The 100963-nt window shown below is 40.6% G+C and overlaps 2 protein-coding genes and 1 non-coding gene across 5 annotated transcripts; 1 reads left to right on the forward strand and 2 right to left on the reverse strand.

Moving 5' to 3' along the window:
- The first annotated feature begins 21978 nt into the window (after positions 1-21978).
- On the forward strand, positions 21979-93432 carry LOC135489059 (cGMP-dependent protein kinase 1-like). Of its 3 annotated transcripts, XM_064774175.1 has the most exons (16): positions 21979-22495; positions 44889-44927; positions 60029-60195; positions 61331-61444; positions 67775-67880; positions 84828-84891; positions 85396-85473; positions 85756-85850; positions 86034-86102; positions 86762-86927; positions 87125-87264; positions 87535-87624; positions 88628-88769; positions 89084-89247; positions 89533-89655; positions 90624-93432. In XM_064774175.1, exons 1-16 carry the CDS (start codon positions 22236-22238, stop codon positions 90847-90849), a joined length of 2043 nt encoding a protein of 680 aa, XP_064630245.1. In that variant the 5' UTR covers positions 21979-22235; the 3' UTR covers positions 90850-93432. The 3 variants fall into 3 exon arrangements, with proteins under 3 accessions (XP_064630245.1, XP_064630255.1, XP_064630235.1); XM_064774185.1 differs by lacking the exon at positions 44889-44927 and having other exon boundaries at positions 21980-22495; XM_064774165.1 differs by lacking the exons at positions 21979-22495; positions 44889-44927 and adding an exon at positions 39677-40077.
- Positions 64519-64600, reverse strand: Trnal-aag (transfer RNA leucine (anticodon AAG)). Its single transcript has one exon. It is a non-coding gene; the product is annotated as a tRNA-Leu (tRNA).
- A 7-nt stretch (positions 93433-93439) lies between the features above and the next one.
- On the reverse strand, positions 93440-100554 carry LOC135489070 (monomeric sarcosine oxidase-like). The gene is made up of 6 exons (XM_064774200.1): positions 100271-100554; positions 96475-96610; positions 95697-96157; positions 95272-95407; positions 94761-95067; positions 93440-94114 (listed from the first exon to the last, which is right to left on the reverse strand). The coding sequence occupies exons 1-6, from the start codon at positions 100394-100396 to the stop codon at positions 94021-94023; spliced, it is 1260 nt and encodes a 419-aa protein (XP_064630270.1). The 5' UTR covers positions 100397-100554; the 3' UTR covers positions 93440-94020.
- Positions 100555-100963: the final 409 nt, after the last annotated feature.

A 100963-nucleotide genomic window follows, 5' to 3' on the forward strand; every position in this document is an offset into this window, starting at 1 on the left:
ATAACGATGGATTCGTGTACCAAAGGGCGTTCTCCCCTGGACTGCACGGTCTCCTGCATCCGACAACATCAGCAGGAGTTCCATTGTCAACAAAAAACGAACTCAACGGTGATGGTAATCATTCGGAAACAGTGCGCCAATTGAGGTGTCATCCCTTGATATGCATACGAACATTATCATTTCAAAGTCTCTCTGATAGTTACTGCATTTAAACGTGAGAACGTGTGTGTGAGCGTTATTCTTACTTTATTTGCCCTTTGAATGAATGTATCTTCTTACCATTTCAGCGAGTGTTTCTTGATTATAATCTCAGCAGTTTTTACTCGATGGCACGAACCTTAAAGATGCTGAATCGTTGGTCTGATTCATTAGTATATTTGGGCTATAGTCAAGTGTTTATCAACAGTTACGAGAAGAAAATGATTTGCATTTTCATGTTGACAGCACACAGAGTCGTTATACTCTTGGAACATCGGTGGGCTTGGAACCTTGATTTACATGCTGGAATGCATTAAGAAAAACGTTCACTTCCTTTTCCTGTGCAGGATGAGACTACCTTGCTCTGGTGGCTTTCCGCTGCCGAAAGGCCGATGTAAGTCCCGCAGAGACACCTCGTTTACTGTCAGTATAAATGGCGACATGTGTGTCATTTACTGTCGTATTTCATATGTACTTTCGCCTCAGCAAATATTTGAAACATATATCTATAGCCTTAAGGCAACTTTTCGCCCTAGATATTCCGTAAGGTTTGTCAAGTTTGGTCAGCCGGTCACTTTAAAAGACCTGGCAGGAAGAGCACATCTGCGATGGCTCTCAGATAACGATTTTCTCATTTGGTCCGACGATTCTTCTGTCCTTGTTATATTTCGAAAGTGTTACAAATACCAGCCTTTCAAAGTTAAAATCTCACTTAGTGAGAACTTTATGTTTAGTGATATCTTGTGGAATCGAAATCATGCGTCCCTATTGATGGTCACGGGGTCACAAAGAATGGCTCATGTTTTACTCGAAGATCTACCCGTCAATTTTGTCAACTTGACGCAGCAGCCACGACTGTATCATGGGGCCAAGGTGCTAAACACAAGCATCACTGGCGGATGTCCATTCGGCCATTGTTTCCTTGATTTTGATGGTAAACTTCTACAGACTGTAGTATCAGCAAGAAAAGGAGGAAGGAGACGGAGTGTGTTTTCGTTAACTGGTATAAATAGCTACAAACCAGTTAGCGAGGATGAGTATTTTAATGAGTGAGCAACGTGAAAAATAGCTTTGATGTAGCGGCTCAGGTGTACCTATGGCGACATTGACATTGTTGACCTGTATATACATAAAAATCTAGTCATCATCGGTACAATGCCCAACGTCACATAACACAACGTGGACTGGCTATACAGTGTGAAGGTTCGTCTTGAGATGGATGTCGGACGGAGAAGAGTTTAACTTTTTAAAGTGTTACATTCATCAGATATGAAGCAAAGATGATGATTCGGGCCGAGTGAAAGGTCGTTATCCTGTCATTCAATAGATTTTACGGAATGCTGGGCTAATCCGGTCACAGTATCGAGCACCGACCGTTCTTCACGACCCAAAAAAGCTCCACGTTTAGTAGTTGCTATTTGTTTGAAACGACTCCACCGGCTTCTATAATCTTTAAAATGCGTTTTTCTCTCGGACACAAAACGCTAGCGCTCTTTCTTAGTTTGAGCATTAGGTAATTCATTCTTGACTCAAAAAATTGCATTAAAATAGCTTTTGCGCACGATGTTGTACGATCTACCTCCAGTATCACAACTCGTGTGCAGGTAGCTAGATGCGAATGTATACAGCATATAAAATGAGTCATGGTGGTTGATGCATAAAACGCCCTTGGTACAAATGGGCGCAAAAGTAAATGGTCCACACCTCAAAATTTATTGAAAGAAAAGCAGAACACATCTAACATTGCCGACAAAACAGTAATTAACAGTAAATAACAGTTACATCGGGGATTAAGCAACAGCTCAGCATGCAACATACTAAATCAATCGAGCGACTTTGAAGATTTCAGTTTCATTTAGCTACAGTAGAGCGCGTCACGTGTTTATCACGTGAAACGACAACGAGGTCGTCAACCCGGATCGGCCTGTGTCAATGCAGTTAGTTTTATTTAGTGATACAGTTCTGCTGAAGGGGCGCGATGACATCTTCACGGGGAAAATGAGGATTGACCCAGCATCCTAGGACGTGGTGATTGTTGGAGAATTCGGATCAAAGACCTCAGCTCTGTTGAAGTTTGACCTCTTAGGGAAGGCTCCAAAGAAGAAAATGGTGCAAACTTGAATGAAATATTTTACGTGTTTCCAGGTAACGGCTTCTTCAGGGACTTCGTATTATGGTTTCGAAGATGAGTCAAACATTGATGTTATGGATTTTTGTAACATTATCTCGTGTGTCGTGCGTATGAAGACAAAACATGGTCATTTGTCGAGGGCAGAATGGATTTTCCTGCACCGAGGAATGTAATGTCGCCCGAGGCCGGAGGCCGTGTGTGATTTCACATGTCGTTAAACTGATTGGTTCACTATAATATTTAATGGAACAGCCTCAAAAGGATATCAATAAGATGCAACGAAATGAATCACCAATCAATTCATTAATTGTTTTTTGGAACTTCTTTATAGAATGTAGGCCAATCTCATTTCTAACATCCTTGATTAAAGTTGTTGCCGATATGACTTGCTGTTTTTCATTTCTGAACACAATGGTGCAATAAACAGCCTGATATATAACAACAAATATCTTCTGCAATTATTCCCTAGATATAGCAGGCTAAGGCCAACAAAACATGATAATTCCACAATTAGCGAGCGAGTCAAATTTTTAAAAAGGATGAAATCGACAATGTAGCTACCGTTCATCAATAATCGATACAGTAGATAAAACTGATTCAATCAATAATAAGTACAAAATGTAGAATAAGAGGTATTTGGGCTTAACAGTTTGAATTTATAGGCATTGTTGCAATTTTAGCAGCTATTGTGATATGTTTTAATCCCATTCTCTCGAATGGACAAAACATCACAGCTATACTATAGTATACTGATGTCAGTACTGCTTGTCATCCAACTTGGCAATGTTTCGATTGCCAATGATATAACGATGGATTCGTGCAACAAAGGACGTTCTCCCCTGGACTGCACGGTCTCCTGCATCCGACAACATCAGCAGGAGTTCCATTGTCAACAAAAAACGAACTCAACGGTGAAGGTAATCATTCGGAAACAGTGCGCCAATTGAAGTGTCATCCCTCGATATGCATACGAACATTAACATTTCAAAGTCTCTCTGATAGTTACTGCATTTAAACGTGAGAACGTGTGTGTGAGCGTTATTCTTACTTTATTTGCCCTTTGAATGAATGCATCTCCTTACCATTTCAGCGAGTGTTTCTTGATTATAATCTCAGCAGTTTTCACTCGATGGCACGACCCTTAAAGATGCTGAATCGTTGGTCTGATTCATTAGTATATTTGGGCTATAGTCAAGTGTTTATCAACAGTTACGAGAAGAAAATGATTTGCATTTTCATGTTGACAGCACACAGAGTCGTTATACTCTTGGAACATCGGTGGGCTTGGAACCTTGATTTACATGCTGGAATGCATTATGTTGGTGGTATAATGTTATTGTGGATACATTCTGTAAAGGAAAACGTTCACTTCCTTTTCCTGTGCAGGATGAGACTACCTTGCTCTGGTGGCTTTCCGCTGCCGAAAGGCCGATGTAAGTCCCGCAGAGACACCTCGTTTACTGTCAGTATAAATGGCGACATGTGTGTCATTTACTGTCGTATTTCATATGTACTTTCGCCTCAGCAAATATTTGAAACATATATCTATAGCCTTAAGGCAACTTTTCGCCCTAGATATTCCGTAAGGTTTGTCAAGTTTTGCCAGCCGGTCACTTTAAAAGACCTGGCAGGAAGAGCACATCTGCGATGGCTCTCAGATAACGATTTTCTCATTTGGTCCGACGATTCTTCTGTCCTTGTTATATTTCGAAAGTGTTACAAATACCAGCCTTTCAAAGTTAAAATCTCACTTAGTGAGAACTTTATGTTTAGTGATATCTTGTGGAATCGAAATCATGCGTCCCTATTGATGGTCACGGGGTCACAAAGAATGGCTCATGTTTTACTCGAAGATCTACCCGTCAATTTTGTCAACTTGACGCAGCAGCCACGACTGTATCATGGGGCCAAGGTGCTAAACACAAGCATCACTGGCGGATGTCCATTCGGCCATTGTTTCCTTGATTTTGATGGTAAACTTCTACAGACTGTAGTATCAGCAAGAAAAGGAGGAAGGAGACGGAGTGTGTTTTCGTTAACTGGTATAAATAGCTACAAACCAGTTAGCGAGGATGAGTATTTTAATGAGTGAGCAACGTTAACAATAGCTTTTATCTAGCTGCTCAGGTGTACCTATGGCGACATTGACATTGTTGACCTGTATATACATATAAAATCTATGCATCATCGGTACAATGCCCAAAGTCACATAACAGAACGTGGTTTGGCAATACAGTGTGAAGTAATGTCTTGAGATGGATGTCGGACGGACAGGAGTTCAACTTTTTAAAGTGTTACATTCATCAGATATGAAGCAAAGATGATGATTCGGGCCGAGTGAAAGGTCGTTATCCTGTCATTCAATAGATTTTACGGAATGCTGGGCTAATCCGGTCACAGTATCGAGCACCGACCGTTCTTCACGACCCAAAAAAGCTCCACGTTTAGTAGTTGCTATTTGTTTGAAACGACTCCACCGGCTTCTATAATCTTTAAAATGCGTTTTTCTTTCGGACACAAAACGCTAGCGCTCTTTCTTAGTTTGAGCATTAGGTAATTCATTCTTGACTCAAAAAATTGCATTAAAATAGCTTTTGCGCACGATGTTGTACGATCTACCTTGAGTATCACAACTCGTGTGCAGGTAGCTAGATGCGGATGTATACAGCATATAAAAATGAGTCATGGTGGTTGATGCATAAAACGCCCTTGGTACAAATGGGCGCAAAAGTAAATGGTCCACACCTCAAAATTTATTGAAAGAAAAGCAGAACACATCTAACATTGCCGACAAAACAGTAATTAACAGTAAATAACAGTTACATCGGGGATTAAGCAACAGCTCAGCATGCAACATACTAAATCCATCGAGCGACTTTGAAGATTTCAGTTTCATTTAGCTACAGTAGAGCGCGTCACGTGTTTATCACGTGAAACGACAACGAGGTCGTCAACCCGGATCGGTCTGTGTCAATGCAGTTAGTTTTATTTAGTGATACAGTTCTGCTGAAGGGGCGCGATGACATCTTCACGGGGAAAATGAGGATTGACCCAGCATCCAAGGACGTGGTGATTGTTGGAGAATTCGGATCAAAGACCTCAGCTCTTGAAGTTTGACCTCTTAGGGAAGGCTCCAAAGAAGAAAATGGTGCAAACTTGAATGAAATATTTTACGTGTTTCCAGGTAACGGCTTCTTCAGGGACTTCGTATTATGGTTTCGAAGATGAGTCAAACATTGATGTTATGGATTTTTGTAACATTATCTCGTGTGTCGTGCGTATGAAGACAAAACATGGTCATTTGTCGAGGGCAGAATGGATTTTCCTGCACCGAGGAATGTAATGTCGCCCGAGGCCGGAGGCCGTGTGTGATATCACATGTCGATTAACTGATTGGTTCACTATATTATTTAATGGAACAGTCTCAAAAGGATATCAATAAGATGCAACAAAATGAATCACCAATCAATTCATTAATTGTTTTTCGAAACTTCTTTATAGAATGTAGGCCAATCTCATTTCTAACATCCTTGATTAAAGTTGTTGCCGATATGACTTGCTGTGTTTCTTATCTTTACATAATGGTGCATTAAACAGCCTGATATATAACAACAAATATCTTCTGCAATTATTCCCTAGATATAGCAGCCTAAGCCCAACAAAACATGATAATTCCACAATGAGCGGGTGAATCCAATTTTGTAAACGGATGAAATCGACAATGTGGCTACCGTTCATCAATAATCGATACAGTAGATAAAAACTGATTCAATCAATAATAAGTACAAAATGTAGAATAAGAGGTCTTTGGGCTTAACAGTTTGAATTTATAGGCATTGTTGCAATTTTAGCAGCTATTGTGATATGTTTTAATCCCATTCTCTCGAATGGACAAAACATCACAGCTATACTATAGTATACTGATGTCAGTACTGCTTGTCATCCAACTTGGCAATGTTTCGATTGGCAATTATATAACGATGGATTCGTGCAACAAAGGACGTTCTCCCCTGGACTGCACGGTCTCCTGCATCCGACAACATCAGCAGGAGTTCCATTGTCAACAACAAACGAACTCAACGGTGAAGGTAATCATTCGGAAACAGTGCGCCAATTGAAGTGTCATCCCTCGATATGCATACGAACATTATCATTTCAAAGTCTCTCTGAGAGTTACTGCATTTAAACGTGAGAACGTGTGTGTGAGCGTTATTCTTACTTTATTTGCCCTTTGAATGAATGTATATCCTTACCATTTCAGCAAGTGTTTCTTGATTATAACCTCAGCAGTTTTCGCTCTATGGCACGACCCTTAAAGATGCTGAATCGTTGGTCCGATTCATTAGTATATTTGGGCTATAGTAAATTGTTTATCAACAGTTACGAGAAGAAAGTGATTTGCATTTTCATGTTGACAGCACACAGAGTCGTTATACTCTTGGAACATCAGTGGGCTTCGAACCTTAATTTACATGCTGGAGTGCATTATGTTGGTGGTAAAATGTTATTGTGGATACATTCTGTGAAGAAACACAAACGCGTCCTTTTCTACTGCATGATGGGACAACCTTGCTCTGGTGGCTTTCCGCTGCCGAAAGGCCGATGTAAGTACCGCAGAGACACCTCGTATACTGTCAGTATAAATGACGACATGTGTGTCATTTACTGTCGTATTTCATATAAACCTTCGTCTCAGGAAATATTTGAAACATACATCTATAGCCTTAAGGCAACTTTTCGCACTCGATATTCCGTAAGGTTTGTCAAGTTTGGTCAGCCGGTCACTTTGAAAGATCTGGCAGGAAGAGCGCACCTGCGATGGCTCTCAGACAACGATTTTCTAATTTGGTCCTCCGATTCCTCTGTCCTTGTTCTATTTCGAAAGTGTTACAACTACCAGACTTTCAAAGTTAAAATCTCATTTAGTGAGAACTTTATTTTTAGTGATATCTTGTGGAATCGAAATCATGCGTCCCTTTTCATTGTTACGGGGTCACAAAGAATGGCTCATGTTTTACTCAAGGATTTACTCGTCAATTTTGTCAACTTGACGCAGCAACCACGACTGTATCATACGGCCAGGGTGCTAAATACAAGCATCACTGGCGGATGTCCATTCGGCCATTGTTTCCTTGATTTTGATGGTAATCTTCTACAGACTGTAGTATCAGCAAGAAAAGGAAGAAGGAGACGGAGGGTGTTTTCGTTAACTGGTATTAATAGCTACAAACCAGTTAGCGAGGATGAGTATTTTAATGAGTGAGCAACGTGAAAAAGAGCTTTGATGTAGCTGCTCAGGTGTACCTATAGCGACACTGGCATTGTTGACCTGTATATACATATAAATCTAGTCATCATCGCTACAATGCCCAACGTCACATCACAGAACGTGGTTTGGCTATACAGTGTGAAGGTATGTCTTAAGATGGATGTCGGACGGACAGGAGTTTAACTTTTAAAAGTTGTACATTCATCAGATATGAAGCAAAGATGATGATTCGGGCCGAGTTGAAGGCCGTTATCCTGTCATTCAATAGATCTTACAGAATGCTGGGCTAATCCGGTCACAGTATCGAGCACCGACCGTTCTTCACGATCAAAAAAAGCTCCACGTTTAGTAGTTGCTATTCGTTTGAGACGACACCACCGGCTTCTATAATCTTTAAATGCGTTTTTCTTTCGGACACAAAAAAAACCCAGCGCTCTTCTTAGTTTGAGCATTAGGTAATTCGTTCTTAATTTTTTAAAAATGCATTAATATGTAAAGAGCAATCTCTAGTGAACTCACACAACTGTTTGACATGGGGGAGCCCCCCAACCCCCCCCCCCCGTCCTTCTGACATAATATATAGCCAGTACATTGGGGGAGTCCCCCAAACCCCCTCCCCGTTCTCTGAAAGTGACAGGTTTTAGTCATCAGTACATTGGGGGAAGGCCCCCCCCCCCCCCCCCCCCCCCATTGGACTCTAAAAATAGAATTCCTTGGAGACGATGAACAATAAGGCCCCATAAAGAAATAGTCCCCGCCCCGGTAGCTGTCTCATATCTGCTGGAAGAAGCAGCTATTTGTGGTGAAATAATAACTGAATGCATGTCATGACACCCAGGAGCTTTTTCTCATTTCTGAAACAGTTGCATGGTTGGAATGAATTTCCAAATCAGTCCGTCAAATCTCTATCCAAATGGAACATTATGACCACTCTATATTTGTGCAGTAGTGTTAAAACTGACATTTTTGAAGTGAAGTACGTAAATCGAGAAGAAGAGGACGTTTACTTCGTCTGCAATGAAATGTCACAACTGTCTCCGCCGACGTTGTTGTCCTGTATGTTCTAGCAGACGATTTTTAGATACATGATGTCCCACACCCGCACTTCAGGACAGTGGCGCCGGTGTGAATAAATCTACTTGCGTGAATGGTCAATGGCTCATGACGTCATGAAATAATTGCGTCACGAGGAAGGAAACAATGGGAATCATGGTAACTGTGGTTGCGGTGCGTCGTGAAAGCAGGATCGGCAAGCGCGGCCCGTATGGAATGCGACAAACTGTACCGGAACCAGAATTGTCATGGGTCTGCACAATTTTTTTCAGATTCGATGGACATGATGGATATATGAATTTTGTTTACACTTTATACACATACGTAACCATTACACTCACTACGTTGTGTGAGTTCAAATAACTTTTGCGTACGATGTTGTACGACCTACCTTGAGTATCACAACTCGTGTGCAGGTAGCTACATGCGGATGTATACAGCATTGAAAAATGAGTCCTGGTGGTTGATGCATAAAACGTCCTTGGTACATATGGGCGCAAAGGTAAATGATCAACAACTCAAAATACATTGAATGAAATGCAGAACACGTCTAACATTGCCAACAAAACAGTAATTAACAATCACACCGGGGATTAAGCAACAGCTCAGCATGCAACATACTAAATCCATCGAGCGACTTCGAAGATTTCAGTTTCCTTTAGCCACAGTAGATAGCGCCACGGGTCTATCACGAGATACGACAACGAGGTCGTCAACCCGGATCGGCCTGAGTATATGCAGTTAGTTTTATTTAGTGATACAGTTCTGCTCAAGGGGCGCGATGACATCTTCACGGGAGGCAAGACCACAATTGATTTTTTAAGCCTTTCAGCAGTTAAATTGTCAATGTTTGACCGCGACGCATCAAATACTGCGTTCGGTTGTGAATCTGAAATTTAGATTATGTTATTCCGGACAGTCGAGCAAGTAAATGGTGAAAAATAAACTGGTGATTGACCACGGAAATTTTTTGATAATCGACAAATTAGACAGACTTTGATATTTCCACTCTTTTCAGCCAACTATTACCCAATTAGCAAAATTCGAAATTAATTTTTTCATCAAATAATTTCTTTATATCTGTAGACTTGCCACAGGAAATATTTTTTCAATACCTCTCAAAATATGTACTTGAGAGTTAAAAACATGCACTCGTCTAATTGATAGGCCTCGACCCTCCAACCTATGAATATTCATTAGTGGTCTTGTCTCACGGGGATAATGAGGATTGACCCAGCATCCAAGGACGTGGTGATTGTTGGGGAATTCGGATCCAAGATCTCAGCTCTGTTGAAGTTTGACCTCTTAGGGAAGGCTCCAAAGAGGAAAAGGGTGCAAACTTTAATGAAATATTTTACGTGTTTCCAAGTAACGGCTTCTTCAGGGACTTCGTATTAACGTTTCAAAGATGAGTCAAACATTGATGTTATGGATTTTTGTGACATTATCTCGTGTGTCGTGCGTATGAAGACAAAACATTGTCATTTGTCGAGGGCAGAATGGATTTTCCTGCACCGAGGAATATAATGTCGCTCGAGGCCGGAGGCCGTGTGTGATTTCACATGTCGATAAACTGATTGGATCACTATATTATTTAATGGAACAGCCTCAAAAGGATATTAATAAGATGCAACGAAATGAATCACCAATCAATTCATTAATTGTTGTTCGGAACTTCTTTATAGAATGTAGGCCAATCTCATTTCTAACATCCTTGATTAAAGTTGTTGCCGATATGACTTGCAGTGTTTCTTATCGTTACATAATGGTGCAATAAACAGCCTGATATATAACAACAAATATCTTCTGCAATTATTCCCTAGATAAAGCAGGCTAAGGCCAACAAAACATGATAATTCCACAATGAGCGAGCGAGTCTAATTTTAAATGGAACGGCCAGGGGCCATTGTGCTCACCGTATACATCTTTTAGTAGGCACGACCATGCTTAGTTTACAGGTGAATATGGTGAACACAATCAGGCATGAAGACTTTTTTTAGATGTGTATTGATGTCAAGTAATAAGACAGGGCATTATATATAAGTTTATGATCCAACCAATAATTGTCTATGACATCAACAATATCAATATCGTGTGATTGCTAAGAGTCCCTGCAATAAAAATTTCATCGAAAAAAAGTCATTAATAAGCGAGATATTGCACGTCCTACATTTTCAGTTTTGACCCCCTGGTGGCCAAATCAAGAATCAGATCAGGCCAAAATTCGGTGTCAGAGATTATCTGATGTAGGGGGTTACATGTACCAACTTTCAAGTTCATAGCTTCAGCAGTTAAGAAACGTGCCATAGTTACACTCTAACGGCCAATTTACTCCATTTGACCTCTGTGACCTAGAAAAGGAGGTCAAATCCAAAAATCGTAGGACATGTGGTGTATCTTTGCTAGAAGTCCCTGCCATAAAAAATTTATCGAAAACAATTCACTCAAATAAGCAAGATATTGCACTTCTTACTTTTTCCATTATGGCCCCCTGGTGGCCGAATTAAGAATCAAATCGGGCCAAAATTCGGCATCAGAGGTGATCTGATGTAGGGGGTTATATGCACCAAGTTTCAAGTTCATAGCTTTAATGGTTAAGAAACGTGCCATAGTTTACACTCTAACGGCCAATTTACGCCATATGACCTCTGTGACCTTGAAAAGTAGGTCAAATTAAAAACCCGTAAGATATGTGATGTATTCTTCCTAAGAGTACCTACCATAAAAATTTTATCGAAAACAAGTCACTTATAAGCGAGATATCACACTTTTTAGATTTCCACTTTTGGCCCCCTGGTGGCAAAGTTGAAAATCAGATCAACCTGAAATTCAGCACCAGAGGCTATGTGATATAGGGGTTATATGTACCAAGTTTCAAGTTCATAGCTTTAGTGGTTAAGAAACGTGCCATAGTTTACACTCTAACGGCCAATTTACGCCATATGACCTCTGTGACCTTTAAAAGTAGGTCAAAATAAAAACCCGTATTAAACAAGATGTATATTTGGTATGAGTACCTACAACAAAAGTTTCATCGAAAACAAGTCACTATTGAGCGAGATATCACACTTTTTAAGTTTTGAGTTTAGGCCCGCTGGTGGCCAAGTCAATAACCAGACCGGACCGAAATTCAGCAACAAAGGTCATTTGACCTAGGGGGTCATTTGCTCAAAGTTTAAAGTTCATAGCATTAGGGGTTAAGAAACGTGCCACTGTTTTTGAAATAGGATACGACGACGGACGACGGACGACGGACGACGGACGACCGACGACGGACGACGGACGACGACGACGGACGACGGACACTGCGGTATTACATAGACTCCCCTACGGTGAGCCAAAAAGGATGAAATCGACAATGTAGATAAAAACTGATTCAATCAATAATAAGTACAAAATGTAGAATAAGAGGTCTTTGGCCTTAACACTTTGGATTTATAGACATTGTTGCCATTTTAGTAGCTATTACGATATGTTTTAATCCCATCCTCTCGTATGGCAAGCCAAAGCGGAATTTATTCAAGACTTTAGAATTACCATTCAAGAAGTTAAATATAAGTTCAAGAAGGAAATATATGTTCAAGACTAAAATACGTTCAACCTTGAATCAAATGTTTTCAACCTTGAATAAAATATGTTCAACCTTGAATAAAATATGTTCAACCTTGAATAAAATATGTCCAACCTTGAACAAAATATATTCAACCTTGAACAAAATATATTCAAGACTCACGTGACCATATTCAAGACGCACGTGACCACAAAATTGATGACGTAGTTGCTCATGTTTTGATGCTTTACGGACTTTCCCGAACCCGCGTCCAGACTTTCCCGAACCCATGGTACTTGTGTTGCGTTTCGGAGCTCGAATTGTTCGCACGAGGTTTTGACACATGGTTGTACACGTACCTAGCCGCCTACACCTGACATGTACTGTAATCCTACACATCATGACATGGATGCCGAGTGAATGTCAGAGTCGATACATGTTTCACAGACATATCAGGCAAATTATAGGTTCAAAATGCGCAATGCCTCTCACCTTTCATTCTTAAGGCCGACACCACTGTATCGGATTCTCGTTGTCTTTTGACATGTTTGAGTGTTTAGGCTATACAGGCAATCAATCATGTCGTGAAACAGAACGCATCAGAAGTACCACAGATTCTACGCTCTACGTCATCAATTTTGTGGTCACGTGCGTCTTGAATATGGTCACGTGAGTCTTGAATATGGTCACGTGAGTCTTGAATATATTTTGTTCAAGGTTGAATATATATTTTGTTCAAGGTTGGACATATTTTATTCAAGGTTGAACATATTTTATTCAAGGTTGAACATATTTTATTTAGGGTTGAAAACATTTGATTCAAGGTTGAACATATTTTAGTCTTGAACATATATTTCCTTCTTGAACTTATATTTAACTTCTTGAATGGTAATTCTAAAGTCTTGAATAAATTCCGCTTTGGCTTGCCATACTCTCGAATGGACAAAACATCACAGCTATACTATAGTGTACTGATGTCAGTACTGCTTGTCATCCATCTTTGCAATATTTCGATTGCCAATGATATAACGATGGATTGGTGCACCAAAGGACGTTCTCCCCTGGACTGCACGGTCTCCAGTATCCGACAACATCAGCAGGAGTTCCATTGTCAACAACAAACGAACTCAACGGTGAAGGTAATCATTCGGAAACAGTGCGCCAATTGAAGTGTCATCCCTCGATATGCATACGAACATTATCATTTCAAAGTCTCTCTGATAGTTACTGCATTTAAACGTGAGAACGTGTGTGTGAGCGATATTCTTACTTTATTTTCCCTTTGAATGAATGTATCCTTACCATTTCAGCAAGTGTTTCTTGATTATAACCTCAGAAGTTTTCACTCGATGGCACGACCGTTAAAGATGCTGAATCGTTGGTCTAATTCATTAGTATATTTGGGCTATAGTCAAGTGTTTATCAACAGTTACGAGAAGAACACGATTTGCATTTTCATGTTGACAGCACACAGAGTCGTTATACTCTTGGAACATCGGTGGGCTTGGAACCTTGATTTACATGCTGGAATGCATTATGTTGGTGGTATAATGTTATTGTGGATACATTCTGCGAAGAAAAATGTTCACTTCCTTTTCCTGTGCAGGATGAGACTACCTTGCTCTGGTGGCTTTCCGCTGCCGAAAGGCCGATGTAAGTACCGCAGAGACACCTCGTATACTGTCAGTATAAATGACGACATGTGTGTCATTTACTGTCGTATTTCATATGTACTTTCGCCTCAGCAAATATTTGAAACATATATTTATAGCCTTGAGGCAACATTTCGCCCTCGATATTCCGTAAGGTTTGTCAAGTTTGGCCAGCCGGTCACTTTAAAAGACATGGCAGGAAGAGCACATCTGCGATGGCTCTCAGATAACGATTTTCTCATTTGGTCCGACGATTCCTCTGTCCTTGTTATATTTCGAAAGTGTTACAAATACCAGCCTTTCAATGTTAAAATCTCACTAAGTGAGAACTTTATGTTTAGTGATATCTTGTGGAATCGAAATCATGCATCCCTATTGATGGTCACGGGGTCACAAAGAATGGCTCCTGTTTTACTCAAAGATTTACTCGTCAATTTTGTCAATTTGACGCAGCAGCCACGACTGTATCATACGGCCAAGGTGCTAAATACAAGCATCACTGGCGAATGTCCATTCGGCAATTGTTTTCCTTGATTTTGATGGTAAACTTCTACAGACTGTAGTATCAGCAAGAAAAGCAGGAAGGAGACGGAGGGTGTTTTCGTTAACTGGTATAAATAGCTACAAACCAGTTAGCGAGGATGAGTATTTTAATGAGTGAGCAACGTGAAAAATAGCTTTTATGTAGCGGCTCAGGTGTACCTATGGCGACATTGGCATTGTTGACCTGTATATACATATAAATCTAGTCATCATCGCTACAATGCCCAACGTCACACAACAGAACGTGGTTTGGCAATACAGTGTGAAGGTATGTCTTGAGATGGATGTCGGACGGACAGGAGTTTAACTTTTTAAAGTGGTACATTCATCAGATATGAAGCAAAGATGATGATTCGGGCCGAGTGAAAGGTCCTTATCCTGTCATTCAATAGATTTTACAGAATGCTGGGCTAATCAGGTCACAGTATCGAGCACCGACCGTTCTTCACGACCCAAAAAAGCTCCACGTTTAGTAGTTGCAATTTGTTTGAAACGACTCCACCGGCTTCTATAATCTTTAAAATGCGTTTTTCTTTCGGACACAAAACCCCAGCGTTCTTCTTAGTTTGAGCATTAGGTAATTCATTCTTGACTCAAAAAATTGCATTAAAATAGCTTTTGCGTACGGTGTTGTACGATCTACCTCCAGTATCACAACTCGTGATTGTTGGGGAATTCGGATCCAAGACCACAGCTTCGTTGAAGTTTGACCTCTTGGGGAAGGCTCCAAAAAGGAAATGGTGCAAACTTGAATGGAATATTTTATTTGTTTCCAGGTAACGGCTTCTTCAGGGACTTCGTATTATGGTTTCGAAGATGAGTCAAACATTGATGTTATGGATTTTTGTAACATTATCTCGTGTGTCGTGCGTATGAAGACAAAACATGGTCATTTATCGGGGGCAGAATGGATTTTCCTGCACCGAGGAATGTGATGTCGCCCGAGGCCGGAGGCCGTGTGTGATATCACATTTCGATAATCTGATTGGTTGACCATCATTGTATTTAAAGGCCACTACTCCTGTTTTTATGATTGCATGACATGTACAAATCCATACAGACTGGACTGACTTAAAGCTCCGCATCATATCAAGTTTGATCGAAATTGAAGCACCAAGTCCAGAGATATAGCAAATTAACTGTTTTGTTTACATGTTATGTCACAGACTTGGTTAGGTTTCTAAGTGAAGTCTGGCGGCAGGTTTACTGACATAGATCAGGCTGATGTTTGATTTCTTACTATAAATAGTATAAATGTGTCTGTATAACCTTACCTTATCATAAGGTATATCGTAGCTTAGAATTAGAAATATATTATGATGGTTTAAGTATTGTATCAACTGATGCATTTGATGCAATTTTCTGTAAAAAGAATCGAGAATTTGAAAAAATTAATTAAGTTCTATAAACCTGCCTATATTGTCTATAAAACCTAAATTGGACCATACTTGTGGGAGGTCGATGTTGTTTTTTGGCATTGATTTTGTTTTCTCACTTCATGCATTAGGTCATATAACACTTTTAAGATGTAAGATTTGGCTTCCAAAACATAAATAACGAGTTTCTAAAAAAATTAAAAAATTAGATTAAATTATTTTTTGGAAAACAATAAACTCATTTATCATGGACAAAAGTATGCTTTTATACTTGAACATTGAAAATGTCAATGAAAAACAGACTTTCAGAGAATTAAATGATATTTATCCTCCCAAGTAGGGCAATTACCTGATCTACATCACAGCTTTTGGTGAACCCGCCGACTGGCTCTAACAAGATTAAGTAATCTAGTTGTCAAACACATACCTATATCTTCAAAACGGATGGAGCAAATTGCACGAGGTTTTCTGTGTTGTATAAATTGTTAGGTGCACTTTTGATATCGTCTGACAGCAGAAAATGGCAAAATACTTGGAGTATTGACCTTTGATGGAACAGCCTTAAATGGATTTTAATAAGATGCAACGAAATCAATCACCAATTAATTCATTAATTGTTTTTCCGTACTTCTTTATTCAATGTAGGCCAATCTCATTTCGAACAACCTTGATTAAAGTTGTTGCCGATATGACTTGCAGTGTTAACCATTCTTTATGTTCATTCAATAAACGGCCTGATATACATGCATAACAAAAAAAATATTTCTATAATGATTCTTGTCTATTTCCCAGATACAGCAGGCTATGGCCTATAAAAGTAAGAGCGAAATTCACTCTTAAAGAGCTACTTTAGAGATCGCTCTTTCTCAAAGAGCAAAAAGCACAGAAGAGTGACATTTACGACAATGTGTAAAATATTGTTTACATTCTGCTGTAATCATTTTCAGTGCGTTTATTAGTTTAAACACACCTGCAAGTGTTCTAAGTTAATCTCTGCAATAATTGTATAATCGCCAAAGTGGAAGATTATCTAATCCAAGTTTCGCTCTCAAGTCTCTTGTCTCAAAGAGCGATCACCAAATTAGCTCTTTAGGAGCGAATTTCGCTCTTTCCTTTTTAGAGAAGGGAAACAGAAGGTTGTCCACCACAATAGATTCAAACGGTACCAAGGAAATAAGGTTTTATCATGGGCGAAAACTGCCCTTAGAAAACGTAAACTTTAATTTTAACCAAGATGACGATCCATGAAGATGGGGGTTGAGATTCATCACCCTCTTACTGCCTGGAATATCATACTTGTAACTAAGGATCTTTGTTTTTCTGTGCCGTTACAGATGTCTCACCAATGCCTGTACCGCCTGAAAATATACGTTAATAGAGCCGACGTGATAAACCACATCGTTAGATCATAATTCAACAATGAGCTCAGCGGCGAATCAATTTTCGCAAAAGTTTTTTTATATCGACAATGTTACTACCTTTCATCGTAGATAAAAACTGATTCAATTAATAAAAATGTTATATAAGAGCAGTTGGATTTTATGTTGCCATTTCAGTACCTATTGTGACATGTTTTAATCCCATTACCTCGAATGGACAAAACACCACAGCTTTTCAATTTCCACCAAACAATTATGGAAACACTTGTAACGTCGAGAAAGCGAACTGAAGTCCCGATTTTAAAGCCGGAATGCACGCACGAACATTTTCGCACCGATTTTCCTCTAGTAAATAACAGCCGAATGGTCTTCACAATATACAAACACGTAACATGTACATGTACATACCTTGCATTTCCGATATAGTTTGTATATTGTATATACGTGACACTGAAATATATGAATATAATATATACAAGCCCGTTGGCTTCGATAGTCGCAGCTACTGAGGCTGATGATGGCTGAGGAGAGATAAAAGCGGGAAAACACGAACTAAAACTCACCAAAGCAAAAAATCCCATCACGAGGTTGAAACCGGAGAAGGGGAATCCCCAACAATGCAATGCACAGCGGGTTAGTACTTATTACCATACGATAAAAAATCCCTCATGCTCTTGATTTCAGCCCTAGTTTTAATGTAGACTACCAAGGCTTATACATGGTCACAATGTACACTGTAATCAAAAGGAAAATGTCAGAAAGCCTCTAAGAATTCCAATAGAAATACTTCATTCTCTCTCAAACCGTGTTATTCGCATCAACACTAGACAGTGTGAGATTTTAGAATCAATGTCAGACCAGTCCGTGTATAATTCATTAGCTCAATTCGACATGTACTAGTAGGCCTCCTCCACAAAAGTGCAAAACGAGGAGCTAAAAGCATAATGCTAGCTGCTCCCAATAATATAATCTACATTCACCAATCTTGGCACTGCAAATAGATGCAGCGTAATCGAATCGTAACAAGTCCTAAGTACTGGTTTTGCCGGGATTCGAACAATATTTGAATTGGGTTTGCTGTAAGTTTGCTGTAAGTGCTGACATCTAATCTAACTTTAACTTGCTGGCCTCCGGCATGGTTTTAATGTTATCGAAAAGTGCTTCAATACGCATGCGTACAGGTAAATTGTAGTCCCCATTTGACCACATCAGACCTGATCGCGTTTACATGACAAAATTTGATCAGGATCAATGAGGACTTGACCCGAAGAGACCCGAGGAAACCAGTTAAAATGGTGGTCTACTTTGAGACCCGATCAAACCACAGGAGACCAGATGAGTCTCCATTAACCTTGCGTTTACACGAGGAAAAGTTAGACCTCATTCGGATTCGATCGGGTAGGGGGGTAGGGGAACCCCCCCCCCCCCAATATTTGGCTTGTCAAAAGTGAGTGATGGGTAAAAAATGAGTGTTTTGTACTGCTATGGAGAACACTATATGCGCCTCTATATTAGTCCTGTTGGTGGCAGGAGTCACAGATGCCGGGAAATCGCGTAAAAGTACTCTTATTTTAAAATATTTCAAGGGGGAGGCCGCCCTGACCTTCGACGCCGACAGTTCCAGCCTGCGGCCTTGAAAAGGCAGAAACCTCTGCCCCCCCCCCCCCAAGTTTAACACATTCCTAGTGCCCTGTTTGATGTGTCTTCGAATAATCGTAACGATTCTGATTTGTGGTATCTTGCAAGGCCCGTCAATGTTTAGACCTAAAACTCTGACACTACTTCATCACCTTCGCCGTCAACACTAACTAGAGAAAGGATTTGGATTTTCAGTCAGGGTTCAAGCTCTCTAGAAATGCGGATGTGGATTTCTACACTCAGTTTACTGACGTCAGTGGTGTGTGTCATCCAACTTGGAAATGTTTCGATTGGCAATGATATAACGATGGATTCGTGCACCAAAGGAAGTTCTCCCCTGGACTGCACGGTCTCCTGTATCCGACAACATCAGCTAGAACTCCATTGTCAACATAAAACGAACTCAACGGTTTGTAAGATAATCGTTCGGTAACAGCACGCCGGTTGATGTTTCATCCCTCAATAATCACACATGTCTGAACAGAACATATCGGCACAACGAGACATAGCATTTGTGACCTCCAACGGTAAATAGGCAGTAACTCCTCATTTTGGTCATCGTGAACCTAAACTTTTGGACTGTACTCCGCCGACTCCAGGCTTTGTTACACGACCAACATTGACAGACAATCAAAAAATCAATCAATCGGGTATACGACCGATCACCACAACTGTACTAGCGCCGGCGAGTGTCGCGTCCTTAAAAAATGCAATCATATTTTGCGTTGAAACTTATGCAGTGCCTTATGAAGTTGTGACTGTTTTTTAACCCAGTTCATATAAACAGTGCAGCAAAAAATGGATCCAGCATGTTGGTTTAAATACTATATGTGCACTCGTGGACAAATATCGTGCAGACTACATGTACGTTCGGCTGAATTAGAAAAATTTGGGTGAGGTGCATGGTAAACCAAGGCGCGATAAATGATTGCATGGATTTCTTTAGAGGTATGAGAGGAGACTTTAGAAGCAATACATCTCGATGTTCAGAAAGCATTTTCGGCGAAACTACGTATTGGGCGTTTCTTTTCATTACTGAATCAGCTGATGTTCCACCGCCTGACCCGATGCTCGGTATTTCAAGAAATACAGGCAGCATATAGCACATAGCACTTGGTTCGTGAAAATATGATACATGTAAAAGGCGGTAGGCCTGTTTAGACTTTGACTGTGACCTTGTGATCGATTCCACTATATATTTGCTGCAGTGATTTTCTAAATCGTTGATCACTTGTCATTTCATAGTCTGTGTGATAGTTACTGCCTTTAGCCATGAATGAGTGTGAGCGTTATTGTTACTATTATTTGCTGTTTGAATGAATGTATCCTTACCATTTCAGCAAGCGTTTCTTGATTATAACCTCAGCAGTTTTTACTCGATGGCACGACCCTTAAAGATGCTGAATCATTGGTCTGATTCCTTAGTATATTTGGGCTATAGTCAAGTGTTCATCAACAGTTACGAGAAGAAATTAATTTGCATTTTCATGTTGACAGCACACAGAGTCGTTATACTCTTGGAACATCGGTGGGCTTCGAACCTTAATTTACATGCTGGAGTGCATTATGTTGGTGGTAAAATGTTATTGTGGATACATTCTGTGAAGAAAACACAAACACGTCCTTTTCTACTGCATGATGGGACAACCTTGCTCTGGTGGCTTTCCGCTGCCGAAAGGCCGATGTAAGTACCGCAGAGACACCTCGTTTACTGTCAGTATAAATGACGACATGTGTGTCATTTACTGTCGCATTAATGTACCTTCGCCTCAGCAAATATATGAAACACACATCTATAGCCTTAAGGCAGTTTTTCGCCCTCGATATTTCTTTAGGTTTGTCAAGTTTGGTCAGCCGGTCACTTTGAAAGATCTGGCAGGAAGAGCGCACCTGCGATGGCTCTCAGACAACGATTTTCTCATTTGGTCCGCCGATTCCTCTGTCCTTATTATATTTCGAAAGTGTTACAAATACCAGCCTTTCACAGTTAAAATCTCATTTAGTGAGAACTTTATGTTTAGTGATATCTTGTGGAATCGAAATAATGCGTCCCTATTAATGGTCACGGGGTCACAAAGAATGGCTCATGTTTTACTCAAAGATCTACTCGTCAATTTTGTCAACTTGAAGCAGCAGCCACGACTATATCATGCGGCCAAGGTGCTCAACACAAGCATCACTGGCGGATGTCCATTCGGCCATTGTTTCCTTGATTTTGATGGTAAACTTCTACAGACTGTAGTATCAGCAAGAAAAAGAGGAAGGAGACGGAGGGTTTTTTCGTTAACTGGTATAAATAGCTACAAACTAGTGTATAATTAGGGAGGGATAATAAGAGATCAACGTGAAAAATAGCTTTGATGTAGCTGCTCATGGGTACCTTGTGGTGACATTGTCACTTATGACCTGTAAGCTTATGATTATAACTGATATACATATAAATCTATTCATGAACGCCCAACGTCACAGAACACAACACGGCCTGCTTATATATAGTTGTCTTGAGAGCGTCGGACGGACAGGACTTTAACTTTTTAAAGTGTAACATTCTTCAGATTTGAAGCAAAGCTAATTCGGGCCGAGTGAAAGGCCGTTGTCCTGTTATGCAATTGATTTTACAGAATGACTGTGTTTATCAGGTCACGGTATCGAGCACCGGCCGTTCTTTTCGACCAAAAAAAGCTCCACGTTTCGTTGTTGCTATTTGTTTGAGGCGACACCACCGGCTTCTATAATCTTTAAAATAAGTTTTCTTTCCGACACAAAACGCCGGCACTCTTCTTACAATATAGTTTGAGCTTTTGGTAAGTCGTTCTTGATTCAAAACAGTTGCATTAAAATAGCATTTGCGCACGATGTTGTACGATCTATCTCGAGTATCACAACTCGTGTGCAGGTAGGGGCGGATGTATACAACATTGTAAAATAAGTCATGGTGGTTGATGCATAAAACGTCCTTGGTACAAATGACGCAAGAGTAGATGTATTGAAAGAAAAGCAAAACACGTTTAACATTGCCGACAAAACAGTAATTAACAGTTACACCCGAGATTAAGCAACAGCTCAGCATGCAACATACTAAACCATCTAGCGACTTTGAAAAGTTCAGTTTCATTAAGCCACAGTAGAGCGCGCCAGGTGTCTATCATGTGATACGACAACGAGGTCGTCAACCCGGATCGGCCTGTGTATAGCCGTCCAACCCCATGCAGTTAGTTTTATTTAGTTCATGTTTGTATTGATATGTGTACCTGGTGGTATTATTCCTAAGGCAATCTGTCGTGAATATACTACATTGCCAGTGGAATAAGGACTAAGAAGGAGTAAAAACGTTTCTACTGGGGATGGTTACACTGTTCTGAAGTTTACTTAATTTCAATTGGACAATTGGATTTGACGCTGCAGTTAAGGTTAAATACCTTAACGTTTCCACCTCATCTGTCATCATGGGCAGCTTACAAGAAATGCAAAAAGTCCTTAGACAGAAGGATGACATTATAGCTTCTCTGCAGAAAACTATAGAAAAGAAGGACCAGGAGCTTCAGGATTTAAGAAGTGCATTGGACAAGTATCAATCGGTGTTCAACCTTAGCAGTTCGCCAGCGACTGGACCGAAGTTCAGGACCACACGGATCCAGGGTATTTCAGCTGAGCCGCAGACCTTCCGCCAACAGAAACCATTGAGGAAATATTCGAAGTCACACGTGTAAGTTATTTGTAAACTTTCTCATAAACAACTCTTTTAACCCTCTTTTTCTTTGTTAAGGCAGCGTCGTCGCCATCTCCACCATTGTTCATATTTATGTCTCATCTAGGTCAGTAGGCTACAGCGTCGATGCTGACGCATGGAGAGCAGATGATGACAAAACACTTCGCGTTCTTTTAAAACTCTGTGTGACAGTTATTTGAATAAGATTCTTTTCTGCCGCCATATATTTTCCCTAACGATGTAAACATGAAAATAAATGGCACGCGCATTTTTTTGGGTTTTAAGCATAGTTTTGACAATTCTGATTTGTTTCCAACATTACTTAATACAATATCGTAATAAGTAATAACTGCTAATGGTAAATCAAAATGTTGCTTGCTAAGGATTTTTTTATCGATCAGTGCGAGGCATTATTCGACTTACCTAAAAAACACTTCTTCGTGTAAGTTAAAGGCCTACGAACGGTTCAAGTTTGATCCGAGGTTCGAATTTGACACTATTATCTATGGTGTAGAACGTATTCAACCCACTGGTTGGAAAAGTTATTTTAATTTCATAAAGTAATAAATATAAAGTAATAAATTGACCATATCCTGACGAAAACGTGATTCTTATCAAAAGATATAGCCTTGACAGTCGACATGTTGGTGCGATCAGGTGAGATCGAGGCACAGGCATGTAATAGCGTAGTATGGGCCTACTAATGGTCTAAGAATAGAGGGATATAATGGACATGTTCCAGGCTATAGACTTCCTATTAGTGCTAAACTACTAATGCTGCACAGCTAAATCTCTTAATAATCGTTCGTGTACATATAAATGATAGATGGCTTTTTTCCTGTATATGGAGCAGATGTATAGAAAGTGCGAAATTAATCAACTTGATGGTTTGTAGGCCTAGATCAGTGTGCCAGATTGGTGGTGGTGTCGCGATTCTATTGGGCTTCTGTTTTTTTCCGTATTTTATTTTCCCCGGGTTATATTTTCCCCCTAAAGACGAAATCTATGTTTGTAATCAGGAATAAAAGAGAGTTGCTTAGTACTATCAGGGTCCGGTTTACTGCCCCGCTATTCTTTTTGACCCTTTGATAGCCAGCAAGAAAATATTAGCTGGCAGTGGTTTTCTAGCTCCGACTGAATATGGGGAAATATTGGGTGCGGCGAGAACACCATAGAACCCATGAACACAGGACACGGGGAACATGGAACGCATGGGCGTTGCCCACACACAAAAGTAACCTTATGTTGACTTGGCGATTTACAGTTTTGTAAACAGATATGGGCAATATTTGAACACCGCAATCTTCATTGTTGTATTGTGTACCCAAATTGCTCCATAAAAATCACACCGTATATTTGTGATGTAGCTATCTTGATAGTGTCCTTGTAGCTTACGACGATTTTTAGTTGAACGTGTTGGGCCGCCCATTGGGTTTTCTGAATTAGTGAAAGCATTGTGGTTTTATCTCTTTTAGTCGGCCACGCTGTCAACTTCCCATAAAGTAGCTAGCTGTTTTTCCATCTCGGTAAAAACCCTCAATTGGACATGTATTTCCTCTTGATGTCCCGCAGTCGACCCATGTACTACAATATCAGGCCATTCCACTCAATACATACTTACTCGGAAACATGCGTAAGGAAAAGTCATGTTGTAGGCCCTGTTTGCAAGAGGATGGTACAGGATGGATATATATAGCCATTTCTCGTCACCGTATGTATGCAGTATGGCGGTAGACATATTGATGGTATTACTGGTATAAGTAGGCCTACGTCGACAGGCCTCATGTAGGCCTATACAGCTTAAGTATGTGTGAGCTTATCCACCATTAAAGGTTATTGTGTTTATTTGCCAGCTGTTTCGTACTGGCTCATGTTCAATCACCTCAACGATCATTGACAGTCACCAACACCATATGCATGGTCAACATGGTATAGGTACGACTACGGTACTACTGTTAATTCCTTCTTAAAATGATAACTAATATACCTTGTTCCAAGTTTTCTTTTGACAACCTGCGTATAAATACACGAAATTATTGAAATAGGAGCGGTGACCCGCTGCAATATTTGAGACCTAGTGGCCTAATTGATATTGTTGGCCGGCTATGGCGATTCATGATTTCGTGCAGTGTTGTATCGTCCTCACAACAATGTGAACCGCCGTATCATATACTGGGTCCGAAGTGAACTAATCAAATTAGGTTACCACAGCGGCTACACATATCTGTTGGTATGATGATGTTGTCCGATGTTGGCATGGGTCATTTATTTATTGTCGCTCCCCTAGTCTGCTCGGAATGGACATTAATTCTCACTCTCCCTTGGGTTATTAATGTCTCATTTGAAAATGCGGAATAAAGAAGTTTCCATTTTTTAAAGGATTTCCAGAGACCGATATGATAGGAACATAATGGACCGAGAGTACAAATAAGTTAAAAACCGGCTGAAAGGATGACATATGGTTGTTCTCTCAGTACTTCGAGTCTTTTTAGTTACATCAGTATTGGCATGGACTGTACAACAGCATGGTAGGCCTACAATCATCCTATCACAAGTAAGCTTGTCATCTAGAATATTTGTGTTTGACAAATATAAAAAATATCATTAAGACTGGTTACACGGGTCCAAACAAATCTATATCCATCCGGATCTGTCTCGATTGATCTGCCGCGTAAATGATCACGAGTGTGATCTAGTCTGATCGACTGATTGGTTTGGTACGGGCCTGTTGGGCGGTAATGTGGAAAAGAAGAATAAGAAAAACCCCAAAGGCCCTTTGAAATCACCCACAGGCCGAGCATTTTTGCCCAGTACAACAACAGCATTCATATTGTAGAAAAAGTCGCAGTAGCACAAAGATGAACAACCAACCGGTTAAAATTGCGTAGCGTTTGCGCATTAACTCGTATCAAATGAATGTTTTAGTACAATGAAGCCATTACCCACTCAATCATGTCAATGGTGCGCCAAATTTTATGGGCCGATAACTGATTAGAGTCCCCCCCCCCATCGGATCTGTTAATTTGATATCGTACCATCGAACTTCTGTTGGTTACTATTTGAATTAAAGTTTACCAGTATATCAAAAAGGGTGGTGACATTGTTGGAATTGATGCCTGCGCTGGGATGAGCCTGCGCTGGGATCGAACTCTGCAATGTATACCCAGCTTGACTCGTTCTAAAATAACTGAAATGTTGCTGAATTATAAACGTATCAGCATTTCTTTATTAGTCAGGTGCTGGTTGATGTGATCGTATTAGCTAAGATGACATGCACCCTGTTTGCATATACATTGTGGTTGCGTTTTGGTCCAAGAAGATTTGAAAAGGGAACCTGACCGACACAGAACTAATGATAGGAGCCTTACAGCTGAATTTGCTTCTTCCATTGCATACACAAAGCAAATGGACAGCGTTCGTACTTCCATTATTTTCAATTACCAAATGCCCCGCTTATTAGATTTAATATGTAGCCTTTGTACTGCGTAAATCAAGGATGCACTTTTGTCGCGTAAGGAGTGTTTGCGACTGGGCCTTATAGTTATTGTTGATGGTCACTTAGTCATTCGAGTGTGATATTTTTTTCTACATGAGTTATTAATTATAAAGATGTACCCCTGGCGTATTTGCTTCCATGGATGAGGTTGTTAATCAATTTATCAATTAATCCAGAGTGGCATATCAGCAAGGAGAATAATGATATTCTAAATGTAGAGTTTGACAAAATTGCCCAGTGTAACGTTGAGCCCTTCATTTGAACCGTGAGTCTTTAAAAGAGCAATTTAATCAGACAACTGAATCTGTAAACATCGTAAATTTCCCGAATATTTCATTAATCATTGTTTCATCAGCGCGACACAGTTACAATTGGGACAATGTCCATCTAATTAAGTATTCATGCGTACCAGTGCCCCCTTGGGTTGTGTAGCACAGTCCATACCTCTGTTTGTGTGGTTCGATCTGATCAATTTTTGATAATTCAGTGCGACATATTATTGTGGTCATAAAGGTTAGAAATACATTCACTTAAGCACGACATGCAACTTTTGTCAGACGAGACAATTCCTGAATTCTACCAGGCGTATGTCGCTCTGATGGATGGTATGCATAGGATGCACAAATATAATCTGAAGCGAATGGTTAATCATTCAGACCCACAAATACAAATGCTTGTCCGTATAAATATTTAGTAACAAAATACAGCAGAGAAAAATCCAACTTTAATCTCAGACAAATAGTAGTCTTTAACTAAAATGTAAATTACAATGTTTGTAACAGCGTTGATAACAAATACAAACTAAACGTGCTTTATTAAAATCTGTATTGTGATTTATTGCAAATATTAAACACGGTATATCATTATTTTATCTAAGGTACATTATACATTCTTCATAAACCAAGACGATACACTAAATGGGAGTTGTTTCATTCATACATTTAAAACGATTATCCAGTCACCAAATACGGGACTGATCACACTGTCCGATCAAAATTATTTTATTCATACGCGATATCGCTCATGCATAACTAATTTTGGTTGTAGTGTTCGCAGTAATATGGCATATGGAAGGGGTGACTTGTGATTACATAATACGCTGTTACCCCTGCTTCCTGCCTGAACAACTGCACAAGTAATCACCATGATTGGTTTTGCATGAGCGAAATCGCGTACGAATGAAATCATTTTGCCTTTGATGGGAAACCGTGCTGATATCCAGGGGCTAAATTTATCGCAACGCCCGCGATCGAAGTCCCTGACCCGAAGCACTGTTGCTGCTATCACTCTACATTCATCATCCTCTGCACATCGGATCGGATTCAACTCTTCAAGCTCCGAACTCTTTATAAAACACTGACACGAGTAAGATAAAGTTTAGAAACAAGCAGGTTTCGTGGTGCTCCTTTGTGACCTCTTCCAGCGCTGTTTAACGTAAATGATGAGACGATAAGATAGTCAATGCTGTTGTTGAAGAATCGAACTGAAGCCCGGTCAGGTCTAATACCTGTCCTTTCAGCTTCAATTTGCCCGAATGACGTCTACATTATGTTTGAATCAATGGGGTTAGATTCGACAAGCTTTGGGTGAAACCAACTTCACCTGATTCTTCATCGATATCTCACTCGTTTCATTCACGTTCATTTATGAACTCGAATCTGTTGACTAAAAGTGTTACCTTCGGATTGACGTGTTGAGAGGTATAGAATCTACCTATTTGCTATTACTGTTCCAAGCGAACATGCAAGCGGAATTAAAAGCGTACGCGAAATGCGGCCGTGTTTCCAGAATACCTTGGTAAATCCACAGAAATAGATTTCTGAGATCGACTATTCTTAGCGATGTAAATTCATGCGATTTAGTACAGTCATGGATTTAGCCTGGCGTTTAAATACTGATGGGGGCACATCGTGCCTCCCTACAGGTCGAAGGCAGGACAGTCACAAGTGGTTAGATTTCCGAAAGACCCACCATCTCCACATCGAATCCCCGAAGGACCACACACACCCATCGCGGCACCGTACGACTGGACCAAGCGCATGTGATAACATTTTAAAGAAATTTTAAGATGAGCTTGAAATGCCAACAGTAAAAGGTTTAGTCGAATAATAATATCGATGTTTATTGAGCGGAGATACATGAGATAACGGAGAGTCCATTACGACCTTAAGGCACATAGAAATCTCACGTGGTTTCTTTATGAAACCCGTTCAACCAGTACTATTACAAATGAAAAGAACATATCACATCTGAGGTTTTCCTCCAGCGAATTCCTCTGCAAGATATGCGAGATATGCGAGGGTGATCAGTTCATTTGCGTGGAATTCCATGTTATGCTACCGTGATCAAACTGATCGTGTCGAGAGACAAGCAAACATTCAGTGTTTGCCTGATATCGTACCCCATGTTTGAATAGGCCTACTACGTACATTGTACTTAAACACATTAATTGTAGTACAACGTCACATTGCGCCCCTTGTACTGGTAGGGGCCTTTATTGCATGTACATGCAGTGTACACCTCAACTCACACATGCGTAATGTTTAGTACTATAATTATTAAGTGTGTTGTATTGAATTTGAGAGACACTTGTAAATGTATGTAAACTCGTTCAGATATTGGTTGAGACAGAAAGCCTATTTTCAGATTACCCTAAGTTGGCTTTTAAAACATATAAAAAGTTCTGTGAGAAGGTAAAATTTGGAAAAATAGCCCCAGTGTTTTAATGTGTGTCAAGAATTCATTGCTGCGCTGCCGGCATGTCTCTTGAGTATATATGACGATTTGAGGCTGAAATGTTGCTCGACGCCTGGGTATTCAGCGTCCATTGCTACTCGCTCCAGTCTAATCAATGCCCCTGTCCAGCATCCGAATTCTGTGGTTCATTCTAACCCTGGCATCACCTCCTTTGTTCCTGCCGATGTTTACACTAACAACAAGCTAACACAAACACCTTTACCTAGCTTAAAATTAGCTTCATCGATAAACGCTGGCTCTTCTTCGCCACTGGATCATAAAGCGATCAAAATGTACTTCCCTATACCATAAAGTATATACATGTAAGCATCTCGGTAGTGGCCTGTCAACTAGAAGGTCGATTTAAAAACAGTTGCGTCAGTGTTGCTCCTTGGATTGTTGTTGGATGGATCATCGACGTCGCGTATGCTTTTTAGCAAGGCCCTGAAGGAATATCATCTTTCTCAATTTTCTTCTGTATCATTTGTTTTTGACGATGGTATGTACTATGAAAAACTTCCTCCACACACTATAGTTAAAGAAGCTGTGCCAAGCCCAAATTACCCACGAAAATGACCGTGATTGATAAGTACAAACTTAATAACTAAATAACCACGTATCAAATACGTGCCTAATTAATAGAGACTATTTCAGTAAAAGGAATAACTTATTATTCCTTCCCCCTCACATGGTTATTACTGCATGCCAATCAGAATATGAACACGACATATGCGATATGGACTCATATATGATATCAAAAACTCATTACTTCAAATGGGTTTTTGATGATGTGTAACAGCGAAAAGCAGAACATAGAACATGGTAAAATGGTATAAACTACTACATGTATGTACCAGCTCTAGCCAAATAAGTGTAATACGTCGCGAAAAGAAAGTTTTATTATCTTTGTTGTAAGTCCATTTCTTCATGCCATCCACGCCATCTCGAGTGACCAAGTCATTAGACACCCACTACAATATTTGATACACGAGCTAGCGTATGTGAACATTGTTTGTCAAGATGCTTGCCTCTCGCCGTTGCTGAGTTTTCGAGCTCCGTCTAGTGCAGCTTTCTGTTTGCAATGAAAATGCAATCATATGGAAGTTATGCCAAAGCGGAATACTGGGATTTCTGATCCAACGTTATGTCCATTTCGTAGCAGCAGAATACTTAAGCGCAATGTTGTGCCTTGGAGTTGATTTCTCTAGGGTTATACCATTTGTTTGGATGAAGATCTCCGGCCGTGTTGGTTCAACATTCATAGTATTAAAGGTAGTACATGTATAGGTATGAAGGAAACCAGATGGAACCATCCACCAGCACGCAGAATATATCCTTACCCACGTTGTTTGTAAGAAGATTCACACTGTTGGGTTCAGTAAAGACATTTGAGAGGAAATCTCGATAGGGGGCTAATTCCTTGTTATATTTTACCCTAGCTCTGCTGTAGGCTTCGCATAGCAAGTTCGAACAATGTCAAAATAGTAAACATTGCTAACAGCGTTGAATGAAATGAGTTTGTTGAGTAGGGTGTACCTTTGGTACAACTAATTATTGCACAGCATCGGTCAGTTGAATCGGTGCATGTCATATACATGTACGTACAGATGAACATGTACTTTACACGTAACTAGTTTGTGGGCACTATAACTTCATTGAAGAGATATGTCTGGTGTAACCTGCAAGTAAAGCAAAAGAAGGCCTCTGACACTGCATCCTGAGCTTCAGGGCCTTCACTCGGTACCTACCGATGCAAGCTAAGCTGACAGTGTGGTAGGCCCTCCGCTCTTTTTCTATGCATGCATGTGAAAATGGTTGGCTGTATATCGCACAAAGTTATATAGAAAACAGAATAACGCATTTCGCTCCACCAAGGAGGTTACATCGAAATCATTGCACAGAATGTGGGTACTGTAAATAAGGCAGTGGATGATAATTTCTCTCAAATTATGTTTTACGTTGACTAATTTCCGTCGACTAATCATAAATGCCAAAGTGCGGGTGTGTGTTAAATGCTAGTGATGTATTAGCTAGTTAACATCGGAACAGTTTGTACGGGAATGCTACACCTAAAGGATGCTGATGAAAGAATCGGGCTCAGTGTGGAGAAGAGTCTGAAATGCTAAAGCAACCATGCGTTTTCTTCAGCGTCGGATTGTTTTTCCTGGCTTGGATCAGCTTGCTCTGCGAATTCGTAGCCAGGATTCTGCTGGGAAAATGCATGTACGCAGTTGCATCGTTAGTGGGAATGGTGCATACCTGGTCATTGCTTCTGGCATGGGTAGAAGCTCGACTACTTACTCTAAAAATTATCTTGTCTTCACAAGATGTCTCGTTTGCTCTGTCTTTATTACTGGAATAGTTTAGAAGTGATACAAAGCGCAAGGAGCCTGGGGGATGCGTAAAAATATGCTTTCGAATGTGCTTTTGCTAATGCTTCGTGTTCGACCATCAATAGCTGCAGAAAATGCCTGCCCCCCCGATCGTGTTGAGGTCTCTTCCCGGTGAGTTGGAGTGTCTGCTGGTAATAGGTTCCTCCCTTCTTTTTTGCTGGTGGTATTGGGTGGTGCTTGCCAATATCCTGGACAAGACGGCTATAGAACCTCACCACAAGAGAGCCAATCATTGCTTTAGGTGACTTAGGTGTTGATATCCATGGCGGGATTCCACATCAAACAAAGCATGCTCCTAAATGTTTTGAGTTTTACCTGACGTGATGGTGGAATGATGTTGCTAACATGTATGCATGTTTACATTACTCATTCGTGCTTATTTTCAGTCAGATATCGGTGGAGAAGCGGCATTTCTTCAGCTTGGTCGTATTATTCGGCCAAACAAGCCTTCTCGACCACCAGGATCCCGCCGGTTCATGTCAGTTCAAGGCACCGTGTGCTGTTGCCATGTCACTTTTGAGAAAAATGCGGATGTAAACATAATCAACTACTCTTTCAAAGCGAGAAAAATTCAAAAATCTCGTATATCTTCATGAAAAGACGACTCTCAGCAGGCGAGGTCCCAGCCCATGACCGCCACTGAATGGGCACAATCTGCTTTGTAGCACCAATGCTATTTCTATGACGCACCACTCTTTTCTCGGGGTAATGAGACGGCTAGGCTTTGTGATGTTGGTTCTTGTCCACATGACTGGAAATTTGCGACTGTGTTTGTTGAACCCGTTTGCATACATGTATCAGTTTCAGTTTCCTACTACTATATCACGTTGCCATCACTATCGAGTAATGTCGTACGGCGGTCTTACCGTAAATGGCGTGTTGTTTGTAACCAAACCTCAGCGAAGTCCTACATGGTTAAAGTCAATCGGTTGTTGTTGAGAAACCGGTGGAATTAATCGGTAATGTACAGATTAATCTTAATACGCGCCCACTTACTTAAAGGAAATCGAGCTGATAAAAAATTGTTTACGAAATGAAGTCCAGTGACCAACTCATCAGCGTTCCTTTTACCATCGTGATTCTTGTCAACATACTAGTATTTCTGAAATTATTGTGTCATTGTTTAAATTGTTTTTGTTCTTTTCTTCCCTTCTTGTGTGTTGTTATTGTTTCTTTGCTATCACATTCCTGACAGCACGTATATTAGCTATTGCACGAGGACGCCTACACCTGGAGCACCGTTGAAGATGAGGCCCATCTTATCTCTGTTGTATCTCTGATTAATTGCTGCTTGCCAAGATACAAATGCATGTGGCAACTTTGAAGAAGAGAATTATTTCACCGCAGCATGCAATACCGTCTTTTGAAAGAATATTTTAGTTAACGCAGAGTATATCCTGAAACCATGAAATGTTGATGCCAGAAGACACCGTCGTTGTCTGTCGAGAGGGAGAGGGGGTGAAGGGAGACCCGGACCACGTTCCGGACCGGGCTGTTAGCCTGAAGAAGATTTTTTAACGCGCTTCCATGCCACAACAAGCCAAAAAAGGGACGTTACGATTTGTCCAAAGATGCTAAGAGTTGAACCAGGGATGTATTCAGTCTGTAAACATGGTCAACTTATCGCTGTGATATATGCATTACAAGCTTTTCCTCGCGGACTTCACAGGTAGTACAAATGTACCAGTACTTTCAAATCTCCGTGAGGGGTTAAGTCACAGAACTTTACTCGATATGCGGCCTATATAACCACTATCATATCTCATTGACGAATTCTAATCGCCTGTGCAAATTTATTCTTTTATCATATTTCAATATTGATCCCGATAAAACTAAAATTTATTTATAGAATCCCCACACTTGTTGAACCTTTATCAGATTGACTTTCGCACTACATAGACATTTTTACATTCTTTATTCAATGATCATCAAATGAAACCGCTAGGTGATAGATTTTATGATATGCGTGACCCTATGGCCTCGCCAAACCTCCTCAGATCACTGCTAATATTTTCTCGTGACAATCAAATGGCATCAGGGGTAAAGGGTTGAAAAACAACCATTCCCTGTTCATGGTAACCAATATTGTTTGAAAGTAATGAAAAGAAGCGTAGTATGGACTGTAGTAAGAAGAATGAAAAGAGGCTAAAATCTTGTCAGCACGAACCAATTGTTATACAGTATAACCTCTCTATCAAGGACACCCTCGGAACTTATAACTACTGTCCTTAATAGAGGGGGAGTCCTGATTAGAGAGGTCAAATTGAATGGAAAGGCCAATTTGGGACCAAAACTAGTGTCCTTAATGGAGAGATGTCCGGAAAGGGAGGTTCTACTGTTTTATGTGTGACCTCGGTCTTTAATTTCCTTTCTCTATTTCTCTAATTCCGAGGGAAATGTAAAAAACCGGCCAAAAAGACTTGACTGTCATCTATTTTCTATGTTTTATTCTTATATTATACAGGCTTTTTTTAGCTCACAAACATCCGTTTTGATACTCGAATCCTTGTCAATCAGATATTGATATAATATCAATATACAGATGAGATTTTCAATGGCCATCACAATCCCTATGTCCTGCAATAAAAAAAGTGAACATCTCTTCGTTTCGGGCACGTAGTTAATCATTCGGCTACAATGCATATTGAGCCGGTCAGAATTTTATGGCATTATATTGACAGTAAGGACATTGTAATTCCCACACATACTTCAGTACACCGCGGTTGTCAGTTATGGTCCGGTGGTTCCTTTGTAAAGGACATGTGCCATATAGGCCTATAACCTGCATACGCTTGTACTTTCACGAAACGTATTGGTTGCCCATGCTGATCCCTTTTTCCGACCACATAAATTGTGGTTTGAATACTATAACAATAACGACAAAGACATCGTCAGGAGTTTTATAGTCAAATGTAAAGAACTTGTGCTCGTGTACGTGTGATGTGACTTTTTTAAACTACGTTCTTGATAACGCTCAGAGTGAGTTAACGAAGTCACGATTGTGATTCAAATTTAAATACCGATTATGGGCCACAATAGACGCGCCGAAATCATTTGTGGCTGAAATTGAAAGGAACTGAAATGTGTGCCTTTGACCCCTTTGAAAATGGTCTGACAAAAGATTCCGGCGAATCTATTAGGTGCGTGACTGGTGTGTCGTTTGAATCGTTCCGAGTTCGCTATCTATGCGTACGCGGCGAATGCTTTTAGGTCCATCTTTTGATTTCATGCCGAACTGAAGGCTGTTTCTTCCAAACGGTCGTGGTGAACATTTAGCAATGGGGAGCTTCTTATGGTAATTCGGTCAAGGGGAGATTTAAAATTGCCTTCGTAATATTACTTTTACGGGATCTGCGTCCTCCACGTTAAGAATTTGATAAAATTCAGCCTGTTTTGATATATACTGGTACTTGTGATCAGATTTAGTATGAATCATAATATTCGTATGGAGGTAATTGGTTTCTCTATTGGTTATGAGATGGCGTGCGCTCGACGTCCATACATAGGGAACTGGCGGTAACAGTGAAGCAATTTCAGGAACAGCTGTGGAGAAGGGAACAGCGTCCACTGATAGTGTTATGTCAGTTGACTTTTTCCCCGGCTTGTGTGGATATAAGTAGCGCTGTATACGGTGTCACCACAGGGGATATCTGGTGATGTCTAAAATCTTGGACATCGATACACCGATAGCAGACATCTTGTGATGTCTATTCGACGCCTATTAGATACTGTCACCATTCAAACACCTGGATTGGATTCAACGATTTATTTTCCCAACTAGCTCGAATGTATTCATTGACAAGTTTGCGATATGCTCTCGGCTCTTTCCTTGCAATATCCGTCTCATTCGGATGTGCGCTGAGCGCCTCTATCCAATGTGCCGAAACCAGCTCAAGCCTTCCTTTGAGTGATCAGACAGTAGCCCAAGCTAGGAGTAGACTGTCGGCTAACTTTGCGGGTGCAATAGACCACGCTGCTGCCAACTGGATGCCTTATTGCAATGAATTGCAGCAAATAGCTGAACTCACACTCGTTATCATTCATAAACGGCAACCTTTACAAACGGATTCCTGATGCAGTACGTCTGCGTGTAAAGCATTTTTACATATTTGAGTTTCTACAAAAATATTATATACAAAAGAGTTATTGAATATTCAACCAAATTTTACTTTCGTGAAAGTAGCGGAGTTCTCTTGGTTTTGATCGCTTCCAGGGTGGCGCCAATGGCCTCCTTCTTGAGACAAGTGAGGTTCTCCAGGTTGTGACTGTCTTCTGGTAGTGACTATTGCAGAGTAGCCTCGCCTCCTGAAGGGCACTTTTCATTTCAGCCAGCAGCATCTCTGGAAAGAAAAAAAATACATGGAACCCCTTCTCTGTCTGTGGTTTAAAGGTCAAGATCAAATGACTCGCCCCTGTGAATGGTTGCACAGCTGGTAGGTCTTGGCCGTGTCTGCGCGATCCTTGCCTGGGGAATGTTATGTCATCAGAAGGAAAACATCAGGTGTCTAAAAAAAGCAGTTTCTAATGCGACCAGAAGCTTTTCATAATGATGCCACAGCAAAGGTACATCGTACTAAAAAGCTAAGTAAGAGCATGATTTCTTTCTAGTCTATGCCGTGTCATTACCCTTCGTTTTGCTATTTTAGGCCGAAAAATCCAGACAGCGTATGACGAAAATACCAGTTGGCGTTTACATATAGTTATTACTATCTTTTTCTGCAGCATCCATTTGGGGAACGTCTTCCTCGAAAACATCTATTGTCTATTCGCAGATATTGTGTATTTTGATAGATAAGTGCACTCTCTTTGCGGCATTTGTGATTGGACGGAACAAGAAGACTATGACGACTTGATACAAATTGCTTAAAACGTTTGGTCCGAGATAAAGGTGCAGTATGACCGTGCTACATTTTATTATGTTCGAGGACATTTCACTTTGCATCGCCTAAAGGCTAAATTCCATTGGCCCTTTTAAACCTAATTTGGTCCCATTACAATAATTTACGCATTAAAACATTAGACACCACTGTATACCAGAGCTTCCCTTTTCCCGAGAGGCCTTCGGGAAGTTTTAAATAGGATATAACGTTATTTAATGACGCGCCCGAGGGCTTACCTGCTGATGATTTGATCTCCTGATGACGAGGATCGACACTAGAAGCCATTTCTTTAATAAATCTTGTTCTTTATGTAGATATTGGTACTGACATTTACTATAGTGTGGGATTGTCAATTGGGCTGTGAGGGATTCGGGATGACAAATGGTATGGAATCATACTTAGGGAAACCAAGTATTATTAGCGTTATCGAACGTAAGTGCACACCGCCAGTACGGTCGTATAAAAATATCTCTGGACGTCACATCTAATGGTGAAGATGGATCGTTCAGATTTACTCCAAATCAGCCTTTGGTACGGAAATACATATTCGTTAACTCTGTTTGAAATTCTATTCAAATTTAAACATGAACTGGTTCAAACATTCTGTGTGGGCGGAAAGACGAGGTGGGTTTGTTTGTGGTCTGCAGTTAAACATGTTGCATATGGCGGTTCTCATTAAATAGTTCAGACTACCTGTTTGATATATCCGTGACTTTTTACGATGTGTTGATAAATTATTGCTCGAACCCAATAGTTGTAACGCCCGCATTCCCAGCATTTAGCACTGTTTACTTACTCCATGGTGCAGTAGACTTAAATTAAACGCGTCGAAAAGTAGCCATTTGGGGTCGAGAACTTTATATTCAAGTTGTGCCCTGCTAAAAGCACAAGGACAGCCTCTATCTCATACTTTTTAACAGTGGTTCCCCTTATTGTAATATTTAGTCGATGGTACCCATGCAGATGGTCACGTAACCCTCAAAATTCACATTTCTGAGCAATGGAGCGGTTGTATTCTCTCTTGATCAATCTTTACGCGCGCGAAATGTATCGATGACCTTTTTGGAGAACTAGTTTTGTGCGCACGAGATAGATATCTGTATGCGTTTGCGTATCTATTGACCTTGGGTCAAGGTGAGTGTAGTGCGCTATTCAACAGTCATGGTCGCAACCAACACCATAGGAGTCCAGTGGTGGAGGCAAGAAGTAACTCGTAACGTGTAATGTGTAACTGAGAGTGCCTCTTCCTCTGGCTAAAGGTAAAAGCAATAAAAACGATATTTTTCTTTATGTGTATGATTTTGGGCAGAGGAAATTCCATAGTTACTGGATCACCAGAGCGACCAAATTCGCGTCAAGCCAGAATCTTTAAAAACGCAAGAAAATAACGACGAGGGGGTTTGTAGACAATGAAATTGTTGCTTGGGACTAATAGTTTCCGTTGTATCAGTTTGGAGGACATAATAGTGTTTAATCGTTCCCTGGCAACCCAAGCTAAATATACAACCCCGCTAGGCTTTGCGGCAAGAATTCAACGAACATTGGTCTATGATGATGTATATATATTGTATTACCTTGCAGAATTCCATGCTGACGTCATTGACCGTTTCTGTCGACCGATTCTGTTCTGAGGATGTATAACAAGTTGACAGGATGTTCTTGAACCAGCGTGATTTGCCTTTTTGACATCTTAAAAATGATTTTTCACTATGTTATAGTGGGACTTCATAATCGAGACTCGGGTGACGACAGCAGTTTGCGTCCGCGCTGATCAGCACTATTAAATGACGCAAAGTTTTGCATCATTATGGCAGTTTCACCAGAGCGGGGATATAATACGTGGTTAGAAAGGCCGAGAGGTGTATGACTTGGTGCGAGTACAGAAAAGAGCCCTTGGTATCTTCCCGTTCCTGGGGTTCCCTCTCAAGTCTGGGCTCGGCCAGCCGCGCCGCTTCGCCCGCGCAACAACAAGGGTGCAATTTCAAGTTGCGACAAGGCGCAAAGCGTGAGCAGATGAGAGAGGATGCCTAGTGTACCACCCAGTACCGTCAACCAAACAACCTGTATTATCTACGGGTTGCAATGCTCTTATCGGCGATCAAGAAACGAAATCTTTCCTTCAGGAAATTTCAAATTTTAAACCTGAGTTTTGGATCGAAACGACTTCCGTTTTTCGTTCCACACTTCTACCAAGTAAACGCCGCAGAATTAATAATCATTTCGGGAATCGAAAAAAAGGAACATTTAACTAGTCGATCTCCCTGAGGCGCGAGTACGTTTCGAGGAGGTCGAGAATGCGTTCTAGCCCCGTGGCGGGCTGCCTCCGCTGCCAGGTGTCCGGTGTTCGAGACAGGAGCGAAAGATAATTTACTTGGCTGCTGTATGCCCCGGGGGCCCCATTGTTACACTTGGATTACGCTAATAGATCGATGGTCGTGACATTTCGCTTACTTCTGATGACACACCTTAAGGTAATCGTTCAGTATCTTTTTATGTTGAGATCGATGTTTAATGAAAGAACATAGCATTTTTATTGCGCATGTAATCTGCACTGTGTACCATGGTCGAGAGTTGAGTGATCATCGTTACTTCAGTTACTGACAATCGGTATCGCGATATCAAACGCTGGCATGTACATTCATAACAACGATGATGTTGCTTATTGTTCCGCTGATCCTGAGGCCAACCAAACGCGGGCAACTACTAAATGTTGATCGATTACACCGAAGCAACCCAGTTACCTTGCTTCAACAGAGTTGCCAAAGACGTCCCTGTGGCTGTGCGGAAAGTTAGCTATTTCTCATTAATCTTTCTTACTATATATACACGAAGATCGCTTGTCAAAGAAGGATCGAAGTGCTATCTTGCCCAAGCAAATAAGTGCGTTGGGGCAATTAATGTGAGCCCACTTGGCCAATTAATAAATCAACGTCTGATTGGCATCTATAAATCCTTGTCAGTGTGCACTCCTGTGAATCACATTTTGAAGTTGCAGTAGTTCCGAGGAAATATGGTATGCCCTGAACTTCGAAATTCACAGCAAAAGTGGTCAATATTACAAACTAATGATGTGTTCATTTTCGGATATCTATACCGTATATATTTGAAATATATACCAGCCTTGAACATTTGTTTAGTAATTCACTTGATATATCGGCGGTATTGGTTGTGTAAAAAGTACGTAGCGCGAAAAGCAATAAACGTTTATAGTTCTACCTTCGTATCAAGTTGGCCGGTTAACATCATACTCACTTGATTATAGTTTATATCACTTCCAAGAACACAACTGACGAAAACATTGAATGGTGAGGCCGACACTTACTATGCCTGACTATTTATAGTTCGAAGTATCGCTTATCAGTACTTCTTTCCCTGCCAGTTGTTTCGCTTCTCACCCAGTCAACAGAACTTGCTACATTTTATTTCTCAAGTCGCGGAATATCCAATTGGTTTCCGTGTGATATCCTACGCCTTTATATCCTGTTGTTTCCCTGGTCGACTCGGAGGAAAACTCGTTTACCCATTACTGCCGCAGGTAACGCACAAGATCGTAATCCGTGGGACTTACCAAGGAATTCCAGACCTCCGCGATCGAGAGAGTTCCGTAGACATCACGCTTGATATAAAATGCGAACTAAACGCGCGATGACTGTCAGATACCGCGGGAGTTGTTAGCAACTGCAGCAATGGATGATAACATGAATTCCTAGCACGTGTTGTGTTATAAGGACTTGTAGGATAGTTCTTTCAGTGGATTTCTATGTCTTTACTGGTAAAAATGGGGACTCTTCGCGATCTTCAGCTAGCTTTACAGCAGAAAATCGAAGAGTTACGCCAACGAGATGAATTGATTGATGAGTTGGAAGTTGAGTTGGATGAGAAGGATTCGTTGATCCAGAAGTTACAAACTCAGTTGGATAAGTATCGCTCGGTTCTGAACCCTCAGGACCACCACCGGGTGTTTAATGCACAGCCCGAGCGGACTAAACGGTGTGCAATATCAGCAGAACCGGCCAGATTTCTCTCGCCACAGGAACTACAGCTGACTGCCAAGAAGGTTCCAAAGGCTCAACGGTATGTTGCTTGACTCAATGAGTTTGTTGCAGTCTTTAGTCAAGTCCTTGTCAATTGTCGTTGTTATTCCATGCTTAAAACTTCCTGTTTAGAGATGTTGCCCAAAGTTCATCGAACTTTGTCACATCTGTAATACATTTTCGCACTACCGTCCTAGTAAGCTAGTAACCTTGCTTTTGCTGGACGCCAGATGTGCGTGTATAAGGCACTGATCTTTTCCATCAATTCTCTATCTCTCAAAGTATTTGACTTCGATGATGCCTATTTCCGTGTATCTTTCCCTACTTGTCTAGTCATCGTGTTCATACCATGTGCTTCTGGGAATTCCGTTGCTACTCACATTGCTTTAATATGCTTACACACATTCCTCTACCTACTGGTTGTTAAAAGTGAATGAACTCCTCACCTGCTTGTGAATGGGTTTGTTGATTGGTCCTTGGCCAACAAGACAGGGAAGTTCAGCTTTACTTCAGAAATGATGTATATTAGCCACTCCTGGAAAGAGTACTATTAGTATCGTTGTACAGCAAGTTGGCTATTGGTTGATTAGCCAGGATCAGACTGGAATTGCCGCATTGCTGTTTCAGGGAGTGGCGAATAGGATAGATTTCTTAACTGACAAAAAGATATAGTGTTTGGTCCAGCCTCGAGGTGTCTGTTGAGTGGGACATAGATTCGAAAAACAGTCCTTTTTAACCCGATGGGATCAAGGGGTATAAAAGGCGCTTGAAAACGAGGTGGAATTCTAAACTACGCTTCCGAAGAGACTGGTGCCTTCGTGTCTATCTCCCAATGGACATGTTAAAGGCTCATGAGCCTTTGATCTGATACCGTTTCATACTTAGTCCTCAACTAATAGTCTTTTTATGGTCTATATCAGATCCATTTCCCTTTACTCTAGTAATGATCTACATGAGATATATTTCAGTAGCTTTTATATTTACTATGATTTATTCGGAAATCGACCTTTGACAGGTGTTTAACTTCACAACATTCCCATGTTATCAAACTAATGAAAACTGGACCACATAATTTGTAATTATTTAAACAGCAAAGTGTTATTTGGTGTAATGCATATTTGTCAGCGCAGAAAAACAGCAACATGCCTTCTTTGAATCATCGTTAATCGAAGAAAAAAGCCTTTGATAGGAAGCAGCTGAATATGATAATTTAGTAGAAACTGACCAAAATAACAATCTCGGCATTGACAGCACAGTTGTCAAGAGAAACTTGGCACATGTCAAAAGAAAGAAGTTCTGCGCCTATGTTTCCTGTTACCTTGTGACTTCGCAACTCTCTCTTTTTGACCGCGTCCTCATTTTTCGGGGGGCCAACGTGTTGACTGCGGTTCTGCATGGTTTAACTTTTTTGTCTTGTCATGAACAGATTTGAAAATAGCAACATTCGCTTCGGCTTGTATGTCTTTTATAGAAGGACGTGGCTTCAAGAAGGGTTCCCTCGTTATGCAGTTTTTGAAACAATGGTGAAGGACCCTAATATGATGCATTGTCGTGCGCGGACACGACTCCACAATTTCCATATGCCTCGTTTGCCACCAAAAGGTAATTCTCTCGCAGTGAGCCGAAGCTCGAGGCAGATGTAGTTTTGTCTGATAAGACACTCTCCGCATCCTGCAGTGAATCACTTTATTTTAGAGGTTGTCGTCTTCGTACAAATGTTCAGGAATTCTTATTACGTAATAAGTGCATGGTATTCTACCCCGATACATGAACCACACAATTCTTCATACATGTCCCTCCAGTCGATATCCTTTAATTATCATTACATAGACTGATTTATCGTACACTGTAGATATACGTGGTGTTTGGTGAGAAAATAAGCTTTTAGATCTTTACCTACAGTATTTCACAGTTTATTCACACATTCATGGCAAACTAATGTGTTTACGCCCAGACGCCTGATAGTCGAATAAATCGTTTATAATATGCATCACTCAATATCAGCAAAAATAAATACTAGGCTTTATTAATTCTTGATATCAGTAATAACCCGTGTGATTTCGACAAATGCTGTATGATTATGCAGCAATAATGACTTTTCTTTTACCTGCGTGGTTTTGACAACTTGTCTGCAGGTTGCCGACCATACTATATATTACTGATCTTGACACATCATCTGGTCTCAACTGCAGGTCAGTGTCGCGATAATGCACGCCCATGGTTCAATGAAAAAATAATTAGCTTGACGAGATGGTCTAAAAAAATGGCATCATGAACTATTACAAAAACACGTACATGTAATAGTTCATGTTGTCATTGGCCTGTTACAAAACCATGTAGGGATCTCTCATTATTTCTGTTTTTAACATCTTCTTATAATTGGAGAATAATCATGAAATTATTTGTTCCATTTCATGCTTTGCATATATGCTTTATAAATTTGCATTCCCTCACTCCTGTGGGAGATCCAGTAAGGATCGAGAGCTAGAGAAAAAAAACCTCAAGTCGATCATGAAAAGCGTTAAACAATTTTTCATATAACTTTTTATTACAATTTTTTTATTACATTTGATTACAATTCATTTCATTCCGATCAACAGCATTCTTCATAAGTACGTGTATGTGGTCACATTTTTAACAGATCAAAACAACACTCGCAATATGACTTTTACACTATGCCAAACGATGGGGATGATTATTTGCATCGTTACGATACATAGATGTACGATATATTTACGTTGTTCCTTCTAAAAATGTTATTAAGTTAGTGAGCACAAAACATATGCTTCTTATCTCGTGTTTTTCTCATGGGCCACATAGTTGACATTGTTTTATATGATAGTATCACAATACATGTACCACAAATAATGATTTAAATGTTCAGTCAACAATGGCCAATCCATTGACAGTACCGATACTCAATCACATATATCTAAATTCCTCGAATCGTTTTAAACATGCTCTGATACATGTGACCATCGAACGATCGATTGCCAGCATTGGAATGAACCTATTTCTTGCTGATCAAAGATGAAACTCTTAGGCTACAATATCCAAGGCACCTTGTACGAATCGATCTACTCGACAGCACGATTATTGAAACTGGCCGATAGAAACCTATGTCAATTAACCTACCAGAATACAGTTAAGTTGCTGCTTACAAGTACTACATGTACCCATTCCTGAACTCTATTCTACTGTTACATAGGCTGTTTACTATAGAATCTCACGTGTCCTATAACATAATAAACTGTACTGAAGAGCACTTCAACGTGCGCAATATATCAATTCGATTCATGTTCAATATATCACTAAGATTCACCAAAACACGGCCCTAATAATTGTTCAGTACATATCAGTTATCACTAAAGAATTACGAGGATAATCCAACATGTAAAAAATTCGGAAATTGTTGCATACGACTACCACACATACGTCGGAGCGACCACACAAACGATGTGTTCATCGTGCCTTCCAGCCAGGAGCTGAATACATGTATATGCATTACGTTACGTCATCACCTAGTCGCACTGTATTGGCTCAAATCTGAACAAAAAGCGTACACAACGTCGAACCATATTGTTTTGTTCGGATTAATTCAATCGTTTTTATTCACAACTGGTTGTGAGTAGAAGTGATGCAATAGATCTGAGCTCAATCTGCTTAGACACAGTTTATGCACAGTGCACTAACGTAGGCACTACAGCGGGACAGGTCATATCACCTGGCACAGAAGGTCTGACCACGGCCTTGGGATTTCGCCTGACTTCCTGAAGCCTTTGATGAAAGCAATCAAAAACACATACGATTTATGACCCTGTAATAAGCTAGCACTCTTGAGCTAGGATGTCATTATGCAACCTAACCTATTATGAACATAAAGCAGCTAATAAATGCTGTTTATACAAAACTTTTCAAAGTTCGAGATAACACATTTTGTATTTGATACACTGAAGAATATAATCAGACTTTTTGTTTGTTATCTTCTGGCGTTGATTTCTGTGATATCATTGCAATCTGACATTATGATACATGTAATGAAATAAATATCAAATTTCGATTACTGATAATGTATCATGCTACTAATGCAATATCTTCCGATTCAAAATGCTGAACTACATGTAGTTTCATGCTACGTTTACGTAACATGACATCACCATAGATAGATGGTGTAATGGAAACTTCTCTTGTTTCGTTCCACAGCTTACGTTACCAGAGCGCCAAAGATTTAGTGAGCTGGCTGAAAGAGGATACCGGATCGATACACCATCTTAGCTATGGTATCAGTTTGTGTTTTACTAAAGAAAACTTGGACTTTGTGGCGCTGCAAATGCACAGATTATACATGGTGTCTGTTATGTTAGTTTAGCGATCAGGGTGAAATGATATATGATACACGCGATGTACTAGTTACTGCTGCATATACATATTGTATTGATGATTATTTTGGTTGGATTCGTGATTTTATAGTTTATTGTCTAGTTGTCCATTACCTGATAGACGAGTTCGAAAAGAGGAAGTTTCTTCATATTTGGTCCCGGCCCATTGACTTTTATGCCAACGCTACATTGAAAAAGGCAGCGGGATTCTTTCTAGTTTGTCTGATAATCCATTGCATTATAAGCGATTTTGAAAAGATTGAGATTCTCAATGGATGTATTGGAACTAAGAAAAGCTGATATCATTTTACATCACATGGTACATGTATTAACAAGTGCATTGCCTACATAGCGAGAAGGAGTATCGACTACGTCGACACTTTCGTGTCATCTACCATTTTCATCTCTTTAAAGTACTGCAGCAAGACACGCCAATTGGCTAATAATGCAAACTGTCTCTTCATTATTTCAGCGATGAGTGTCGGATAGAACACATCGAAAAACCAGACAGGTAGTCGATTCTGTTCATCCCATCGACTTAACAAAATGATTTTTAGATTTTAGTGCACTTAACTTGTAATTCTGTATAAAAACTTCCAGAATTCCTACATGACGTGGTGCTAACTATAGGCTTTTAAAGAGTAAATGTCCATGTCCTTTTGGGCCGCTGTACGGAAAAACGGAGAAAAAATTTTATTAGCAAATTTCTAACTTGAATATTGTGTTGCTTCCCAAAATAAGATCTGAGAGAAAACAAACTTTGAAAAAAATCGGCCCAGTAGTTTTCGCACAGCATCCCAAAAGAACGTTGACATTTACCTATGACGGCGGCTATAGTGTCAAACAAGCTACAGGCGTGGAGAGGGCAATCCCATTTCCTTATAACTCTTCATCCGGCATTTAGAAGACGCCTTCATTCTGTAACACGTTTTGCATAGGGCTTAATATCTCTGTAATGTCGTCATCGGTCTCTTTCATAATAATGGTGTATAAATAGTGTACAGTTGCTTTAACAAGATCTCAGTGTATCATTTGTCGGGTTATTGTTGTGTACAAGTGTCTGTTGTCTGTTTTGGCTGGATTTTTTTCGGTGCGGTATATGTTTTTTTCGGCGTATAACAAAAACCCACCTGAAGTACATTTTCTGACACTTCTAACCATTATCATTTTTTCAATATCGTTTTAATCTCAAGTTAATGCAAGGGTTTTCGAAGCGCACTATGTGACATGCGGCACATACTTTCTGTTTGCGGTATACACTTTATGATGGCGTTGATTGAAGTAATGTCTTAGATAAATGATACAATCACATCATGCTTTCTTAAATTGTATAACTATTTTTTTCAATGTTTTTACCATTCCCTGTGAGCTTTGCCCGAGCAGCACGATGTCGCAATGGGCGTTGATTTATCATCTATGAACCTAAAATTTTAGCAGTAGGGGCTATGAAATAGAAATCAGACATCGACATCATGTATTTAGTCAGGTGTCCGCCTGCTCACTGACTTTGTCAAGGTTTGACCTGTTGCCGCCAAAAGTCACCACATCCATTTCACTAGTACAGGCATTTTGTAACCATGGCTCGTGAAACGCGTCAATGGAATAGATGGAAGTCATGTCTTTCAGGCCTTCACCACAGTCGAAACCCGTTTATCTCTCTCTCATTTGGTATTTTCGATTTATGTTTGCCTAGGGTGACTTTTATTCGATTTTCATCATTTATCTCCAAAGAACTTTCAACGCAACGCAACGTACGGCAGAACTTCTTAATGGTCTCCCCATGAATAGTGTTTGCATTGGTGCCGCCTTGAGTCCCATTTGTAGTACAATAGGCGGGGAGGAAAGGATGAGAATCAATTATATATGATGCAAGATAGACAGACTTAGAGGTGATGCGGAAATTAGAGATTCATTGAAAAGTAACAGTTGTCATTACTGTCACTTTTGACTCGAGGAGGGTGAGCCTTTTTAATTGGAATGATAGTCAGAAACTCTTTCAAAAATGTTGCTTTGGTCACACAGTACGGTATTGTAGGTAGAAAAACGTCCCATAAACCGAAAGGAAAATATAAACTACGGTGTATTTGCCCTGATTTATTACTGAATGAGCACAGACTCGGGCCTTTTTCAATTACATTCGTACTCAGAACAAGGCGAAGCAGGAAGTGTTGTGAAAAGCCAGCCGGCGGTATGAGCATGTTTGCATGCATTCTTGCGAAGGGAAAAATTTCGGAACCGACCAGGCAAAAGCATTATGACAAATATTGTTACTAGATGCCTTCTCTTATTCCAAGTCATCTCCTCTAAAATGACTTGCAAGTCATGAAAACGTATATAAAAACGATGCGCATGACAGTGTGCATTTCCGTACTCAAAAATTAAATACGACTAAGTATTAATACCAGAATGTAACAGGCAAATTACTTAGGAAATGAAGTAGGCCCATACTCGTCGCTGTTTACGTCATGGTGCCTTTGATTTACCAATGGAAATGGGAACAGACATTCTCTGACAATGATATCAATTAAGTGATAAAACCCGTTTGATGAGTATTTCACAAAGGTGATACTAATACATGTGCCAACTCTTCTTATGTATCTCCCAACACATAAAAGGATAAGATAAAAAGTGTACTGATTACAAAGCTTTCCTCACCATTCTGGTTCTATCCATTGGGTTATGCATCCTTTATACCATGCCTGCCTTGGAGAATAACATTCGGATGGTCTTAGGACAAAGGAAGTGGAGCAGGGAACAAACAGATCGAATGCGGATGGCAATATTGTGTTATTGACCATTTCAAAATGTTTGAAAATTGGCAAGGTTTAATGAGATAAATGTATGAAGGAATTATCGAACTTTTGGGTGGGTGGGTATAGGTTGGCAAATATGATTTGTTAACAACAACAAAGCAAACCTTTGCCAGAAATCCCAAAACACCCCTCGAAATAAGTAGTATGATAGGGTTTCACCAGCCCAAATTAATTCAAGCACAGCCTTCGCCATATGGATGCGATCAAAACATAAGTTTCCCGGCTCTTAACGCAGAAATAAATCACGAAGGTTGAGTCTAGAACAATTCCAACGTTCATGTACTTGCCGCATTTGAAACAATTTTGTCATCCAATATACGTTCATGTATACGAGACAACAACTTGAATATGCCATGTCCTGTTGCAACATAAAGATGCTGTTACTGACATCATGTTTTCATGGTTATACTGGTGATTGCCCCTTAAAAATGAGCAGATTGACGTATTGGACTATAAGCAATCTCCACGGGTCAATTTCGACATCTCTCTGTGGTTGGCACTGGCCAAGCAAATCTTTACCGTGTTGATAAATGCCTGTCTAAAGTAGATCAGGAATGGAAAACAAACGTTATTTCCCGTGTTGACCAAACACTCTATCAGCAAGATAATTGACATTTAGCCGAGTCTTGCCGAGTTATGGGCTCAGAGTGGCTACTTCATCCTTCAGAACGTGATAGTGAAGTGTTAGAAAAATGTTAGATGTTTTTATAAATTTACTGGGGATCACCATAAGATTACCGACCTCGCATCTTTGGCCTGTTTCGTCACAAAATCAAGCTTTTCTTTATGTTACAGTGGAAAAGGTTCGTCTTTTCTGTCAGTAGTTTATTTATCGTATCGCAACATTGTCACCTGTGTGGCAGTTATGAAAAGCATTCTGCCTATAAAATGTGCAGATAAGTCAGAGATCAGGGTGTCTTCTTGAGAGTTGCTGGTGAATAGCTGTTGCTTGACTTGTCCTGACTTGTCCTGACTTGTCCTGACTTGGATGTCAGTCCTGAAAGAAATCTAGCTTGTTTAATTATTCGGAGCCCATTGAATGATCATCTATACCATTGTAATTGTTGTTAGTTCCGTTTCTAGAGCGTTGAACTTGAAGCTCGTTTGTCATATTTTGTTCAGTTTGTCTCTAAAGCTCCGCAGCTTGTAGCATTCATACAATATATATACTATCACGATCTTGTTTCTCTTAACCGCGGTTTGCCCTGACGTATTTTTACACCGACTCTCTTTACATATATTTACCGACGACGTTCTATGGATCTATAAAAATCTGCGTAGGTGACTTTAGATGATAATATATATAAAGTTAGCATCTTTCCTGGGGTTGCTGAGGGTAAATGTCATTGCAAACAATGCAGATTGACAATATACGGCTACGGTATATAGTGATATCATTAAACGGTAGGTGTTGTCAAGATTGCATAACTAACCATATGGAGTTGACTGGTATTTTCCTAACGAGGTGTCGTCTATCAATTTTTCTTCGCACTGAAACCCTATCTTATGCATAAGACCAAGGCTGTGGGAAATCACCCCACCGCTGCAATTCTCTTAGGAAGTTATTAAAAAGCCTGGGTTTACTGGCGAAAGATTTCCTCTGGGTTAACACTGTGGCTTATTTCGCACCACCAGGTATCATAATAAGGATTACCTTACCCCAGCAGCTGCTTCTGACGAACATTTGGAAGTAAGAAATGGCATTTTGTCGTTCTCGACTCGCGATGTTCACATACATTGTACGCGAGTTTTTATCAAATGGTATGACTTTCCTCTGCGCTGGTAGTGACTATGGCACATTTCGTGCATGCGAGTGTTGACACAGGTTCATATCGCTCTGTATTGAATGTATTGTACATGTAAGAAGATATCAGAACTATCGGATTAGGCGCTTATTGTCGGAGATGATCTCCAGTTACAAAGGGAATCGGCACTTTGTAGTGATAACTTTGTCTACCGCATGCTATCTTTTGTAGCTATAAAAGTCGTCACGTCTTTGCTACATAAGGCAACAGCTTTGAAGAAATTTGACAAATTCGAATATGCGGACTACAAGTTCATTAATTGTCAATCTTCCATATTGCATGAGCTTTGGTTGTCCAGATTTCTGGTAATTATAACTTTCATGCCGTTTTTTGTACACCAAAAATTCACTGTACGTGTATAAGGACAGCTGGATACAGAAGCTTTTAAACGTCTTCAACGTAGTTCTTATAGTTGATGTTCTCCCTGTAACTAGGCAACACCCATCGCTAACGACCACCGTGTCCACATTGCCCCAACCAGAAATAATCGGTACACATGAGAACAATTGCAGCGGAAAAATGCAAATATAATAACATTTGTTAAATGCTTCCTAGTCTTTTTCGATGTTTTATCTGGCTTCCTGGCTTCTTGATGTTAAAGAAATGCTCTGCTCCTGAAATACAGTTTTCCTCATGATCATTTGATGCCCAGGACCGATGTATCTTGAAAATTTACGTTTCAATTAATATATTGTAGATTCAATAACCACAGCTCTCGGTGGATATCTCAAACCGAATTGTGTGGTATATTGTAAAATAAGTGGTATCCTTAGTGTTTCAGGAAGCAAGGCTGAGTATTACATGGAAAAGAACATGAAAACATCCATGCCTTATCATTTTAAACTAGATCTTCACCAACTTGACGGACTCAATAGACTTCCAGGAAAATAGTGAAGTAGATATTCTTTATTTTTGTGCTCACGAATGAACTGGTGGATTCTGATCTCAAAATGAAAACAAGTTTGAGAAAGTTAGAAAACACTGCCATTGTGGACCACTAGTTTTCTTTTTAGCAATCTACTGATGGAAATCCAAGGTGAATTATTAAGTGTTCTTCATAAAGCAGTGCTCGCAGAGATGTTTTCGAGTCATTAACTAATGGGATCCCATGAATGCAAACCTGGATACCAGCCTGGAATGAAAAGAGACAGCGCTATGTATGATTGTTTCTAATCTATTCCCTCGCGTGATAGATCGAACAACATTTTCGCCTCGTACGTGGACGTCTCCTTTCGTATTCCGTCCTTTTCTTTTTGCATAGCCTAGTGATGATGTGAATCATTTCGATCCAATTTCGAAATCGCGTCATAGAAAAGAATATCCGCTGACGCTTCGATTAGCTACTCTTTATGGACAATGTTTGTATATTATATCAGGCACACTAAAAATCCTTCTCGCCGGGAATGGGAGGGCGTGTCATTATCTCTCCCTGGCATAGAACGCTCGGTCCATGCTATAAAATGGCTCAGCCACAGGGCTAGCTCTCAAGAGAAGTGATCTGTGAATGTCTGTGAATGTCTTCATCTGCATCAGCGTTAGGGCGCTCGAGGCGTATCACGATGTTATGGTAGTTCGCAATGTAGTTCGCAAAGCGTGAAGCGTGGCTGTGACGTGGGCTAGGGCTTCGATGTGTCGAAACTACGACTACATCCGTCCTTCATAAACTCGATTCTTTGGTCTTGACCTGCGTCTCCAATATCCCGTGATTGGTAGAAGCCATACTTGGGTAACTCCTGCGTTATTGCTATACACAGTTCTGGGACTTCGGGTTGATTGTTTACCCTGCTAAAGTGGTCGTCGGGTTTTAATCTCGGTGAAAAAAACTAACCAGCTTTCAGTTTTAATTGTGTAACTTGATAGTTTGTATTAATCGACATTAATCGCAATGACCTTACACATTCACAGTGTCTCCGATAGCATTGGAAGAAATTCATGAAATCGAAAAAGATCAACAAGTCAATTCAGTCAATACTCACCATTTATGTATTATTAGTACACGAATGTTGAAGTCAGTATTGTATGCACATTAAGACTGTCTCGTCTTATTTGCCATTCTTCAATAACTTTTCAATATTAAGGCTTAAATGGATGCTAATAAAAATCATAAGGGAACTCTCCTGTGATGTTAATATAAGAACACCATTTTCCGTATCCAGATTATCTTCTTTCTGTCAGTACCTGCCAGTCCGTTATCCCCAGAAACATCGGAAATATACCAATAACTTCCATGAGATGGCTCCCCATATGTCATGGAACAGATTTCCCCGTCCCATTACAGATGGCCGATATCGGTTTACTAGAGTTAGCTGTTACACCATCCATTCTTATCATAATACCAGTCGACAGATAGACATGTACATGTATTCATAATTCTTACTCGGTTCACCGACTGAAGCTGATTTCGTAACGAATACTTTTCTTTTCAATGCCGTTTCGGCGACATGCAAGATGTACTCGCAGTTACACTCAGGTTATAGGTTTGAAACTGAATGTACATGTCATTTACATGTATATGTAGTGCATTTTGATGTGCATTGATTCTGCTGCATGGTCAATGAGAGGTGTACACCATCGATCAGCGAAGTAAACGAATTTTCACCGGTCGTACAGAAGAGAACTCCTGATATTGTTAGAACGAACACTTCCTTGCAACCATTTTGAAACCATCAGTCTGCTGATGTTAGCGCGAAGATTTGCGTATTGTGTTTTCCCAAGTAATACGTAAATGCATACGAAATTTAAAATTTGAACAACACTATCAACGACATGAACACAATTGGAGTGTTTCAATTAGGCTCTTATTCGATAATCGTATTGATAGATTGTCTTTCCTGACATTTGTCTGTTCAGATGTAAATTTCCAATAAGCGGTGCCTTCCTGTTACCGTAAGTTTATCTTCTAAGCTTCATTGTAGGATGATATCATGGCATTCTTTGAACAACTTGCTTGACAAACATCCTTTTTGCCCCATGTTGCTGAAGTGAGATAATGATGTGCATGTAAGATTGCTCTTAAGTCCTTTCTCCCGTTTGACTGAATGGGAAAAAATGGTGACTGGAAATTTTCTTTGTGTACCTCATGCCCGTCCACTTTTCAGTTTTTTGGCTAATCTGCTACTATCTTATAAAACACCTTTGATCTGTAAAATGCTGCCATAAAGGACTCAAAGATCGAATTAAGTGTATCATTTGTCTCAAAGTCGCGCATAGCATAATGACTGCAAAACAAAATTGTCTATTACAAAACGGCGTGTCTTTGTGACGCATTACGATCACGCAACGCTATGCTATGATATACGCCAGCTATATGTACTAGCTATAAAAACATGTGTTTTTCTTTAGCAATTGAGAATACATGTACTTGTTCTTTAGCAATTGATAATATCTGCTGGCAGGTGTTCTTATTGCGACAACGGTTTATATATATCTGAGCCATGATATGATAAAGGCAATTATTGTCTGGTCGGTTGGGGGTGAGACTCTAAGGTTTGAAATTTAAAGCCGTATATTATGTTGCTTGTTGGTGTCATATACATGTAGCTGTGTAACAGTATTGCGGACTGGTGTGGTATGGTCGTTGTGGCCAAGAAATGAAGAAAATTACTATTACCAAAAATTAGTAGACATTGCAGGGTGTATACAATCCGAAGATCGGAGACCGCAAACCTGTATTAAACGCAGACCCATGTACAAAACGAAGACACCCCGTGCTACAAAACGCAGACCAGTCTACAAAACGAAGACCCCCCGAGCTACAAAACGCAGACCCATCTACAAAACGAAGATCCCCGAGCTACAAAACGCAGACCAACTACAAAACGAAGACCCCCGAGCTACAAAACGCAGACCCTCCTTCGTTTTGTACATGGGTCTGCGTTTTGCACAGGTCTACGGTCTTCGATCTTCGGATTGTATACACCCGACATTGCGAAGTGTGTACATATATGTAAGGCAAGAAAAAAAGGTTATCCATCCTTATAAAAAAATATTTTCTTCTAAATAGCTGTCTTGGCTACCATATCAATTCTAGGTTACATGTACCTTCATTATTGCTACGAAAACGAAATCAAGATGACTGCTGTAGCGGCCTGGTTAGAAGGAATTGGTTAATCCTTCCATTACACGTCGCAGTGAATTAGGGGCAACAGCAAATTGAACTTCCAAGCAGAATCGGATAATAGTAATGTTCTTGATTGTTTTCGAGAATTGTTACGTGATGCTCTTCAAACATTTAAGTAATCATTTTACGTTCCCATGGCTCCATGGTGCGGCAACTACGACTACGTGTTCTGTGATGTGTTTAACATTTCTAATTTCTATTAGCAAACATATAACAAATGTAGGTAAGAATTATAACTAAATTACACCATTGTTTTCATACAAATTTTCTTGTTCACTTCTTTTACCTGGGCAGCAAAGGAAAGATTAGCCGAACATTAGAATCGGGAGAATATACGTAATCATGGATAACAACCCTGAGCGTGCAGAGCAATAGGCCTAATCCACAATACACATTTTTTAACTGTAGGGGGATATTTAACGGGGGGGGGGGGGATTTTTACCTGCGGGATATTTACCGGGGGAATATTTACTTGGGGGATTTTTACCTGGTGCCCATATGACATGGTACAACAGACATCCAGGAATTGTATTCTAAAATGTAGTGCAACTCGCATAAGTTATGATGTATGTAGGTTTCCTGGCGCCTTATTTTCATGAGTCAGAAGTTTTTTTTGAGGACATAATTTTATTGACGTTCCTCCAAAGAATCATCACTTGTCATGCAACTATATTTCTAAAACAAACCCATTTGCCTTCCGTTACACTTACGAGAATATGCGCATGAGGTGACTTAGAAATCGAAAGTGTGAAATACAGCCATGAAACACCTAGTACAAACATTTTCTCCATTCTCATTTGAGAGTAACACGATAGCGCGTATTCGAATGTTGGATAATCCTTCCACGATGAAAATCGCCTGTTAGCAAAAGAACAATATCAGACCACAGCAGCGAGTTTTTCTTGTTTTCCATAGTTATAACGTATTGTATTTGACGTCCTTGCTTTTTCTTGTCATTTTATCCAAAGCTGAAAAAAGCTCCGCGGTAGTAAATTTAAACTAGAAATCTGATACTTGTCAAAAACATCGACTGTTTTAAGATAATATGAAAAATCTCATTGTATTGTGTCAGCGTGTCGCATTATTCGCCACCTTCCTTACATTATGTCAGGATATTCTTACGCTTTTACGTAATCCTGTTTTATTTGCCTGTAACCATGCAACCGCATTGTGTCCGACCTTCCGCCATTGTATTATATGAGGTAAACCGTTATTCAAATGAAAGCTCCCTCAAGATTTTGTTTTTGGGTATGTTGCCGTTAAGCATGGTAACACCTGGAATCTGTGCTGAGAAGCAGAAACAAGAGTGATTATCATAATACGCTAACAATGGAAATTGAATTCGCTTCGCTCGGCTGAAAAACTGTCGTGATTGCTCTTAGTTAGTAATTAGGATTTTCTTGCACTGTGCCGCATCAACCAAGACAACGGGTTGACAAAAATGTTTTTGACTTAAAAATAGGCAACTTACAGCTGAGGGAAAGTGGTAGATCTGTGTCATTACACTGTTCCCTTTACAACGAGAAGGAACACGAAGAACTCGAACCCGAATGCTTTACCGCCAACTCATGTCAACTCTGCAGTTTGTTTTATTTTGACATAAGTTATAACTTTTAGAACCGGGCAACACCATCATTATCATGCCTCATCTTTCCCGCTTCCCGGCAATGTTTACCACAAATACGTTATTTGGCGAAATCAGCGCTATCTTTGCTTGGTTACAGCTCTATACTCTTGAATCAGGTAACTTGATTCAGCTTTAGCGATATTTTCCAGCACTTATCTAACCTCTCGCCTTAGAAATAAGCTTGTATTTCTTCTCAGCGGACCGCTTGGTCTGGTTGCCATCAGTACCAGTCAATTGAAAAGTTAAAGCAACTGGAACGTTCTTTTTTAGTTGTCCTGTACTTTTTACGTACCCAACTATTTGAGGTGAAAACCTAATGAGTTTCCTTCCAGCGTAAATGTAATTAACATTTCTATGTTTTTTTTTACTACACGTATCTATTGACGATAGCATCTCTACTTTTGGCATGAATCGGTGCAAAGAAGAAACCGCCGATTTTTACGGATTTTGCGAATAAGCTTGTATTGTGAACAAAATGGCGAAAAGTACTGATTCGAATAACCGATAGACATTTCATAATCTGCCCCAAAAAACAACTTTCTTCAGTCAAATTGTCCTCAGTTTTAACTTTAACATCGGATGAAGTCATCTAAAACCTCCCTCATTAAAACCACTGTGCGGTTATGAATTGATCCAAGACACAAGATGGGTATTGGGAGCTTTGCTTCAGACCGGTAACTCCTCATCTTTCATAGTGAGGACATCTGAAAATTGGATGACTTTACGGGTTGTCTATGTTGCGGTTGCAGTTAAACAAACTTCCATATAAAGATATCTCATTAGTCCCTCTAAGACAAATACCTCCCCAGTTGCAATTTAAAACCAGATGAAGTTATCCAACCGGCCCTCATTAAAACTGCTGTAAGGATACAAAACGATCCAACCGAACACGCTGGTTAGGGAGCCTTGTTTCAGACCGGTAACTTCTCGTCTTTCACTCTGAGGGCATCTCAATCCTTTCACCCGCTGTCCGACCCTACAAACAGTTCGAATCCGCTTCGATCGCGTTACAAGCGTGGGAATGACTGTGATCATTATTACACAAGTAACTAATCTGTTTTCGGCGGCGATTAAGCTACTTTGGTGAGGACGGGTGGGGGTAGATATTTGTTTGCCTTGTCTCTGGTCTAACAAGTTTGGTAAATCTTGATTAAGATCCGGTTTAAGAAGTTCACAATGTATTGCTTAAACGCATGCACCGCAGACGGTTGTTGTGCACAGGATCGTACGGGAGGTATGTTACTTTTGGCTCAAAATGTAACCCGTACCCAACGCAAGACTTGTTCCTCAATGTTACCAACTAGAAAGGAAACTGTATAGAACAAAATTGTGTATGTCAAACCTAATGATGTTTATAAGTTGCTCAAGCATTGCTTTCATGGAGGCACTAGAAAAAAGATTTACAAACTGCACCTTGATATAGAGTTCTGTGTTAAATGTGAGCTCACGTTTAATAAATCGTTTATACTGGTGAAGGATCAGCCGGTCAGAGCAGCCTGAGGCAATCGTGTTTGATTCGATCTCATGCCAACTGGCATCTTACGTTACATACCAAGCAATGAAGCGTTATAATGTACCCACTGAGAGATATTGACCAGTGGTTGCTAAAAGGCATCTTGGCAAAGGGTTTGGTGTTCTTAGAACGAGCCGTCTCTGAGCCGCCTCACACTGGCATAATAATTGGGCTACAGTGAGTCAAATGGAAAGGACACTGCGATCTCAGAGTCTTGAGTGGCGTGATGGTCATTAGCCTAAACTATATGATCTAAACTTAAGGGAGCTTTTGGCAAGACAATGATGGTTACATAAATCTTTTCTTTAACACACGGTGGACTGTTTTGTAGAGCAGATCGTAGAGCCTCGTCAATATTCTACCGAAAATGTCAGACTTCTATGAAATATGGAATTGCAGGTTCCTGACAATTGTTAACAGCAGAAAAGGTATCACATCGAAATGTCAGACGGGTTGAGACGGGTATTAACGGAACACCTTCTAAAGCTTCGTGTAACAGCACGCATAATTCATTGAAACCACTTCCACTTCTTTATTGTGTTATCCCTTCATTCGTCACTCGATAAGTCAGGTTGCGGGCGTGTTCTCACGATCCGTCCAAAACCCATGCACTCCGCTGCAACCCAGGTAAAGCATACCTCTGATGGTTAAGCCCTCACTGATGTCGACATGCTATCATGATGAGTCTCGCCCTTGTCTGGAGCTTTGCTAAAACATCGTTTACTCCGTTCAGTGGATGACAATAAGCTAGAAAAGCGTCGTCTCATTAGATGTCGTTTTTCATCAACACCTGCTTGGTGTATTAAACTGATCCGGAGATTGGCAGTTTTAATAATGCAGTGATGAGCATGTATGAAATAATGTACTAATAGATATTCCGTGATGCTGGCCTGGGAAGTGAAAAACTCATCTTCTGAAAATTTTTGAGGGCTGTTTTGTGAACGTGGGTGAGTTCCCTGGGCCACCTACCTCGCCGTCAATGCACGCATGTCGGTATCAGTAGTGTAGGCCTACCGTATGAAGGTCATAGAGCAGATATCCAATCAGTTGTTGTACATATCATATCATTACATGTAGGGTAATGCATCATTCAGGATGTGGAAGCGTCTTTTGCAATATTTACAGGAACAGAAACCAGCATATTTGTTGGTTTTTTCACGATTTTGTCATCCAATCCGAATTCGTCTGAAAGGGACGGCGTCCTTTTCAGCTTTGCCGAGGTTTCTCTTAGCGGACGCGTTTATGTTGAAGGTTAGAGTCTGACCGAAAGGTTAAAGGGAAAATCTTAAAACGCGTATTTGCTATCGAATACCACTGAGTGTCCAAAGACTCATTCCGAAATCGATAAAAAACACACAAAACAAATGTCTCTGTCGGTGGATCACACACTTGGAAGAGTAGGAAAACAGCACTGGTCTTGTTTGTGAATGTCCGATAAAGGCCAGGACAGGTTCAAAGTGGCTGGTAAAACTCAAAGACAAAGGGGGTACTGATCCTCTCTCTGTAGTATAAAGATCCTTTTGGTCAGCTAATGACGAAAATGTCCAATAGATCCTGATTAAAGCGGCGCGGTTTGTCTACCTTTATTGAAGTCTTGGCGATCCGTAAAAAAAATTGTTTGGTTCTTTGAGTGATAACTCCGATAAATGGGATTGTTTTCAGTGATACAATGTTATTGGTTTCCAATAACCGAATATGGAAATTCCATTTGACGATATAGGAAAAAAATATTACACAAAATACGATCAAAGAACATGGGATATATGATTTAAAAAATGCCGACAAACACACAATTACTTAATAATCGCGTTGATTCAGAAGAAATTAGACGATACTCCGTCTTTCATCAAGTCGTTTATACTTGTTTAGAGACATCCGTGCAAGACGATTGAGGAACCCACCTGTCCGGCATTAGAATCTAGCAAAGTTACGACTGCAAGCAAAACATCGCGGGCTATTGTGTTGCTCAGAAGTTCTTTCCCTACATGTACATGTACCTTCAAGTAACATAGTACTCTATGCACTGATTCAGAAAAAGATACTGGAATCAGGAGTAATTCAGCCAACGCTTTTATAGCTCTGAAATCAAACTGAAAATACGATTTTATGCAATGCTCGGCTGCTGTAATTTACTAACACGACATTTTACATGTGCTTTGTGTTCCTTTGTTCAACAATCCCGAGATGCGGGTCTTCTTCTAAAAAGAATTCTGCATATCGGTGACTTTTACAATTTCTCTCTAAAATTTCAAGTTGTCTCTGTGAACTACTGCGACAAAGTCGGTAGGATAGTTTCCATAAATACGGCAAAGGGAATGTTAGCTAGGAAATGCTCACTACGCGTGTGTTTGTGTCTAGTCAACCTTTACTATCGTTACAACAACGCTGCGATTTGAAAAGGAAATGCTAAATGTCAGGTCACGTTTTTGATTCACTACATGAAAGTCTAACAGTTCCCTTCCATGAATAAAAATATCTCTGTATCTTTGCCCACAGCGGTACTCGCGTAAATAATTGCTTCGAAAAGCAGGTCGTTTTTGCAATATCTATAGTTTTTCAGGCGCAGCTCATTCATTATCAACGATAATGAAACTAACTTCGGAAATAATCTATCAATTTGCCAATTCTAAAGGCAGAGAACAGGTTATTAAAGTCAAGTAACAGAAACTATCAACTAAAGAAACGGTGAAATAATTTTTTTTCAGCATTTAAAACGATCGATTTTAATTACGTTTTAAGGAGACTATCTTGTGTTGCATTTAACCTTATTGTTGTTGACTTAAAATGACTTGGTTTAAGTGCACATGAAAAGCAGACCAACAAAGGTAGGAGTCATGTAACACTTGCCTATCATCCCTCTTTAAGCTTTTGAGAAACTTCGGCATTTCATCTGGGTTATAAAAAATTTGAATAAAAAACCGATGCCAGGAGTTTTAGAATCAATTACAAAAGAAATGTTAGCGATATACTCATGAGTGAGTGCTATCGAATGTGTCATTTTTCATGAATTATACATTTCATCACTCACCCTTCATTAAGTTGGTTCCTGGTTCGAGAAAAAGTGGATGTTCACAAATTGATTTTTTTTTAGTAATTTGGTTTCAATTTTTTATTTTTTAAGAGCTTTTTCGAATTTAGGAAGTCTGTCAGTCGGGATCATAATCGCGCAGAAGTGCCGTTTCTGTTGAAAAACGTGCGAAAAACGTGTGAAAAGGTGGTTAAGAATAGATCCCTGGCGTGAAATGTTCATTTCAACCGATACGAAATGGTGAATTGAAGTTCTCCGTTGATAGTCCAAGACGTTGGGCTAAGGATGCTGCCATCTACTCAACGAACCATCAACTATACGTTGTTAAGCTGCATCCAAGGAATACTTAGTTGTAATTTGCATGTACATGTCTAGTGTTTCGCCGATTTACCTTTCGTTCTGGCAAATAGTTTCTTTCCTGTGGATCTAATAGATGGCTCACCAATGGCAACCTTGTTTCCCCTACTACCTTGCTTCCCTCCTCTGCTACAATGTACCGTGCTTCGATATCGTGAAATCGTTATCGTTCAAACCAATGTTTGGTAATAAATCTGACAAGTGACAATCAAACGTTACATGTATTCTTCCAGTTTCAGACGATGGCTAACAAATAAGTTATCAATATCTATAAAAATGAAATTTTGTTTACAATATTGATGAAAATACAATCATGTACTTTATGTGTTGTTTTCCTTTCTCATTATAGTTCGAAAGAGATAATAAAAAAAGCCATCCTCGAAAATGATTTCATGAAGAACTTGGACATATCTCAGATCCGTGAGATCGTGGAGTGCATGCACCCCGTGATGAAGAAGGCTACTACTATGATCATAGAAGAGGGAGAAGTGGGACGACTTGTCTTCGTCATGGAAGGTAGGTTCAAGTCATTGGTGGCGGTCTGTCTATGGCTGACCGTGGTTTGCTGTTCATGTGTCATGTGATGAAGAAATCTCGGGTGCTATATGGTTAAGAGGCGAATTGGGACGGTTCGTCTACGTTTTAGCATAAAACAGACGATGAATTAAAATTTGTTTGAAAAATAGTTTGAATACCGCTTCTGCTGCCTTATTGCAGTGAAGCTAGTAACAGGACTCCATCAGTAGTGTAGTGAACAAATTGAAAATGATTGGTCTTGTGGTCAAACAGTTGTGAGAGTTCAAGCGAAGTGCAGCGATGTTAAAACCACTCGCTTTTGCCTCAGTTGACCTGTCTGTGAAATGCTTCTTGTTTGTCCTTTTCCTGATTTCGGCAAGCACTACTTAGTTTTACCTGCTTCAGCGTATTTGCCTTAAAGGCTGAGATCGGTTTCTGCGTGAAAGGTATACGACGGACATGTTCCAATGAAAAGCACGTGTAAAACAAGATCCAATTGCCGGAATGAATCGAAAGTATCCGGTCGTATATAGAACACGAAGTGTTGCGGATGCTTTCCGCGTCGATACAGGAAACCGCAGGAAGGAATCGAGTAATAGTGCTTTGAGAAGTTAAAACATGAATACCATTGTACCTTTAAGTCGTACTGAACTTTGTCTGACCCTAGTGTGTGTAAGCTTTGCAGCTAAGATATACCCTGGCCAACTCACCACGCCCATTTACAAGTTCTGATTGTCTAAGGTGTTTTGGGCAGTGTAACATATTAACAGTCCATTTCGGATTATCTCCGGTTTAGAGCATCTTTATCACATTCAGTGAACGCTTTATGATGATTATCCATCATCTGAGCCTGGGGAATAGACTTAGACGTGGTGACTATTATTTCTTTTTCAAGTTAATGCCTACAGAGCAGTTCGTGTTTTTCGATCATTTTCGTGTTTTTTTTAAACCAGTTCACACAATATCAATACGTTACAATTTATATCAAGAGCGTATTTACACAATTTATTTGAAAATTCAAATTTGAACGAACGAACCTGGCCCGGCGTGGCGTTATTCAAAATTGCGAAACATCAAATATATGTATTGCCATGGTTACAGGTATTTTCATCTAAACTGTTACTATCTTTTTCAGAGGGTAACGTGCGGGTGACAAAAGATGGCAACTATCTATGCAATATGGGCCCAGGCAAAGTATTTGGCGAGTTAGCTATCCTTTACAACTGTACGAGGACGGCAAGTGTCAAAGGTAAGTAAGGTCGTCTGCTCATTAGATATGGGGTGACTACAAATCTGTGAGTGGGTCTACGACGTGTGGAATTGCATCAACGCATGCGACAGTACTTTGTCATTTTGCTCCGTACTGTACCCAAACAAAGCAAAATTTGCCTGCGTCGTACAATGCATGCGAAATCGCATTCATTGCGATCCTACCCTTCTACCACCATTTTCCATGATGGCAAGTTGTACTAGATGCTTCATCGTTATCTTTGAAAGTCTCTTTTATGTCTCAACTTCTTCCGTTCATTACGTTGGCTTGTGCGGCTTTGGGCCATGATTCGGTTGTTCTCGAGAAGATTTTAGTACAATCATCGCCGCTTTTTGGACGGAACTTCTGTGTGCGTTTTTCTGGTGATATGTCTTAGAGCTGTTTGTCGCCATTCCGTTCATATCCCCAACTCTTTCTCTAACAGCTTTGATCCCGTATTATTCTATGAGGAAATGAAGTACCCTGCAGGGTATGTTGTTACCATAGCAGTGTTGCACATTTTTTTATCCTCCTAAAGGTAATATGGAATGTTAGCAGTCCTTAAGCGTGTAAGAAGACAAGGACAATAATTTACTCTGTAGAAACCTATGACGTAAGCACACTTAGAAAAAAAAGGTCATCTCCTTGATGGAAATGAATTATGTATTTTCTGCTGCCATTTGTGAGACGATCGGGTACCAATCTAGGATTTTCCGAACCTGCATGTAACGTCTCACTCTTCCTTGTCCTTAAAATGCATTCGCGGCATGTAGAATTCAAGGCTTTCCGGGATCTTTCAAATATTTTCCTACACCAACACAATACCTGGAAAACAAACGCTTGTCGAATTGATTTGTTACTATCTGAGCGAAGTCTTTCCGATCCTTCTCCCCGTGTTTCTGGTCCATTCAGTTGATAAGTAAAAGCCTGAGTGGTAATCAGACCTACCATCATCTGCTTTTTGAAAGCAGTCTGAAATGTTCCATCTTGTTGAGTCGATGGGAAATCCTGTTCACACCTATCCAGCGTGTCTTTGAATGCATTGAATAGCATAATGCAGAAGGCTTTTGCACTATGATAGTCTTAACCTGTGGTGCTCGAGGAGGGATGGTAGGAGATTTATGTTCACTGTGTGCGTTCTGCATGAGTCGTACCTTTAGCCAGAGAAAGCACAAGACCTTTGATGCCTTTCATCTGAAGGAGTTAGGCGAAGAAGAAAAGAAATCATTAAATGATAGGAGATGCATTTCCCCGCTGCCATTTTCATGAGTAGCAATCAAAGCCAAGAACTGCTGTTAAAGCTGCTGCTGATTGCAGGTTGTCCCTCTCCGGGAGAATCAGGATATCATATTCTTCTCGCTTAGTACAGGCCTAGCAGAAGCTTAGTAGCAGATACAGATAGGAAGCTTCCCCGTTCATTTTAGTACGTCTTGTTTTAGTTGTTGAAGTGGCTGACACCACGATTATCGAGATCTTGGATGATAAACTGCAGAGGAAGGTATCATGACATCCTTTGTATACAGTCTATTTGTTTCAAGGGTAAGCATGTTTTCCTCTGCTTGTTCGACCTTGAACATGGCATGGTGGCATATACCCTGTGCATTGATGTACATGAAACGACATGTCAGCATGATGTTAAGAGCTAACATGCTTTCTAACAAACGGGCCCTGGCCGTTTCGGCAACGTATCCGCTACGTCTGACCTATATACGCCATCGCTTGTGAGAGCCAATTAAAAAGACATATCCATTCACGTCTAGAATGGCTTGACTTGATAATACTCTGTTTATTGTAAGGCATTCCTTATGTCTCGATTAGCAATATTTTGTTGATGAGACAGAAAAGGAATACAAAAATGACTCTACTTATGACTTTGCCAAGCATACCTGTGGGTAAATTCGTATTCTGTATATAACAATTGGTCTATCTGAGTCGATATACCTAGTATCTAATTTCCGATAGCACAATTGTTTTCAATCAGCAGGATGGCACCCTTGATCACTAAGGATGCTTTTGGCCGTTGCGTCAACATTGGATGAAACTATTTTAATTAGAGAAACCTTTCCTCGGCTTGAATTTGATAATACATGTAACTTAAACGTAGCAATTTTTGCATAATATACCACATCCCACCTGTATCTCTCAAACACTTGACGTTTAGTACCTAGTCTAGTCACCCCAAGTGCTAAACGAAACTAGCTACACTTCTGAAAAAAGCCAAAAGATATGTAAATGATCTTTGATAACTCAGTTGAAAAATCACAATTTGTTTTGCTGTCTGTATGTTGGTGCCTATCTATCATGTTTTACACGCCTTGTAAACATTTTCATGTTTTCGTGTAAACACGCAATTGCTTCTAACATGTCCAAGGCTGCTTATAAAGCTACTATTTTGCTGCTATTCCAGCCGAACACTAGGCGATTGAAGATGGTTATAGCAAGCACTTATTAAACCACTTTAAAGATTACCACCTCCCATGAAATGTGTCACAATGTGGTGTGATTGCTACTTAAAATGACTCCCCTGAACTAGACCTATAACTAAACGAAATCAATGTTATGTTAATTGTAACAAGTTGTGATTGTATGTCAGATACTGATAGATCAGCAGTTTAAAAGTTGCTTAATAAGAGCAACATAAGCACTGTAGGAATGTAATACTTACGCGTTATTAGCTTACCCATTTCAAGTAAGTGCAATGTGAATACGTTTCCAACAGATCGCAATGATGGATATATTCGTCTGTTACCGCAATGTTAACCGGTGAGAAAATCTTAGATCTGGTCTAATCTAGGTTAACTTGATACATGATAACATCTTTAATGCTTGCTTGCTCATCATAGGATAAATATGTCAAGGTTAAAAATAATGCAAGAGTCTGGTGCTTTCAGCCGCCCTTGCCTATAGCCGCAAACTCTAGGCGCCCTTCGCAAAGAGTCACTGTATAGTCTCAAATTTCTCAATGTTGTTCAGTCATAAAGAGAGGAAAAATGCATTCATCTATGCAGCCACCTGGCCTATTGTATTGAGCTGATGTTGCTGTGCTAAAGAAATGTATCAAAAATAAAAATATCTGGCAGCGGTGGGATTCGAACCCACGCCTCCGAAGAGACTGGTGCCTTAAACCATCGCCTTAGACCGCTCGGCCACGCTACCGGTATGAAAGGTTGTGTTTATATGTATCTCCAAATTAGGTTGACCATGTTGACACGAGTGATCAATTGATATGTCACCAAAGTGCATGGCGATAAACAATATTACAATTTCCTTTGTTAAGCACTATACTGATAAAGTTTATTCGGGTATGAGGCCATAGCATGCGTGACCTCGGGATTCTAAACCCCAGATTGAAATCTGCTGTAAAATCATAGAACTGATTTCCAACTTTCCCTCATCGGAGGATCAAATCAGATGTTGTTGAGTAAACGGAAGAGAACCTGTATGGAAAAGGACGAGGCTGTCGCAAGGGTCGGAGATATCGGAGTTCTTAATGGTTGACTACATGCTCGTGTTATTGATGTTTTCTTCTCGACATAACAGAAACCATGAAGATTATCTAGTATATGACAAAAAAAGTTATGTTCATCTTTCTTCATCGGCACTCAGCTCTGAGCTTTATCTTCGCCTCGCAGAGAGCGCCATGATGTAATGATTATGTAGCAAAACTGATCTGTGTGAATACATTTACTTAAGCTAACAATGTCGGCTTACTCCACAATCTGCTGAAATCATCTCCCCTGACCTAATGGTTAATTAGCTGCCAACGGCTTTGGAAGTGTTGCCGAAGTAACTACAGCATTACGAAACAAAGGTTTTGGAATGTATGATACGTGCATCTTCAGACAAAAAAAAGGATAAAATGGTAAAATTGGCTTTCTATAACATAGCAATATTGCTATTATAATAATTCCTAATTAGCTTCCAACTACTTTAAAGTGTTGCCAATGCCACTTTATCCACAGCTAAACAAAACAGCGATTTTGAGGAATTATAACTTGACTAATATACTTGCAAGATAGGTTGTAAAACGTAAAAAAAGCATAAACAGCCAACTAAAAAACCCTGTTGTACACACCGTAGAGACTGCGTTTAGTTATCAGCTTCCGCATATTCCATTCTTTCTTGCAATCGGTGTTGGCAAACAATTGGCGCAGGCATCCAACTCAAACAATGGTGAGAACTTGAAATATGAAAAACAAGGAATGAAGCAGAGTAACCTGAATATTACCATTTAATTCTACACAGCACACCTGCTAAACTATTCTTTTTACCCCCGGTTGATGATACCTACCCCATGTCAGACGATACTTCTACCTGGCAGAGGTTAGCAGTATAATTGCTACTAGCCCGGGAATACCCATGACCATAAAGACGTGCTGAGAGTGAGAGGCAGGTGGTGTCGTGAAAGTTTTATGGTTGAATTTTGAAACAGGTGTCGTGCTACTAGGTTGATTCAAGCTATTTTTTCTTTTGGAGGATAAGGTTGATTTCTGGAGATAATTTCCCTGTCAAGTGGAATCTCATTCGGAGTGCAGCATCGAGGAGGAGTGGAGGAATTATATTGTTAACGCGTTGGTTTTTAGTTATTGTCATTCCGGCATTGTTGTTCTGAGTCTGATTTGTAATGCTTCTGCCGTGTTTTCTGACCATCGCCTGTCAATGCATTACATTCAAGATGTGAGATAGATTAGAAAGTTCGATGTAGGTGCAGATTATCTAATGAAAAAAATTGTCCTCCGTCATCTATCTGACCTTCGTACTCTACTGTGAAAGTGCCGTAAAATCCATTCTAAGGAAGCTAGAATTTCAGGAAAACATTTATGTTTGCATGGTGTATTTGTGTCAGGTCATCGACGAAGAATTGTGTGGAGATCCGTGATTTACTCCGCCCCTGTATACATCGTAGTTCAGTGAGGGATTTCAGTGTGTGATGTCAGACTGGGTGTACCTACGTGACAAGGCGTTAGATTGCAGGACCCAAGATATCCAAGGGTAAAGAGAACTGGTGATATGAAATCCTAACCGTTGAATCCAGGGCTTGCATGTACATGTACGTGATGCTGCGGAATTGGCATTTCTGACCTGGGGAATTGGATTGTATTACGCTCTCTTCGATGTAACTTCCCAACACCCTGGGCCATTCTTCATAAGATCTAGATGCCTATGTATTCATCATACTTACATCTAATATCAACACCCCTGGTTTATGTAATTGATGAGGCTGGATTAATTTGTACTCAGCTGGGTGGCACGATATTCGATTACCAGCAATCGGAAAAAGAAACTACGATGAGAGGTTGACCTTATTGATACCACACAGCAGAAGGTGACCAAGACTCGATACAAAGTCTTTGTATGATGCATAGGTGCATCAAGTCCATCAGCCAAAGACAGAGTCTATTAAGAGCTTGACATTCCGGGAATAATCGTCATACATGTATCTATTCTTCTTTTGTGAACTTAATGAATCGTCTCTAACTTAGTGCTTCCGATTCTTGGTTGTAGACGCATTTTCCGTGAAATTTCGTGTTAGTTCTATTCTCGGACAAAAAATCATGATTTCAATTCTCGGACGATCTATATTATGTGTGCAGGCAGTCGCTAGTAAACTTTGCAGCTCGCCTTCGGCCAATGCCTGCGTTACCCCCGGCTCAGTTCTGTCTGCGGTATTTCTTGAGACCGATACCACCTTCTGTTAGGAGACATCGCTACTTCTAGGCTCTTGAGCAACACTCGTGTTTAGACTAGGTGCACGAAAATTTTCTAAGAAGTGAATAATTCCCGAAGAAATCTAGCAATCAATATATATATTTTTACATTGATAAGTTTGTCAGATCAAGTTCACGGATGAACTGAGTTGAGGAGTTAAGCTAATATATTTTCTGCCTCTCCATGTTGAACTTCTACCAGCAGCGCTTACCAATGTACGCTTGAACAGTTAACGCAAACTTCGCGGTACCGTACCGAACCGTCTGATGATTCATATGTTCATGCCCGTGCTCTGTAGAAAAAAATTGTGTTAACTGTCAGTAAAGTGCCATTATTGTGGTGAAAACCTATGTCTGTATTGATGAAACTTACAGTGTGGAATATCCTGCGGTAAGATGGACCCCTTGGAATGAGGGCACGTGGAACTACCGATCTTGTCCGCAAGACAACGTGACATCACAGGTCCCTATTGCCTTCCTCGTCCAACGTCTGTGATACATGACCTTTTTATTTTCTTACCGCCCCTGATCTCAACCATGACCAAAATGGTTTGTATAACTACGGGATGCTGCTACGTCCCTCGCCGGCGTCGACTTAAGGCACTTATTCGTTCTTCTGCAGCTCTGACCGACTGTAAGCTGTGGGCCATCGACCGACCATGCTTCCAGAGTATAATGATGAAGACTGGCCTCTTGAGGCAAACAGAACACGTCGAATGCCTAAGATCGTAAGTAAATTTCACGTTTTAGCTTTAACCATAAAACAACACCATGCCTGCTTTGATGGCTGAATTAAGCGACCTTAGCCTTGTACCCTTTGAATATATCATACTGTAACTAGTCAATTATTTATTGATAAACACCGTTTCTTCTGCATAAGAAAAATCTATGTTTTTTACAGTAAAATATGGCATTTACGAGATTTAGTTCGCCTCATATACTTGCTAAATGAGGCTTGAACGTGAAAACAAGTGATGTATGCTGGATACTGTCGATAATTATGTTGTTTGTGTAAATATTCGTAAAAAACGGGGAAACGGCAAGAAGACAAGAATAGATGTTCCGAGCTTATTTTGTTGATAGTGGGCCCACACAAACTTTGTTCGGCATCATGCGGGGCTGATAAGTCTATCTGGTAGGAATGCTCTTTGTCAGTGCATGCGCGACTAAGACCTTTTTATCCATCACGCATCTTGTATATATATTATGATATTGAGTGTCATAACCAAGACCAGTACATTTTGACATGTGCATATGCTAAGTAGTTACATGATAGTAGTATGTTGTTGCCAATCTGCCTATACCTTCTAATTCTCATTTCCGTTCAGTAGTTTGCATGTAATTTCGAATCTGCAATTTTTCCTTATGTACTCATTCATTAAATGAACGGGCTCGTTACCTCGCCCAACTACACATAAAATCACGACAGGCAAAGGTCAGTACGTTGGTACAGCATTCACTGCTGCCATGTACATGTAAGATGGGCTTTGATGTGCATGCCAATGTACAATATGTTTTCCTTTGGTGTCAGTTACTTTTATTCCTGATTTAAAATGATTATGTAATGAGGCTAGGTAATGAGTTTGTTTTGTGTTCTTAGCTCCTGACGATCACGTCTTTATTTCAGTCAATATTTCCTTTCAGTCATCTTGTAAAAGTTAGGAACGAAATGGTAAACTTCATTCAGCAAGGAATTACTTCTTCGCAAATATTGATTTCACTTGGAAGTGCACGTACCACTGAACATTTTCAACTTCAATTTTAATTTTCAAAATCTTTTACGGAATGGAAAAAACCTGTAAGAACCCGTGTTGCTGCTGTTGCAATCTCAACACAGCACGACCGCTGCTCCACCTGAAGTCTTTTCGAGACGGTGCGTAAAGCTTTCGTGAAAGCAATGATTACCTACCTTGGCATGAAAGTGGTATGGTTGTGAGGTGGTAAGGTTCCTTCTCCATCTCAAAGATGGCATCAGGATTGATGGAGAAAGACGCCTTGTGCTTCTTATTTCACTTTCACTTTGTCTGCAGACTTCCTTCACAATCTCAACGGTGGCATCGTGAATGATGAAGAAAGACGTGCTTCTTATTTCACTTTGTCTTCAGACTTTAGATGGAGTACTAGTCAGATGATTCTGGTAAACGGCACCACTTGTCTTTATCTCTAAAGCTTCTCCTACATGTACCTACTCGTTGATATCGTTCTTGGCATTCTGACAAGATTTCAGGACGACATTGGAAACTTGACCAACGCGTTAGTCACCACTTGATGCACCTTCCCGTTTTTGTTTCTGTGGATAACTTTAGAAACTAAACCAGTCTATCTGCAGAGCAGTTTTTGATCTGAAACTGTGGGTAGGTGCGCGATGATACCGCGATGATACCGCGATGATACCGCTTTGACAAGGGCAATCCTGAACTGCGCGCCCATTAGCGGGTTCTCTGTTCTTCAATCTCCATCTATATACGCTTGAGATCGCTGAGATTGCCTGCCCTGTTCTATCAAGCTCTGGCACCATGACATGATAAAGTTGATGATTGGTACTTCTCTCTTTGCGTTACTGGCATACTGGTTCTTCACAACGGTAGCCAAAAGATTGCTTGTCCATACAGTGTTAGTAGTTGCAGTGCATCTCGATGCTATATTTGGGTTTTGCACCGGGCCGGGCCGGTCCTCGTAATAAAACTGTCCTCACCTTGGCAGATTTCCTGACCTTCTCAGCCTACCATCATCAACCGTTTGATAAACTGATCGGCTCTGACGTTATTGGCTCAGCGAGTTTTCGTTAGGCAAATAGATCGGCTAGCCTTTGATCCAAGTTACGCTAGTGGTTTAATTGATAGGATTCCGAGATTGATAATTTGGTAATATTACCACGTTTAAATCATCACTTCTCATACTGCTGGTGGTTGAGCTAATATTTCCTCCTGAGGCCAGCAATATAGAACCGTACTCGGGCCCTTTGAAGAAAATGCGGGAGATTCACAAACCCTTGTTGTTATACGCCTCCGACTCCGTATTCCATCGTTTATCATAGTCGGAGGCGTAACAACAAGGGAAAGCCAAGTCGGGTGCAAATAGACTGGTGGGCAGTGGTACGGTTGTTCCACCCCTGATATCTGTCCGACCAAAGTTTTGTCAGCCATGGGGTCGGCGATAAGGGTGCTATAACGACTTGTTTGGGTGGATATTTTCACGCACGATCGAAATTTTGATGCGGTAAATGAAGACGCAAGAAAAGGTAATGATCAGTGTTTAGTGTTTCAAAAGAAACTAGAAGATAGCTTAACTTTTCCTTTTGATGATCGATGTTGCTTTTTGTGATAGAGAATGTATCACTAAACAAACGTTATGCTTGGTGAAAATGATCAATCCTTGAACTTGGTCATTGGCAGCTGCCGTTGTCCGTTAGCCTTGTATCATATCCTGGGAAGTAAGACAAAAAAGAAAGGTTACTTTGGTACGCGTACCGCTGTGTGCATTCCGGAATGTCTAGGATTGCTTCTGAAGGTGAAGACTCAACCAGGGTTGCCTGGTCTGGCGATTTTGACCAGTGTAGAAATTCTGTGACTACGTCGTGTTAAATATAGGTCAAACAAAAGAACCTGTTGCTGTCAAAATCACCTTTTGAATAAAGAAAGTATCCCGAAATTGGAAACGATAGTTTGAATGCATAACTCTGATAATATGTTTCAAGTTTCACATTTAATAGCGTAATTGTCAAGAGAATGAGTTTGCTGTACGTTGCGGATGCGTGTTGTATGCACTTTCGGACCGCACTTTCGGACCAAATGCCGGGTAATCTCGCCGCTATCAAATTAAAATGAAGGCTATTCTATGGAGTATGAGGGCGGCATCCATTTTCACTTGCAACACCCAATTACTTCAAATCACCAGAAATGTGGAAAGAACTGTTTAATTTACCTTAAGGGTATTTTTATGAACGCTTCTCTGCAATGTTTTTACGAGTTGAAAGAAACACTTGAATAAAGCTTGATCTTTTCCTTGAAAAATGACTGAACAAACCGCAGCATCAAGGTGGTATGAGCCTGTTGGCAATGGATAGTATTCGCACTTAGGCACTGGTCATTAGTCATCAGATGTATACATACATTTATAAATAGTCTTGCTTATCCTTTCAAGATACATGTAGAGTATTTGCAGTACACCAGAAACCCTAATGATTTATCAGTTCGTTATTTTGACTGCTGAATTGATCGGAAAATCCTATCGCAAGGTGGGCAAATCAGTATTTCATCCAGGGGCATCTGCAGACCTATAAATAGGTAGTCGATTCAGTTTCAGTTGCAAGAGTAGTGCAATGTTTATTCTGGTTTCCATGTACATTTACCTCCACTTTTTGCCTTTGCAACTACATGTACATCGTACGTCTGGCTTTTTATTCGCCAGTTATTCTGGCTCGAGTGTAAATTTCACTTCGAAACGTAAGGTGTTCCATCGAATGATCACAGAGAGGACGTGACGCTCGCGATGCGCATTCTGTCGCGGGATATCACCGCTTGAGATGAGGGAAAGCCACAACATCGCTCGTGTTGGTGATCATAGTGTCCGAATGTGCACCACACTAAAATTGCTTCGTTGGCAAATCGAGAGTCATCACTTTCCAATCACAGCACAGCAGTTTTGAACACTATCACAACCTACACCAGCTCTCTGATTCACAAAACCTGTGTGTTTTTTTTAAATCGAGAAAATTCGTTATGAAAAAAACGTTGGCGTAACCGACTGCGAAGTTATGACAAATGATAACAATAATCGTGTTGTTGTTAGCGCAGGCTGATTAGAAACTGAACACCCCCGGGAAATTCTAAAAGGAGAACACATGAGAAGAACCTGTTGCCGGGATGTCGATAGTTTCGATACGCCTGACAAATACTGCTTCTTTTACTTTCATTGAGACGATTTATGAGTCCCAATTTCTACTTAAAGCCCATAAGAAGATGCGAATCACATACTTTCACACTGAAATACGAACGTCGAAGGCCTTTAAGATTATTGTTGGCGCAATAGTTCCCCCCGTTGGGAGATAAGCTATATGGCATTGAAAAATATATCCTGACGCACAGAATGCAAGATGGGGAAGAAAACCTGCATAGTGTTAAAAAACCAAGCACAGAAAAATGCACTTTAAGATAATTGTGTTTACCTAGTGTTCTCCGCATCCAGGATGATATACTTGTAATACAAGCTAGCCTTTTTGAGGAAAGAATAGGATTTTTCATCAGCGATAAACAACTGTAATTAAAAGCCCAACAGATGACTAAAAACTACACACATCAAGCAATGTTCTACATCGTTAATGGGTTTTCGTGTTCAAGGTTTATTGAGAATTGCCTAGGGTCTTTCCTCGCAGTGGTATTCAAACCTCAAGCAACACCAAGGTTGATGAGAGTTAACAAGCAGTGTATGGACAGGGTTGCCTGACGTTGTGCATCCTCAAAACATCGAGGTTTTGTTGGATGGCGCCCGATTGGTCAGAATGACCGGAAGTCTTTCAAAATGAGAGAACGTTGTCCATTCACTGCAGATCACGTTACTCGCACGCAGGGAAAGAGATTTTTCATTTTTCTTAACCAACTATCAGACTCAGTCTTTAAAACACTTCTTTGTGTGCCTCATGGTGCTACCTGGCATCATGCTGGTCTTCCAAGAAAACTTTGAACACATTGAAATGAAATGACTTACACGTGTTCCGTCTGCTAGTATTTCTCCTTCAAGTTCGAAGAAGCAACACTCGAGTCAGTTGCTCTTGTATATCGATAGCACCGTCTCCTCTACCAATGTATAAACGATAAGGAAGGCTCCGTTCAGCCTACAGTTAGGTGTAGGGCAGACCATAACCGCTATAAATTGAATCGTTATCAAGATAAAACATTTTATTCCAATTTTTATTTTCATTTCTGAGGAAGGGTCGAGGCGAACTGTTACAATATTTATCTTCAATCAAAACTTCAAAATCTTGTTTTTTTTGGCATCATTTAATTTTTCTGCTAACCGAAAGATTGTCGACAGAAACTACCAAGCCCTATCCTCTCTCGGCATCTTCTTTTGGCAATCGCGTTTCCTTCATTTCTGACAAAGTGTACCAGAAGTTGGTCTATCTTTAGAACCAGCTGTTGCTATAATTTTAACTTGTGGTTTGTTTCTATTAGACAAAGCGATGTTGCACCGGTAGGAGGTAATTCTTTCTTACATTCTTTCGCTTTTCGGTACACTTTATGGTTTTCTCTCATTTCTACGTCATTTTTACTCTCATCTTATCAGTTTAATACATCTAGTACTGTTGCGTGAATGTAACTCTTCTGCGAGACCAGAATCACCATTAAACAAAACCCGTTTGAAAGTGAAGACGAACTCTCAAGGGTTTTTCGTCCAACGCAAATATGCAGCACTCTAAAGAGGTTTTTCATCGGAATGAAAAACCCTCAGAGGTTTTCAGAATCTGTTTTTTTTATTTTGAGCGTAAATATATAGTGCCTGGAAAAGCATAAATCGCCCTTTCATGTAGGATAAATTATTAGTTCGTCGTTGTATAAATGTTTAGAATACATGTACTCTTAGACGTAATCAAATGATGCATCGATAGATTAATGGTGTGATTCCTGGGTTTTTGTGGCGTTGAAGATCACGCGAAACTGGGAATACACTTTCCTCTAAAGGTCTCGCAGAACTTCTAGGAAATCGATATTTATAAAATTGTTGTGTTCTATTGACACCAAAAAAGCCCATAATTTAACATTTCATGGACAAGTCATGCTTATTTCCAATAATAGCCAGTTTATATTAATATATCCGGTTCCCAAAGTTGCCTTTCTTTTAACCATGGTATTCCCTTAATGACATTTGATTTATCCATACCTTTTAAACGTGCAATCACATCAACCCCATCCGGATTCTGAGTGGAAGTCCTTTTATGAGCTTCTTGTAAGTGGAGATTCTGCGTTGTTATCTTGTGGCCATGACCATCATGTCCACGTACATGTACGTTACACCTCCGCTTACTCCGAGCGTCAGTGTCGAACTCGCGAAGTGGTAGATGTATGTATATCACGTGAATACCTTGTCATCCGAACTCATCATCACGCTCAATCTTTGCTGAGGCTATTCTTGTGACATCTTCATCTTGTTATTTGCATAAGTTTCCTCCTAACGTGAATATCATGTCCTGTTTATTTATTTCCGTTACTAATCAACAAGAGATGCTATAAATAGCAGATATTTTGTGGGTTCATTCGTGAAATCTAAAATCATGCACTGGCTCTTGACGGAGGTACGGCCAATCCTTCTTCGCCGCAGCCCACCATTCGGGAACTCAGCTTTAATTGCATGTTTTACGGGGGTTGTTGTTAAGCATTTTGATACAATTGTGATATTTAGTGATGGCGCTCCCGTAACAACTTTGTTAGTGACTATACTAACAAAAGTACACTGCCGATTCCAGACCACAAGGCATACCAATATCTTAGAGTAAATATTTCGTGTCAGAATCAATAGGCGTTTATATTCCATCGTAAGAAAGGCCCACACCCTTTTTCTCGCAGCTTCATTATCAACCGAAACCGCATTAAAATATTTGACTATTCTAGGAAACTTCCCCCATTTAACTGTGCGAAAACATCAAGAACAGGACTTTCGAGCGGAGATAAGTCGTGGTCGTCCGGATGCTCACCCCGCACTTCTGGCCATGAAACAATGATCCCTTCATTCAAAATATACACGATCTGGTCGTTTCCGATAAATCTGCCCGAATCACCCGTACCCCGGATGAAAACTAGAAAGCTGTCAAAACTGTACCCATTCCATTCAACAGTACCTTCATACACCTGAACGATGTACATTACACTGACGTACATTTACACTTGTTGCTGTCAGTAAACTTATCTTGAACCTTTTCCGCGTGTTCCGGAATGATTCTTAACCGGTGGTTGATGTATTTACCTTCCGAATCTCTTCAACTGTGATATACCTGTAATTAATCTAGAGGCTGACTCATCCTGCTAAATATACAGTTCGTCGAGATTTTGATGATTTGCTTCCGTCCGCAAATCTAAAACGTCGGGTTTTCTATCAGTTTTTTTTTCTCTAATTTCTATCACCACTCTTTGTGGTTGCATAGGAAGGCATTTTGCAATTGTAATGATTTTTTTTCAAACTGTCACCCGTACCCAACATACCTCATTTATCTTAACAGTAACTACTTTGATGACCTAGACCAAAGTAAAGTAAAAGTATCTTACATTCAAAGTTTTACGTGGTGTATCTGTTTCGTAGTATACCTCCCAGTCTCAGATAATCGAACCGTTACACTATTTTTGTGTCCAGATGTGTTTCAACCAGACACTCAAATTAACGATATTTTTATGTGCAGAGTTCATTCAACCTTCTGTTTACTTATTCAATCACTTACCTTGTCTGGGGAAGAAAACTCTACAATTTCCTCAGGTCTAGGCACCATTTGCCCTGGCAATCAGCCTCTGCCTGATCTGCATTTGCTCTTCGTTTACCTTGCAACTTACCATGGCAGGGGTATCCCCCTTCCCGTCGAGATCTGTCAGTGCACAATGTTACATTTCTCCTTCTTCTAAAAACACTACTGAAAAAGTGGCCAAGAATGTCTATAAATTTCACCATCTCGATTGCGTCTGCATCGAGTTGTCTTCTTTTGTAGTCTGGCCTTCTAGAGGCATTTTCCCTTCTGTATACAATACGCCGTTGACTGAATGCTCAGCAATGTCCAAACATGATTGAGGGTCAAGATGACCAAAGAGAAGTGAACGGTTCTGTACTCGACTCTGCACAAGATGCTGCGGTCGGTTGACCAGAACATGTTGCGCTTGATTCGAAGGTCGGCATCCTATAAATGTCGATTTATTCGGATTTCGCCCAGGTTCGATGCTTTGGCTTATAACAGCCACCAATACGATAAAATCATTTACGTTAACCTGTCGCTGTATGAATTTATCGATATCGTTTTTATTCTTATCATAAAGTTTATCATTGGTGAATCAGGCCACTTATTTTGATGATTGAAGATCCGGATGAAGAGTGATGGTGATCAAATCGCCATCATTTGACCGTATCAAATACAGCGAAAGGTGAGTCGGACCGTTATGTTTTACACGGAAACAATTTGCATCTGGTGAAGTGTTAGAAAGGGCTGAGTCATAGTTTGTTGGTCCTTATCGATGTTTAATGATATTTTATGATAGTTAATTTTTGATAGCAGCATGCTATTTTAATGAAAGAACAAAAATACACTACATGTACTTGATTCACTTCATTTCAACAGGACTTGGACCTACATTTAATATGAAAAAACATTGCTTCCCCTTTTTTGACGGATTGAAAACGCTCTACGTTTTTAATAGGCAAACATAAACAAAAAGGTGCTGTTCGCTTCAACAGCCATCACATGGTCCGGTCACATGGTACTGTCACGTGACCTTCGTAAATCTGGCAATTGGCGGCCAACTTTCCCGATGTATACATCCCGCAAAGTTTGAAAACATCATTGAATTCCTACGAAAGTGATTTCAGCAGTGGATCATGGGAGCGCCTGCTTTATTTACATCTGGGATTAAAGCCGCCTTTTCATGTTACCAGATCTCCCCGCAAATCTGAATCTTATGTAATATTTAAGACTATGGGGTAGATCTGCATCCAATGGGATTTATATTTAGCAACGGCTGATGTATTTTTAGCTGTGTTACTATAAATAAATCTTCTGACTCTGCAGGAGTTTTATTGAGCGATTGGCATTCTGTCGAAAGGAAAAAATCAGGTGTGGGGAGGGGAAGGCAATGACGTATGTATATCACACTCGCATTCTCTTAAATAAAAAACAAAACATCTAAATATTTTCGGTCATACTTCAGTTTATATTAATAATTTACTTATCAATCATTTGTTCGTTTGTACAATCTGCCATTTATAGTCTTGGATAAGGCTAGTTTTAATACAATTGGTCAGCTTCATTTTCGATATGACATCAATGCTCCGCTCTCCTGGATTTACTGGTTGCAGACGTTACCTTCGTGACGTCACGCCAATCCCCTCCAGTGATTGGTCGGTGTTAAATCTGGATGACTCATCCCGGGTTTATTTTGACTACCTGGTACACCTGATGTAGATTTCAACCTTGCTTTCTCAGCGAAAGGAACAACCACCTTGAAGGAAGGATCAGTTTGTGTGTCTTGGATTTCGTTGTGCAGTTGTGAGAGTAGAAACTACACAACCATCAATAACAATTCTTTGAGGAACTGGTACTAACTTTCCGGAACACCTCAAATAGCGTTGGCTTTGATATGGCTAAGTTGTCATATGACCAAATTATCTAAATATGTGTCAATTTGCTTGACTTAAGAGGCTTACCTAATATTGCCTCCTATCGCATTTTGATTTCTACACCACGGAGCCTTAGCGGCCGATGGACATTAACCGGGATTCGCAACTCTCGGAGGCATAATCAGAGTGTAGGATTGAACTTTTACGGCCCTGAGTAGCTTGCAGCAGCTTTTCGGCCATCCGACTATCTACTATGACGAGTGATAACGCTAAGATGCAGAGTCAGACGAAGAAACGGTGGAGGAAGCAGAGACGGCGAGTGACACCCCTGTCGAAGGATCAGATTGAATGCCTCAAAGAAAACATTCCACCACGCGAGAACAAGAAAGACAGTCATGAAAGACGGCGAAGGAAACTCGACGAGTAAGCTTATTTTATTACTTTCATCGGGTTTTTTGAGTCATACGAACTTCCTCGTTGGCGCCATCACTGCCTTCCCCCCAACAACGGATGTCACAAAGTACTAGCTAGGTTCTTTTGAAGGTGACGGAAGTCATTTTGAGTACATTTCGTACATTGTAGTCTTGTATGCAATAGGTCACTCGTTTTTTGTCATTACCCAGCAACATTGAGCTTCAATACTTTATCTAGTCAAGTTTTTCTAATGCACCTCCTAGAATCTCAAATGTTATTCTCCACGCTGTATAAAAATGGCTCCTTCCCCTTCTCCTAGCAATCAGTGGTCCATTCGCATGACTGGCATGTTTTACAGCATGGCAGCTGTCTTCTAGTTTACACATTTTCTTGACCTCCGGTTTGTTGGCAGACTAACTCCACTGGTTTCGTTGACACTTCATCTGCAGTGCCGGTGTAAGGTGTTTTGGTTGTTTCCCTTATATCAAGTGTTTCAATGCAATAGACGACTAGATAGACTATGCAGACTTTGCAACAGGGAGAAAGAATGAAAACGTGTCAAAATCTGACTTTCAGCGTTCTCAAACAGTCGAGTTAATCTTTCAGCGCCGTTCACTACGACTTACAGACATACGTGTTTTAGAAAAAGGCAAATGAATGCTAAAGGCCCCGGGGCCTTGCTTTTCGACAAGAGGGTGATCCGGACTCAGGACTCAACCTGCGGTAATAGGTTAATATTCTACGCGTTGTTTTTCTACTACTTTGTTGACTTCTATCTTGTTTTGGCACAGTGAAGCAAACAATCTACCTTGCCCTAGTTACCCAGTTCAGCGAAGATTTATCCATCGGTGAAGTTCTCAAAAGAAGCCTCAGCCAGACGGCTCCTTGTTCTCGATAAAAATTGGTAACTTGTCAGTGAAGTTATCTATCTATGTTGTGTTGTATTTCATCCACAATTATAAAGAAATTGAAACGGTATCATGTATAGATGTCGTGTAGTTAGTTTAGCTTAACATGAAAAAAGGCTTCTGGTGGGGTTGGTTTCAGTGCAACATAAAGCTCTTGCAACGGTGACAATGAATTACCCATTGTGCTCACCATCGCTGATTTTCTTGAGGCTTTAACTATTGCTCTGACATGTTACCACGATTATTAATCCGTAACGTGCGTAGAAATGCTTTGGCGAGTCCGAGGCCAACAAGCCGGTTGCCATTAACGCTTTTGAAGGTGCAGCGAACTCTTGGTATAGCTGCCTCTTTGGAGATTTGCCAATACCCAGCTGCTTGATACCAGACATATGTATTATAAAAAAGTAATTTCTTTAGAATACGTGAATCATCGCGGAATACCTGTACATTTATTGTCGTCTTGACGCTTTGATTTAAGAAGCTGAAGATAAATTGGTGAAAATTGGGTGGAGTGAACAACGGTAAAGAAAGTTTTTAACAATGGGTTTCAACAATCAAACAGTGAATTCCCCTATTTCTCTGTGATTAAGATAAAAGCAGATAATTTCTTCCCAATGACGTTGATTTTTGGCATTTGCAGCTCCCAACGACCACTTGGCCATTGGCTATTAAAGAGTTGAACAACAGTGGCGCTATATGCATTTTTACTCCTAGTAAGGATAGTAAAAAACAAACATTTAATCATCTGTTGATATTGTTTGACCACAGTTGTCAGCACGAGCGACGTAAACAGCTACCTCGCAGACAAAATTGATAAAAGTCAAGTAATCTTCTTTTCTTGTTGTTTTCCTGGGATTAGCAAAGCAATTTATGACCGGGTGACAGTCGTCTTACCACAAGGTGGTCAACATCCTGAGCCAAATGTTTTCCCTTAAAGCTTATTGGCTCAGACAACGCTTTCTCTAGAGACTTGCAGATGACTTCTCGAGGAAAACATGAGTATTTTGGGCCACGCTTTGTCTGGATAATATTTGTCATAATACCTTCTTTCTTTTCTTCATCTCCTAATGCGGTTGACCGTATTAACAGGTAGATGTTTGGGCGGCCGAAACAGCTTCATCTAGACGCAATTGTAACCCAAGGCATAGTATTGACTTATTTCTTTTCACCCAGATCGCTGGCTTAGGTATATATTTGCTGTCGGGAACGTACCTACATACTTACGTCTGTATTGTTGTTCCGTCCATTTCAGTACTGTTGGTAGTACATGTAATAGCTGTTTCTGTATATCAAAGTACAGGTGCGTCAAGTCACCTAAGGTTGAAATAGACAAAGTACATATGTTAGGTTCATAAAAAATGTGCCGTTTCTAACGTTACATTCTCTACCTCCCTCGAACTTTAATAGTTGGTGGCCCGTCTGAAACAACCTGCACTGTAGTCGGCTGGACCAATGTTATCACGTCGGTTCGAATTTTCTGGTTCACCGCCCAAGAAGTCCAAGGTCTAACATTAAAACTCTCCAAATCATCTTACTTTCTCTTGCATCCATTGCTGAGGGCAATCCTTTTCTCCTAACAAGTATTAGCTCACGTTGTGGCTTGAACCATTCGACCACAGTTCTAGCTTTTGATGGCAGTTTGTAATTTGATACTTATAGTGCAGCTCCTACTTTGCTCAATATCAAGAAATGTGTTGCAGTTAATTTCCACTCAATGGACCCTTTAGCGTCTTCAATGTCTGCATCAATCACGGGGATCATCATGCATTTTGTAACTGGTCGTGTTACCGTTTACTCTGAAACCTCACTTCTTTTGTAAGTGTCCCAGGGTCCACCAGGTCTCTTGGCGTTCACCTGGATGTTCCACTTGAAATGGCAGATAGTTATTCGATGCTTTATCAGTCTAGACTGCTGAATTTTCCTCATTAATGGAGCCTCTTTTCTTCTTACTACTTTATTGCCAAATGTTGGAGGTAGTGTACCCCATCGAGATGTACCTTTGGAGCGTTATCCAGCTGAATCCAATAATTCTCTAAAAAAATTATTTATTGGCGGGTGATTGTCATAGATATTGCTTGACTTGCTATCATGCATGCTTCGTTGCCCTTAGCTTAATGGGCATTTAGCTGTTCATCCTTCTATAGATCATCTGCTATGTCTCAACTGTAGTTAACCTCTCTCTCTCCTACAACAAAACACAATGAGAATGGTCTGAAGTGGTTTAAGAGATTTCGATAATCGTTCTTCCTATTGATAGTGAGTTAAACGCACCTGATATTGGATGTGGTACTTATATAACGTATACGTTCATTGGCCTTAGCTTTTACGCTCTAATGTAACGGTAAAAGCATTAGCGTTTCCAGGCCTAAGCTCAGCTTTGATGTTCATGCGTCTAGAGTGCACTGAGCAACTTTCTCTTTACCAGGGCAAGAGCTATAGGTATAGCAAACATATGTTCATATTCTCTCATCTTACCGAGTGAAAAGCTTCTCTTGACGTCAGCGCGATGCAATGTTGTAGAAGTTCGAATATGTTCCGTGTGATTGCAAGGCTGTAATGTGGAGGTCTGAAGAACAGGTTCGGCGTTCTTGAAATTCACCTGTTCCAATGTTATTCTTCAGTCAGCGACCTTCTGTTTGTTGTAGTAAACAATGACTGAACAACTAAATGAGTTAGCAGCAGCATTATGTACGTGCCTTCAAAGCTAAAAATGTAGTATCATTTAACTCGATATCAAAGAAAAAACGTTGAGTTTGATATCAGCTCTTCAAATATGCCAATTTCAAACCATTCTGAGCGTAGGGGCCTTTCATGCGGTAAAACTAGTCAGTAACATGAGCGATGCGAGGGCAAGCAACTGACCCTGATATTCCGATATTCCGCAGTTTGTACATTTCTCTCCAACACCGAGAGACGTCTAGACGTTCCATTGACGTTCACAGTTATACCGTCATCTTTTATTATATCCTCCCCTCCTACAACTGCACGGCAGCTATAATGATCATTTCGAGCTTGTTATTGTTGTTCCCCCGTGATTATGATGATAGTGTACTTCGAAAGCTGCAAGTGAATCAAGGTATGATATTCTCCGTAGTAGAAGCTTTTTCCCAAGTTGCTCATTCACTTTCTTGTACCTATTTGGCAGTGGAAGTCATCGAAACAGACTTGTTCTGATCACTTGGAAATTGCCTCTGTCAAGGAAACAATCACTCCTGTTGAACGTGGGCTTTCAGCAGGTGGGAAATATGTTGCCGGAGGCCTTATGAGTAGGCTGAGAAGCTGGTGGCTGCCGGAAATCCAGTCATGCACCAAGCAGTTGATTCGTGTATTTGGCTATTTGGGAAAGTATCATTCAGTGGGAAAGGTCAATCAAGATGAAGAATGGACAAAGTACTACTGATTTTTCCAATTTCTTTAGTGTAATCAATCATTGGGTTTGATTTGTGACGTCGGTTGCGCTGTTGGGTAGTCATGTTCTTTCGAAATGTGCAACGCCTACCTTAGCAGCGCTTTTGCTTACTCGGCGTGTCGTCTCAGACTGACGTGCACTCGCCATCAATGATATCTCACACCTTTCCTAGAGAATATGAGAACTTTAAATAATTATGTTATCTAACCGAATTAACTGAGAAAGCAATGGAAGTCGATACATTTTAATGTGCTCATTAGGTCTGATTGTTTTTTAGAAGTGATATCTTTCAACTCTGTTTTACCTCGCCATTTCCTTTTAGGAACGTGGTCCACGGCCTCACGTGGTCAGCTTGCACGTCATGACAGACACGTGATTTTAAAAAGCCACTCTAAGAAACAAACCAGAACTTTTCTCAGTATCCTTTCTGGTATCGGAGAATCACTTGAAAAACCTCCTAAAATAATTGCGATTTCATTTTGCCATGTGGGGACTAACATCCATTTGCCGGTAAGTGATGCAATAATCATTGAACCGCATTTTGCGAAACGGCCATATCAAAGATGTCGGTTTAGTGTCTTTTTATAATGCCCTCAAACTTTCTGAGTAATACCCACCATTATTCAGTGAGCCACAGTGCAGTCTTTTCTCACAGAGCCATCATGTTGTTTTCAATCCGTCGACACCATCTGAAACCTGCTGGGGTTTCATCAACATAACAGTCGATACCATTGTATACAGAAAGAAGTGTCTACTTCCATCCAACCTGGTGCATGTAGGGTGAAATCAACAGAGGCTCTCCTTTCACCTTTAAGATAGGTTGTTAATTCCTGAAACAAGCTCCGATATCTCTGTTCGATACTCACCAGTTTATAGTTAAGGAATTGACACAGAACTGGAGGTATTGGTTGAAACGTAAGCCAAAACCAAAGCGCCTCTCTGAAGTTTTGGGCGACATTACAGCCCACCCAGCGGTGTTGGTAAGACAACCAATACTGACAGTAAGGTATCAATTTCACAACACATCCAAAACAGGATTTTGACTGCTTTTTTCCAGCCCAAGTTGTATGGTTGCCTAACCATAACAGCTGCCGCCGAAACGAGGCCCAGCATTGTACACTGTAAACAGTCGTGGCGCATTGTAACCAAGGTGTTTGAGCGACCTCTTTGGTACCCTAATCTTGGGCTGGCGATAAAATATGCGTCGAAATCATGATATATCCCAGGTTTGATTACCATAAGGTGCACCAAATGACTCCTTTGATATCTTATAGGATGCGCCCTATGTTGAAAGATTTAGTTACGCTAGGGCTGTTAACGCAATTTTCAGATTCCGAAGATAGCTTACAGCAGCATAAGAAACTGTGGTAGCGTTCTGTAATGTTTATAATCGGAAGAAGTACACATATATTCTACATGTAGTATTTGATTTGCACCTCAGTCGAACCAATCAAATTCCTTCATTATCAGCTACCTCTTTTGTCAACAGTGAGTTAGGTACAAAATATAATATTTTGTCAGTGTGTGATAAATATTTCGATAAAAAGTTTAAGGTAAATCATTTTGCTTACGTGAATCTGACGTATTGTAGTTAAATAGCGATAGTATTTTTTAATTTCAAGTGCGGAACCGTGCCAAAGATCGTTGCACTAATCAAATTTCTTTATAATGCATGGAGAGTGCTGATTTTCTCAATTGAGATCGCTTTCAAACATTGCAATCATAGCTTTCGAGATCGCTTTCAAACATTGCAATCATAGCTTTCAAACATTGCAGAGAATAACTTTGAATTTATCGGACTAAGAGAAGAACGGCAAAATGATCATGAGTGAACTGGGTGCATGTGGAAGAGCACTGTTAAAAACCTGTAAATTTTCTTAAACTGATATTGGTACTATAATTATCTTTAAAAGTAAGAATATTTACATGTACTCCAGTTGGTTTGCCTCACCTATGACCTCTTTTTCTGACGGAATGAAGTCTTTGACAGGTATTCGTTCGGCATCCTTTGAGATCCGCATGGCGTAATTAGCACTCAAAGATACCGCGAAACAATATCATACGTTTTGCCAGAGGAAGCGCAACAATTTTGCTTACTAAGCCTGTGCATTTTGCATAGTTGCCCTTGCATCCTTAACGATGTTGCACTTATTTAAACGAAAGAAGATCTGCACCAAAGCTGTGCAGAACTCTATTTATAATCTGTCAAATAGAAAGCTGTGGGTCATCAAGTGTGTTCCTTCACCCTCCCCGCAAGAAACAGCTGGTCCGCAGCCAGATAGTTTGACCGATGGTTTATGTACACCCAGAGCTTAATGTATTAAACCAACCTAGGTGGCATATCAAAAGATCCGATTATTTGGTTGGTCTCTTCAAATATTCATGCGATATTTCCATTTGTGTAGGTACATTAATGTTGCGGCAACAATCCTTCACATCACCTAAGGTTGATCAGCGGATCATTATTTTCGAGCAAGGCCTCGCCTGTTACTCTCTTGTTCGTTTATGTCTTTTATCTTAATCGCTAATTTTTTTCAGATGACGCTTTTTCTGTTACGCTTGCAGTTTCAAGTTGATAGATTGGCAAGTACCTTGACCAAGACAACTGTTTTAACCTTTTTTCCTTTCTGTCTTTGCAGAGTTCCCGCCTTCAAAGACCTAAATGAAGAGACGCTTAGCAAACTAGCCGATGTTGTCGAAGAGGTAAAAATATCTTGTCTGCCTTTTGTTTGATTGACTGATTGTGCTAATTGCTAATTGTAAAATGATTCCATTAGTGGCGTGCTGATTGTAAATTGATTCCGGTAGTTGTGAGCCAATTGTAACGAAATTCCATTAGTGACGTGATTGTAAAATGATTCCGGTAGTTGTGAGCCAATTGTAACGAGATTCCATTAGTGGCGTGATTGTAAAATGATTCCGGTAGTTGTGAGCCAATTGTAACGAGATTCCATTAGTGGCGTGATTGTAAAATGATTCCGGTAGTTGTGAGCCAATTGTAACGAGATTCCAGTAGTGGCGTGAGTGTAAAATGATTCCGGTAGTTGTGAGCCAATTGTAACGAGATCCCGTTAGTGGCGTGCTAGGTGTAAAATGATTGTGATTTAATCATATTATTGCATCCATGAAGGGGCCGAACCGTGGGTGACATGTGTTCTTAACGGTTAGATCACTGTTTGATAATTCTTTGTTCTCTCGTACCTACAGACCCACTATGAGGATGGAGACTACATCATTCGGCAAGGCGCACGTGGTGATACATTCTTTATTATTTCAAAGGGTCAAGTACGTATTTTCATCGAGCTCTTGCGGATTTCCGAAACTATATTTTGTTTTTTGATGATGTCCTTCCGCCCCTGTCACTATTTGCCTCCATTATTAGTAAATGGAGTGTTGCAGTATTACAGATACACTATTACAGATCTCGGTCCGCTGTAGGAAGGTTAAAGTGATATTCGGTCCTGGATTGAAAGATCTGAGGAGGATGTCTGCTAGTGTTAACGTTATTGTATTCAAAATGTGTTTCCATTCTATCCCCGTACATGTGTTCTTGCTTTCATTTAACAGGTGGCGGTGACCCAAAGTCCCACCGAACATGCTGAACCAGTCTACGTACGCGACCTCGGAAAGGGTTCTTTCTTCGGAGAAAAGGCCTTACAGGGGTAAGTACTGCGCACTTTAGCCTGTCCCCTGACCTTTTCTGACAGGTCGCTATTTGCATCACAGATCTATTAATAGGGTATTTCTAGGGTACATGTACTATAATCTACTCTGCGTGTTGGGGGTATGACAAACGCATTAGCTCTTGTTAGTTAATATTAAACCTTATTTTATGTTTCTTTCAGTGAGGAATTACGAACAGCCAACGTAATTGCCGCAAAGGGAGGAGTCAATGTGCTTGTGATAGACAGAGAGTAAGTTATGCTACAAGTTGTCATACAATCTTTTACCACACTTCTTACTTTTTGGGGAGGAATGCAGAAGGGCATCATGACAAAGACTTGGGTAATCAAAATAATATCACATTTTGTACATAAATGTGTGTCAGTTTTAGGTAACTTTTAGCATGTGTTAAACATTGCGTGTGTGATGTACACAAAGAAATCCGAATCGACGTGTTTCCGCATTCCTCCTTGACGTATTTTCTCATTGGTAACATACTTTTTCTTGGTAACACAGTGTGGAATCCATCTGAGATACCTATCTTGATAACAAGATGGTTGAAATACCTTCGCTGGACCCGGGATGTGTCGATATGTCCACAGTTTTCTAGCGTTTCTTTTCGTTCATCCTTGGCGTTTCTTTGCAAATTTGTGAATTGAAGGCCGGCGAAACCAGGTTACCGAATTCCATTTTGGCAATGTGAACTTAGTTCTTAAACCTGGCTTCGGAATGATTTGTAGAGGCGAAGGTTGAAGGTTGGCAATGACAGACTGGGATCGGTTCTGAAAATAATTGAGTAGTTAATAATAAAACCGCGTTTGCTTTTTCATAATCTTTTAAATTTCGTGTGTGCCTTCTTTCAAAAAAATCTTTTTGAAAAATTTGATTTTCATGTATCTTTTTTTCTCAGGTCGTACCAACTGCTAATTAGTGACGTAGAAGAGATTAAGAAATCGTACAATGATGAGGTGATCTACAGAAAAGATGCTGTGGATGAAGAATTTGCCAAAATTAAGATCCTGGACATAAGCGTTCTTGCCACGCTGGGCGTGGGTGGATTCGGACGAGTTGAACTGGTAAGCAAATTAATCCTATGTATTAATATCAGTATATGCGCTGGTAAACACGTTTTGTGATGATATCAAGAGAAAGCGATCTACTTGAAGTAAACTGATGTTATAAGAATATACGGCATGCAGTGAATGACTAGACCTACTGGTCGTCAGCCGGGTCGCCAGCAAGTTTTGCTCAAAAAACCAACTGATGATTTCAGGTCCAGATAAAAGGTGACCCAAAGAGGACGTTTGCATTGAAGCAACTGAAGAAGCATCATATTGTTGACACCAGACAACAAGATCATATAATGAATGAGAAGAGAATTATGATGGAGAGCAGTAGTCCATTTATTGTCAAGTAAGTAAGAAGCCTACACGATTTAAAGACATCATTTGCATCCTGACCAGAAATCAAACGTGATCATGGCAATGAACTTTTGAATAGTCTACTTTTTATGCTGGCCAGAAGTCATAAAACTTTCGATTTATTAAACAGTTTAATTTGCTAGTTTTATTTGCCGTTAAAACGTATCCCACTTGCATGTATAATATGCGTTTCTAAACGTAAAGTAAGACATGTCTTTATCATTTTGCTGCAGACTTATCATGTTTTTCATGTTACTTCCAGACTTTTTCGAACATTTAAGGATACGAAATATCTATACATGTTGTTAGAATGCTGCCTGGGAGGAGAACTTTGGACTGTACTCAGGGACAGGTACGTAACACAGTAAATCTTCGAATTTAAGTTTGATTCTGATTAGGGCCTATCCGATAGGAATTTAAGCCATTTAGTCTGACATATGTCGCCAACAAACAGCTTATTGTGATGGTCCTTAGGTCACAAATAGTCTTTCAATATAAGATTCTGATTCTACCATAGGGACTGGGCAAGAAGTACTGCCTTTTTATGAAACAGATGGCCACAATTTACTCTTGCATAAGAGCAATGTTTTGCACCCATGTCGTGGGAACGATTTGTTTAAAGATTATGAAATTGCATTTCGTCTTATAGAACTACTATGCCTGTCAGCAACATCTCAATGGTCTGTGACAAACGATATCCTATTTTCCAGGCCGACCTATCACTACCCGTAATTATCTTTCATGAAATTTGAAGTGTGGGTTAGTCTAATAAAAATTAGGGTTTATGTTGATATGTGGTGGTTTGAATAAGTTTCAATTTGGCTATACAAATCTTGCCAGTGCTGCTTCACAGATTATTAGCTTCATTTCAACTTGTCAGAACATTATACAGACGATCTATAAAGCTTTAGTTGTTGCTCCTAGCAGCAGGTTGAGATTATCCTTTACCTCGTTCCATTCCATAGTTGCTGCTCCTGAAACATCCAAAAAGATGCCTAAATTTGTTTAATGTTTAGTTTTTCGGTGTCCTATCGCGTATTTAAGGCTTTTTTGTTTGGACTTATCACAGTGTATCAATGGTGATGCTTTTAAAAACATATTTTTGTTTTAAAATGACCAGCATGTGTGCGAGGGTTATTTCATTTATGGCCGATTTTTCAATTTGACTAAGTAGTGGTTATCATCGTTTTCTTTCGGACTCCTCAATAACATGGCTGACTGAATTTTGAAACGTTTAGAATGGAATCAAAAACCAATTACTTCTAACTTTTAAGAAAATATGTATTGGTTTCGTTTTTCTGAATCGATATTGTCAAGATATGGTTTTATCTATGCCACCACTTTTCTACTTGTAGGAACTGTTTTGATGATAGCACCACCCGTTTCTACACTGCCTGTGTGATTGAAGCTTTTACATATCTGCATAACCGAGGAATCGTGTACAGGGACCTCAAGCCGGAGAACCTGCTGCTTGATGACAAAGGTTATGTCAAGTTGGTAAGTTAAAAATCATGAGAGCTAAAATGGCCTGGAGTCAAAGTCATCATTTTTTTACGTGAAGGAAGTGGAATTTCAGGCGTCGTCACCTAGAAATGCATTCTTATTGATTTTTGAGTCGAACTCATGTGTTGGGAATATGACTGAAAGGGCTGTATGGTCATACTCTGCTGCTAAGAACCATAGGCGTGTTCTGGCTGTTTTGGCTGGCTTTCTTGAAGTAGGCAGCATGTCTGGGCTGGATGCGTATAATTTGTCAATTCACAAATCACTTTTCTCCCATTTCTTCACATCTTCATCTTCTTTGATCCCAGGTTGACTTTGGTTTTGCAAAGAAGATCGGTCAGGGCAAGAAGACATGGACATTCTGTGGGACACCCGAATATGTCGCGCCGGAGATCATTCTGAACAAAGGTCACGACATCTCTGCTGACTACTGGTCGCTAGGAATCCTCATGTATGAACTGCTGACAGGATCGTAAGTAAACCATACATTTTCTGCTTGTTCCTACATCAAAAACTAGTAGTCACATAAAAGTAGTTACCAAGGTGCTTTCGAAGAGTTTCAGTTTCAGTTTGGTGTTTTGTCTCTGCGTATCATAACTTGCTTATACAAATGTGACTAGTACAGATACAGAATACAAGTACGAAATAGCAATATCCATGTGATTTGTTCATTTTTTCAAGCTTTTGATGTATACATGTACTGTATATTTCCATTTTATTTTATTTTATTTTTTATTTATTTTATTTTCCTCTTCAGACCGCCCTTCTCTGCATCTGATGCAATGAAAACATACAACATTATACTCAGGGGAATCGAGGCTATTGAATTCTCGAGAAAAATAACTAAAAACGCACAGAATCTAATCAAGAAGTTGTGCAGGTAAGTAAAATGAGGTAGAACTTGGTGAGAGTAGAGAATCGATACAACTTTGAAGCATATATTTTTGACGTGGCAATGCGGTGAGATGCGACCAGCTTAATTGGCTTGTGTGACCGTTGTGAAGGCTCAAAAGTCTTCGCTTGATCTCTTAAACCGTGTGAGGTGTTGGAACTGACGTCAAGACGCAGTGGTTGACGTGATGCTGGGCCCCTTTATGACGTCATGGCTTTGAGACGGACATGACGTCATGCTCCTAGGGAGCATGGCGGCAAAGTTGCGCGGAATGGCGGGGAGGCGCGCCATGTGGGTTATGCCAGGGGTGGTGTGAACGGTTGCGCAGGAGTTGCTCATCAGACACTTATAAAGGCGATATTGATCAAGATGGGTTGGCCCTGCAGAGGCGGGCCGTGGGCTGTTGATAGAAAAATGTTCCTATCCTAGATGTGCGGCTGTGGGGAGTAAAAGGCCGCATATCCAGTTGACCTGTAGGTATTTTACACGTCGGACAGTCTGGGACCGGAATGGTCCCGATATTAGTTCCAGGGGTCAATAGCTTGACGGATAGCCTGTCCTGAGTGGATAGGATGTGACATGGAGTGTGTCGGGATACGGTTTAAGTAATGCTGCCCCTGTCTTTGGAGTAAGACTGGGGGAACCCTGTAGAGTACACATAGGGAAAAGTTGTTAAAAGACGTGGCAATGTATGTGTACAGTACATACTAGTCTAGGACATTGAGTCCCAGCGGAGCTACAGTGCGCAATCTATGGATCCATAGATAGCGCACTGTAGCTCCGCTGGGACTCAATGTCCTAGACTAGTATGTACTGTACCCATACATTGCCACGTCTTTTAACTTTGAAGCATATAGGCCTGGACTACTAAACAACAGTCCAGGAAACTAAGGACAGAGGACACGTCATTCAGAACACCAGCCCCATCATTAATAGCCTCTTCCTTTCTCTTTTAGGGACAGTCCATCAGAAAGACTAGGGTACAGAGGAGGTGGTACCAGAGACATTCAGAAGCACAAATGGTTTGATGGGTTCAACTGGGAAGGACTGAAAAAGAGGAAGCTGGCTCCTCCAATCGTTCCAAAGATCAAGGGCCCAACTGATGTATCCAACTTTGACGACTACCCAGCAGAGAATGACGTTCCCCCAGATGACTTGACAGGGTGGGACAAGGATTTCTAGATGCACTTTGGTCATCTTCATTTGCTACAATCAGACTGACGAAAAGATATTATTGATTAAAATCTATTGCATATCAACTGTGTCAAATCAAGCCTTTCATTGGATGTACAAGTCTCTTCGACACATGTTCGTTGAACTATATGAATGAGCAGACCTATCTGCAGGCAGTTCGAGCACTGCGGTCGGTGGCATTTTATAGTCTTCCTATGACTTGGTGTCGCATTAAATTCGGTGCTCTTCCTTTGCTTCAAATGCCATGATATAGTGAGGGATTATATCAAAATTGTTTGATGCAATGAGAGATGACATGTTTTTTTCTTTTGGGGAAGGGAGTTAACCATTTTCCTGGCAAAAAGTTGTATTATTCAAACTTCTGACATGATCTAAATCCGTGCGGTGTTGACGGCAGACATCCGGGATTTTTTATCATTTAGAAGAGGCAAGGGGTTTAGAAAGAGATGAAAACAGTTAAGCACTTTTGAGATGATCCCGGACACGAGTCATGTGACCGCAGGAAGAAACGATTTTCTTTGGTAGCATCGTGCCAAATGAGATTGCCCTGGCTATGAATGGTTTTCACTCGGTGCCTTTGGACATGATATTGTGTCCATCATTAAAAACATATTTTGGGAAAAGACAATGTACATGTATTATATTTACATAATGTTTAGTGACAAAGGCTTGGTGAAAATGTCCGAATTTTCTCGATTAGTTCACTGATCGACATGATTTTTGGGAGAAGCCATGGGTTTGTATTTTCGTGTATAGACAAAGTTTTGGTAAATATATCTACTCTTTGTGGGAATGGTCCATTAACAGTCAGAGTGACGTAAATCAGGGTTCGTCTTTCCATGTATCAAGTCACAAGGTTTTTGTTGGAATATCTATTCTTTCTTGGAAGGATACATTTGCTGAGTTGAAAATCATGATAACTCCCCCCCACCCACCCCCATGGGTGACACTGCTATCATCCACATGAGGAAGCCAACTACAGCATCTGTCAAGCATGAAACTGCACATTTATCACTCCGACAATGAAAGGTATGTCAGGGTAACCACTCTCCTACCACATCACACAATCATCCGATATTGCGTATAGGGCTATGTTCTCTCTCACCTACGCTCAGCTATAACATTAATCTTTTTTGGAAGGGATGTTGGAACGTACATTGTATTTGCCTAAAACCAACACAAAACAACAATAAGATTGTCATTATACACGTGTGTTTCGTTATTAAGTCTAAAGTGACTTATACTTGAGAGAGGAAAGGTTTAACCGTAAAATAGTACGAAAATGTTTCAGTGTATCGCCCAAGATTTGTTTATATATTTTGATGATTAGTGAATGTTAGTGTGTTACTACTGATGAGCTGAGCTCTCGGATATGTTTTATTCTTATGCCTTTTCCTTACACGAGGCTACAACAACTTTCTTGATTTGGTGGTCAGGTAGTGAGAGGCATAAATTGGCTGTACTTGTTAAAATGTGGGATTTTAAGTGTTGTCCGAGTTTATAATTTTAAAATATATTCATTGATAACTTTGTGAATATTGGTCAACTGCTGTCAATCGTTGATCAGTTTTACAATACTGGTACGCTGTTGTCCGCCAAATTAGAACAATTGGTGCATGTGCAGTTTTGTACATTTATTTGAAAGACTGGTATATACGAGAAGCAGTAGCACGGCCGTAGAGGGCCTTTCTCACTACTGTGTCGGCAATTAGTTGAAGCCACAGGTCAGTTAAACTGAGGCCAATATGGTAGGCCCAGCGGTGGTTGATTCATTGTAGAAATTACGAAATGGCTACACTGCTGAATTGCAAACATAAATATACCCACATAGAATAAGTTCATTGGCTCTGGGGTCTAACCCCCTTCATCTTGTTACCACGTATTACCGGCAAGCCGACGCACGCAGATGCTCACTAAGGGTTTGTTAGCATCCATGTTATAGTTACTTTCTATTGCCATCTCATTGATGGTGCTTTTATGATAGGAATAATGTTTAAATTTACATTTACATTTACGAGATGAGTAATAATGGGTTGTTTTAATGTACATGTAATTTGAAATATTAAGACGTCAGTAAAAATGGTTTCTGTTCTATTCGCGGAAGAGTTGTTGGAATTTTGATGGCGGCATCCTCCCTTTGCTTAATAGTGGGTCCTAGATATAACCGATTGATACAAATATTCGATTTGTGATGTTTCTTTAAAATCATGTTCTTCTGCTTCAACAGCACGTGTAAGATATGAAGAGGAGTGAAGGTTTGATATAACTTGAGCAAGTAGGCCTACTAAGTATTAGAGCCGGACACTAATCCTAGAGTTTAGTATCGTGTCTGTCTCCACCTGACCAGTTTAAGCTGATGCTTGGCACTGTGCACTGAAATGCATTATGATTATACATGCACATTGTATGTACTTGTGTACAGAGGTCTTTCTGTCAGCTGCACTGAACTTTAGGTAGACAGCATGGCTTTGTACTATATGCTGCATCAGCTGTAAAGAAAATAATTTAGATTTATACAGTCGCATATAAAATTTGTAATGAACACTTGAAATATATTTTTAAATAAAAATACTTCTTTTGTTTCTTTTCTTTATTGATCATAATGTTATAGAATCATGTAAAATACATATGAGTTCTTGATAAAGATAGCGCTTTATACCGTACAACACTCTCGACTGCACTTTACCCGTATATCCTGATACCTTTCAACAGAACTCGGATGACAATCACTACAACCTGAGTATTTCCGATCGGTACCCACTCTACACCTCGGTTGAGTAAGGCATGTAAGGCAAAGATATAATGCCGGTAGAGTCTCACTTAACAACAATGAGTATCGAAGCAGCTTGTGAGAGACCCGTGCAATAGCCTGTTACATAGCCTCGACCCGCTACATGTTCGCTGTACATCGTCCCTTTTGGGGACGAAGTATTAGTCGACCGGAGCCACTGCACCACCGCGGATCCTTATTAGTATCGTCTTAGTTCATTACTTATACAGTTAATCCCATTATTTAGGTAATCTTAAACCATCGGATATGCATGATTAGCGTACATAGCAACAACATCCCTCCATCCAGACAAATTCACATTGAACACAATCAGTAGGCCTATATCCCCCCCCACCAACATGCATCGATTCCAGATGATAGCGTGCTTGTTATAATTTCGATTCGACCTCGACTCTTGGTTTCACACGGTATTTGAATTCATCTCTGGGGTAATCCTCGTCCCAACTCTTCTTCAAAATCATCCTGAAAAACAACGAAAGGTATCGTCAACGGTAAAAGTGATAGGGCCTAGGCCTTTGGCATGCCATGCACCGCAAGCTCTTGTTGTGGTCACACGTGACATCTGGCCTATAAGGTGTCAGGCTGGATGCGTGTGGACTGGAGTTTTTTTTTACAGGTAGGTTCGTACCATTGTGTACATTGACAGCCAATCAGAGCTCAGTAACTTTGCCTGACGTCATCAAGTAAGAAACGCACGTGTTGTTAGTCAGTAAACAAGATCAGCGATGCACATTGACAAATGGTGCGAGTTCGAATCTCGGAAGGACCAAAAAAATCATGCACTTTTTGTTTTTATTGCTTTTTTTTCATTTACTTAATTATTTTAATAATAAATTTCAATGTCAACGTCAATGTACACAATGGTACGAACCTACCTGTAAAAAAACACTCGCCTCCCGGGCAGTCATCCTATTCATACTTCATGGTTTTTCAAAGACCGCCACAAATGGCGGCAATTGTGGATGAAGATCCTATTGATAGTGAGAGAAATGGAAATACCAGCGGCCAACAAGCTTGATTCTGGCCACATGTAACCGAACCGATGTACCGAAGGTGACAAGAAATAACCCCAACGTGCCCAATTGCAGTAGCGGATTTCCCGCTTTACCTTGCCGCGATCCTTCCCAATTCATCAGAGCACATGGCACCTGTGGCGCATCCAGCGATGGCGACCCCCAATCCTGGCTGAACCATGTCGATGTAGGGCCTGTCATTGGGGGTGTGGCTGGTAACACATCCATCCATCACAACGTTTCCTGGTTTCAGGCCAGGGAATACATCTCGCCATATCGTCATCAATTCCTTCGCGATGACTGGGTCGCCACGGATTCTGTACCAGTCGGACAATTCTTGGGACGTGTTGGCTTCTGGCGCTTTCCTGTCTCCCCAGCCTCCTAACTTGATGTACAATTTGCCTTAAAAGCAATTATGAGAAAAGCAATTTACATATTCAACAATGTTGATGAAGTGTTTGTCAAGCCTAATTGCTGTTGATCTACGGACTCCTGGAAGATGTTAGTTTGTGACTTCTGTGTCACCGATGAACTGCAGTAAGCATGAAATCAAACTTTGACTTCTAACTTTATCGAAATTGGTTTGCCGGCGCAGTTGATGCTTACCATCAGAATAACGAAGTGGCTTCATTATGTATGTCCAGTATTTCTTGTCCCTCTTATCATTCGGGTTCATTCGATAAACAACCATGGTCGGCATTGTTGTGAGTTTCGCTTGATATTCTTCCTCTGATATCTCAACCTGTAAGAATGTTGTTTTGTATGTGACAATTTCACACAAAATGCTCCTCGGTAGGATTGCTTTTGCATGGGTAAGACTGTAGGCAAGAAGGAAATCTGTGACAACTTAGCGACACTCTTATTCATTTATGTGTGCAATGATTGTTATAGTAGTTTGGTTTGTCGATATTGGGAGCCAAGTATAGAGGTGACGTATACAGTCATCTCCAAGAGGACACTAATATTGCTTGTAATCTATTGGTAAGATATCAACTATGCAGTTTTTTATAAACAAATATAAGTAATCTCACCAAAATAACAGTCTTCTTCAGGTTGATGATATCAGGGGTCTTATTCTTTGGTAGAAGATCTCTTGAACACGTGAAAGCACCTGTAGCAAGCAATACATTTCTCGCTAAATACGAATGACCACGACCAGTCAAGATTTCGTAGAGTCCACCGTCTCGGCTTGGCGGCGAAATGGAAACCACTGAATCATCGACAACGGCGCAGCCGTTCCTCTCAGCCAACGTAAGCTGGGCTTGAAGGAGCTTTCTAGGATTGATGTTACCCGAGTTTTTCTCAGAATGCAAGCCGACTTCTCCAGCCCTGAAGTGGATGTACGGGAACTTCTTCCCGGCTTCTACCGCACCAAAGTCCCTATATTTGAGTTTGATCTGCGGGTGTTCCGCTACTTTTCGGCTCTTATTCATTGATGCCTCGCCATCAGGTCCGATCTGGAGAAAGCCACATTCGTCGAAGAATGAGACACCTGCAATATGGTCAACTGTTTAGCAAAGTAGAATCGGGAAGTTGCCAGTAACGCAAATCGTATAAGATCAAACAAGATAACATGTGCTCCAGAACTGCTCACTCTGGGACAACCCCAGGACAGACTGGTCACATTGCCGAACGGTGCATCAATGGAGACAAAGCTCTGGGAAACAAGTGAGGAACAAGAGGCGAGCAAGCCATGCCAACTGCTTTTAAGAAGGCATGTGACTTATTGCTTGAGATGTGCAGACATGTTCTCTGCAATTGCCGGTCCAATTTATCATGGGGCTATATATGAGACCACTACTCTAATACCTGATGCGTCTTCGATATCGCGATACCGTTCTATCGAGCGTTGGGTCATCAGTCCCCGAATGGCGTCTGGAGGCGCTTGTCTTGTTAGACGGCCTTCGTCATAGTGGGCAGCAAACAGATCCGTCGAAGATCGGTCCTGTAAAAATCAAAAGGACTGATTGGGTGCCTTGTGAGTGAATATTGCGAACTTAATTTTAGATCTAGAGCACCCAGTCCGGTCCCCATCCTGCTGCGGCATGAGGTGACCGTACACTCACCCGCATGTATATTGTCGTTGTGATTGTCCGCGATTGCGATGGTTACGACAGCACCGATGCAGGTGGTGCCAGCATATAACCTGGTATAAAGTCATTCAAAACAAGAAGACATTGTGAATGTCATATGGTTCCCACGTAGTTATATTCAATAACAACAAGACCAGCTTCGGTTGTCCTTGTAATCTGGGAGAAGTACAAGACAAGAGCATGTTTTTACAGTGTGTCCCACTATGTTTGTTAGGTATAGCATCTGGATGGCCTTGATTTACCAGTGGTGGTAGTGTTGAGGGGGGGGGGCCGAGGGAAATTAAAAGTACTTGTCCATTGGCAACCAGGAATATACTTGTTTTGAACACAAGATTTCCATAAGGGCAGCAAAGTTGGTGTTGATTTCATCATCAATGTTTTGAATTTTAAGTAAGTGAATTTTAACTGACAAAATGGGTAGGCCTAATTGATGAACAAAGCAAAGTTAATGCTCTTATAATAAGTTCCACTCTATTGGCAGGGTTGACAAACCTGGGGGTACGACATGTTTCCAGAGCAGTAGCTGTTGAGAGAGATAAGATATGAAGGCGTGACGGACGGACACACACACACACACACACGCACACACACACACACGCACACACACAGACACCATGACCAGAAACAATATGGTTCCCGATCTTACTGGATCGGGAACCATAACAAACCATGCTTTAGGTTGTTGTCATGAAATAAGAATCATTCCACTGAACTACTACGTCTTCAGTGGTGATAGTTGGTCACATGTGCGCAACCCTGCTTAAGGAGGTTGATACCCAGATTTTGGACTCCACCTACGGAGTCCATAAGTTACAATGTGCGGAGGCTTTGGGACGTGCAAACAATGTCCACAGCTAGTATAGAATTGGGTTCTATACCTCCTGCTACACCAGCAACAGGTTATGTGAACGACAGGGGACCAAGTTGTGAAAGACAGGGGCTGTTCCTCCTGCTACACCCGCCGCCATAGCAGTGAAAGGCTAATTTATCAGCCATATGGTGTAAGAGACAGGAACTGGACCCCCGTCTTCATCAGCCAAGGTTGTAGAGAAAGGGGGCTGCTTCACGTGCCATTGGTTGTGGGAGACAAGGCACTAGACATTGTATATCATGCGTCATCAGCCACAGGTTGTGAAATACAGGGGAACAAGTTTCGCAAGATATGTGGTCCTCATGCTACACCAAACGCTATGTTTGAACGACAGGGGAATATTCCTTCTGCTACACTTGGAGCTGTCACTGTCCCGTACTGCCCCTCACTCCACTAATGTGCACTATTGCTGATGCTTGCTGAATTTCTTCAGCAGATACAGGTTGTAAGAGACAGGGTAGTATTCGCCTGCGACACCAACCACAGGTTGTTAAATACTGATGGGGCAATAAACTTAACGATGACAGAGCTGATGCCTGCTGCATTTATTCACCAGATAAAGGTTGTAAGAGATAGGGTAGTATTCACCTGCGACACCAGCCGCAAGTTGTTAAATACTGATGGGGCAACAAACTGAACGATGACAGAGCGCCTGCTACAAAGGCCACTATTTGAGAAAGACTGTGACTATTCCTCCTACCACAGTGGTCGCTGATTGTGAAAGACAACGGACTGTATCACCGGTTGTGAAAGGCTGGGGTTTATACCTTATGCTTCATCAGCCACAGGCTCCGAGAGACAGGGACCTGAATCTCTTGCTATACAATAGCCACAGGTTTTGTAACGACAGGGTCCACTTTATCTGCCACTGGTTGTGAAAGACAAGATATTACACATCAAGCGTCGCCAGTTTCAGGTTGTGATCGAGAAACAGTGGACCAAGTTGGGAAAAATAGGTGTTCCTCTTGCTGCACCAGCCGCAATGTGTCAGCGACAGGGTATTCATTCTGCTACACCAGCAGCAGGTTGCAAAAGACAGCAGGGCCCATTCTTTCTGCTACACCTGTCGCAAGTTGTGAAAGACCAGGAACTATTTCTCCAGATAGAAATCGGGACTATTTTCTCCTGCTACACCAGCCACCGGTTGTGACAGATGGTTTACTATGTCTCCCAAGATGATGGTGCCATTATTTTGATGCGTTTGAACTGGTTTGAATGTGTCTGATACTGCTATGGTATATTCCTCAAGAAACCCAGTTTGTATGTGTGAACTGGCTGTGATTAATTCAGCTCTTGTTATGTCTCCCAAGATGTCCGGTTGATGGGTCTTAAGTAGTTGTGACCATTCCTTGTGGCAGAATGATTTGAGGCTTGTGTAGCACGTACCAATATCCCCATGTCGTCAGTTGTTCACAACTTTCCCCCAGTCTCTCACAACCTGCAGCTGATGGAGCACGAGGACTAGTTGTCAGTATTTCACAACTTGCGGCAAGTGTCGCAGGAGGAATACCCTCATGTCTTTAATAACTTAATTGGTCCCCTCTCCAACACATCCCGTAGTAAGAGACGTACACAAGAGTAATAGATCCTTTCCTCTCAGAATCTGTGGCTGGTGCAGCAGGAGGTGTAGTCCAACACAAGCGGCTGTGTGTAATCCCAGGTCTTTAGCAACCAATGACTGGTGTAGCAGAAGGAAGAGTCTCATGTTCTTTTAAATCAATGGGTCCACTGTCTCCCACAACCTGTTGCTAGAGACGCTAGAGCTATGGTCACTGGTCTCGCATAGCCTGTGGCTAGTGTAGCAGGAGGTATAGTGCTCTATGTCTCACAACCTACGTCCTTCACAACCGGTGGTATTGTCCCTTGTCTTCACAAGAAGCGGCTAGTGCAGCCGGTCGACAATAGCCGCTGTCTTTCACGATGTCGTCACATCCCATGTCGTTTACAACTGGTGTGGCTGGTTAAGCGGGAAGTATGGTGCCATATCTGTCACAGCCTGCGGGCTGGTGTAGTAAGAGGAATACTACGTGTAGTTCCCTGTTCTTTGCAAATGTTAGCTGCTGAAGTAAGTGGTATATAGTCCTATGGGACTGGTGTAGCAGGAGGAAATGTCTTCGGTCTTTCACAGCTTGGTGGCCTGCAGTTTCTTACAACGTGTTTCTGGTGAGCAGGAGGTGTAGTCGCAATTCGTTCAACCTGTAGCTGATGACTCATAATGTACATGTCTTGTCTCTCACAACTGATGGCACATGAAGCAGCCTCTCTCTCTACAACCTGTGGCTGGCATAGACGAGTGTTCAGTTCCCTATCGCTCACACCCTGTGGCTGGTGAAGCGGGAGGTATAAACCCAATGTCTTTCACAACTTACTCTCGTGTCTCCCACGCTGGTGAAGCAGGAGGTATTGTCCAAGACAGCAAGCATCAGTTGGCCAATGGTGGCAAAAGAATGGAGCGAGGAGCAGCGTGCGGGGCAGTGGAAAAAGGCCCCTGGTGGCCTACTGCTGTGGACCATGACCACAGTTGGTCCACTGATCTGTGCCCCATACAAGCCTCCGTTGGCCACCGATTCTTTTTGTCAGGGTGATTTCCTGATCAAGTATCGGTAGGAGAGACCCAGGTGGTGACTGTCTATTGACCTACCTTGGGTTCAGACGGTCCAATGAGGAGAATCTGCTTGTCTTCCACGAGGCTGGAAGCATGGCGAGCAGCAGCTGAACCAATAACGCCAGCGCCAACCACACAGACATCATAGACTGTCCGAGACATCTTGAACTAGAGCAAGGACTGGCGTAGCGAAAGAAAAACCGTCCCGTTTGGAATGAATATTGTATTAAATGATCAAACGGTCTTTCGTTGCATGATAGCGCACCTGTCTTATGGTGGAACATGTATATGAATATCAGACAGGTTGCGTGCACGACTTATCATGATTTGCGATGACTGTACAACAAAATGACTCATAATAATGACCCAGTTAGACGCTTTACTATCACATGTATATACCTATGTTGTGGTGGTTGTTCGTAGTTGTGACAACGCCGGCAACATAGGCCTACGTGTATATAAAGTTCATCTATATACAACAGCCAGCCTGTCTTGACATTGAGTTACACCGGCGTGCTTTATTTATCATTATACTAGACAGCATGGAGTTCCATCTGTTGTGTTGACTATTATTGCAAATAAAGCATGACCTTGTCTCGTCGTTGGAGACTCTGTTTCTGACAGTGTATATGTTAGGAGCTATCAACCGATTTGCGGTATCGATTGATCGCGCAGCGCCATCTATGGATCTGTCGTTTGTGCAAGCATCGATCGATGGGTCAGCGCGAT

The sequence above is a fragment of the Lineus longissimus genome, chromosome 1, assembly GCF_910592395.1.
Source record: "Lineus longissimus chromosome 1, tnLinLong1.2, whole genome shotgun sequence".
Classification (NCBI taxonomy): Eukaryota; Metazoa; Nemertea; class Pilidiophora; order Heteronemertea; family Lineidae; genus Lineus; species Lineus longissimus.

What these genes read in the sequence shown, in the direction of transcription:
- LOC135489070 (XM_064774200.1), bottom strand. Translation starts at nt 100,396, where the DNA reads ATGTCTCGGACAGTCTATGATGTCTGTGTGGTTGGCGCTGGCGTTATT. An exon ending in TTGGACCGTCTGAACCCAAG is followed by an intron (nt 96,611 to 100,270) that starts GTAGGTCAATAG and finishes TGATTTTTACAG; the next exon opens with GACCGATCTTCGACGGATCT. An exon ending in CGATATCGAAGACGCATCAG is followed by an intron (nt 96,158 to 96,474) that starts GTATTAGAGTAG and finishes ACCATATTGCAG; the next exon opens with GTGTCTCATTCTTCGACGAA.
- LOC135489059 (XM_064774165.1), top strand. Translation starts at nt 39,764, where the DNA reads ATGTCTTTACTGGTAAAAATGGGGACTCTTCGCGATCTTCAGCTAGCT. An exon ending in ACTTGTCTTCGTCATGGAAG is followed by an intron (nt 60,196 to 61,330) that starts GTAGGTTCAAGT and finishes TATCTTTTTCAG; the next exon opens with AGGGTAACGTGCGGGTGACA. An exon ending in TTATTATTTCAAAGGGTCAA is followed by an intron (nt 85,474 to 85,755) that starts GTACGTATTTTC and finishes TTCATTTAACAG; the next exon opens with GTGGCGGTGACCCAAAGTCC.